Source organism: Hippocampus guttulatus, chromosome 17 (genome assembly GCF_054856545.1).
Source record: "Hippocampus guttulatus isolate MCC_2025c chromosome 17, RoL_Hgut_1.0, whole genome shotgun sequence".
NCBI classification, from domain to species: Eukaryota; Metazoa; Chordata; class Actinopteri; order Syngnathiformes; family Syngnathidae; genus Hippocampus; species Hippocampus guttulatus.
The window spans coordinates 3827171-3968425 of NC_141277.1; the positions used below are offsets into that span (position 1 = coordinate 3827171).

At 44.6% G+C, this 141255-nt stretch overlaps 7 protein-coding genes and 2 long non-coding RNA genes across 28 annotated transcripts in view; 6 read left to right on the forward strand and 3 right to left on the reverse strand.

Moving 5' to 3' along the window:
• Window positions 1-5586: 5586 nt before the first annotated feature.
• Window positions 5587-35684, reverse strand: LOC147191544 (putative E3 ubiquitin-protein ligase HERC1). Of its 3 annotated transcripts, none has more exons than XM_086134662.1 (79): window positions 35538-35684; window positions 32657-33659; window positions 32229-32324; window positions 31981-32163; window positions 31652-31864; window positions 31164-31262; window positions 30993-31089; window positions 30772-30915; window positions 30569-30696; window positions 30272-30416; window positions 30024-30195; window positions 29673-29807; window positions 29155-29320; window positions 28949-29074; window positions 28629-28859; window positions 28391-28543; window positions 28067-28199; window positions 27608-27811; window positions 27309-27503; window positions 27018-27191; window positions 26678-26792; window positions 26248-26365; window positions 25991-26177; window positions 25564-25852; window positions 25460-25493; window positions 25344-25389; window positions 25014-25252; window positions 24706-24891; window positions 24498-24618; window positions 23889-24129; window positions 23656-23825; window positions 23353-23505; window positions 23162-23259; window positions 22887-22982; window positions 22527-22694; window positions 22099-22338; window positions 21931-22014; window positions 21571-21796; window positions 21224-21506; window positions 20213-20895; window positions 19629-19842; window positions 19275-19444; window positions 18861-18944; window positions 18451-18637; window positions 18253-18380; window positions 17792-17988; window positions 17465-17724; window positions 17041-17093; window positions 16771-16965; window positions 16424-16589; window positions 16128-16362; window positions 15673-15898; window positions 14576-14841; window positions 14348-14475; window positions 14015-14145; window positions 13616-13843; window positions 13345-13472; window positions 13047-13246; window positions 12791-12905; window positions 12561-12689; window positions 12310-12408; window positions 11695-12153; window positions 11537-11602; window positions 11155-11280; window positions 10941-11079; window positions 10427-10608; window positions 10197-10352; window positions 10005-10127; window positions 9740-9842; window positions 9417-9586; window positions 9082-9220; window positions 8846-9015; window positions 8013-8182; window positions 7727-7892; window positions 7519-7595; window positions 7181-7433; window positions 6778-6930; window positions 6382-6687; window positions 5587-6011 (listed from the first exon to the last, which is right to left on the reverse strand). In XM_086134662.1, exons 2-79 carry the CDS (start codon window positions 33626-33628, stop codon window positions 5826-5828), a joined length of 14226 nt encoding a protein of 4741 aa, XP_085990788.1. In that variant the 5' UTR covers window positions 33629-33659; window positions 35538-35684; the 3' UTR covers window positions 5587-5825. The 3 variants fall into 3 exon arrangements, with proteins under 3 accessions (XP_085990788.1, XP_085990787.1, XP_085990786.1); XM_086134661.1 differs by having other exon boundaries at window positions 17792-18006; XM_086134660.1 differs by having other exon boundaries at window positions 17792-18006; window positions 23162-23271; window positions 26678-26795.
• LOC147191545 (uncharacterized) lies at window positions 35621-36227 on the forward strand. Its single transcript, XR_015103461.1, has 2 exons — window positions 35621-35770; window positions 35974-36227. It is a non-coding gene; the product is annotated as an uncharacterized LOC147191545 (long non-coding RNA).
• A 489-nt stretch (window positions 36228-36716) lies between these two features.
• On the forward strand, window positions 36717-38264 carry esm1 (endothelial cell-specific molecule 1). Its single transcript, XM_086135139.1, has 2 exons — window positions 36717-37333; window positions 37720-38264. The coding sequence occupies exons 1-2, from the start codon at window positions 36907-36909 to the stop codon at window positions 37947-37949; spliced, it is 657 nt and encodes a 218-aa protein (XP_085991265.1). The 5' UTR covers window positions 36717-36906; the 3' UTR covers window positions 37950-38264.
• A 4478-nt stretch (window positions 38265-42742) lies between these two features.
• arhgap24 (Rho GTPase activating protein 24) lies at window positions 42743-69820 on the forward strand. 5 transcript variants are annotated; one of them, XM_086135731.1, is made up of 10 exons: window positions 42743-42958; window positions 48005-48220; window positions 51778-51865; window positions 62300-62422; window positions 65266-65473; window positions 65662-65794; window positions 65875-65948; window positions 66021-66142; window positions 66206-67343; window positions 67980-69820. In XM_086135731.1, exons 2-10 carry the CDS (start codon window positions 48020-48022, stop codon window positions 68254-68256), a joined length of 2364 nt encoding a protein of 787 aa, XP_085991857.1. In that variant the 5' UTR covers window positions 42743-42958; window positions 48005-48019; the 3' UTR covers window positions 68257-69820. The 5 variants fall into 5 exon arrangements, with proteins under 5 accessions (XP_085991857.1, XP_085991860.1, XP_085991862.1 ...); XM_086135734.1 differs by having other exon boundaries at window positions 67663-68118; XM_086135736.1 differs by lacking the exons at window positions 42743-42958; window positions 48005-48220 and adding an exon at window positions 52456-52544.
• A 115-nt stretch (window positions 69821-69935) lies between these two features.
• mapk10 (mitogen-activated protein kinase 10) lies at window positions 69936-89809 on the reverse strand. Of its 8 annotated transcripts, none has more exons than XM_086135743.1 (14): window positions 89522-89809; window positions 84273-84344; window positions 83742-83911; window positions 81398-81527; window positions 80995-81053; window positions 80448-80586; window positions 80168-80333; window positions 79206-79277; window positions 77466-77648; window positions 76139-76263; window positions 75316-75342; window positions 74652-74715; window positions 74194-74271; window positions 69936-73426 (listed from the first exon to the last, which is right to left on the reverse strand). In XM_086135743.1, exons 1-14 carry the CDS (start codon window positions 89522-89524, stop codon window positions 73410-73412), a joined length of 1305 nt encoding a protein of 434 aa, XP_085991869.1. In that variant the 5' UTR covers window positions 89525-89809; the 3' UTR covers window positions 69936-73409. The 8 variants fall into 8 exon arrangements, with proteins under 8 accessions (XP_085991869.1, XP_085991863.1, XP_085991866.1 ...); XM_086135737.1 differs by having other exon boundaries at window positions 69936-73421; window positions 89522-89808; XM_086135740.1 differs by having other exon boundaries at window positions 69936-73421; window positions 84256-84344; window positions 89522-89808.
• Window positions 89810-91419: 1610 nt separating this feature from the next.
• Window positions 91420-129237, forward strand: ptpn13 (protein tyrosine phosphatase non-receptor type 13). Of its 6 annotated transcripts, none has more exons than XM_086134321.1 (49): window positions 91420-91858; window positions 92901-93002; window positions 97211-97330; window positions 100445-100611; window positions 101761-101826; window positions 101914-102099; window positions 102709-102796; window positions 104051-104683; window positions 109729-109821; window positions 109983-110082; window positions 112311-112527; window positions 113301-113375; window positions 113451-113619; window positions 113716-113851; window positions 113932-114070; window positions 114390-114545; window positions 114812-114994; window positions 115140-115302; window positions 115389-115761; window positions 116498-116577; window positions 116657-116710; window positions 116927-117016; window positions 117202-117309; window positions 117398-117529; window positions 117696-118129; window positions 118891-119022; window positions 120295-120388; window positions 120684-120769; window positions 120884-121058; window positions 121270-121484; window positions 121558-121656; window positions 121914-122371; window positions 122650-122782; window positions 123452-123607; window positions 124252-124423; window positions 124504-124714; window positions 124789-124868; window positions 125544-125605; window positions 125675-125830; window positions 125908-126073; window positions 126463-126650; window positions 126728-126783; window positions 126890-126996; window positions 127347-127495; window positions 127571-127661; window positions 127870-128207; window positions 128274-128489; window positions 128560-128622; window positions 128708-129237. In XM_086134321.1, the coding sequence occupies exons 3-49, from the start codon at window positions 97216-97218 to the stop codon at window positions 128783-128785; spliced, it is 7638 nt and encodes a 2545-aa protein (XP_085990447.1). In that variant the 5' UTR covers window positions 91420-91858; window positions 92901-93002; window positions 97211-97215; the 3' UTR covers window positions 128786-129237. The 6 variants fall into 6 exon arrangements, with proteins under 6 accessions (XP_085990447.1, XP_085990446.1, XP_085990445.1 ...); XM_086134320.1 differs by having other exon boundaries at window positions 92932-93002; XM_086134319.1 differs by lacking the exon at window positions 92901-93002.
• A 659-nt stretch (window positions 129238-129896) lies between these two features.
• Window positions 129897-133778, reverse strand: ggt5b (gamma-glutamyltransferase 5b). 2 transcript variants are annotated; one of them, XM_086134326.1, is made up of 12 exons: window positions 133468-133778; window positions 132614-132741; window positions 132440-132535; window positions 132167-132362; window positions 131801-131961; window positions 131199-131345; window positions 130974-131104; window positions 130646-130833; window positions 130488-130579; window positions 130308-130417; window positions 130122-130232; window positions 129897-130043 (listed from the first exon to the last, which is right to left on the reverse strand). In XM_086134326.1, the coding sequence occupies exons 1-12, from the start codon at window positions 133623-133625 to the stop codon at window positions 129897-129899; spliced, it is 1665 nt and encodes a 554-aa protein (XP_085990452.1). In that variant the 5' UTR covers window positions 133626-133778. The 2 variants fall into 2 exon arrangements, with proteins under 2 accessions (XP_085990452.1, XP_085990451.1); XM_086134325.1 differs by having other exon boundaries at window positions 132440-132741.
• LOC147191551 (uncharacterized) lies at window positions 130727-135077 on the forward strand. Its single transcript, XR_015103418.1, has 5 exons — window positions 130727-130835; window positions 131082-131310; window positions 132170-132390; window positions 132480-132763; window positions 134147-135077. It is a non-coding gene; the product is annotated as an uncharacterized LOC147191551 (long non-coding RNA).
• A 2543-nt stretch (window positions 135078-137620) lies between these two features.
• The window catches only part of cabp1b (calcium binding protein 1b), a 16607-nt gene continuing 12972 nt past the window's right edge, over window positions 137621-141255 (forward strand). The window contains exon 1 of the mRNA XM_086135423.1: window positions 137621-138307. Within this exon, the coding sequence (XP_085991549.1) occupies window positions 137795-138307 (513 nt within the window). The 5' untranslated portion in view covers window positions 137621-137794. The remainder of the gene's footprint in view (window positions 138308-141255) is intronic.

Here is a 141255-nt window from a genome sequence, read left to right on the forward strand (position 1 = left end):
AGTCGTTCCAAAAAGCCCGAGTAACGTTCCGCAGAGCACAACAAGCAGCGGCTGGATGGGACACGTGACCGTGTTCCCGTCGCGCTTGAAATGAGCTCGATCGTGATTGATAAGCCCAAACGTTGTTGGAATGAAGGACAACGGCACTGCCGAGCTTGGCTCAGACCTGCTTTGATTTACCGGAGGTCCATTTTCAGGGGTGGGGGGGGTTCTCAGTCCGGTCTTGAAATTGGTGGCGTTTCAAACTTTTTCTCCCGTGGCCTGCGAATAACTCTGAAGGCCTCATTTATTGACACCTCCTGTTGTTTTGACACCTTACTGGAGGACTTTGGGCCCCCCACCCTTACACAACAGGTCAAACAACACATCCTGTGATAGATTATCTAACGGCATCCTCCCTCATAATCATAAAGTAGCCAAAGTAACACGCGGTGAACAGCTGGCCGAGCAACCGCTTTAAATATAGCTACTTCCACCCCCCCCCCCTTTTTTTTTTGCCCATGTTCTGTTCCCCGTTTTAATCTTATTATGCAATTTTTGTTTGGGCAAATGTTTCCCTGAAACCGCACTTTCAGGACAGCTGAGCTCTCACAAAGTCGACACGTAAATTAGGAAGAGTTACGCCGTTCTTCTGAAATGTGAAGGTTCGTGCCGGGATGAAAAGTAGTTCTGAAAATGACGCACGTGTCCACACCTGACATCGCGCTGGTTTAGGTGAACGCAACGAGCGAGGATGCATCATTTGCCATTCTGATCATGACAGGGGGGGGAGCACTCGAGTTTCGTGCTGCCACTCCCCCCCCCCCCCCCACCCCAATCCGCAGCCGGGATGTGTTTACAAGGCGCGCCCGGCACACCTGACACTTTACATGTCATCCTAGATGCCTCGTGCCGCGACACGAGGCGCTGCGGGGAAAGATTTGACCACAGACACAGCAGGAAAGACTTGTTCAGAGCAATTCAATGGCATTAAACTCAACTTTTGTCGACAGTATTTCACATCCACAAGAGTGGCGGGAGGGGCGAATCTGGGGGGGGGGGGGGGCGTCATTTTCAGAAGGATGCGATGCAGAGAGGGAAATATACATGACACACCAGCGGCAGGTAGAAGATGGCACACCCCATCTGATCCTGCTGGCAATCTAAAAAAGAAGTAAAAATGAAGCAAAAATACTACTAAATGCGCACCCCTTCAACATCCTGATAGAGCGGGGAAACGCCACATAATCTCCCAAATTTTAAAAACAAAGCCAATTTACAGTAAAGGCGCATCCCCTTGAACATCCCTGGATGGATGGTGCACCACAACTTTAGAAAATACATGAAAGGTGCACCCCCTTCAACATCGTGATCGAGTATTTAAAGGCAAGATGGACATGGATTTTTAGGTGCACACCCCTTGAAAATCCCGAGCCCGATTCCTCTTCCCTGCACACCACCTTCTAAAGTTAAAGCAGTTGCATTCTCTTTAACAAGCGCACATAGATTCCAAACCCTTTCTCTCACCTGCATGCAATCTTTAAAAAAAAAAAAAAGGCGCACGCCCCACAACATCCTGACATATTAGGCTCCGCCTCTTCCTCTCAAAGCAAAGCCTATTTACAGTCAAAGGCAAACTCCCTTGAGCATCCTTGCCTCGATGGCGCACCCCATCTTCACCGTACACAACCTCAATAAAAAAACTCAGCCTGTGTAAAAACGCAACCGCTTCAACACGGGTGCATGGGCGTCGAGAGTTGTTTGTCGATAAAACGGGAGGGAGGCACGGCTCGTGGCGTGATTAATGCCGCCGTTAACCATGTAGCGGTAGATAAATCACGGGGCCCCCTGCTTAAAATATAATCTTGGCGGCTTTGTCGTCAGCACGCAGCTGCATACAAGGACTTTTTATGTAGGTCAGGTTAACAAATTGCGCTTCCGTGACGTACTTCAGAAGATCACGCGAGGACAAATGTCAAGTTTTTTTTTTGTTGTCATTCTGAACCTTCATTCTGTTCGTTAATATGACAAAACCTGTCCCCATCCCCACCCCCCAGGGTTAGATAGTGGTTGTGGCTTCGGTTCAAGTCGTTCGAGTACACTTAGCAAGAGGATAAAGTGAGGTTGGAGTCGAGTTAACGATCCGAGAAGGCGTCGACGGATGTATTTGCATACACGGATGCGGTCGGCGGTTATTGCATTAGCAGTGCCCACTTGAATGAATTTGCAGCGCACGTGGAGCCCACTTGACCGCCACACCCTTGAGGCTAATGCGACGCTGCCGTAGCCGCTTTTTGGAATGACTCACCAAGGAACCGGAGACTTTTTCCATGTCGTGTCAGTAATTTTAGTACCCACTTTAACTGTTTGATGGTATTATTAGCCAAACGGATTGGATCAGCGACACACTTAGGCCAGCATTTGTACTATTGTTTGGGGTTTTTTTTTTTTTTAATCGTATGACTTATTTCATCAGAAATTCAACTAAGCGGCTTGAATAATGGATGGATGGATGTTTCGCCCTCAGCAGAATAAGATAAGTCATTCATAAAACGGCTCACTTTGACAGCGGGTCAAAGATGTTGCAAATCATTCAGCTTAACGCATGCGGCATTATGCATTGATAGGACTCTTCTGCCCCCCCGCCCCCCTCCCACACACTTAATAACAGTGAAGCCCATTAAACAACAACATCGGCAGATGGTGCGCACCAGATGTTTATGATTACCGGGAATGCAAAAATGTCAATTTCAACATCATTAGCAAATAGAAAGTGTCAAGGGAGGGGGAAGAAATTCCTGTTCTTGGCTCGCAGTCAAAGTACACAGGAATGCCCTTCATGTTTTGATCCCATGGAGGGGTGGGTGGGATTGCTGTTGATGTAATCACTGCTGCGTTATTAAAAAAAAAAAAGAAGAAGAAAAAGAAAAAAGGGGGGGGTCTGGTCGTCCGAGGTCCCTTGTCCAGATGTTGTTGCATAAGAGCTCAATGCAAGCGAAAGCTGTGTTGTTTAATATTGGCTTCCAGGCCCGGCGGATGTCCACTGCCAGCCGAGGAAGGTAAATCCTCGGCCACCGCTACCAATGCGTCGTCCGTCTGGAAGCCAGATGACGGATCTCAACAGAGCTCACATAATCTGCTGTTTTATAAGTACTGTATTTCCATTCACCGCCAAAACTGTCCTTCAAACTCCGGAGGCAAGAACGCGACTCGAGCCCCTCAAACAATGAGATCCCACAAAATTGGCGCATCCCAGTCCGAACGGTAGACCAGGTATTTATCCACCTTTACCATTCGTAGAAAATGTCATGGTGCAGGATATTGCCACACTCTGCACTCTTCCGCCATCAGTTAAATAGATGACGTTCGATGTCACCAGTTATTATTCAACGCGAACAAAGCACCTTTACATGAGACTCAATAACAGTAGCTAGCATCAACAATAGCTAGCTGTTATCGGCTGATGACCAGTCCAGGGTGTAACCTGCCTCTCACTGTTCTGCGTCAAAGTCAGCTGGGATCGGTTCTGCGACCCTTCTAAGAAGAAGCGCAATAGAAAATTGATGAGGGGCTCATTTGAATCACACACTCCTTTGGGAAGGTTTGGATGTATTTGACCAAACCCATCTATCAGAATCCTAATGGCGTTTGTGTCCTCCGTTAGCGCTTGTATGTCAAGATAACGTTAATACATTGACGTTAATTCCAAAACAATCCACTTCATGAAGCTAAAATGATGGCGGGAACATAATTCTTCTCCAGTGATTATTTTGTCTGATGGCACTCATGGGAAATTAGCCTGTGGTAGCAATAATGCATGGCATCTTATGAAAGAGAGAGAGAGAGAGAGAGAGAGAATTCCCTGCTCAATAATCACCATCATGGCCTAGGTTTAGTCTTAAAATGACTTAGCAGCTGTCATTTGAGATGGACGGATGGAAAGGTCAAGAAAACAATGGCAAGCCGTCAATAGCGTTTTGCTGCTGGTGGGATGATTTATTATTATTTTTTGCATGATCTAAAACCAATATAGTGAGTGGCTTTAGTGACAATTTAAACAAGACTTTGGTAAGACCAGGTCTCTGTGGGTACAGTTGCACACTTGTGCGCCAAACTCTGCAGACATGACCAATGGAGAAAAACTTAATCCAGCTGTTTGTTACCCTCAAGGGAAGTGGGAAATTTTGAATGAAATAGTTGCATGAAAGCGACTTGAAAAGATTGTCAAAATCAGTCACCTCTAGTTACTTTGATGATCATTAACCTGAACATTAGAACGTGAAGATATTTAAATTTGGGTCCAAATATGTCATGTTGTCCTCATGTTTAACCGCTAAGAAACGGCTAATGAGGGGAAAAAAAGAGTAACTCAATAATTCATTGTTAATTTCCTTAATTGTTGATTAAGCAAATGAATTATGAATTATTGACGTCTATGAAAGCCTGCTGGTGTTCTCGACATTGTAATAAAAAACGAAGGGGCTTCAAACTTAACAAGTTAAACAGGTGAACATGATCTTAGTGCTCTAATGAATGCTTCCAGAGATGTTCGACAGTCGCGAGAGAACTTTTCCCCCTTCAAACGCTGCTGAATTATTTATCTAAGCAGTCTCTTTCCCCCCCCCGAGCCAAAGTGCAGAAGTGTCATCATGTGATTACATTTTCAAATACACACAGAAAAGAGGCAACATTCAACGAAGCAAAATAACAACATACCTTGACTTCCCTACCCCATCACACAGCAAAAGGCAAAGTTCTGTCATTTTCTGCATGGTTTCACAAATATGAACCTAGTCAAATTGTAATATTGTACTACCATTAGCTTTTCTTGCATTTCATTCAAAAATCCCGAAATTAACAGGTCGCCAGACTCACCTGTGGCCTGGAAGCATCCCATCACAGTCGGCGCTTGTCCAATTAAGCCTCCATACGCGTTTCAAACACAATTATGAGTTGAATATATTCATGTTTTGGAGAACACAAGTCTATCAAATGCTCATGCACTTTGAAAGAACTCGACGTAGGGGGGGTGCTGTTGTTTTTGTACTTTGGGATCGTTGTTGTGCCAGCCATGACAAACGCTTCTTGACGATGACAGACTGTGGGTTGGAGGCGCTGTGAGGATTGCCTGCCACCATGTGGTCATCACTGATATTACACCCTTCAGAGGCTCTACACAACATATACAGTACAGTATAGGAAACTTATATAGGATCGGGTAGGAATTTACGCACACACACACACATTCTAGACATAGTAATGGCAATTAGGCCATGTTGACATTTCCCCAGCACGGCCCTTTCCCTGTGATTCACGAATGCTTGTTAAGATGATATATGGACGTTATATCAATCTCTTATCTCGCACTCTTTCTCTCTCTCTCAGCTGCGAGACCGCTGACTGCAGGTTTATTTCTACGCTGCCTGTGTCAAAGCAGGTGGTCCAATGATATTAATAGCGTCCGCTAAGCAGCACAGACTAATCATGGCAGCCTAGACACAAAAGCAAAAGCCTTACAAGTGATGCATATTTAAAGGTACTGTATTTAAATTTGTTCAAAATCTGTAAGAAAAGCAAAGTGTCAGTTAAAAAAAGAAAAAAATAGGCTACAAGTAAGCACTCTTTATTTTAGAGTCACACTGCCTACATTGGACAGAACCTTCAATTACATCTTCAAACAGGCACATTGATTCAGTGGCTTATATGATAAGAAATAGTAGTCTATATTATCCCAGTGTCTTCTCGGCTCAAGCACTGCAATAAATACACGATATCTCACACAAATGCAAAACAACACTCATCCAAGGGGGGAAATAAATTAAAAGTCAGTGCATATAATGACGGCATCACTCCTCTGTGTCGGAGGTCTCTAAGGGCTCCGTGTTGTGCGTCAGCATGTAGTTGTCCATGTCGATGGAGGGGCAGTTGTGTATGGAGTAGCGCAGACGCTCGGCCAGCACCGCCTGGCTCGTGTATGGCGGAAGACGCAGCAGGAAGAAGCACGTCTGGGCCGTCGGCAGGCCATTAACGGGCTGGGGGAAGAGAAGATCATCCTTGGTTGACTCACAGAGAGGAAATTCAGGAGAATATTTAGAAAGTAATCATAAAAGCAAATTAATAAAAGTTAATTGATTAACAAGAGTTACATAAAAAACAACAATACAATAAAATATATAATAGACTTTACACCAATCTGATCGAGTGGATTGAAATTGGTTGATAATTTGCATTTTATGCATAATCCGAAGTTCTGCCTCGGTGCCCTCAAACATCCAATCACAAAGTCACAGCGTAAGTGTAGGGTTTTTTTGGGGGTTTTTTGACTGGTCAAAGGTCTGAAAAGTACAAAGTATTTTTTTATCCGTTTTTGGGGGAATCAGGCATCTTTCAGCCCTGACTCACCCGGTCCACCTTGATGATCTGGAACTTCTGCGTCATGTCGGCCGGGTTGGACGGCAGCCGGGACCTGCCGGAGACGAAGCGCAGGAAGAGCACGCGCTCCTCGTTGGTAAACTCCTCCAAGCTCTGCCAGAACCAGGCCACTAGCTGGTGGCTCTCCGCGATGTCACGATAGCGCACCAGCTTCTTCAGCGTCTCCACCGACACCTCGGGCAAGCCACACACAAGCTGCTCCAGCTGCTGGGCGGTCAGCAGTGAGAGGAGCGGAACGGGGATGATGGCCGACATGCCCTCTCTGACCGATGCCACCTGCACAAATGATGTCCGCTGTTGAACGCCGATTGGGGAAGTAACCAAAGCCGCATCGCTAGATTCGCTACTACCGTCTTTGTTTCAAACCTGAGAGTCCATTTCATGAAGTCTGTACTGCAGCGCTTTCTCCACATACTCCGTGCGGTTGGAAAAGTTAAGGGAAATGTTTTGGCCTCCGGGAACCACCGGCACCAGCCTTCCGTCTGCACTGTGGGCCACGAACGAATCCAGTGGAATCATCTTCACAAAGACACACCGTAACATTCATTAAACCAAGCGAGAAAGTTATTTGAGGTTGAGATGACAAATTTGATTTTTTTTTTTTTTAAATGTTCCTTCTGCTCAGCATTTCGTTTATTTTTAGTCCGAGACTAAAACAGGTGTTTTTGTCTGTGTGTGTGTGTGCGCGTTAGGCAAGTCACACTTTTCTTTTTTGGATTGGCAGTTGAAAACGGAAGGAACAACTGATCCACAGATCGAGACATCTCACCACATGGAAATTCTCCTCCGTGATGCCGCTGTTTTCCAAGTGCAGAATGCCTTGTAAGGTGCGGAAGGTGAGGAGGTCCACCTCCTCTAGGTCGGGCTCTCCCAGTGGCATGGAGCAGAGCTGCTTCCACACCCACGGCGCAAGATGCAGGTCCAGAGGTTTCTTCGTGCGGATGGCCACCGCCATCAGGATGCCCAAGAAGCGAAACTGGACCATGTGATCTTTGGAGAGAGCAGCCGGGTTCAGCAGGAACCTGTCCGGACACAAGACCAAAACTTCAGGCCGGATGTCAAGGGATTAAGGACGCCGGGATTACGTTTGGAGGAAAGTGCACCTACCTGTCAGTGTGACTTCCCACATCTGCAAAGCTGTTGGGCGTACGGATGAGAAGGTCCACCACGGCGGACTGCAGCTCCTATTTGAAAAAAACCAAGTGTGACCGATTGAATATGTACAATGTGGTCTCATTTTCTGCAAATGAAATCTTTTGGACCTGAGTGTCGTTTTCTGTTTGTGTGTGTGTTTTTTTTCCCTTTTTGTCTTTACCTGGCACATCTCTGTAATGGTGTCGTCAAACACTCCGCCAGCGTCGTCCGCTCCCTCGCCGATGAGCTTGACCTTCCACGCCCGGGACGGTAGCCGCAGCTCCAGAGGGTTCAGGCTCACCACTTGCTTGGCAATTTGTACAAAGATGGGCTTGCTGGAACGCCCTCTGCAAGTTGGTTCGGAACAAACACACAAGCATTGCGAAATTCTCCTATTCCAGTTGACGAACATAAAAGATGAGTCTACGAACGTGACCCGGTCATTTTTAGAATTCCCCTGACAATACCTTGTGGAAATCCGTTTCACGGTGATCTGCGGCCCGTACGTTTTTCCCTGGGTCATTGTTCTGCCAATGGATCGCACCAGAGGCAGAGTGTTGACTTTCGGTGACAGAAGACCTCTGAGCTCACCACGGACAATCGCTGTCGTCCCCAAACTATACCTCGAAGTAGACACCTGAGTAGAGACCAAGAAAACAGCAAAGAACTGGATACAGCAGCGCAGGGTTGGGCCTAAATGTCAATCTTGTGATACGATCATATCGCGGCACATTATCATGTAGGAGACGGACACATACGGCGATGTTATTTTCCATATATCACAGGAGCGGGACAAAATCTCAGTATCATGACATCCCGAATCGTTATCTCTCGTGAAAGAGTGTCATTTCAGGGAAGGACAAAAAAGCATTACCATGATGTAGCACATCGCTAAATCAATTAGGGCGTGAGGCAAAGTGCACTCTCACACAAATAATAGTTCTCCAAATATCTGTGTCTGTGTACTATACTGCATTGTTAGGGCCGAGATCAGAATATTGGTTCAGTATCTTTTAGAGAAGGGAGGACAAAAAAAAATAAGGAGGCAATTGCTCATACTCTACCTTGACTATATCGTTTATTGCCCTCACCCCAATCTATCATATCCTGCATAAGCATAAATGTACGGTGATATTATCATAGCGAAAAAGAATCTGCAATTTCCGCCCCGAGCACACGATAAATTATAGATGCCGCCCCCAATATAGCGCTTTGATCCCGATGATCTGAATTGTTGGCAAACAAATCGCCAGGGTTTTTATTTCCTTCTTCATACACATCTAATACCAAACGTGATTACCATATTCTTGGCATCCAGGTTCAGCAGCCGCCACGACTTGTACACAAGATCAGAGAAGTGGTGGAGCACTCGGAGGCGCATGCTGAGCAGATGAGGGCTGCAGCCTTTCAATGTGTTGTACTGGGGAGGGACACTCTGCGGAAGACCTAGCTGGAAACTTCCAGAACCACCTACGGAGGATTTTTAGGATCGTATCAAAGCTGAACTGTCAGCGAGCCGCGGGAGTGTGCGCGCACCTGAGGTTTTAACGGACGCAGAGGGCGTCGTCCAGGCCGAGCTGTGGCAGCGGCCCGCCGAGATCTGTCGGATGTTCTTCCCCTGCAGGGATGTCACCAGCGTGGGCTCCTTCACCAGGTTGGAATGTCCCAGACCAAGCTGGAAAACACATGAAAGAGGACACCAAACTTTATGTATTGAACATGGAATTTTGAAAATGTATTTCACACTTTTGGACACAGTGGTTCCTACAGTGGACAGCCAATAATTTATTTATTTTAAAAATAAATTGAATATGACCCTCAGCGCACTTTCCAAAATGGGACTCCCCAACTTTCAATATATTGTAACTTACCTGTCCGTCACTATTGCAGCCCCAGGCATAGACGTCTCCGGTAGAGGACAGGGCGAGGACATGCTCACAGCCCAGGGCCACGTCCTCTATGAAGTGTCCGTCGAGGGCCGGAACCACCTGAGGACATGACTTGTTCTTGAGCATGGAGTCCGGCAGGCCAATCAGACGCTCTGTTGGACATCACAATCAGAATCATCTTTGTTGGCCAAGTATGTCAAACGAACACACACATAAGGAATTTGTCTGCAGTAGTATGAATAAAACCACGACGTCTAACATTGTACGCATGTTATTGCATTTATTTTAAATGTCGATGGATGTACCTTGTCCAAATGTGTACACATGTCCATCGCAAGCCAAGGCAACAGAGAATTGAGTTCCACAGCTGACCTTCTTGACTCCTTTATTACACAGCTGCTCCACTTTCTGAACAGATGGACATCAAACACATGTAATCGTTGTCTATTTGATTTTCCTCAACTTTTGTATCAAGGCCCAAAATAGGGCACAGGACGATTTTTATCGAGTCAGCTAGCCACGACGTGCTAAAATACGTTTGAGGAGGATTTGCTAACCTTGTCAACATACCTGAGGGTAATATTTTGCTGTTGAGGAACCGGTCCCCAATTTTCCGTAATCTCCATCTCCAAATGCCCACACAATCATTCCGTCCGCGGACAAGACCAGAGTGTGGTTGAGTCCACATGACACCTGAGAAAATATGACCATTCATGCCATTTCATTATTCTGCAATGTTCAGAGCCAAGCAAGTCTTTTTACCTGTCCTACGTGGTAACCCTCCAGTGCAGCCACTCTCTCCGGCAGCATCTTGTTGGATGTTGACCGTTGACCCAGACGTCCGGATTCACCGCTTCCAAAGGTAAACAGTTTCCCGTCAGATGTCACCACAGCCGAATGCCGGAAACCGCACGCGAGCTGGAACGAGGAAGCAAAGATTATTTAAGAAAGCGGCGACTTTAGATTTCCTTTGGGAATGAAATGCTTTTCACCTGAACGATGTCTTCCCCCTGCAATGCCTCAATTTGTTTGGGTCTCCTCTGCCTCTCGGTGTTGCCGTGTCCTAGTTTCCCGAAATCTCCATCCCCCCAACTGAACACCTCCCCCGTCTCGGTCAGCGCCATGGAGTGTCCGTCTGAGCCGCAGGACGTCACGAGCTGGGTCACCACATAACCTGCACACACACACACACACACACAGAAATGCGAAACTCAGATCCAGCACAGGACCAATCTTTTGGAGCGAGGAGGAAACTGACTACTTTATTCCGGTGGTGAGTGAGATGACTGCATGTAAAAATGGTCAGTGAGTTCCTTCAAGAACCCAGGCGAAAACCTAACTCCTCCCTAACAAATAACATCTCAGTCTCGATGTATCACTTCAACATCGCTCTTTGACTTCAATTTACTTTCATTTTCTTTTGAAATCAGGCTTGGTCGGCATGTTCGGATCCTGCTAACATTTTGAAATTCTGGATATTATTCAGAGTCAAGGGTTTTTTTTTACCTTGAAAAGCACAGATAATAGTCGGGACGTATAGATCATCGGAATTTCCTTGTCCCAGCCTTCCGTACTGTCCTTCCCCAACAGCCAGCACAGTTCCATTGGACTGAACCAGGAAAGTACAATTCTGACCGCACACCACCTAAAAGGCAGCCAAAATATGAATATTAGAAACTGCAGTCATCAAAGGGCGGCTGTCTTGCAAATGGTACGCAACCTGTTGTGTTTGAAGCAGTGAGGGCGCTAATGTAGGCGTCATGGGGTTGGTCCCCATACCCGCCAGCTGTCCATAGCGTCCGCTCCCCCACAGGTACACCTCACTCTTGCCCCCTCTTTGCCAGTCCTGTGAAAAGTGGTGCATGAGATTTCCAGCTAAGTTCAAAGTAGATTCATCACAGAAGCAGAGGAGCGGTACCCTCCGCTTGGATGTGAACTCGGCTCTATTGGCTTTAAAAACATGACAGCCTTGTCAACTATCCATTCCACATCTGACACCATTTCCCATGGAGGGAGAGGAGTAGAAACATGAACCCAGATGAACCTGTACCTAAGATGAACCAATTCTATTCGACCGCAAAGGTAAGAAGTTATGCAATTACCTCTGGTAGGGTGGTTGCCCAGGACATCAGCTGTTCATCCATCCTGAAACTCCATTTACTGTTGTCCTATGAGACACAAGAATGACATCAATAGCAATTTGAAATGACCCACTCATTGAGATTGTCATCTGCATGTCATAAGATGAACTGTGGCCTACCAGGGCCTTTGAAATTTCATCCTCATCCCCCTCTTCAAAGTCTCGAACCGCAAAGGACTCTGGGAAGACAATGCCGCTGGCGATAGCCTCGGCGCTGCGCACGGTCGTGGCGTAGGTGGCCAGCCAGCTCCACTCGGCCGGGCAAGATTGGTCATTGGGGTTGGCGTGATGAGGCGGGCACGGGTAATGGCACAAGTGCTCCTCGAAGGATAAACCGACAGCGAGGCAGGCCAGGCTCTGCAGGAAGGCACTGTGGACTAACTGGTCACCGGCGACCACGTGGGCCCGCTCGTAGGCATACTGCTCTTGCAGCAAAAGTGGCAGCCTCTCCAGCAGTACTGCGAAACAAGGTGCCCGATGAAGACCCAGGATGCCCTGGCTTCGAAGGACCATGCGGCAGGAAGCCAGCACGTGATTCTGATTGATCCAGTCAGGGGTGCAGCAGATCAACAAGACATCCTGGGCGGGGAACAAATGCAACTGACAAGTTAAGCAATAATTATCTCCAATGTAACTTGTAATAGTTAAACTCGCAACTGTGAGACAAACATGCTAACCACTAGCTCACTGTGATGCTTACATTAAATTTTATGAGTCACAAATTAGCCAAATTACCTTTGACCTCCCGAAACAGGCAACAACGCCCATTTTGGGGATCCACGTTGTACTGACGACTGATCCCAAGCCTGTAACGGTCTGTAACACTGAACCATCCTGCAAAAGCATGCATAGCAATGTTACGAGAACGACAGTGAAATTCCACTTGGAGAGAAAAAAGTTGAAGAAAACAAGCAACACGCAAAAAAAAAACTTGGCTTTATTGTATATGCCGTGTTTAACTGCAGCAGCGACTCAAACTCTCCGACCTGTAAGGACCAGATGTTGAGTAGCCCCCCTATGCCTCCAGAAACCAGAGCCAGACCGCTGGAGCAAAACGAGAGCGACTTCACCGCTGTGATGTGACCGAGGAGGACAAACACACACTTTGCACTCTCCTGAAACACAACAACCTTGCTGTCAAAGTCACGATATTAAATATTATTTAGACACTGCCAAAAAAAAAAAAATAAAATTTAAAAAAAGAGGCTAAATATACCATGACATTGGCGCTTCTATGCTCAATCGAAGATCTGTTCAGCGTGGCTGGCAGAGGCACAGCAGCACTCCCTTGTGGCAACGTCCACACATGCACAGAGCCATTCTGACAACCTCTGGAAAGAGAAGCGTTACGGTTACAAAACTGAGATCATCTTAAATATTTTACATGTGGTAAGACTCCAAAATTAAACCCACTGGAGCGAATATTTACGCTTTGGTCAGCACATTTTAAGACTCAAGGACATGAAACTCACGCCGCGATCATGAGCATGGGGTCCGGGGCTCGGCCGGCGAGCGGGCACCACTCAGCCACGTTGACCATGCTGGAATGCGCGAGGGAGTGGAAGGTCACCCAGGCGCCCCCCGAGCGTCCCAGGATCTTCAGCACCTCGGATCTTCCTAGACAGAGCAGCAGATGCCCCGTCGGATCCCACTTGAGGGAAGTCACACCGTCCTACATGGACAGTACAATTTATGGGGCAGTTCAGTTATTATGGATCCAGTTTCTAAGTTTCCCACCTATGCAGGTAAATTATATTACTGTAACCACACCTGGTAGATGGACAACAACACCAATGGCTCATTCTCGTAGGTCTCGGTAGTCGCCAAAAGAACTTTTCCACTTTGGTATCCTACTGCAAATGGCTTTTCCTCACTGTGCCAGGCCACACACTGCGGAGCTAGAAAAGACCAGAGGACAGGAACGCCCCATTAAATATATTGTAGGAAATTGACATGTCAAGATATACACAGAATTTTGGTGGAATAAATATGAGAAGGGGGGAACACTGTACATAAAAATTTCATGGTCGTGTCGCCTCACCCTCCATCCTGTAGCAGTGGGTGAGCTCTGTGGTCTTCACAAGCAAGTCGAGCTCCTGCATGGTGACACGCAGCCAGCAGACAGAGCCGTCCAGCCGACCCACCAGCAAGCTCTCGGTGGGTCGGACTTTGTAAGCTTCGGGCTGATCGAGAAGCCATAAGCTAAATGCTGCGGCCCAACACAGCGTCGTGACCCGAGATGCCTGAGCCTCCGTGTGACAGTGAGAGCCTGCAGACAGTCAGAAGGACATACAAGGCAACAGCTGACCGAAGTATCCCAAACGGATTGTTATGTTGAGAATGCACTTTGGTTGTCTATGATCCTGCATCTTAATCAATCTTTGTTTATAATTTGTTACTATTGAGAGGACAAACGAGGCTCCGGCATTGATATGTTTACCTCTGATGTTCATGATGGTGATGTGTTTGTTCTCTGGGGCTGCCAGGAAGTCTCCGCCTGTGCTCCAGTACACGGGCGATGACACGTGATGACATCTGCCTGCCCGCTCTGAACTCGTTCTGTCTGTTTTACTGCAGAAAAGAAGGCCAAGGAGAATAAAGTCTTTTTGTGTGTGTGTGTGATACCACCACCGAACACTACCAATGATGGAAAAAAATACACCACTGTAAAATATAAATTTCGAACAGAAACACAAACGTGCAAAGTAGCGAGAGTCGTTAGCAATATAAAGTGTTTAAAAATGCAGTTCATTTCAAGTGCAACTTCTATGACCTGGTGATGCAGGAGAAGGTGGTATGCAACTGGGCGTTGTTCTCACTGATGCTCCACAGCTGCACCACTTTATCCTGGGAGCAAGTAGCCAGCAGACTCTGCTCATTGTTCCACAAACAAGTGGCCACCTAAACAACACCAAAAAAGTAACAGCCATTATTCACTCATTTCCAGGCTCCCGGATACACATACAAACACACACACACACACACACACACACACACGCACCTTATTATAGTGTCCTTCCAGCCTCCTAACGGGACATTTGCGTAGATCGCCAACGAGATCGCTGTAGGTCTGGGCTCTTGCGGGTCCGTCTCGCCCGGTTGCAGCCAAAGCCTGCACCAGCCGCAGCGCCGCCCACTGGCGGTGTTGGCTACTCAGCATGGCAGACAGGACGCACGCTGCCAGAGCGTTGGCCAGCTCGAGAGGACCCACTCTTGTTCCGCGGTGGGCGGAGGGGCAGGTGGCAGACAGCCCCTGATGTCCTGCATCTTGGTTGGAAAAATTCAAGTATTTAATTTCATTGTGTTTGTCCTAATTCATCCATATATCTCCATCCATCCATCCATTTTCCGAACCGCTTGATCCTCACTAGGGTCGCGGGGGGTGCTGGAGCCTATCCCAGCCATCTCCGGGCAGTAGGCGGGGGACACCCTGAATCAGTTGCCAGCCAATCGCAGGGCACACAGAGACGAACAACCATCCACGCCCACACTCACACCTAGGGACAATTTAGAGCGTCCAACCAGCCTGACATGCATGTTTTTGGAATGTGGGAGGAAACCGGAGCACCCGGAGAAAACCCACGCAGGCCCGGGGAGAACATGCAAACTCCACACAGGGAGGCCGGAGCTGGAATCGAACCCGGTACCTCTGCACTGTGAAGCCGACGTGCTAACCACTGGGCTACCGGGCCGCCCCATCCATATATCTATTTTCTAAAATGCTTGTCCTCAATAACGTTGTGTGTCTCGATGATCTGATGCTATGCTGGGCCCAGATTTAGAGGACGTGTGATATAGCGTCACCCATTTGTCGAAGATACCAGTTTAAAATTTGGAAAGTCCCCTTGTGTGAGCCGTCCAAATTCAGGGAGTGGCGGGGGGTGGTCATGCTTGGGATCTATAAAATACATAAACATTTTTCGAAGAATACAAAATATGCTCTCTCTGTTTGTGTAGCTTATAACTACTGCTATAAAACACACAAACAAAAAAAAAAAAAACAAAAAAAAAAAGCCCTCACGGCGGCTAGTGAATCAAAAACCTAGAGAGTCGAGCGCTCGCAAGCCACACTACCATTCATCTGTTGAAATGACTTACCATGAGTCTCGTGTTCGGCCTTGTCGGCGCCGTAGCGGTGAGCGCCCTTCTGTGTGAGCAAAGCCACAAGGCTCTGCGTGACCAGAAAGGATGCCAGGTGCTCGCTGCAGTCCCTCACCTGCTTCTGCTGCTGGGTTACAGTCGACACCAAACTGACTGTGAGGCACGGTTGCTGCTGCACATCACTCCTGGAAATATGCACTCCTGTAGCCGCTGCCATCAGATCCTACAAGAGCAATGGAGGGTATTTGGAAACATAAACAATTAATAATCAATGAACGGTTCACAATATAAACAATAGACTATGGACTGGCAACATGTCAAATAAATATACTGTACATTATTTAATATGTTGTAATGGGAAGAACAATATTAAATAAAAAAATAATTGTATACGGATAATGTCACACAATCACCTCAATCTGACTATAACAACCCAGTGTGGCAACACCAACCTGAGTGCATATCTCCACCAGCTGTCTATAAGCGGCGGGGCTGTGGGACACGACAGTGCCTATAGCTGCAGTCAGGAAGCTAAGGCAGCCGGAGTTGCCGCGTTCGGAGGTTGGCCCGATGCCGCCAGACTGCCTGTCCGCGCACGTGTTCGCCCTGCCCGCCGCGGCAAGCGTCATCAGACGCACAAGGATGCGGATGTCTGCCAGACCCAAGGAGTCCAGTCCACTGGACGGACTAGTAAGGGAGAAATGAGGAATAGCTACATATTTAACCAGAAGAACATTGCTGGACTTACCTGCAAGCGGTCTGAGAAAGGGCTCGCATCACCATGCTGTACGCAAGCAAGATCTGAGCTGTGGAAGTCACTCTCCTAAGCGCTTTCAGTCGGTCGTGAGAGTCCCTTAGTGATATGGCCTGCTGCCCGAGACTCAAGGAGCTTTTCTTTCCCATCATAGCGTCTCCTAGTGGCGAGAAAAAAATATTGGTCAAGGAGTTCTTTTTGGAAAAGTACTGTGCAGTGAACCCCGACCTACGCAGAGTTTGTCATTCTCAAATGTTTTGAAATCTATCCTCCGTTACTCATGAAAAAAGTTACAGTTTAGTAGTCGGTAAAAAGGACTATTACAATGGTAACTAGACTACCTTTGGGATCATCCCTCAGGGGGTCCGCTGAGCTATAAACCGTAGCCCCCAGTGGATCGGGCTCAGTGAAAGCGATGGGGTCCGGCACCAGCTTCTTTTCAGTCAGGCCGAGCGGTCTCAGCAGAAGCCCAAAGTCCTCCAGTCCCGTCAGTCTGTCTTCGTCACTCTCATCATGATGGTTCATTTCCCAGTCGTCTGAGCAAAGAGGAGCGCTGCTCACGTAAAAACGAAATGATAGATTCGATTGGAGTCAAAAGTACCCCTACTCACCATCAGAGGTGCTGTCCAAGCGGCCAATCAGATCACTCGTCAGGCCTTTTTTCCTAAATTAAATAAATGAGGCGACAATAATGAGTAATTCAAATGAGGGGTGGCGCCGCATGAAGGAAGAATCAAATTTCTAGCGGAAAGTCAGAGGAAGTTAGCATACAACTAAATAGTGTCTGACAACTCAAATCAAGACAAAACCGCAAATCCTCCAAAATCCTGGACTTTCTTCTACATCATCTGGTATTATTGTTTAAATATAAATTAAAATATATATGTATATATACCGGTAAATGATTTGCATATCTTTACTGACACTGAACAAAAAAAAAAAAGGATCCTCTCAAATAAACAACTCATCACGAATAGGAGCCTGGTACTTTCTGAGGGAGATGATGGCATGCAATTTCCTGCGGGTTTGTTGTACCTTTCACTCCTGCAACTCGGATCGCTGGCACTGGCGGCGAGGTACTTTTCCCTGCAGGAAGTGCAAAGGAGGTAGAAGGGGAAGTTGGAGCCGCACTCCCCTTTGAACCAGACGTCCACATAGGCGCCGGTGCTGTCATAGCCCTTGCGCGCGGCGCTCTGGCCGCAGCCGGGATGACGGCGCTTGATATGGTTGTTGAACTGCAAGGTGAGAGTGTTGCACAGCTCGCACTTCACCATCGGATTGTGTTCTTCGCCGCTCTAACAGAGAAAATAGGAGTTGTTTGATTTGACAGCTTCGAGAAAACAAGGTGCATTAATGTGTAACCTCCACTATGTGCAGAGTATCTCTCTCCAGGCTGAAGAAAGGGGTGAGCAGGTCTTCGTAGGTCTCCTCGTGATACACGTCATCCATGTAGCCCAGCTCGGACTCCTCAGTAGAAAAGGGGTGAAACTCCACGTATTCGGGCCAATCGCTTGCATTCTGTTGGTACAGCTGTGGGATGGGGTTCGGTGACGGCAAATCTGAAGAGACCGGAATTCCTTTCAATTCAAACAGAGGGTAAAAAAATATTTGGAATCAACAAAAAGCTTTTGGCATCCAAGTATGAGCGCCTGAATTCATCTTCTGTTGCCTCACTTAAGTAGTTCAAAATGGTTTCGCAATGAGCATTTCTCCCCTACTTGCATTCTGTTTCGATTTCAATGTTGGGCCTTAAATGTTCCTGATCGATTTAAATTTTTATAACAGCCTGCTGAGGCAGTACACCAGAAAGGTCTAACTCTGACCTGCCCTCTGAAAAGACGTCCTCTGAGTTGGGCCTGAACGCCGCCGCCTTGCTGGAGGAGGTCTGTTCCTTGTCAGGTGGACATCTAAAAAGTTCTCTCGCTCTATCCAGTCCAAACCGGGCAGCAAGCTGTCAAAATTGAAGTCAGTTGGCAGTGCGGTTTTATTGATAATGAATTCATGTTTCGTGAATCACAGACCTCTCAGTGGGTTGACTCGCGGGGCGTTCGGGGCACTGCACTGTTTCAGGCCCGTCAGAGGATGGCGTGTCAGGCTCACCCTCATGTCTGAGTAACTCGGTGGTCTGCTGCTCATCCGTTTGTGGGTGCTCCAGCATCCAGCTGGCCAGCACCTCAATGGTCCGAGAATCCAGCTCACCCGTTACATCTACGGAAGCAGAGTGGAGTTTAAAAAAAATATGTGTATATATATATATATATATATATGGAGTTTGGGAATGTATGGACAATATGCTTCGCCGCATTTTGTGACTTTCTGGTGTTAAAAACAGAAAACAAACGTTCCGTTTTAGAAATAGATGGCAATCTTTCAATGATGAGCATGTGAAACAGACATCGTAGTGACACCTTACACAAAGCAGTGGCAGTACCTGCTGCCTCCATGGCGCAGTAGATATGTCTCATAGTGAATCCCATTTCGAGCAAGCGGCTGGTGACAAACATTTGTGTCCGCTCTGGTGGTGAGGGAGAAAAGTAAAAGTGCAAATACTCCCACACAAAAAAAAAACTGAAAAACACCACCAAAGTTGAATATAGGGAAGCGTTTATGAAATAATACATAATACGGACAAAAGTGATCACGAAAATGGTGACATACAAAAGCACAAACTGTGTCGACTTGCATTCATGGGATTTGTGTGAAGTCAGAAACGTGGGTGACAAATAAAAAAGCTATTTCTGAGGAACAAACATTAGAAATAAGTGTACATGAATGACAGATCTGACTTGTAAAAGTGTCGCTCAAACAGAACAAATGGTAGAAAGGACCAGTGGCTTGTTCTTACCCAGGCTGCTTCGCGCCTGGGTGTTGCACGGACCGGGTTCCATAAAGCTGGTCTGCTGCTCTGTGAAGGCATCGCACGAGGCCGAACTGGCCAGGCTGAAGCAGGGATGCACCACAGACGGGGTGCTAACCAGTCCGGTCAGCGTGGGGAAGCGAGTTAGCACCATGTGTCTGAAATTAGCCACAATAAAATATGCATCCTTAGTGTACGCCAAAATAAATTGTAATTGCTGTATTGACACGCTCACAGTATGCAACGCAATGTGAGTTGCTCAGCAACTTCTTTTCCAATGTATTATTTTTTGCATCCAATGACAACATCATCACTCTTTGAATCCCCAACCCTAACACTCACTGAAGGAGGCTTATGGGTAGAAAAGGGTTAAATTGATCAAGACCATCCGCCTGCATGTTGGTCGGGAGGGACGAGGCCAGCTCTGTGTTAGATGACGATGCGGAGGCTCGGTTGGACTGGCCGAAAATGGCTGTGCCTTCCGATCCGACGCTGTACAAAGAGACGGAGCTGGAGGACTTGGAAATGGGCTGAGAAGTGAAATTGTGGCCTGATTCTGGAGGGGAAAAAAACAAAATAAAACAAGTTTTTTTTTTTTTTTTTTACGTTTACTTAAAATACACTGAAACTGTTGGATCATTTCTTAAGGACGAAGCCAATCAAGTAAACAATTCCTACAATGGAACAGCAAGACTCTATAAAGCAGACGTATTGTGTTTATTTATGTTTGCAATTGATTAAAACAGTTCCCAGCGGTACCACAATAACATGCCTGTGACATGCTTCCATCAAAATACGCCAAGGATCAATACTCATATCTCACGTTCGCTTTTGCTGGAAAATGGCGGATTTTCACCCAGGAAAGCTGCCAAGTTATGGTGGGAGAAACTCAAGTTGCAGAAGGTCAACCTAGCGGATGGAAGTACCTTTGCGTTCTCTATCCTGTAGTCCACTCAGTGCGCCTTTGTAGATCATGACTTGAGCCCTTTCCAGGTCTGCCAGAGAGACTCTCTGCTTTATGGGACACGGTCGGACCGCCCACTTGACCATGCTCTGCACCACGTACTGCAGCACGGACCTCAGCTCGGCACTCTCGTCCCATTGCCTGCCTCCACGCCCCTCGTCTTTATCCTGGTCAGAGCTTGGACTCGACAAGGTGGAATTCGGCTTGGGCCCGGAGAGCAAATGTGACAACTTCTCGCAGCTGAAAATGACAGCGAGGGATTTTAAGGCGCCGGTGAGAAGGTAGGAGACTCGAACGGCTCTGAGCTCCAAGGCTAAGGTGTTTATTTTGGTTTGAGACATTTGCAGCGCCTTCCCATCGTCTTCAACCTTCTTCCAGTCCTCTTCTGTAAAGCATGTGAGATTGTCTGCCTCATCCGGGCAGTACTGCAGCTCGCCCTCTGCCAGGCTCTCCAGTGACAATTTCCCAGCGGCTGCCGCACGAGTGCCGAGCCAGCCGCGCTCCTCCAGCAACCCCATCAGGTAGATCAAATCCAGCAGCACCGTCGGTTTGAGACCTCCCAGTCGTGCCACATCACAGCAGGTCGTGTCGCAGGCCTCAAGGGAGGTGATGGGCGTGTCGCTGGGTGACCAAGAATTTGCGGAGCTTAGTTATTCAGGGAAAGGGTTGCGAGAAGCCACAGAGACAGCGAGAGACACCGGGATGGATTAGTAGATTTACGAATGAAGAAGGAGAAGAAAATTAGTAAGATCAAGGGGAGGAAAAAAAAACACAAAAGAATTAAATAGAATAGTCACAAGACAAGTGTTATAAAAATTGATGACACATTTAAGCAAGGATATTCAAATACTAGAGATGGGCTTAAGAAATGGAGACAGAATTTTGGAATTCTGGAATTTGTTACAGTATTTTTGATGGCAAATGCCACATTTCTTTTGAGCCCATCCCTATTTTTAACTTTTATTTGGGATACCTGATCGAGAGGTCGGCCTCCTCCCATTGCAGTTTGGCCAGAGAGCTCCTCTCTTTTGGGACCCCCAGCAGGACGGCTCTGCGCCCGCTGGGCTTATGGAGACACAAGCCTCCAGCTCGGAGACCGCCATCCACGCCTCCGATCAACGCCAGTACGGGCCATACTTCGTTGCACAAGGCAACCAGCTTGGACTCAGATAAGAGGCTTTGATGAGGGTTTTCGGATGGATCTTTTTCACTGTCATTTTGCTCGAACGTTGGATCGAGGCCAGCAGATGTAAGTGCTATGAGAAAAAACTTACAATGAAAGTTCTTAAAGAGGTTCAATGAGTTAGGCTTGTAACCGACCTGGGGCGAAGTGTCCCAAGTGGTCCTCCTTCAGCATGGGTCCAATGAGCTCCAAGTTGGCATGGATGTACTGGTTGATGTGCGGCGTCCACTGATCGCACTGGTGGAGCCGGCGCAGGAGCTGCACCGTGCACTCAACGAGGGCAGTGCTCTGCGGGCTGCACAGCGGCTCGCCAGGTAGCAAGTTACTGGGCATGCCTCGCATCTGAAGGTCCCCCAGCGTCACCTGTTAGGAATGTGTTAGTCTGCTTTAGGTATCGATAATCTGATGCTGATCGGCAGAGCCCTGGATAAAATCGCTACTTGGGGACTAGGGATCTTGGTTTAAGTCATCGGGCGGCGGGTAAAAATTATAGGTACCTTCTCTCCTGGATTGCTGCTGTAGAATAACACACAAGGGTACAGCTCGGAGGCAACCACGCCTTCAAACGCTAACTTTGGCTCCTGGCATAGTTAGACAGACATGACGAAATTAAGAAACATTTTCCAATAAACCGGGGTGATGCTACCAATACTCCACGAGCAGACCTTGTCGTTTTTAGCGAACGACACAGTGTGAGCCTCCATGTCCAGGATGCAGGTGATGGTGTCGTCCTGGGTGAATGACGGCAGCGTCCGGACCAGCTCGCCGCCGTGGTACAGATTGCCACTGTAGGCGCGATACAACCACATGTCAGTGGTGGTGTGGTGGTTGAAATCGTGGACAGGCCAGCGTGACACGCCCACGCATGTGCCCTCGTTGCCTCGATGTTCTTTGGCGATGTGGAACTGGGGGAGGCGGGGAAAGTCAGTTAGCAACCACAACATGTTTTGTTTTTTTTCCAATGTACAGCCCAATGGAAAAGTATTTGACTCCTTCTCCGTGTCTCATTTATTTTGCATATTGATTACACTAAATAAATAAATCATTCAGAACAGGTGCAAAGATTTTTTCATGGCACGGTCGGTGCGTTTACCTTCCAAATGAAACATCCGGAGGTGATGGCGGTTGTCGCCAGGCCATAACCTTTTCCACCAGTGCCATGCGAGAGGATGTTCCCGCTCTCCAGGGAGCAGCATGTTATCTTATGCGGGTCAAACGAAAAATCTCCGATGGGAATACATTCGTCAATGCTGACGGAATTCTACCATAAGAAAAAAAACAAAAGCACAGATTTGTACATTTGTACATTTAACAGTGGAACCTGAAATCAATTATAAATGAAATAAAAACATTTTACCAACCACTAGATAACTTTATTAAGGGGTCACAATTTGTTTCTAAAAGGTTGAAAAATGACATAACACTTTTGACGACAGAATTTTGACGGATTCACCTCGGAATCCTTTCGAGTTGTATCCTTATGTGTCACGTCGGCAAGGGGCTCCTCCCACATGTAAACAGACATCAGCTGAAAGAGGAGTTTGACAATCTACAAAAAAAGAGCAAATAAAACCTATTACAATAGTCAAATTGAAGAAACATCTAATGAATGCTATCTAAGTTCATAAATATGCTTTACTTGCCAGTTTGAAATATGAAACCACTATGGCACTTATCCCTATATTCCAGTGATAAACCGAGGATAATGCAGTATTTCCCAGCGCCTACCTTCTTAACATGTTCAGGCTCAGAACAAGCAGGCAACAGTCGTTCCAAAACATGAAAGGCCAAGAGCTTAGTGCGAAGATTCTGGAAGCATGGGGATCCTGGCGAGCAAACTGTGTAAATTAATATAAAACTATCTGCAGTCGATAAATGTAATAGAAAAGAATTGTAATTTGTCTTCCACTTGTAATTACCTAAAGAGCACTTGGAAGAAATAATGGCCATGAGCGGGTCCACCCACTTAATGAACGAGGAGAGTGTTTTCATTACTCGTGAAGACAACACCCGCCTGAGGAATACCAAGAAGTCGGCAAGCTGACATTCAAGCACTCGGCTGCTTTGTGATGCTGGAAGAGTGAATATTTTTTAAAAAAAAAGTTACTTGATGGTTAGCTAGCTAACTAGACAATCAATTAACCAACTGATTAATTTGTTAACCACTCAACTGGCACGATAAAGATAGGTACTGTACATTGGTAATAAACCATTTTCCACACCTTTTAAGTTCAATCCGTCCTCCTCCGCCTCCTCCGTTATTGTTGTCTCTGCTTTTGCAATCTCTGCCGCTTGCTGCTGATGGAATGCATGCAGTACGTTTTGGAGATGCTGACACATTACCTCCATGAGAGACTGGGAAATCTCGAGAGGAAGCAGATCCTCACAGGAGCTGAAAGCACATGGCTGTTTTGGTCCCCCCGGCTCCTTCCTCAAGGGAAATTTTAAGACTTACCTGGAAGTGACTGTAAGGATCTGCAGCAGACGCGTACACGCCAGCTTGACAGCGCCACTCAGCAGTGGACATCCTGACGTGGAGATGGCGAGCCAGCCTTGGTTCATGAGGGCGCAACTGTTGTCGGTCAGCATACAGAGCAGGTCCAGGATGCCGCGCTTGACCACTAGCACCAGGTCCACCGGCTGGTAGCTAAAGTTTAGTGCAAACATGGTGGCCAGCAGGAGGTGTTGGCACGAACCTGAGAACGGATGAAGACAAAATTACTGCTGAGGAAAAATAATAAACACAAACATTACACATAAAAAAAGCACACCCGCAGTTTCAGGCCTCCACCAAGGGTCAAACTGCTACATAAACGTCTGTAATCTAGTGCAATACTAGTTTTTTTTAAATATTGATTTCAATTGATGGTTTACAGATTATTTGATATTTTCTTAATGCTCTGGAGGTTTTGTGGGATAATTATCAGTATCATGAATAGGATAAACAGTTGTTTTTTTTAAAATCAATGGGGCATTAATTTGAGGTTACCTTACTCAAGTTGAATATATTCTAGTTAAGAACATTTGGGGGTTGACTTCCCTTTTACTGGTGGAGGTCACAAACCTGGATGTTTTCTTTCATGCAGGACCCTTTGTCTGAGGACATGCACCACTTGCTGGTAGAAAGCATGTGCTGCAGATTGCAACTCCCTTTGCTTGTCAATAGCAGCTGAATGGGTGCCAGCCTGGATGGAGAAAATGCATTAAATATTAATGCAGTCATGACTTGGAAACAATGGTGACTTTATTGTGACCGTCACAAACGTACATACCGTGTAATGGCGCATTTCGTAATGAACCCCCGCGTGGGAGCCCATGATTTGCGTTCCCAAGGCAAAGCAGCCGGACAGGAACTGGAGCTGCACCGACTGCAACAAGGTGGGAGAGTGCGGAGAACAGTTCTTCTCCTCCATCTTGGACAGGAAAGATGACATCTGACGGAAGGCCTCCAGGCGCATCTGACCAAAGCAGACACACAGAGATTGAGCTACGTCAAGAGCTTCTCTTAGTTAGCCTTTTTTACTTGCTCTCATTTTGTGGCATCAATAGGCAAACCTATTCATCAATCTGCTCTACATACCTCAGCCCTCTGTTGTTGCTGGAGGATCGCAAGGGCTATAGCTTTGGGATCAGCTTCAAGGAAAGCCTGGTTGGGCACTGTGAACTGGAGCATGTTGCCGCACACAAACCGGAGCGCCTGGTCCAGGATCAGCTGGGTGTTGTCGCCCAAATTGGCAGTGGCCGGGGAAGTTGGGCTGATGCACTGACGCAGTCGATCCCAAGCATCTTTCATGATGTCCAAAGAGCAGAGAGGCAAATCTTGGGAGGAAAAAAAAACACTTTTCAGATGATATTTTTGGTGTACAGCGCTAGCTATCAAATTAACGAGTATGGATTAAAACATGCTTACCCATTTTATTCTTGTATGATCCCAAGGAGGTCTTTGATTGGTCAGACTGAATGAAAAATATGAGGTGTGATAAGAGAAGTCAAATGAGAATTTAATTTAAAAATAAAGACATTTACCTGCTGTCTGAGACCAAAGGATTGTGGAGCTGTCCTGGAATGTTGATTCATGGGAACATACTGTTAGAAAACAGCATTTTTTTAAAATGAACACAGATTTTTACCTTGTGCTAGCGTTGGATGCCTGACTGTCTTCCTTCTCACTGGGTTCTGCCCAGGCAGGGTGGACTCCCAGTAGCAGGAAGAGGCAACGGCAGACGAGTAGACGGCAGGCGGCGGGGAAAGGCAAGCTGTCCTCCTCCGACTCTCTCCGGTTCTTCCACTGCTGTCTGGGATCAAGGTCTCTGTGGGGGCTGACCGGGCTCTCCACGGAGGTCCCAAAGGACTCGTACACAGTCATGTTCTGCTGCACCTGCATGGCCTCGCGTGTTGCCATGAAGGACTCCAGGACTTCTGTACAGACAGGAATGTTGTTGCGATTAAATCTAAAACCCTTCAAATAATATCAGTCAAACGTTGTACAAGTAATGGGAATGCAAGCGGATAAGGTTGAATGTCAGGGGGGGGGGGTCTAAGATCCGTTTCTCTAACCTGTAAGATCGATGCGATTACTGCTCAACGATTCCTCCACCGCGTTGTCATGGTCCTGGTTGTGGTTGGCTTCGGGGGGTGGCGGCACCTGCACTTCCCGGCTGCATTGACCTACAGACAACCGCTCGCGTTCTTTCACAACAGGAGCTCCTGGCTCCTCTGACGCAGGACTCTGACACTGAGAGGTCTGCCAACACCCAGAACAACAACATTACATGTATTCATTCAATATAGGGTCTTCATCCAAGTGGTGGTACCTGTTTGGCAGCAGCGAGCACCTGCGAGGTCCTTGGAGAGTTTTTGTGAGCCAACAGCGATATTCTGATTTTAGAGACGCTTTCAAAGACATTTAACAGCTTCGTGCAGGGCTCATATCTGGAAAAACAACAGATCATTACATATGTTTTGCAATAAACACACACACACACACACACACACACACACACACACACACACACACACACACACACACACACACACACAAGGAAAGCAATTTTAAACTAAAAAGAAAAACCTTTCTGTGGTCAGAAGCATAAAGTTTTGAATCAGAAACACATTTGCTGCCGTGACTTAAGTACTACAAATGAGACAGTAACAAAAACCATAAAAAAAGATCTAGACAATTTCAAATAAAATACAATAAAACATCTATATAACCAAATATACAGAAGACATTGTGTTCCCGACCTGGCCTGCCAGCAAGCTTTATCCGGTATCCCTGTGTGCTTCAGAAGTGCTGCCAAGCTGCAACGACAAACGGCCTCCAGCAAACTGTCGCATGAAGATCCTCCAGTCTCCCACTCTGCTGTCACAGCAACAAAGACCAGTTTGCTTTTTTTTTTTTTTTTAAACAGATACCAGGGTACCCCTTAGATGGCATGAAAGTGATTGACTACAACTGTTTTGAATTAAAACGAGGGTGTTGAAATTAGTTATACCTCGAATTACGTGTGACGTTGTGGAAGTGTCCCCCCAATGCATCATCGCCACAAGGTCAGGTAAAAATGACAATCAAACAACAACGTACCTCTGCCAAGAGTGTAGTCCTCCATCTTCTGCAGTAGGCACCCAGCGGGTCCTCTGGTGGATCCCAGCGCCACCTCGAGTAACATCAGAGATTCCTGGTTCAGGCTCAGCTCGGACAGCCTTGAATCGCTTCCGCCCAACAGCACTGCCTCAGTCAGCCATGCCATGCACGAGTCTGGAGGACAATATTGCATTCATGGAATAAAAATTACCGTAAGAAGATCCATCCTTTTTGAGCTACTAAGACAACTATGTAAGTAGGAAAAGGGGATGCATTGAATATTCATCTTACCAAGCTCCTCATAGTCCATCTCAAGGCCGTTGCGGAGGAGCACATTGGATAGCCAGAACTCGGAGGTTCTTTCCTGGGGGGAGGGTGGCAGGCCTTGCATCATCCCGCCAAGGCAGCGTCCAACAGCTAGTGCAACAGAGCGCTCCAGATCCAACAGCCAAAGCCAATTGCACTCCTCCGCTTCCTCCTGAAGTTCTTTTTTTTTTTTTTATCCAGGTGATTATGTCACTAGTCAGCATAGGTGATAATTCTTTTTTTTTTTTTTAATTGGACAGTGCATAAGCGCAAACACCACAGACCTGAGGGGAGTGTCGAGTCCTCTGCCTGCAGCTCCTGTTGCTCAAGCAGGCTCGTCTCCGGCAGCAACTGGTTGAAAATGTCCAGGTCCTCCAGCAAGTCCAGCAAATGGCCAAGCAGAGGCTGGACCGTGCTGAGGGGTAGCAGCAGAAGCGAGTACATGACCTGACACAGCAGGCTGCCTGCCATGGAGTTGTACAACACCACTGGACAACAGAGAAGCGGGAAAGGTGGAATAAGAATGGACCAAAAGAGAGATCCACCAAGAGGCCACTTTATAGAATATAATCAAAAATATCAGAAAGCTTTATGAAGACAAAAAAAAGCACACAATGCACCCTTTAAATTAAATTGGATATTCCATTTGGTTCAGATGCCCGACACACCCAAATGAGGATATGTGGTTTAGATGATGGATGGATGGATGGATCTCCTCCAAATGACTTCAGGCGTGTCCTTACCGTGCAGCTTCTTCATGATCTGCGTGTCGATGAAGCTGTCCTTCAACAGCTTCGTTGATCTCCTCAGCGTCTCCGCGGCGCATGAGAACATCAAGTGAAGATGCTCACCAAGTAATTTGACACTGCTGTCGTCCTGAAAGGAAGTGAGAATAGCGGATGTCAATGTTGCTGATTCATCAAGCCAACTGTTGGGTTGAACAATGTGATTTTACAGTGAATATGTAAAAAGAGTAAGAATTTCCTCTGTGGAACAACTGTGAAATCATGGGATGATGATTCTTGTTCATCTATTAGAGGGGAGAAGAGACAAAACATCCACAGTACCTCGGGGCTGTAGTGAATGTAGCAATGGGCAAGCATGTGTTTGTGAAGTCCGGAGAGAAGCTGGTGAAAGTGCGAGGGAGGCTCAGACTCTCGTTGACTATCACTCGATAGCAGCTTATCACTGTTTTTCTCTAATTCCCCAAATGCTCGCTCCTATATGAACACGCACAACACTGCAGTGAGGCGCAGAAATCCACAAGCCACATTGCTTTCAAAGGGGAACAGTGTTTGTTCATACCGTGTAAAAGCCAATACTGAGCAGAAGGGTTCTGAGAAGCACCTCTGCTAAGTGGGAAGGGTCATATGCTTCAGATGAGGCGGAGGAGGAGGAGGAGGGCGGTCGGGCAGATGGGGTGGGCGTCAGAGGTGGCACGAGGTTCGCCACGTCCCCGAAATTGCTGTAACCTAGCAAGGACGCCATGTGACTCTGGTCTTGGAGGCTGCTGAGGACCATGTCCAACTGCAGGCGCTAGGAAATCCACACAAACAATCTTAACGTGCGTGTACTACTTGTGCCAATATTTTTTTTTTTTCCATATAGTGCACAATTGCACTTACTTGTCCTTTGGAGAGAACATTTAGACTCTGCGGACCCTGAGGTAGGAGGGAGAGGAGCAGCTCTGTCCGTTCCCTCAGCGGAGGCAGAAGCAGCGAGGCGCCGATGGAGAGCGTGTTCATGACCGCCTGCACTCACAGACACAAAGACAAATGCAGAGACTGTCCGCCCTGCGGTCATTTGATGACATCATGACAAGCAAGGGTACCTGCTGTATGGAGTCAGGCATCTTGGTGTCTATGAGTCTGAAGAGTAGGTTCCGCAGGGGCCTGCCCTGAGCCCCCAACACCATAGCACCGGTCCCCCCGGCATGAGCCAACGACAGATGGATGGAGAGCAGCTTCATGCACAGCAAAAGGAACTGATGATGCTCCCTGGGGTAACATATACAGTACAGAGTGTGCTGCTTATGTGACAACTTTTTACTTTTGCAAAACTAATCGCAAAAATGTCCTTTGTTTTTGACTATGCCAATTAGTAATAATACAAGAGCCTTTGCCGTAGATTTTAAATGTATTTATTTCGGTATTAGGCAGAAGGACATTCAAACGGTTGTCTGGAAGTTGTTGTCGTGAAAATTCAAAAACAACTAAAACCTAACCCTCATGAAAATTCCAGAACTACTATAACCCTCGTCGGTCCACTGTATGTTGACAGCGCATCCGCACTCCTTCAATTCCAAACCATAGACACTATTTTTACCAATCAATTCCTACATTACCATACCGCTTGGATAAGAATGGCGCCGGAGGGGCGTCGTCCCCGATGCCATCGCAGTAGCTTTCGAGGAAACCGCGCAGGTAAGTAAAGGTACTCTCCTCCAGGTCCACACAGAAAGGCCTGTGCCATGCCACTAGTTGCCTGGCAAAAGAAACACAACCACCCACGTTACACATACCTGTATTATTTCCCCCAAAACCTATTAAAACATTTTTTTTAAATAATCCTGAGCGCCTATTTTCACTCTTTCGCTCTCAGAAGTGGAACACAATTGTATAATATCACTTTGAGAGAATGAAAAGAAGACTGTCTTGCTCGCAGGTCTCCATGTGTATACCCCAATTAAGAAAGTCTTACCTGTCAGTTGGTACCGCAGTCCAAGCCAAGCTGTGGGAAGTTCCCGCCGTGATCTGCTGAATGGACACCCCCTCCAGGCCAAGCACTTTCTTGGGTTTGGTAATGGGCGTGGAGGTGTGGCCTTGCCCACACTGGCCCATGGTGTTGTTGCCCCAGGCATAAACTTCGTTCTCTGCATACAAAGCAATACCACACACTCATTAGATGAGAAATGCAATAAAAAAAACTCGGGTCAGTCTTTATCGTACCGTGCGACAGTGCCAGGCAGTGGCTGTCCCCGCATGAGATGTCGATGATCTTGGTGATGCTCAGCTCCTCTATGAATCGGGGTCTGAGGGAGGTAGTCTCGGATGACCCGCACCCTAGACACGAGCCGCAGCCCCACGCGAACACCTTGGATGAATCACATAGAGGTGATCATTCTAGCATCTGGCTGTAGTCGTAATACCAGTAAAAGCTTCGATTTCAACCTGCCATTTTAGTTTTTGTCAAGAGATCAGAACATTCCTCTCGCCGATTCAACCATGTCAAAACCAGATTCTCACCTGTCCCGCAGAGGTGAGTGCCAGAGATGACTGACTGCCAGCGCACACTTTCCTGATGATGCACCCGTGCAGGCCTTCTATGATCTTTGGCCGATATACTCGGTTCGTGTCGCCGTGGCCGAGTTTACCTAAAGGGCGGCAGCTACGTTAGGGCACAAACGCCACAGCAACGACTCCAGATGCGGTAATGGTGACGAGCATACCGTTGTCGCCTCCTCCGAAGGACCACACAGTGCGTCCGTCCTGAGCCACGGCGATGGTGTGCGAGCTGCCGCACGCCACCTGCCCCGCGCCGCTGATGTCCTTCACCAGTGTGGGCGTGTTACGGCTCTGACTGTCACTATGGCCTGCGTGATATAAGCGGAAAAGAGAGCGGATGATTGCTAACACGCTACGAGAGTTGCAAAAAAATAAAGTCTCGCACCAAGTCTCCCAAAGTCCCCTTCGCCCCATGTGTAAAGCTCGCCGTCATTGGTTACGGCAGCACTGTGCCTGTAGCCAGCAGACACACACACGACAACCTGGAAGAGAGACGGCAAAATCGCATGTCAAAATGTCTCCTTGACCCATTGATCCAAAAAGCACACTTTCTCACTTTGCCTGACAGCGGTCCTTGGATGATTTTGGGGTATTTCTGCGTAGCACTGTTGCTGTGACCCAGTTTCCCATATTCTCCATCACCCCAGCTGAACACCTAAAAGACGTATTTTGAAAATCAGATGATTGATAGAGGGAAACTGAAGCTGGGATGAAGCGAATTCTACTGAGAGAACATTACAAATTCACATGCAGTGGTACCTTGACTTGCAATTATAAATCATCCCATGACGAAGTTTGTAACTCAATTTTTGAATGCCAAATCAATCTTCTCCAATGAGATGAATTGAAATGCCATTAATCCGTTCCACCCCTCCCTCCAAAAGGCCATTTTTTAATGAAGAAAAATAGCAATGTATTGCAAAAAAAATTATTTGTTACATACCGGTATATAATGTGCTTTTGTAATTGTAAGTGTAATTACAGATATAAAATGGCCAAGCTCTTTCATCTCAATATGAGAGATTATTCCATCCATTCTCTTACCTCTCCCTCCATGGTGATGGCCAAAGTGTGACCGTCTGATCCCTTGGAGGAGGATACCTTCTTCATGTTCCTATGAGGCTCCAGCACCAGTTTTTTGGGCATGGACTGGTTGTTGGAGTCACCCAGGCCCAGGCGGCCATAGCTGCCTTTACCGCACGCCTTTACGGCGCCATCAGCCGACACGGAAAAGGTACAGTACTGGCCCGCCTCGATCTGAAAGAAGTGCATGCGGCCAGCCCACCACATAGAGCTTTAGACTGCTTTGTTCTACGTATTCTCGCCATCTGATGATTTAGACATGTTTTGTTATTGTGCTCCAAGACACACACCATTTGAGCGTCGCTGAAGCCCTGTGTGGGTTTGGGGAGCAAGATTTTCTCCAGCGTTCCTTCTGCCAGCTGATGACTGCTGTTGCTGCCCCACACATACACCACGACGGCTTCGCTGCTGGAGCCGGGAGCGTCTGAGTCGGCGCTGCAGGAGCACAGGCAGAAGGATGCCAGGTTACAGATCTGCAAAAGACAGGGAGAGAGTGAGCTCCTGAAAAACTTTCGCTTAAAAAGACTGAATCTTATACCTCTTCGAAAAGACAGAGGGCGGCCTGAGACAGACAGCAAAGTCCGTCCGTGTCCTTTTGGAGCACTGGAATGTTGATGGCGTCTCCACGGAAACCCTGGAGGATAAAATGATGATGTTAATGGCTCCTTGTTCATTACAGTCATGAAAATATTTAATAGTATTGTTCAAAATGCTTTCGACTCAAATGTCAGAAACCTATTCTAATTCTTATAAATATTTTTATTAATATTTATACACTAAAAAAACGAAACACACACAAATAAATTTTTTTTTAGATTGTTAAAGACAAATTTCACAATTTAATTTTAGCATTATTACTTCTAATATTGCTCTAAAACCTGTTTGAATATTTTAGAACATACAAAAAATATTCTTGTAAATTTATTTTAAAATGCAGACGACATGATACGTGAAACTGTACCCTACCGAAAATTGTCTCATCTGAAGGAGAGTTTGATGGATGAAGTCGAATCCCACACCACCTGCTTGCGGTGTGCTCAGTGTGGAGGAGGAAGACGGCGCAGAGGTGCGCGAGGACACGGAGGCCGCCAAAGCCACCTCCACCCACTCCAGCAGAAACTTGAGCGAGCCTCTCTGCATGGCCAGGCCGAGCAGCAGCTCCAACGCCAGCCTCCGACCTGTCACATCGGCGCCGCCGCTTCCACTACTTGCCGACGTCTTCTTTAGGAAGTCGACCACTTGTGCCAGGCAGTCCAACCCGACTGAGGGGATCTTGCTCTCATTGGCCAGAGAAAGCGGTGGCAGTGACGCCAGCACGGAGGAGGCGGTGGCCAGCACGTCGTTGCACAGCATTGACTCGGGATGGACGGAGGCTGCGTACCTCCAGTTCTGCTGCAGCAGTGAGAAGAGCAGGCTCAAACCCGTCCTTACGCCCATCTCAATCAGAACATCTGTGCCCGACTTGATCTTGGGCAACCCCCCTGGCAGGCACGGCTCGGAGGCCAGCTCAAGATGCCCGCAATCCGCACCGCTCTCTGTGGCCTGAGAGGAAAGATGGGCACGGAAGTTGTCATGGTACTTGGTGTGAATAGCGTAGAAGATCCTCTGCAGGGCCACCAGCCTGTGGTGGGGACCCTGCGTGTAGCGGGTCTGTGTCAGCATGCGGCGAGCCAGCCATCGTTGACTTTGGAGCAGCGACAAAAGATACTCCTCCTTCTCCGCGGCGGCGCACGACTCGCACTCAAAGTCGGGCAGCCGAGGGCCAACGAGTTCCTGGACGGGCTGGGCCAGACTCAACACCTCCTTGTTGCGGAGAAGCCTGTTGTAGAGGGTGGCTGCCCCGTGCCTGGTGGCCGTCTGCAGGCTGTCCTCCGCCGCCCAGGAACTGTTGAGGTGTTCCTGCCACTTGAGCAACACATGGGTCTGACAGGGCATCATGTCTGAGCATTATCTTCACCCTGACGAGCACCTGAATGACGGGGAAAAACACGTGAACTTGAACAGCGAATGGATGTGCAGCCTGCAGCTGTAAACTCAAGATTAAAAGGTCAAAGATCTGTCGTGGAATTTTGCATCTCAAAAGTATCTGAAAAGTGTGGTACAAACCTACAAAGCTATCTACCTAGTTCACCCTTTCCTGAGCATGTCTACTAAAGTATTTGGATTCAAAGCAGTGGGGGGGATCAGGGTAGCAAAAACATAATTGGTGCTATATAGGTTCGAAAAAAAAAGACAACTGTGATTCGGTATGTGTGAACCAACCAGGGAAATAATCTGTTGATGAGCCAGGATCAAAAAAGAAGTCTCGGGTCGTGGGCTTCACGGACCCAAAACCCCACCTGGTACTCAAACGTGACACGAGCAGAGAAGGCTGAGGGAACTCCAAGCATGTTTGCATGCCTTTCTAGGGCTATATGGTTTCCAGTCTGGACAAAAATAACTAACAGTGATACGCTCCAGTGAGCTGGCAGCCACTACAAGCAAAACAAAACCAGCTACTAACCCTCGGGACTTGAAATGAAGCAAATATATTGAAGTGACTACTTTAAGGAGACACATCTTTGACTTGACTTCACCTAAATGTTATCAAATTAAACATGACATAAATCGTGCACAGCAAACCAAGATGAAATATCAAACAAATTCTACAACAAAATAATACTACTCAAGTGCATCATTTAGGCCAATATAATTCAGATATCATTTTAGTATAGCTCTCATCCTCATAAGAACTGTGGGTAAACTGCAGCCTCTCTCAGATGACTGTGGGTGAAAGGTGTGGTAGTTCCTGAACTTGTCCTCAGCCAATCACATGCTGCATAGAGCCAAACAACCGGAAATCAGATTATGCAGACAAAACCCATGCACGCACTGGGAGAACAGGAAATTTTGATTTGAACCCCAAGCCTCAAATCTGTGGAGCAAACATGGTAACCCAGGGGGGCCTGAACTTTATTTTCCATATTTGCCGCATACAGAAAAATCAAAGGATGCAAGGGCCACTTTGACATTGTTCATCTCTAATTCATCTAACTCGTTGAAACTAATCCATCAGTATAAGTAATGTGCAGTAGTTATATATTGTTTCATAATTATTAGATATAAAGTATTTATCGAAAAAAAAGATGACAAAGCAACATTCTGGAACTTGGGGTGGCTTGGCTTTGTATATGACTAGAGTAGATCCTCCTCTGTACTAAGCAGAAGCAGATTTTCACATTCAGAACCAAAACAAGAGTAATCTGCAACATGACCATGAAAGAGGGTTGAGAGCGAAGCAAATAATAACGACGCAGGCTATTTGTTACTGTAACTGAATTATCACTCCTCAGGGTGTTACCAATACAAATTTTAGAGATGTGTGGAAAATGAGATTTTTTTTTCTTCTTCTTCGCTTCTCGTGCCTTGCTACAGAGTCACTGTACATAACACAATACAGGCAAACGATACAGGTTAACCAGTCGTGTTTTATGTTGACGCTGACAATGACATTTGGATGCCATTTTATCACGAGTTGGAAGTTGTAAATGCTTATGTGTGTTTGATGGAATGAAGCATAAGGATGGATGCCCTTACTTGGGACGTGAGCCATGAGGAGGGTTGAGACTAGGAGGGTGAGAGGAGTGGGGTGGATGGTGGCTGTGTTGCCAGGACAACGCCAATAAAAAAAATGGAGCAGCATGTGCCATTGACTGATTTTATGCAGCATCATGCAAAGATGCGTGTGAATGAGCATCCATGCTGATGACATTAGCTGACTCGATGGTCCAGTATATTAGCAAGACATGACCCAGCACCTTCCGGAGGATACAAGAACACACACACCGGTGACATTGCGGCGACTCACCTCGGCAACACAATGGATAACAGTGTAGGACTCAATCCAAGCTCCACCGGTTCAACCGAGTGAGCTAGCGCGAGGCAGGGCTGACTACACTGCGGCTGTCAGGGCGAGCTAAACAAGACCCTCCCCGCACCACTCGGCTCGGTGGCTGGATGACAGCTGGCCGCACAACAAGCCCCGCTGCTCGGTGACGTCCAGGCGGGTGTGTGACGATGGCGAACAACAAGCGCTGACATGTATGTTAGCTTCCATATATTTCGGGCGCTTTTGGTAGCTTGACCCCGCTGACAGGTTCGCTAGCTCAGGAGAACCGCCGGGGATTCGTCGGCGGTACCTGTCCCGTAATTTCACAAATATATTATGCCCACTCTTCTCCCCCCCTCCTCCTTTTCCTCCTCCTCCTCCTGCTCCTCCTCTTCTTCTTCTGAGGTTGTATCAGCTGAAGACGGCCGGCGTCGGATGACTACCTTACCGCCATCTTGTGTCGAACTCCGCCTCATCTTCATCGATAATCATCGTCTTCATCATCGTCACCATCGTGATGATTATTTTACATTCGGCAAACTCTCCAGGCACCACCAAATAAAAATGACACACAAAGTATACATACTGAACGTGACAAAAAAAAATGTCATCTCTATTTATCATCAAAACCGATGTCACTGAAAAGTTTAAATAAAGGATGAAATTGTTTGTTTTGTCGATACTTGTTTAAAAAACTTTATTGACTCAATCAACAAACAATATGACAAAATCACATGTTAATATTCAAATGCAACAATATATCTGATCATATAACATTGATAAATTGGAATAAATTATAAAGAAGAGAGACCACAAGAAAGTGCACTTTCTATTCAGCATCATTTTCCCCAAAATAACGATAGATTAGAAACAAGATAGAATTGTTTGATTGATTGATTTCAGTTTGTCGAATAAATTAATGTTAAAAAAAATGTTCAAAGCACCCATTACATCCTTCCATTTTCTGTATGCCGGCATCAAATGAAAACGTTTGAGCAACCTTTAGGGTCTAGTTTGTAAATACTTGAGCATGTTTCGCTGTCTTTTTTTTTTTTTTACACTTTTCGAAATGTTGCACATCCTCAAATTTTGCCCTTTTGGATCTGGGAAACAGCACCCTCTGGTTCCAAAGCAACCTGTAGCACGAAGGGCCGATGACAGCGCGGTTCCTTGGGCTCCTCCAAAAACATTTGTGGCATGAGGTCACGTGGATTTCAGTTCCTGCATGGCGCTAATCCCATGCATGCACTTCCACGCCGGATCTCTAAAAAAAGGAGCGGAATGAGGAAATTGACGAGAGCGAAGTGCAAAACAAACTTCTTGGATGCCGTGAAAAGCTCTCCGTCCGATGCTCGCCTCCTCACTCGCTCGAGTCCCTCGCAGAGGATCTCCTTCACCACCGCAGCCTCTCATCATCAGCATCCCCACCGCCACCTCTTCCTCCTCCTCTTCGCTAGCCATGTCTCTGCTGCTGCTCACGGTGCTGTCCTCGTTGCTCGCCCACAGCGCCCACGCGGCCCAGGCGTGGGGCTCCGGCGTCAAGTACGCCGTCAACTGCCCGGACAGGTGCGACGCGGGACGCTGCGGCCCCACGCTCGGCTGCGCGCGCACCGTGCTGGACGACTGCGGTTGCTGCCGGGTGTGCGCTGCCGGCCGAGGGGAGCACTGTTACCGCACCGTGTCCGGCATGCACGGCGTCAAGTGCGGGCCGGGCCTCTTCTGCGAGTTCTACAAGGACGAGGACGACTACGGGGATGAATACGGCGTGTGCAAAGGTACCGTTTCACTTGACATTTTTATCTTAGTATATTTAATTAAATCAATATAGGTCTAATTTTATGTACAATATTATAGGATTTATTGGATACATTTTCTAATATTTCAATGGACTATTCTTTTTAATCATCCCGTCCATCCATTATTTGTACCATTTATCCAAATATTTTACTGTTATTTTATGAAAATTCCACTCACGCGCAAGACTGTACGTAGCTTGCAGTGGTGTACAATTCATCGAGGCAGAGTTTTTGACCCAACTCAGTGCAGGTGAACCTTATAAAGTGGTCCATCTGCTTCTACATGGATTATTTGTGGTTTAAAAAAAAATCAATGAACACATAAATGAATAAACTTGCATGTTATTTGTTTGGTCTCCTCCCAGACTGCCACTTTGGCACCTATGGCATGGAGTGCCGTAAAACGTGCAGCTGCAAAGGTGGCCTGTGTGACAGGGAGACCGGCGCTTGTCTCACCCTCCGGTTCTTCGCCAAATTGGCCGGCAAGCTCAAGACGGAGCCTCAAGGTGAAGAGGAGGGTTCGGGAGAGGTTCAAGACTCCGATCAACCGGCGGTCAATAGAGCCGACGCTTCCAAGCGGCTCAGCCCTCGCTGACCAGTGCATTCCATCATCCATACATTCATTCAGTCGCTCACTGAGTCAGTGGAAATGTAGCATTAACTTATAAAGGAACGCACAGGCCTTATTTTATTGTCATCTTCTTGACTGTATGTGGATATTATTTATATGGTTGATTATATCACCTTTTTACTCTTGACGCTCCAAATGTGTGCCTTCAAGTGAGAGAATAGAATAAATCATTTTTCATGGTGTCACTGTACCACATATATCAATCATCCATGTTGTATTTGTACTGTGTAAAAGATGTATACATGTTAAGAATGGTCTTACAATTAAATACAAAGTGATCAAAGAGCATTTGTTTGTTAACCTGTTTCGGGAAGCATCTTCTGTTGCAGCAAAAAACTTTTTTTTTTAATGAAATATTTCATTCAAGAAGAAAACACATTTGTATTATGTGAGCGTTTGATTTCTGCCTTCCTGTAATTGTTGCTGAATGATCTCAGGTCTCAATAAGGATTCAGGAAAGGTTTCAAATTCTTCTTTGATCTAAGTGCGGCATTTGATACCGTTGGAAACTTGGAAAAGACTCAGTGGAACAGTCCTTGAATGGTTTATGTTTTATACTTGGAGGAAATGTATTTGTGACCATTGGAATTTTGAAATCGGATGGAATGGTAATGACACGGGGGTCCCGCAAGGGTCATTTGTTTTTAAAGCCTCACGTCAGACTCTTTAAACACGTCCACAAAAATGTTTGCGCCGCATTCGGTGTGTTTATTTCCTGCGCTTCCTGACACCTGTGAAAATGGCCCTTCTTCCTGTTGTTGTTGTGTCTGCCAGGCAGGAATTCAAGAGCAAGTGACACTCCGAAAAAGCGAGGAATTTTTGTCACACACTCACGCACACCCACACACACAGACGCACCCACACACACACTAAAAAAAGGTCTTGTCCTCTGCCCGTGGGAGTCACGAAAGGACATATTTCAATGAGTTCTCCCATCAACCAAGCAAATGAGGTATTTGGGCTACAATAACAATTCACAAGTTTTTAGCTTAGTGAGCATCAAATGTATTAACTCCAAAAGTGGGTTTTGGATGATGATAACCATAGAAGAGGAACTGTCCGTTACTGGGTGCAGTACAAATATGAGCAGTACATTCGATGACATATCAAATAGGTCAACAAAAGTTCCAGGTGTGTTGGAATGCGAATACTGGCAAGAGTTCTCAAAAATCCACGAGGTGACATTCAGCAAAACTTTCTTGTTTCCTTTCCATTACATGTCTGACAGACATCCAATATGGGAATCGAACCTCACTTTACACCTCTAAATTTGTACTAAACTAGTTGGATATCAAGCAAGCAATTGGGCTTTTCGTTCAACTTCTTTACATTTCTTGAAAATGCAAATCTCTGTGCCGTCGCGCGAGTATGCAAAACGTTGATTTTGAAACACCATACCTATAAATTACAACACAATAAACTGTGTATTGAAAGGTAAAACCCCAAAACAAACAAACAAAAAAAGAAAATATCTCAAAAACCTAATGTGCTTGAGAAAAAAATATTTCCAGGGATACCTAAAGCCATCTCTGAATAAAATTTGCCGTTGACCAGCGTTAATTGTAAGACCTTAAAGAGTTCCATAAAAATGGTGTCAAATACGCTTGCAGGTACACGGAAGCAGTGGCTCAGCGTTCGGAACGTTCCCCTCCATTCCCCTGAGAGGCGGCGGTCCGAGGCCTCGCATCCAAACAAACAAAAGGAGCCTAACAAGGAAGGAAAATAACAGGAAAGCGTTGGTGAGAAATACCCTTTATGTGACTCCCCGAGCACGTCACACCGCCGCCCACGCTGAAACAAAAGGTGTAAATAACACTGATTTACTGCAAATACATGTCCTGCTATTTACAGTTCGGCCCCGCCTCCACGGGCTGTTTATACCACAGCAGCAAACACGACCATGAGAACATGCGTTTGTTCTCATTAGTGGACCCTTTGGCCTCGTCCCTTTGATTTGTCCGGGAAAGAAAATAAATATGAAACTATGTGTATGGCAACATAAGTTACATTGTAAGAAATATAATAAAAATAACATAAAGATGTGACAAGATAGGTTAACATGCGGTGAGACAAGGTAGTAAAAGATGAAATTAAAGGAAAGAGAATGAGTGAGAAGAATTAAAATGAGATCAAATGAAGACGACGAGATAAGCTAGTAAGAGTGTATGAAATTACGCAAAATTAGATCAAATAAAAAAAACTCATATGTTCAAATTAGACAAGACTAAATAAAATAGGATGAAATAAAATGAAATCCAATAAAATGAGGGAAGACAAAATTGGATAAAATTTCACAAAGTAGGCTATTAATACAAAAAGAAAATCAGAGGAGACAAGAACAGTATTGGTTGAAACTGTAATTTAAAAAAAAGAAAGTACATCAAAATACAAAAATGAAATGGACGAGACAAGATCGTGTACGGTTGAATCATGGAAGTAAAATGAAAGAAAATAAAATGATACATTCACCTAAAGCTAGATATTAGATACAATTACAATTTCATTTCAAGGGAAGTCACATCAGGTGGCACAGTGGACGATTGGTTAGCACGCCTGCCTCACAGTGGAGAGGTGCGGGGTTCGATTCCGGCTCCAACCTTCCTGTGTGGAGGTTGCATGCTCTCACCGTGGGTGCGTGGGTTTTCTCCAGGTATTCCGGTTTCCTCCCACATTCCAAAAACGTGCGTGACAGCTCTAACAACACTGCCCTCTGCTGGACATAGTGGATCATTGCACCTCTGGTAACTGTTTTTCTCATTTATTTCGGGGGTTAATCAAAAACACGAACAATTCATTTGAATTAGTCCGAGTTTCTACCTGCAAATGCAATTAATCATAATCAAATTTGCCGATAGTTAGGCAGCAGGATATCTGCGAATCCTCTTGAGAACATTCTCTGAAACGCTGAAAAACCTAAAGGTGTCATGTTAGATGACGCCACAGGGAGACAATGTTGCACTGAGAGAAATCGGTACTTGTGGACTCCTTTTCACTGCAATCCCAAGAAGAAACATACCCCTAAAAAACTTGTTTAATTTGACTATTCTACTGACATTTATGAGATTTATTTATTATTATTTCATAGAAGTGGATGTAAAGTCAAAACCGGAAGAAGAACTATGATAAATTCAATTTCAAGGTAAGACTATTCACCTGATTCTCCCTAAATTTAAAGAGGACTTCACATTCCAAATAAATGAAACCTCGTAAACCACTTGAGAGATTAAGAAGACTCTTTATTGGCAAATATGTAAACAGGAAGGACAGCCGCGGTCATGACACTGCTCCAGTAGTCACTAGTTGGCCTAAAAATGGAACAGTGTTTTCATTCATAGTGACAGAGCAGGACATTTGGGAAATGTAGCATCTTTATCAAGCATCCTTAAAGGTCATGATTTTAGGTTGAAACTCCCCAAACGGCAAAGAGTACAGATGATGGAAAATTTTATTTTAATGACTCGTAAACAAACAGTTGGGTCTCTAGAGTTCCTGACCAACAAGCTAGGCGCGGGGCGAGAAGGCCGAACCACCACAACAACGACTCTGTCTGAAAAACGAGCATACGGAGCCGCTATAATGCAAAGAAATTGACATGCCCCATGGCTACAAATACAATGTCCCTGAAATCATGTCAAAGTCAAAAGGTAAGCAGAGCTGCATTGAGTTTTGAGGATGCACGAGTTAGCGTTAGCATCTGATAAGCGGCACATACTTGATTGCCCGATGAATTAGTCAGTGCACTGGCACTGGGTGCGGGTGGGGGGTGGTATTTGTGGGGAAGGGGGGGGGTGTTAACCGATGACACCACGATTGAAAATCCGCTATCCTAACCCCTGTTCATCATGGAATTGAAATTTCAGTGTTGTGATTGCGATTTAATGTGCGATTATTTTTTCAGGCTAGAATTGGCCAAATTTGGGGTCCAAATCCTCATGTTTGTGCGCTTGGAGGAGGTGGCAAATACTGTCTGCTGCATTCCAATCCCATCCACAGAGGAAGAACCCTCGACAGAAGTCACCCGGGGGTCCAAACCTTGCACTTGAAGGGCCATGAGAACAGAAGAACCACAGAGACTGTTTCAATTCCCATATCCGCCATCTGTGAAGATTCATCTAGTCTAATGTCATTCGCTATCTCCGTGACGACCGGAAGGTATATGTTTTTGGTCATTTTCATCAGGCATAATTCACAGAGAACCCTCATCTGTGATCCCAGGTCCAATAGTTATTTTAAATTTTTTTTATATATATTTATTTATTTTTGAATGCAAGCAAATGCATTGTATTTTTTTCCAAAAATAATTAAAATGATCTATCTATCTATACATATAAATGGTGCTGTCAAGTAAGTGTCAGTCTTATTGATTGTCAATATGGATGGTTTGCATTGCATTCGGTTCTATGGCGACAGCCCGCGAGTCAACAAGACGTGCTCTCCTCCCTTGGCTGTGTATTCAGCTGAGCTCGCACCCAAGTGTCCACGGAGTTACCTCATAAACGTTTGCGGAGCTGCACGCCGATGCTCGATTGACGACCGTAATTACCACAAAAGATGCGCAGATTTCAAAACAAGACTACATTAAATCATCCAAAAGCTGCACCTGCGCATGATATGACACCTTGAAAAATCGACTTTTCCCTATGGATGCTGACGTCAGGATGATTGACGTGCAAGTGTCAGGCTGCGACGTAATCGCGTGTACGCCGATCTTTAAGTGCACGTGTGCGTGTGGGCTCCTCCTCTTGGAGAGAGCGAGATATTCTTTCAGAGCGCACACGTTGTGAGAGTTGAACTTGTGGCCACATTTCTCCACTAAGGGAGCCGGGGAAGCGAGACGGTGAATTTGAACGTCATCTCCCTTTTCTTCCTCCTCCTCGTCGTCGTCGTCGTCGCCGCCGTCTTGTTGTTGACGCGGGCCGTCATTCCACACTGGATTTATTTGGGAGAGCAACACCTGGTTGATTATCTGAAGGGTGAGTGATATGCTGTGTTTTTGGTGGAAACGGTTTCAAGCGTGAATGGTGTTCGGCGGTTTATGTGGTTCCCCTTTTTGCGTGGGTAAATAAAAAGGTTGACATTATATTAGGCTGCTTTGGGTTTTTATTGAGGGAGAGGTAACTGTATGTATGGTTTTGTGGTTGCAGTGGTGACAGACTGCACTGCATCACATCATGATGTTACCCATCTCATGTGTTAACTGGCATGGGGACCAAACCCTCTCGTGTAGATGAACAGTTTTTTTTTTAATATATATATTTTTTTCAAATTGAAATGCCTCATAGTCATCTGTTGCATTTGTGTCCCTGCCTGCCCCCCAAAATATATTTGTATTCCTCATTGCGTGTGTTTAAATGATTTAATGTATTTGTTTTTATATTATTGTCATTGTAGTTATAACAAAAAAAATCACTAGGTATGTTTTGTCATTTTTATCATGAGTAATTCGCAGAGCACCCTCATCTGTTCTCTCAGGTCCAATAGTTATTTTTAAATACTTATTTCAAACGTATCTTTGTTTTTGAATGACAGCAAATGCATTTTATGTTTTTCCAAAATAAATGTAATTTGAAAATTATATATATATATATATATAGTCCTATGATTGGCTGGCGACCTGTCTCGGGTGTAACCGACTCCTCGCCCAAAGACATCTGGGGTTGGCTTCAGCTCACTCAGGAGTTGTGACCCGAATGAGGACAAGCACTCTAGAAAAGAAATGGATAGTCTTCATAAGCATCATATAAAAGCTGCCCATGTCGCTAAATGCACGTTTGTAGATGACCGCACTATGTACCAGTGGGAAATACTTTTTGCATTCAAATGCACCAGTGTATGAAAATGCTTTTTTTGTTTGTTGTACCACCACGTTTTGATTCCGCCTTCGTATCGGATCTCGTGAAGTCATGCTTGACTTTTTTTAATCAGCTCACCCGGGCGGTCCCGCTCTGAGTCAGTAAAACAAGCTCGGCGCAACTTTCCCAACAATTAGTAAATTCCCACCACTTTTCCGGGTAGCTTTTATTTACACGGTTCGATGCAAGGGTTGTAAAGGCCGAACAGTCCCTCTTTCCACCTGGCATGTTCAAGCAAAAGGAAAGCACATGCTAAATGATGAAACCCCCCAGTGCCCGGAATATATATGCAGTGCTCACAAGCCGTACTGCAGGAAAGCTGCGGGATCAGGTTGCCCGTGTCAGCTGCCGTACCCGGCTGTTCCCAGGTCTGTGATAGCTGTTTAGTGGCCAAGGCACAGAAACTGCCTCAAAGTGGGAAGCAGGTTGGAACATTTTGAACAAGTAACAATTTTTGCTCTATAGCTGTCATACTTTTTAGATTGTCTTACCTGATTTTTTTTTCAGCGTCACATTGATTACTGCAGTCATAGGCTTCACATTTTGGTGCATTCTTGGCGCGGGCCACGTTTTAGTTACTGTTTCCCTTGGAGTGCCGTTATGACTGAAACCATATAAACAAGTCAAGAATAACTGTTGATTCAACTATTGTTTAAATTGCTATCATGAGGGGCTTGGCAACAAGAAAATGCATAGAATATATCTCTTATTTATTACAAATGAGAATGTAACATTTTGGTAGACATTTTAGAAAGGATCATGGAAGTTGTTTGAGCTGCTTTCATGGGCCACATAAAATGATGTGGTGGGCCAGATCTGGCCCCCGGACCTTGAATTTGACACCTGTGATGTAAGGTGTTACCAATGGCATCACTGTGCCATTTTGATTCTGAGATTGGATATGTTGGATTCGTTGTGTAGAATTTTTTTGTGTCCGCTGAACAAAGTTTGCTTTTTTTTTCTTTTCTCACCATAAGCCTTTTTTTAAAGACATTTTAAGGGTGTTCTGCTTATTAATGTGCCCTGATTGCTTTCCAGAAATGTCCAGAGTGACACATGGCATAAAATAAAAGGAAGAGATAGTCATGCTTGCGTCACAGCCAAAAAGGCGGCATTGTAGACTATCTGAAGGGGGACCACATGTGATTCATCACACGAGCTAACAGAACTTGAACCTTCTGAGTCCTCACATCCCATCGCGCGCTGCTTGCAATCATGAAGTGACTCACGGCGTGGGTCCTGACTGAACTCGGACCAAGGTGATAAATCCAGAATAGGTTCCCCCATCGGATGTTTAATCACGCAAGACTTTAATTGTGCTGGCCAAGATGAAGAATCTGTTCTGGGGTTATTTCAGCAACGCTTCCACATGAAGTCAGTTCCTGTTTCACATCCAGTAAGAAGCTTGGCCCCCTGTCCACACTCGCAGGAGCAAACTGTTCTCCGAGCGTTGCAGCTTTGGTAACTGGGTTTATATTTGTCTTTAACACATGTGGGTCACGGGGCCCCCCACAAGACTCATAAGGGGGGAGGAGGGATCTTTGAAGGGGGTTTACAGCGCTGGCAAGCAATGTCACGCCAAAGTCTCTTGTACAAGTTTTGCTGACCTGGAGCCAAACTATTCTACTCTGAATTAACACCAAATTATATGCCAACAAGTCCTGTGTATACAGTACTGTGAAAAAAAAGGTAATGATACGAGGCCACAGCGAGCGTTGTTGTTTTGATGAACTTTTTCATACCAGCAATTTTGACACCAATACAATTTTTGCAAGGCTTTTTTCCAACAATGAAATTTTTGAAAGTCAAGTCCTAATATGAGGAAAAAGTTGGAATTTTATGTGGAAAATGGCAGAATTTGAAAAAAGGTTTTTTTTAATGGTGCGATGAAGTTCAGTTAAAAACGTGATATAATCAACCGTATCTTTCGAGATTTGATTTTTTTTTGAGAATTAAGTCACATGAAAAAATAAGAACAATATGAGAATTAAGTTGTGATTTTTTTTAATGATGATGCAATTTCATGCGGATGAAGTTTCAAATCGTGGATAATCTCATGCTATGGGGAGAATTGTTTATTCCATGAGGAAAAAGTTTGATTTGGCAAGAAGAGAATCCAAATACAGTACATAATTTATCTGGCTAAATATGCAGTTTTCTGCAAAATGTACACAAATACACAAGCAGCACCGCCCGCACCAACCAATGTTATCTTGTTTTGGACAGTGTAGGTTAGCTTATGTGCGCCTCTTCTTCCTCACACGATTGCCATTTGGATCCTCAATGCATTTTACTCACCACAACTGAGTATAGATCAGACTCAGGCCTCACTGCCACACACAAACTGACTCTGAGCCGTCTTCTCTCACGGGATGAGACGCGACGGAAGGGCTCCCTGGACGAGGCTAAAACGAGTCCAAATTAGCCCCTTTCAAATTGCACCTTCAACGCCACAGCCTGGAAAAGGCCTTTTTTTTTTTTTTTTTTTTTTTTTTTGTAGACAACTTTCCCTCCCGACGGCTGCTTCCTGTGGTCGCGCAAGATTCCTCGCTTTAATTGTTGTAGCCTTTTCACAAAACCTTGAGCGGTTTCAACAACAATCTGCCAGAAGGGAGTCCGTGGATCTTCCCCTCGCATAACTATTCCCAAAATGAAAAGACTATTGAATCAGCTCCAAACACTTCTGGAAACAGTTTTCTGTATGTTGTTAGACCGAATATCTACAACGTGTACAAGAGAGGGACTGCAAGCCCGGTGTCTCTTATTTCTTTTACGCTTCATTCTTTGTAGCGCATGCAATCATCATACCATACAACATGTTATATCATGATCAGCATCTGGCTACGACATAACCGTATTGCCATTATTACCTAGGGAAAAGCTGGTACCCACTCAGCTGCTCAAGAAAACATCCAGTGACTGTGTTAAATAATTCAACAGGCCAGAAGTCTTGCATCATATTTGGACAGATGAATCCAAGACCAGAAAGAAACCGACATGATGGTTTGGAAAGATTTGCGACCCTCATTTGCCATTTTACGACAGTCCTTGGAATTTAATTTCATACCTTGGACCAGATACAAATCCTGTGTATGTATGCACACTGCCAAAAAATGACGGTAGAAAACAAAGTCAAAGGCCTGACATTTAATATTTGGCGACAATGAGTGTGCATTTTCATCCATCCATCCATTTTCCGAACCGCTTGATCCTCACTAGGGTCGCGGGGGTGCTGGAGCCTATCCCAGCCATCTCCGGGCAGTAGGCGGGGGACACCCTGAATCAGTTGCCAGCCAATCGCAGGGCACACAGAGACGAATAACCATCCACGCCCACACTCACACCTAGGGACAATTTAGAGCGTCCAATCAGCCTGACATGCATGTTTTTGGAATGTGGGAGGAAACCGGAGCACCCGGAGAAAACCCACGCAGGCCCGGGGAGAACATGCAAACTCCACACAGGGAGGCCGGAGCTGGAATCGAACCCGGTACCTCTGCACTGTGAAGCCGACGTGCTAACCACTGGACTACCGGGCCGCCCTGTGCATTTTCAAAAATGTCCTTTTTTTTAATTACCTGAAACCAAGGGAAAAACACTTTATTTAATAATGTGATACATAAAGACATCATTTTGGTACATTTCAGCTAAAAACGAACAATTTAGGTGATACAGGCTTAATAACAATGTGAAAAGTTTATTGGCGGGGCATTTCATTGACTTCATATGTGGGATGCTACCTGCATTCATGAGGTGGGGAAAAAAGAGGTCTGACTTGGATTTCGGCATTCATCCCAACACACTTTTATTATTATTTTATTCCTTTTTATTCTCTTCACTTGGTGAACTGCGATTTGGAATCACTGTTGGGCTGCCGCATCTGGTCATCATCTGGACCTGCGGCTTGTTTGGACGCTCACCAAGCCCAGCTCAGCCAGAGTCACGGAAGCTTTAATGCCGATGTCAGCAGACTTGAAGCAGGAGTCACGCAGCAAACGCCGTGCTTGAAACCGGGCAGCAATGTGTTGATGGGCAATGAGCGTGGCAGATTCTGAACTTTGACTTTTATTAAATTTGAAGCTCATCTGGATACGCGTGGGATGTTTCAGGAATCCCCAGCCGATGCGCATGTGGTTATGTCATATATTTGTTTTGGATTCTTGGCAGGTTTGAGTCGCCGTGATGGACGAGCAGTCCCACGGCGGACCCCAGCAGGGCGGATCGCAAACTGGCGTGGAGGCCTTCCAGGAGAGGCAGGGTGCCATCAGGTGCGGTTGGCTCCGAAAGCAAGGTGGTTTCGTCAAGACGTGGCACAGCCGCTGGTTTGTTCTGCGAGGGGACCAACTCTTCTATTACAAGGACGAGGACGAGAGCAAATCCCTGGTAAGGATGGCAACGCAATCATCACGGCAGCTGACATTTTGGAATGACGTCGTCAGTTTATCACGATCTCACATTAGCCTCAGTGTGTAAGATGCTAACCAATACAATGGTGCCGCTACTTATGAAATTAATTGGTTCTGGAAGAAATTTCTTTGCTCGAACATTTTGAAAGTAGAGGCGCGTTTTCCATGTAAACGCCCTAATTTGTTCCAAGTTCCCCCCCCCCTGCCCCCCCCCAAAAAAAATTCTGTGAATCGTGTAGACCTAGCATATTCTTGAAATAAAGTTTAGCTGCCTTCAAAATAAATGACAAATAATCAAACACATTGTGCTAGTCGTCTTTCTGACTCCCATTCAGGCGATTGTTTGACAGTCGGCGCTTATGTGAGCCTCGAGCTCAGTGAGTCATACCGACAACAACGAGGCAATCTCTTTAGTGACTGTAACCAGGCAGCCTCTTGCAGCGAGTATGCAAAGACTGAACAAAGACACAGACAGACAGACACACTTTTGGTTCTCATGACAAAGCAAAATGTGGACAGAAATGGATTTTTAATTCTTTCCACATGTTTGGTTGAACAGGACTCTTGTTCTTTTTCAACATGCTTCCTTGACTGTACGGCCCAGTCCTGTCAATGCATGATTTACTGATTTGCAAGTTATGCTCTGCGAGCGAGAAATAGCTAGCTAACGTTACTCTGTCCAAAGGTTAAATCTGTCATGTTATCACAAAAAGGAATACAAAGTTACTTGCTGATCATTACTGTTACGGAAGATTCAAATTATCCGGCAAGCTGTGGTTTACAATCGTGATGTCATGCTGGTGATAGATTCAGCTTGCAGATAAGAATTTCACTATGAAAGGGAACTAGTAATGATTTGTAAATATTGAACAAGTTTCACATTTATGATTTATTTTGGGCTCGGTTTTTACAATCCCAAAAAAAACTTGCATTTGAACAGGGGGCGTGTAGACTTTTTCAATCAACCGTACCTACGAGTACAATGCTCCCTTTTGATTGACAAAAGCAGAACTGTTGCCGCGGCTTTTACATCATGTTGTTTTTGGGTATTGAGCCGTGGCCCTTCAGTTAAACAGTGACGAACATATTATGCACCGACGCGTCTTCGGCAGTCACCAGTGGCATTTGAGTATTCGACATTAAGAAATGGCGAGAAGCCATCGTCGCTTCAAGGGGTCGTGTTGTGTCCCGCACACTTGGGCAGCCAAACCTCTCCGAGCAATGCGTGGAATCCCAAGAATGGCAGCCTGATGGAGGCGCGAGGTCACAAGCATGCGTAGAGTAACGGCACGTGTGGGCTTAGCGTCAACATGCCACCAAGCCCGGCCTCACTCGTCCGCCGAGTTGCGCATCACCCACACTCGAATTTCATCGTACGCGGCCCTTTACACAATGGCGGCATTCATTAGCCGCTGTGACTTTAGCATACAAACATGGCCGTCGCGTGTCGGTGCCAGTGAATTATCAGTATTGTTCAGAAATGCGCTTGAAGTTATTACAGTATGTGCTTTGAAAAGACAACCCGATGAGTTTTTATGCGGCAAAGGCCTTTTGTCCGACCTTGACATTCTCTCTGTTTTCACTTGTCAGGCTCAATGAAATTCTAACGCCGCTGTTTGACCCTCGGCGCGATCGTCACCGTTGAACACATAAAGTCTCATTAGTACAACCTCAGTGTGTAATACATGGCCGGTTGCCACCCGATGCATCATCGCGTCGCAGTTGGCAGGAGTGCGCAGACTGAAAGCCCTCCATCTTTATTCCGAAATATTCTTTGCACGTAGCCCAAATGCAGACTGTGTAACGGTCGCCCTGTCCCACAACCCGATGAATGGAAAAGTCCATCAGCTTCCTTCGCGTTGTGTTTTCCAAATCACATTTCCATGACCTCAGGTAGGAACAGCCCAGCGGTGGGAATTCGAAGGAATGCGCACAAGTGACTTTGACCGAGCTCTCAGAGTGCACTTTGAGCAGTTGCTTTCTGCTCAATCGTGGCTGACCGAAACATCAGCATCACTATGCCTCGGCGAGCGCCACGTCTTCTCCAATGACACCTGTGTCTTAACCCTTTCAGCGACAGCGGTTACTACAGTGGACAGATTAGCATGTTATTCGGTTACGGGGTGCATGAAAGGGTTAATTTGCGTTGTCCTCCGTTGACCTTACAAGGAAGCAAGTCCATAAACTAACTCTTCAAGTGCACTTTGGGCTTAATGATTTTTTTTTTCGTCTCCTATACTTTTAACAAGGTTAAACAAAGACACTGAGAGACACGCTGTGCTCAGTGAGTTCTCGTTAAGTACATCAAAGTACCTTTTTGGCCGAGGCCAATTCAAGGATTTTCACATTCCACAGCGGACAAAAATATTGGGTCACAACTCATCGTTGGGTGACTCCTTATTGTGTTTTAGGTACTCGCAGTCAGTGACAACCGGTGGAGAAGCCTTCTCACTTAATAAAAAAAAAATTAACCAGAATGTTTTTGACTTCTACATTGCCAAAGACTCTCGAAGAGAATGACCGAAAGGAAAAAAAGGAACTCACTGACATCGCGAGTGCTCCCACTGGGTTTGACTTCCTGACTCTGTAAGACCACTGAGGCTGGACACCAGTAATTAGCAGATAAAAAAGGGGCTTAGTGGTCATCAACTGGCCAATGGCTAATGACCGATGACTTGCAGTTCAACAACTCTCAATGTTTGCCACTTGGAATTGGAAAAAAAAAAAAAAGAACCCGTTCCTGCACCCTGTAACCCGATCGCATGATAAGCTGTCCACTGTAGTAACCGCTGTCCCCGAAAGGGTTAAACTATACCCTCGCTGAATTTTGTCTCCCGTGGCTATATTTTGGGGACATTGTCATTACAGCATTCCCCCTTTAATTGTTTCCAACATAGCAACAATATACAAATGTTTAAAAAAAAAAAAAAGGTCTGTGGTCAAAGTTGAGCACAGCAAACAAAAGGCCACCACAGGACATGTCAGTGGGTGTTGTGGTTTAAAAGTATGGAGCGAGGAGTGCCAGCCCAGCTACCAAAAGCCACACCCACAAATGCATTGAAGCCATCTCTTGTTTCCTGCCTGGTCAAAGTGCCACCACAATGAAAGTTAAATGCAAAAAAAAAAAACATCGGTGCTGTTGATCTGTGCATTTTTGTAGATGAAGGCCACATCAAACGCCTCGGTTCCGTCCCGCTTTTTACGACCCTTTTGCTCTGAAATCTTTTCGTCTGGGGCCTCAGGTAGGGTTTCCACTGCTTCCCGGTTGTCACAGTTACGGCCCATTAAAGTGCCCGCGAACTAGGACTCCCCTCTGATCTTGTTCACGCTGTCACTGACCCACAGCTTGTCTTCATTAGCATGACCCTTGCTAATGACCTCTATCGATTTGGCACCACTGGCTCATTCGTTTCAAACTTCGCACTTCTGTCCAAATGCCCATAAAGTAGGTCAGAATTTAATCCTGACTGTTCGGGCTCAAAACACTCACAGCATGGGATTGAAATGTTCTGTTTTTTTGTTCTTCTTCTGCAGGGAGCCATTTTTCTGCCCGGCAACAAAGTTTTAGAGCATCCAAGCAGCGGCGATGAAGCAGGAAAATATCTCTTTGAGGTCATTCCAGGTAGGGCAAAACCATTTATATTATTTTTTTTTTTTATGTACAAAACGGTGACACAAAAAAGAGGCAGAAAAATGCTGGCTTTTTCAGCAGTATAAGAACCTCACACCCCAGTTCTGATTATGCTAAATTACCTTACACACACCAGACTCTGTTGTACCTCTGAAGGTGGAAAAACTTAGAACCAACAAAATTGGGGTTGTTTTTAGGATGTTTATGCTTCATTGGTCAGAGAAGTGAAACTGCATGAAGCCACACCCAACGTCAGTCAGGAAATAGGCTGAGTGTGGCCCAATACTGCAGTCAGAAAGATGAGTAGATTCAAATGAGTAGATGCTGTAGTTAAAAAAGAAAAAAAAAGTTCGGTCTTCAATCTCACTTCCTTCTTTTCGGGTGTCACAATGCGGCATGTTTTTTTAAAAAAAAATTTAAATCCTGGTTTGGATCGAATATTGCTGGCGTCAGGCCGAAGCCTCCTGTGACCAAATTTGGTCCATTTAAATTTTTTGCCCACCAATATTTACTACTGGTCAGTTCCCTACCAGTTATCTTGTCTTTGTATGTCTTAAGTATGACACTTTTTGACTCCACAGTTCCACCTTGGCTCAGTTGTACTTTCTTTGGCTTGGAGCAGTCGGTTTTCACTTTGTGGTCAACTGTGGAAACAAGATGGCATTCAATGGTAGGAATGACACAAACAATAGAGGCCCTACTATTTAAAAAAAAAACACACACACACACCAAAAAAAAAAAGAACAGCATAGACCAGCATGGTTTTGCTGGACTCTGGTGCATTGCCACCAGCAAGATGATTGTTGCTGCTGGTATAACCAGCAAGACCAGCACGAAAACACAACAAAACAATGCTGGTCTACGATTGTTTTTTTTTTTTTAAAGTGAGGGAAGAATAAAGTTTATCCAAGAACAGACTGTGGGCAGCTGCAGCAAAGTGCAGACTGCAGGCCATAATACTGGAAGAAGCATGTGAGGATTCTTTTTGTCATTTCAGTCAGAAGCAGTGCTTTACGCATAGAAATAGTATCGGCTAGTATCTGGTTTTGACAAAAGTGTCATCTTTTTGAGGGGGGGGGGGGTGTGCGGGGGTGGTGATTGAAGACTTGTTTTCCATTGCCTCCCTATATTCAGGCTGTCCTTCTCTCAGCAAAACTAGCAGGACTGTTTACACCGAATGGGCTTGTTATGAGGAGGTGAATAAAGACGTCTCAGAGCAGCGGGAATGAAAGGGAAAAAAAGCACAACACATTTATTCCACTGCTCTGCTGCCATGCAGAAAACAGAACGGGAAGTGATGAGGGCGGTGGGGTGGGTGGGAGGAATATGTTGATGACTTTCCGAGGAAAAGAGAGAAAGTCGTCCAGGGATGTCTGTTGCCTCGTAGCTTGATGTCGCCGGAGGCTGGAACCACTCCGCTTTGTATTTTGGGCTCTTTTGAGCAAAGTTTTGCAAAAGTTCCCCAAATTCACCTGCGATCATTGTCAACCCATGTGCATGTTCCTCTCATCTGTCCTCATCTTCCCACATCTGGATATGTGTATAATGTGTGCACCGTTCTCGGCAGGAGAACGTGGTTGCCGGGAAGCAAATATTTAGACTACGATCCCGTTTGACTCTTTATCCAGTCGCTGACTGTCTGCGGGGCACCGATGCAACCGTGACATTCTCATCATGTTGGAACAAGCTGGCCAGATGTTGAGCTAAAGAGTGAAGACATAAGATGTGCACCGTCGTACTGCACTATTCCATTCCATAGAACTGCTTTCCCATGCATCGCCCTCACCCCTCCACCCCCAACTTAAAAACAACACGGCAAATTGGAGTAAACAACTTGCTTTATTGTGCTAAAATTGTTGCCACAAATGTCAATTAATTCTATTATAAAGTTGTTCCAATTTAAAAGACAGTTTTAAACTCCAAAATGACAAGCTGCGTGTGGGGGTGGGGGGGGGGGGGTCGGATTGCGGGATGCTTGATCAATATGCTTCCTTTGCAGAGTTCTGCGTAAAAGGCAGCGGTAGCTTAATACCAGCCATTTAAAGTACTGCACTGTACTTCTGTTTGAAAGACATGTGACTTTAATCTGACTTTCCACATATCTGACTCCATCATCAGAACATCCCGCTAGTGTGGATCGGGACTTGTATTTTTATCTTGTTCATCCGCCCAGGAATGTCAGGTATCTGTGAGCTCGGGAAAACAATGAGCAGGAGCGCTCTTCTTCTTGCTCTTAAAGCAGACATATTATTCATGGGACACAGGAAGCATTCAATGCTGTGTTGTCCCAACGGCTTGATGATAAAAATCCAAAAGTTTGGGCTGTGTCTGGTCTGAGTTCACCGCTCATTCCTTTCCCCATTCCTCGACCCATGAGAGGCCATTTTGGGTCACGTTGCCGTGCGAAGGCGAGCAATAAAATCTGTTTACAGGGAGAGGTTGGAAAGTTACAAGTCTCTCCTGCGTGTTCCTTCCAATTTATAAGTCAGTTGAAGTAAGTAAGCCTCAATTTCTCAGAGCTTTGCCTTGTGCTGCAGTGATATGAGGATACAAAAAGAGGGGGAAAGTAAGCCGAGGGCGCCCTCTTGTGGACATATCAATTACTTCAACGTTTAAGGAAGGAAAGCAAAGCGAATACTGTATTTATTAAAAGCATAAATCATAGAGCATCGTATCGTGCTGGGAGGCAAGAGTAAAATATTGTATTTCTAAACAGGCTATAAACATCTCAACACCAGTACACACGACTCAATCTCGTCGCCATTACCGAACCCTTCTCCTTCGGCCCTCCTCCCAGCCTATTTCCATTGCAACACTGCCATCTAGTGTACAGTCAGAGAACATAACACATCGAATGCATTCTATGAGACAGTGAATGGTTGAGAACATCAATCAGTTACGACTGTACTGCTTTATATCAGTCGTGGGTGTTTACGTTTTGGTTGCGTAAGCATTATTATTATTATTGTGTTTTGTCACAAAACGTTTTCCATATGTTTTTTTTTGGGCCAGGATTCCAAGTGTCCTAAATGTCAACGCAGTTGTTTTTACGTACATGCATGCCTGCCTGCATTACACGAAGCAGTGTGCGAGGGCGCAGCTCCATGTGTTCGCACTAAAACGTGATGATGGAGTGATTTAATTAGTGTTCCCGCAGTGTGCCGTAAATCTGCGAGGCTGAATCTGAGAGCTGTGGTGGCAAGTCGTGAAATTGATTTTGTGGAGAAGATGTCTTCCTGCATGCCAAGTGTGCGGTGCACGCGTGAAATTTACAAGTACAAGCCCGGCATGCTCAGGAAGGATTCAGACGTATCTGGCGGCAACGGTGCTGTCGGGGCCAACCGCTATTAATTAACAAGGCAGTCGTGGCTTGAAGCTCGTCTAGCATCACCTGTAATTACGCGCTACTCTACTGCTGACTTACTCATCGACTCCCTGTCACCAGCCATTTATTACACTATTCCAAAGGCATCCTGTAATCTGCCCTCATATCAACCATTTGCATTTCTAGTCACTTTTTGTGTGTGTGTGTGTGTGTGTGTGTGTGTGTGTGTGTGTGTGTGTGTGTGTGTGTGTGTGTGTGTGTGCGCGCGTGTGTGTGTGTGCAGAACACAGGTCACATTTTCTGTGTTTGGGAAAATACTTTCATTCCATTCCAAGCCGTCTTCTTCCTGTCATGTTTGCGTCGTGCGAGAATGTGGCTTCCTCAGGAAGAAATACGCGACGGGAAGTCCAAATACCTTACATAACAGTCAAATTGAGGGGTTTGCCATTTGATCATCTCCATGAGGACAATACCCTCCACACACACATCAGGTCGGCCAGGTCACATTTTTGGGGTCTGTTTGTCCAACACTTCAATGTTTACACCGACGGTATGTAAACTGGTCCCGCTGCATAAATATTTGGACGTCTCCCTGTTTCCTTTTTACGTCTGAGCGCCAAGAAGTTGCTACTGCCGCTGTGGAGGTCCTGTTTTGATTAACGTTTTATTCAGAAGCACGTTTACGCTCAGGATTTTTGGTGGGGATCCGGGATTTTTTTGCAACATCCATTTTTTTTTGGAGACAATTTATTTCACACTGAAAGACTTGCGGTTTTGATCGCATTTGTTTGTGAGCAGTATTATTGGGAAAACAATAGGATTGTCTTTTTTGGTGCGAATCCAGATTAAAGTGCAATTCAGGAATTTTTGCGAGATCAGTCACGTTTTTCAGTTTTGCTTAAATTTTCTAGGAAGATGTGTTCTTGTGGATGCTTCTTCACGAGCAGGGTTAAATCTGGTTTTGGGTGCGAGTCGTGGCCTATTTGTGTGGTGCGACAGTTTTTTGCAGTTGCAGTCTTTTTTTTTTTTTTGTTCCCAAATCTGATTATATTTTTGACATTTGCCCTGATTCCTCAGGAAAAAATCTCTTTCCCATTTTTTTTGTCAAATATCTTGCTTAAACCATGCATCCTGGATTTTTGCGCCCTTTCATCTCTCAGTGAAAAAATGCATGCGTAAGCGTGACAAACAAAAAGCATATGTTGGAGATTGGCATCTTTCAATGTCAACAATTTGGTGCTGATCCAAATGATGATTCCCTCATTCTTGGCAAAGTTCTGCTTTTCACTGGATTGCTTTTAAATGAAATCGCTCTCAAATGCAGATTCTAAATGACGGGAGGGATCCATTGGGGAGAGTGAAAAGGGGATGAGTGGGTCATCAAGAACGAGAGCAAGAAAGCCCAGTTTCTTACCCCGTCTTTGCCGACCAGTAGCAGCAGCAACCTCGGAAACCCTGCGTGTCTGTATTTATAGAGCACTGTGGATGAGTCACTTGGCCAAGCGCCTTCTCCTGGGCTGCCAATTTTACAGGTCTCCACTTTGGGGAGGGCCACTTGATTTACGACGTGACTCCCTCTCTGCAGCCCTCGTTCCCGCCCTCCCCTGGCCTGCACCGGCTTCCAGCCTTCCCCACCCCTCTAACTTTCCTCCGAGACGAGCAACGTACGCCACCTTCGCTCATTCTCTCTGCTCTCTGGGAAAAGGGACGCCCCCCCCCCCCCCCCAAGTTTCTGGGAAGCAACGACTTCCTTAGGGGAAGCCAGACTACCCTCGATCTGACCTCGTGTCAGTCGAGCACCGCAATGAAGTTTCTTGCGAGGGTTGCATGCAAAGCAGGAGCTGTATGAAGACGTCCGGTTGCAAAGAAAGGAAGGGCGAGAAGAGTCGTTGTCGGGCAACGAAGCCTGAGTGTTGCGGCAGAGACAGAAGACGGCGTTGTCTATTTGTGGCGTGGGACAGGAACCGATGAAGAAGCGGGACTGGCGGGCCGGGGGGTCAACGACACCAGCGACAGGGCTCGTCTACGTCTGCAGCCCATGGACCTTAACTCCAATGCAGGTTTGTCTCTTTGAGTGATTCCTGCAGGCAGGTTTACATTCGGTTGGGACCGTTTTCTTGCTCATATAATTAGACCTTTGGACTATTTATGTTTAGAATTGGACTGATGAGCGGAAGGAAGCCAGTCTATTTTCACTGTAAACAAATGATTGTATACTTTCGAGGCTATCGGCGTGTCATGCCTGGAAATGGTTGAATTCCATCACCAGTATTCATTGCAATGCTACAGCTTGCGATGAATCCACGTTGGAAGTCTCCCACCAGTTTTGGTGGCCAGATCCCTGCAGCGGCCATCTGCAAAAAGTCCACGATGGAAATATTTCAATTGTCAATGGAATTTCCTTTTTGGTGCCGTCCTGACAGTTCCGATGCATTGAATTTATATGATTTGCAACGGCATAGTGTGTCAGCTTTTTTGATGTTCCATGTCCCAGCCAAATTATTGGAAACCTTTTGTGCCTTTTGTGCCTTGCTCAAGTTCACTCTAATCGGTGTTTCCGAGCACAATTTCCAAATCTAGGTTCACAGAGGGTCTTGGGTTTCATTGGTTCTTAGCAAGTATCGAGGCAGTGATGTCAGACCACACTGGCCCAACTACATTTTCCAGGCCTTGCCTAAGGGCACCGCATCAGTCTTTCAGAGGGTCTTCAACCTCTTTGTTCTTACTTGTTGTCACTAGTGTGACTTTTCATTTCAAAACCAAGATTTTGTAGTATTTTGTTTCAAATGAGTATTCAGTGGCTCAACAGCACGACATTTGTTTGCTGTCTCTCTACAAGTCCTGATTTTCATATCTTAGTTCATATAGGCGTTGAAGACTGTTTTGGTCCGCAGAGAGGATTTCTACAGTAACCTTCTGGTTCCCAACTACGACATTGGAGACCTTTTCGTCCCAATTCAGTTTGCAGTACCTGGCTGAAGGGCACATTATCAGGCCTAACTCTAACCTGTCCCAATTCTCATGAGCCAAGTCTCTTCCCTCTGGTCCCAAGATATTGAGCGAATGCTCCCAGTAACATCTGTGAGAACATTTCGGGACCTCGGTATCGCTCCAAAATTCCAAAGACCCCCTCTTTCCTTGTGACAGGTTTTCTCTCTGCCAAGGAACTGCACTCCGCATGAACATCAAGGGGCTAAGCAAACTGCCCTGGGGCGCTCCTCTGTTGAGTGGAGGAGGTGTGAGTTGTCTGCAGTCTTGTTTGTGAAGTCTTTCATTCGGGTCTGTGTGTTCTGTGTCTGAAAATAACATAAAGAGGAGTTGCTCATCACAGCAGTTTGCAACTATAAGATCCTAAACCGCACATGTGGTTTGAATGCCACTCGAGTGTGTTTGTAGTCCAACTATGCAGCTTGAAGAAGTCTCGTCCAAGGAATAAAAAATCCAACTTTAGTGCGGGGAAAAAAAGCGTCCAGCTGGCCCATGTGTCACTTTGCTTGAGGCAGACTGCAGTGTATGTTAAAATCAATGAGAAGCTTTTACACATAAACGTTTTAAAAAATTTAAAGTGAGGATGTTCATGAGATTGAAATGTCAGTTTTTTTGTCATTTCCAGATCCAGACACATATCTCAAGAAATTGGTTGAGCTACATTTTTTGAGGGGGTTTTGGGCACTGAAAGAAGACCTGTAGGCAGGGACCATGATAGTTTCCCCAAGTAAGATTTTGACCCGGAGTGTTCTACCAGTCACGTCACAATACCATTAATGGACATAAAATCCAAAAGAATGTAGCGACAACTGTTACTCGAGTCCAACCACTCCCCCTCTGACTGCCTGACAGAAGAACTAGCGTCGAGCGCCGCCAAGAGCTGCTGGCATGACCGTCTGCATTCTGATTATCACCCGACGGTGACCCATTTGTTTTCTGCTCCGATCCAGCCAGCCCCGCTTTGGTTGGCTTTGTCATAGAAAAACAACAAGGATGTGGAGTGGCGGCGGCACAGACAAATGTTGTATTAGCCAATGCTTGACTCTCACGTGTCAAAAATGACGGTGAAAGACGCAGACACGGACCTCACTGTCTGCTCCACCTGCAGCGCTCCCCTCAAATCGACGACGTCCGTCACTAAGCGGCAATATGAAGTGATGGGGGCTGACTGAGTGATGAACTTCAGATTTATCTCTCTTTCTATCACAATAATGGCCCTTTCTTGACAGATCCATTCAGTACCTGAAATCAATCCAGCAGATGAAAATGTTCATTCACAGCCCCCCCCCCCCCCGCTTCATTGCCAGACCAAAGTCATTACTCAGCAAAACGGTGTGAAATTAATCACACACCCTTCCTTCTCCCTTGAATGCTCATCTTTTAGTTTCTCACGGAGGGGCGAGGGAGAACTCGACTAGTGTGCTGATGTGCAACAATTTGTCAACAATAAATCAGGAGGTTGTGGGACTTTTTCTTTTAAAAAAAATGGTTCAAAGGGTTTCTAAACATGGGCTCAGACTACCAATTTTGGCTTTGGGGAGTGCAGGTGTGCACCTAGCCCGGGGCCGATAGGTGATATTAACAGGTATTAGTGAGCAACTTGTCTGCTCCACCACTTGTTTCTTCTCTCTTTCGGGAAGTAGGTTCATCGCAAATGCTGGGTGTGCTGCGATTTTTGTTGAATTAAAACTCAAATGGATTTTTTCATCCATTTTGAATTGGCATTTTCTGTACCTTTTAAATTTATATATTTTTAAAAGACAGTTATTATAAAACATTATTTGACGGGGTTGTTAACACTCTCGTGATTCAAATTCACAAGACATTCGATATTTTTTTGTGATTTTTTTATTTATTTTTTGCTAAGATACAATGCACATTTTTTTCATGGAGGGGACTTACTCAAGATACAAATGGGTTCACGCCAAATCCCGATCCATTTTTGTGTCATACGGCTGAAACAAACAAAGCCAACTGGCAAAGGGAAGAAACGATGCTTTTAAAAAGACAAAATAATAACACCCACGTATTTGAGTGTCTGTATCTGGTCATCTGATTCCCTCACAAGCGTCTGACCAGACAGTTCCTATTGCTGAAGTTACACTGAATTGTGCTTACATAATAGTGTATTTACAGCAGCCTTGGCAGAACACACATCACACACACACACACGCACACGCACACACACAGAGCGTGTTATTTGCTTGGCATGAAAACAGAACGGAGGCTGCCTGGATGCCTGGACAGCTCGGTGACCTCTCTTGAACGTGATGACCCCTCAGCCCTCCCACCCCATTGGACTGTCCCGACAGCTGCAAAAGAAGAAAAACCACAGTGGTAGATTTCAAGCTCGGATATCACGTTTCCCACAAAAAACAATTATTCAACATTTTTGGGGGGGGGCGCCATGATCAAATCTTTAAACGTTTTGGATGGAGTCAGTCGAGCAGACCCCCCGCCCCCTTCCCCCGCTTGTTGTTACTCTTTGGGCATCAGATGGTAATGGATAGCCGCTGTAGCTCTATGGGGGTCAGTGTTCCCTGGCAGGCAGCGTCTTTGGGGACTCAGGTAATGTTGCCTTGATAGCGACATTGTCGGCCATTGATACCACACACCTGGGAGGGGTCACGTGAAAGGGGAGTCTGGTATGAGATAGGGGGGAAAAAACTGTCCCACGTTGATAGAAGTGGGACACCCAGAAGCACGGAAAAGGATGAGGTGCAGAGATTCCTGAAAGGTTGTGCATGATCCGTTCCATTATGCTTGTCGCCATATGCATGCAGTATAGTGTATCAACTTGCTAAATAAAATACTTTTATTGTCCTAACAATTATTGTCCTGACATCCAGAAAAAGTAATCAACTGGGAGGGGTATCGTGGGGACTAAAATATATGAAGGGTAAGGATATTCTTAAAAGGAATAAAGATTGACGGCTAATTGAATAAAACATTGGGAAAGCGAAAAGATGACGTCATGTTTCAGCGTCACGGTGCGAATGGGCCTCGTGTGTTTGCCTATGGGGTCGCGGCCGAGATCTCCCCATTGTTCCCGTCACTGTGCTAAAGAGAGGCGTGTGCGTGTGTGCTCACCAACCCCCCTCTGCAAACCTTTCTCTTTCACACCCTCTCAGCTGTGTTCAGTCCTCAGTGTAGAGCGCCGCCGTCCTCAAGTTAAGGATTCCCTTGAAAGACTTTTGACTTTTTACCAACCCTCACCCGATTATCCGGGACTGGAGTTGAAGGCATGGCAGTGGTGAATCCGACCGTGCATAGTTTGCCTTTGTATGGATTGTCTCAGTTACTGTCTTCGTCATCAGGTAAAGTTGGTTGCTTCAGATCATGTCAGTGGTGCATTGCATTGGCTTGATGTCCATTTGAATCAATGGTAGTTCCTATTTGACTTTATGTTGAACTTGCGAGAGAGCTCCACGTCTCCATGTTGGGATGTTTTGTGGTGACGTAAAATGAATGTACAGGTGCATCTCAGGCAATCGCAATGTGGTTGAAAAGTCATTTATTTCCGATGATCACTTTAAAAACTAAAGCTCATAATTACCCACATTTATTCAAAACCTAGGAAAATACTTGCCAGGCCTAATTTCTGTAATACTAAAAGCGCAACTAGATGTCAAGTTGGATTGATAAATTGTGGTTGTCAAAGTCATCCGCTACTTTTATTTTCTTTTTTTAAACTAAACTAAAAAACAAGTCCAGTTAGGTGCAATTTTCAAACAGCTGAACATTCCACATTTTTTGCTCGGCTAGTCAGCTCCGAGTAACAGATGAACACACGGCATCCAACTGGAACAGCTACAATCACATCATTGTTAGCATTAAAGCTAGCTAGCCATGTCCTGTCACCGGCTGGTATGGATAAGTGTATGTACGTATAACGGCCTCAAAGGTATTTGTGAGCCATTCCGTGCATAGCGGAACCCTTTGTTGTGTCCCACCATTTCATTTTAAAAAAATTATATTTGGGGGCACAAATGACTGCGCCCCATCAATTCTGCTACGAGTAAGGCAGATGTTCAGAATGGACATTGATCTTGACAAGGGAGTTGCTGCCTGTGCCAGCTTCAGCATATGTGTTCCATTGTTTTTGACAACAGGGGGAGACAGAGAGCGGATGACAACCAACCATGAGACCTACCTCCTTATGGCCAGCACCCAGAATGACATGGAGGATTGGGTGAAGACCATCCGCAGGGTCATATGGGCGCCTTTTGGTGGAGGTTAGTTTACAGATACCCTCTTATGCTGTCATTAAATGGCCTAAAGGCCAGAGGTTGGAAGCCCTTGCTCGAAACAACCAAGCACTGACGGGAAGAAAAATTGTGCCTTGATCCAAATCCACATCAAATGTCATCTGTGATTAATTATTATAAATTATACATATAGACTATAATTTTAATGCATGCATTATAATAACTTAATAATTACAATTTTTTTTTAATGCAGTTAGTAAGTTTGGCAGTTTTTATTTGTCCTTAGTTTTCAAGAAATGCTTAGTTTTTGCTCAATTTTTATTAGTTTTAGTATTATATTTAGTTTTTTGTAATATATGGAGCATTTGTCGTCTTCAAGATAAAAACTGTATTCTGTAAAAAAAAAAAAAAAGTCAATTAAAATGCAATTCAAAACAACTGACCTTAGCTATGGATGTACATTCATTAATTTTTTTTTACAATTGAGTAGTAAAGTTTTTAGGCAACCTTAATGGTATTATATCATGTAGGCCTGGCATTTGAACAGGGGTGTGTAGACTTTTGATGTCCACTGTACTGTAGGTTTCCCTGCATTGGATAGATGAGTGCAGGGCGTAACTAATGACGGGGTTTTTACTAATGGCCTGTTCATGGGGTGCTTGTTGTGGGGCACACGTGCCACATGCGTAGGCGGACCACCGTGAACACCGGAGGCCGCATTGGGCCCTCAGTTTGGACTTTGATGTCCATCGCAGTTGACTGCTCGTGAAAGGGATGAGCCATTTGTCAAAGATGCCACTCGAAACGTGGCCTTCCTCTGCCCCCCCCCCCCCCCCCCACACACACATTTACACGCACGTTCTTTGACATTGTGCTGCAGCAGCAGATTGAGGCCCGATTGGCTGCTCAGGGGCCTCGGAGTGCGATTCGGAGCGACTGATAAACGGCGATTGGCCGTCATGTCGTGTTGGGTCGTGGACCAGCTCGTGGTCTGAATTTAGACTTTCTGGGATGTGCTGCCGTGGCCTCTCCTTGTGGATCCTTCCAGATTTACTGCACGGTAATTAGCGGTCGGCTTGTCCTTTGGGAACGTTTGCATGTTAACTTTGAACGTTGGGCCGAGTGGTGTTTTGGGGATTTGGCCTTCAAATTAAAACACAGCAATGCTTCATACTGTAACTTTTAAGCTAGCCTGTGCTGTAATAGTGGCCCAGGGAGGTGTTTATTTACTCAACTACTGATGGGGAAGGCCTTGATTTTTATTCAAAGGACAGTAATGTAAAAGTGGAGAAAAAAAAAGCAAGAGCCAGACTGGGCAGAACAAACAAGACATTGTGAGAGTAGCCCCATTTCAAAGTTTACTCGGTTCACAGAACGTCAGATCATCTTGAATGCTGCACAGGGAAGCTGTTTATAGCATGTGGTAAAACTCTGCCCTTTATCTGACAGACTGTTTATTTTCCTTGGTAGGGCCTACTGTTTTGGTTCACAACTGCGTTGAAATGGGCTTGGCAGCTGGTGAACCTGGTCTTTTGTCATTTTACATGCCGGGCAATTTTGTCGTGGCAGACTGGAGAGAACTAACATCGTGTATCGTAAAAGTAGGCAACCTTTTTTTTTTAAAGTATATGGGAAGGACTTTGGAAAAATAATCGCTTATTAAATTCTTTGCATCTTTCCATGGGAAATGTAACCAAGTATGTGCTTCTGCTTTGACACCATGTTGAAAAAGTTCAATCCCAAAATCCACTTCCTGCATGTTATGTCATCCGTTTTGCTTAGCGACCCACTTCAAACAGGCTTAGCAGTAGGTGATCTTGAAATGAAATTTCAGACGTTTGTGTCAGAAATAAGTATGAATCATACATTTGTACGGGGTTCTCACATTCACCCGGGCACACATGTGACTTGGGGGAAATCTTTCGAGCCTCATGACTAGGCTGACCTCCTTTTTCTTTTCTGCTCAAAACATTCCTCATCATTCAGTCGGCTGAACCCAGACTCCTTGTCAAATCTGAAAGGATCGATAACTTCAAGTGTTGGGATTTTATTTTTTGCGGGGGGTGAAACTGTTTGCCTTTCATGGATTTAGTTTCGAAACAATTTTTGGCGGTAAAATGGTGGAATGCAGGCACTTGAATTCAAGAGGCTCCGGTGTGTTGTCTTTCTGTAAATTCCTCAACAAGCGCGTCCTACTTGAGTTGATGAAGTGTGTCAGCTTCAAAAGGGGTGAGTACAACAAAAAGACATTGTGTGAGATATCAGCTGCGTTACCAACATTCAGTGCTGCTTTTGTCTCAAATGAGCCAAGTTAGACAATTTGATCAGATATACGACAGTACCCTGTACTGTCTGTGTCTAAATGTGGAAACATACTTTTTTACACTTTTAAACTATTTTTATAACAAATTTGTGAATGTAATAGTGAATTTGAATCAGGCGTTTTGGAGCATCCATGACTGAGCGGCGGTTTTACAATCCTCTAGCCATGCTATCTATTAGCATGTCAATGGGATTTTTCATTATATGTCATTGCTAGCAGTAGCTGTTCTGGAGGCAACGTAATTTGGTAGTTTTAACGTGTCAGGCTAAATTCTTTTTGTTTTAACTTTGTACAATTTTAGTTAACACGTGAGCTTAGTAGTAATTTTTTTGGTATTCATTTTTATTGATTCATTTTCTGCATTTCCGCAATTGGCTGGCAAGCAGTTCGGGGTGCACTCCTCCTACTGCTCAAAGTCAGCTGGCATAGGCATGCCCGCGACCCTCATGAGGATAAGCGCTTCGGATAATGGTGGATGGATGGATCTAATGCATCTGTGTATTATTCTTTTTCCTTTTTTTTTTTTCTTTCTCGCATTACGTTGCAGGGATCTTTGGCCAGAAGCTGGAGGAAACAGTGCGGTACGAGCGTCGCTACGGGAACAAGATGGCGCCCATGCTGGTGGAGCAGTGCGCGGACTTCATCAGGCAGCGGGGGCTTCGTGAGGAGGGTCTCTTCAGACTTCCCGGGCAAGCCAACCTAGTCAAAGAGCTGCAGGAGGCCTTTGACTGCGGAGAGAAGCCCCTATTCGATTGGTGGGTTTCTTTTGTCATTTGACCAACAGTCAACTCCTCCCCCTTATCTCAACAACCTCTCTTTATGATTCTAGCCGACATAAATAGAACAAATCCCTTTGACGTTCTTTATATAACATATTTTGTAAAAACAACACTGCATTGACAAGACCAAGTGACCCCCCACCCAATCCTTCTTGTCTTTGCAGCAACACAGACGTGCACACAGTCGCATCGCTGCTCAAGCTTTATCTCCGAGAACTCCCCGAGCCAGTCGTCCCCTTCCACAAGTACGATGACTTCCTGGCTTGCACCAAGCTACTCGGCGTGGAGGACGACACGGTGAGACAGACGCCCTTGAAGGGGTGATTTGGGGGTCACGCCTGGCGACATGAGGAAGTTGTGCTTTCTGTGATTGGCAGGGTATGAAAGAGCTGAAAAAGCTTGTGGATGGTTTACCTCCGGTCAACTACAATCTTCTCAAGTACATCTGCAGGTACCCACTATGATTGGAGTAGTTTATGAATGATTTTTTTGGTGCGTCTCTAAGTTTGCATTTCCTTGGCAGATTTCTTGATGAAGTCCAGTCATATTCCGGAGTCAATAAAATGAGTGTTCAGAACTTGGCCACGGTTTTTGGGCCAAACATCCTCTGGCCAAAAGTCAAGGATCCGGTTGCCATCATGGAAGGTTTGTACTGAAAGTTCTCCAGAAGTGTCTTCGACAAACAGTTGATTGTTTTTATGTCGACAGGAACCGTCCTGGTCCAGCAGCTGATGGCTGTTTTGATCGGCCGGCACAAAGCACTCTTCCCTAAGGACGAGGATAGTCCCGCCGGTCCGTCGGAGCTCGTCAACAACAACAGCGCAGAGTTGCCGAGGCGACCCGCGGCGCAGACGACGGTACCTCAGAACGTTGAGAACAATAACGTGCAGGCGCCACACCAGTGCGTCTGGGAGGCGGTCGACTCTCCTTGCCGGCACGAGGACGACCGTGGCTCCCCACGCTCCGCCAGCCCCCGGAACATTCCGGGATGCTTCGACAACACTCGGAGCCCGCCGCTCACCGTTAAAAAGAACCCCGCATTTAGTAAAGGAAGCGGGATCGTCACCAATGGATCCTTCAGCTCCTCGCCGCCCTCCTCTGATCCAAACATGGACAAGTGTCAGATACTGATGAGCGGCGGTAGCTTACCGGGGCGCCGCAACGGGACGCTAAAGTGCTCGGGCACAAAAATGGGCACCGGCGGCGTTACGGGATGGGGCAATACCAATGGGGTTCTTCGCATGGGAGTCTCCGGCCCTGATGCGATGTCGGCGGTCCTGAACGGCCAGGGCGGTCTTTGGTTACCGAACGGATGCGTCACGCTACGGGAGGCAAACAAAGTTTCGCGTGACTATCCCAATGGGGATCAAACGTGCAACCAAAACCGTCTGTCCACGTATGACAATGTGCACCTAAACCATCAGAACCTGCAGCAGCACAACCACGTGGTGCACGTGGCGTGTCTCAGCGGCGGCTGCGAGGACAAGCAGAGCGTGGACAGCGCCACCTGGTCCACGTCCTCCTGCGAGATCTCCCTGCCGGATAACTCCACGTCGTGCCGCTCCTCCACCACCACCTGCCCCGAGCAAGACTTCTACGTCGGCCATTATCAGGACATGGACGGCCTCAACCAGGACAACGGCGGTGGAGAGTCGGGCGGCGACGAGGGCAGACACACCAGCAGGGAGGCGGCAGGAGGGGACGCCGCGGCGAGGAATGGCAGCGAGCACTGTAGCAAGTACGGTGGAGGTGGAGGAGGAGGACACAGCGCGCTGCACAGTCTGGTGGCCAGTCTCAAGCAGGAAATGCTCAAGCAGAAGAGTGACTATGAGGCCAGGGTAAAGAGGTAAGAAAACAAAAACATATTTCTAAAATATTTTCTTTTAACCCTTTCAGGGACTGCCCTCTTTCCTCTATTCCAAATTTAGATTTTCTTTTTTTTTGTTGCCTTTTCTCCATTTTAATAAAACAATGTGCTGTAAACCTCAGACAACAACAACCTAACTTCACATAAAATTGAAACCTGAAGACAAGTCCCTTAATCTTCTTTGGCACACACACACACACGAGGATTCCGAGGGACCAAAAGTACTGGTCGTCACCCGTTTATAGAACAGCGGTTACAACCATAATTTGGGTTTGATCTCTGTCCTCCTGACCGCCAGAGGCGGTGCTTCAAGTATTGGATGAGGCAGAACGACAAAGTCCCAAGGAATTCACGGACCGCCGCAGAGACCCGCCGCAGGATTAACAGTGATGGCATAAAACCCAGTCAAGTGGATGGGAAACCGCCAGAGTCACCCCGTAAAACCGACCCAACTTAGCGGGCACTGTCCAAAAGGCAACTGCACAAGTATTAGCCAGCCCAGGAGGTGAAGAGGCTCCTGGTAGTGTAGAAGACAGTGGCCTGCCTTGGGAGAGCGACCGTATGTCAACGACACGACCTCCGTCCCACGCTCACCTCCCTCTGCCCTTTTTGCAGCCTGGAGCAGCGCAACCTGGACCTGGAGTCAGAGATGGTGAGCCTGCACGAAGAGCTGGACCAGGAGCGTAAGAAGTACACCATGGCCGAGATCAAACTGCGAAACGCCGAGCGCGCCAAGGAGGACGCCGAGCGCCGCAATCACATGCTGCAAAAGGAGATGGAGCAGTTCTTCTCCACTTTTAGCGACCTCACCGCCACCGGCGGCAGCTCCGCCTCCGTCGCCACTGTTGACCCACGCCGGCCTGATCGCAGCAACCCAATTTGGATAAAGTGAAGGTGGGCGGGTTGAACACCCGGAAAGACTACAGAGTTTCTTGTGACGGTTCCTAGCGAGATTTGGCTGTCGGTTGTGGCGGGAAACTTCAAGGGGTCTTCACTTCTGTTAGCATATCACAAAAAAAAATGGAATCTGAGCAAAAAAAGAGTTGAATAAGATGTCAACTGAGATTTTAGAAGAAGCTAATGGGCCAGGACAGGTGCTAGCTGTGATTGCAATCATAAACCCTCCATGCTGTCTTCACTTCCGCTGGTATGTGTGGCTTCAAAAAACAAAAATGGAAATAAATCCAAACGAGCTTGAGATTTTGGATAGAAGATGCTTCCAGAGGGAGAAAAGGTGTTGACCATGTTTTCGAACGCTCTTCTTAGCAACATGGTGAATCATATGCTACCCTGACCTAGCAGCTACAACTAGCATTGGCACAAAATAAGGGCAGAGCGAAGCTTTTTTTTTTCTTTCAGTCTTAGAATTGTTTTTAGCATTAGCGTTGCAAGTTCGTTTGTCGGCAACTGACCTCTACGGACTTAAAGGGGAACTAAACGCAAGATGTCAAAACTGTCTTATAATGTGATATATTCTTCATCTGGTGCTGTTGACTTAAATCTACAAAGTATTGACAGCTGGCAGACGACTTTTCAAAGGCAGTTTAATAGGCGGGAATGAATCTGCACACTTGTCTGTTTCTGTTTGCAACTTCTGCCTTCATTAGCCTCAGATAGCATCCTATCTGCCTCTATTAGCAACTCTTCTGCACAAGCTCGGACGTGGCGGTGAAAAGTTTTAATAACTAGGACATAATGTAAATGATGGCGTTGTCTGGGGTGACGTCTGGGTGAGACTTTGTGTAAATAGAACACTATTTAAATCCTCTCAAAGTCTATGTATCTCGTTGGGTACAAAACCATTGGTCCTCGCTCTTTGTTGTCCGTTCTGTACATAAAGCAAAAAGCAGGAGTGAACGCGCGTCTTTTGTATAAAAAGAAATCAATGCCTAAATGTGCTATTTAAATATTCATACCTTTTCACACTGTAAACGCGCTTGCACTTCCTCGTTCTTGTTGGGTTCATGACCAAAAAAACCCGAAACAAAACAAAAACAACAAAAAAACAGTGAGTGTGTAGCAAGATGTGCGTGAGGGAATGTGTATGATGGACTTGTTCTCATCATGTGTTGAACAAAATAAACTGTACGGTACGAGACAGTCGTTTTAAACCTGCTGCTGGTCATTGCAGGTGCGCTAGATGTGTCCCGATGCTAGGTGGCTACATGTTAGCATTGCTATATATATTGTACATACCATCATTTCCCTCCCACCTGAGAGGATAACCGCCTCACTCAAATAGCCCTGTTTGAACCGTGTTGGTAACCAAAAGAGCAAATGAGGCATGTAAAACTTTGTCTTTGTGCATCTCCCTCACCAGAAGATTTTTTTTCGTCATGGTGAGAGGTGAAGGACTGGGACTTCTGTGGAATAATCCACACACAGCATACTTGATTCTTAAAGAAGTGGTTATACAAATGATAACTATGAATAAAAACGCATTCAAAAAATAGAAATTATTTTCAACTCCTTTTTTCAATGTGACCTTGTTGCACGTATATTCAACTTAAAAAAAAAAAACTTTTCGGTTTACAGCAATGTTAAGCAAAAGTCCACAGAGAAGACCACACATTTCTCAAAGGTTTTGTTTATTTTCAGTCACATACATTACGTACTATTGTTTTGTTTTTACATACACAGTTCCTTTAAAATGTGTTTGGAGTAACAGCTCTCATTTTTTCCTCTCATTTTTTTCATCTTTTGCAATAGTTTCACACTTTTATTTGCCTGAAGCTTTTGAGATCATCAGCAGGAAACACTTGTGTTTAATTCACTGTCAACCCAACAAAATGCTGAATGAAAACATTCCAAAATGAAAGGCGGAAAAATGGGAGAGTAGGAGCTGATTCAGATGACCTTTACATTGTATGTCGTCAACTTTGGAGTATGACGCTAGCATCGGTGTCCTTGGGTCTGCTTTTATTGCGTTCTTCGATTGTTGTTATTTACAATATGACAACAAAAGCGTGTGACCAGAAAATGTTTTCACGTGACAAATAAATTAATGGAAACATCCCTCGTGATGAAAATGAGGATTTGCTGTCATTCCCCAAAGAAAATCAACACAGGATTTTTAGACAGTTATGATTTCAGTTCTGATTGTGTTGACTTGCTGGTTTGTCAATCAAACGCGCACGCGCGCACACACACACACACACACACACACACACACACACTACAACCATACAGCGATGACAAATGATTTTCTTCTACTTTTACATTCAGTGCCGACAAGCCAGCAAGGACCCAAAATATCTTATTGTGTATGGAGTTTTTTTCCCCCAAAATGATTTAAATATAAAGTAAATGATATAAATGATTCAAAAATATCAATGATTTTTAAAAAAATTAATAAACGTGAATTTATTTTTTTTAAACGAGTTACATTGTAAATGTGACTAATTGGGCATAATAATTGTAATTATTTCTTTACAAATGTTTAATAGATTTGAAAAGTCGACATACTACTTATTCGTAATTATTATTTTTAATGAATGCTTTTATTTTAAAAACTTATTTCACCACAAAAAGCACCGTGACGTTAAATGTCAAAACAACGATCGAAAAAAACATTTGGTAGAAAAGGGGATGGGGCGGTTGGCCCACCCTCTGTCGTTACGTTTAAATCAATCGGTGCCACCATAATGGCTTTCTACGATTTATGCGGCATTTATTATTTCACTTAATTTATATTTATTTCCTTTTGGCAAACTTAAAAAAAAAACACTCCAACATTGTGTAGTAGTCATACAACAAGGTGAGAAATGTACTTTCAGGAAAAATAAATGATCCACAAAATGTAAAGATACAGAATTAAGTGCGTAATGGTTTAAAATATCCTGTAATGTGCCCCACCCCCAAAGAAAAAGAGCCTTGGAGAGGGGGGGAGAAAAATCCTCGTAAAAGTGGAAAGTTGCACCCTGTTAAAGACAGAAATGCCCCGACCGACCGGACCCTGAATGCAACACCAAGCTGTACGATAGCTTATTCTGGAGACGGCACCCTCTTGCAGGCCTTTTAAGGTACTGCAGGTGTACATCAAGATGGACTTTTTTGTTTCAAAGAGGGAACTCGTAAGTGAATATCGTTTCTTAATTTTACATTGATTTAAGCAGCGTATATCAAACATATGAAAGTGAACATAAATAAAATAAAGTACAGAAGTTGCTGAGCCATGCATTGAGATGAGCGATGAACAGAAAATTGTTTGTTATAGCTATTAACCCAAACTTAACGTTTATACCAATTATTTTCTAGTTTTAAGGCAAAATACGTTTTGTCATGTGTCGCTGTGCAATTTAAAACATTATAGTGTAACAATTTGCCACCACCAAAAGGCACTCGCCATTGCCAGCTTCCATAAGAAATGTGTTGTCAAGGTAGCTGTGCAATAGTCTTGGGCCACGATTTCTCTGTTATTTTAGTCATACTACAACGACCATTTCTTACTAGAATGTTAATAAGTACCGAGCAGAGCTGCGCCAAGGCCAACAAAAAAGGTACCATAATTGTGATTTTACTTTGTTAGCTAGCTAACAGGCTACTTCCTGTTTCTTGGAATACAAGTTGGGTTCAATTCTGATTCAGTGAAGGTGGAAGTTTCACCAAAATGTTTTTTTTAAACCATTTTTCATAACATGAGTGCTTTGAAAAAGTTATTAAATACAGGAGAGCCATCGGCATCCCACGAATTTGTACAAGGCATACGACATGAAATGTAGCACTGTTGTGGCACTTATCACTGCCCGCGTTTTGCTCTCAATAAATGACATGCAATGTGGCGCCTGGCTGTTTTGATGGGAATGGATTTGCATCATCTTGCAGGCCCAAATGAAAGGAACATTACAGCAAAATATACTTTTGAACAGCAACGTAAGCTCTAATTGTCTGGACCAGACCTCCAATAACATCTGTTTTTATGCTAGTGGACGTAAGACAGATACAGTCGGCTAAAGCATACAGTGACTCTTTTGCAAATATGAATTGAAATCATGCACAAGTGCAGCAACTGGCAGGAGCAATTCAGATCGCAAGGTGCATCAAAAGTCTAAGATGATGCCTAAAAACATTTGCATACACTCCAAAAAGTGTCATTTTATTTGAAGTAAATTCAGTTAAATTTTTTAAAGTTTTATTTCACTTCATTTTATCACTCTGAATTATTTTTTGTGCCAACCTGTATTTTTAATTCATTTGATTTCTTTTTGAAATCGTGCTTAATTTTCAATTTTTTTTTTAGATTAAAAAGATAAATTGCTAATCAGACAAAAGGCAACTGTGTGGCACAGGCTGACATAAAAAATATTTATTTTTAGTGTAATAAAATAAAGCAAGAAAAAAAAAATAAAAACATTCTATCAAAATGAAAATAAGAAGCTTCCAGCATACTGGCCGTTAGTCCCACTCCGTGTGCCCATCGGCTGTACACAATTACATTATTTACATGACATGGTGTGTTTATAAACCCACGCACACACACTTCTTAAGGGTTGTTTTGGATGAAGTACAGCAGAGAGGTCGCATGATGAGTCCAAAGACAGGAGCGTGTAAATGTTTTTTTGGGGGGGGCCCATTTGAAGGGGCAGCAGGGGAGCAGCAGCCAGCCAGCGTGTGATGCTTTTACATTTAAAGGAGATGCAAGTCACTGCTTTCTGTATGCAATATACGTGGGCTAATAGAAGCAAAGCAACTAGAGGATCATCCACATTAGTGTATAACTTTAAATACCGCTGTTGTTGTTTTTTTTTTTGTTTAGCATGACAACGCGCAGGCTTGATCGTCTCCGATTGATTGTTTCACATTTTTCCTATTTTCCATTTGTTTCCGATTGCGCTCCTCTACCCCTCTTTGCCTTTCTTCCTCTTCATCTTCCTCAGCGGCGGAAGAAGGCGGGGTTGCGCAGGCAGGCGGCTAGTCACCTGCAGCACCCCAATGGTCCCGCCGAGGTCTCCAGGCTGCTGTCAGTGTCTGAAGCCAGGGTCTGGTCGGTGGACATGGACGAGATGTCGTTGATGGACGAGGACGGAGGGAGGCTCTCGCTGCTGTTCACGGCTGCACCTGCGCTGAGGGAAGCAACGGCGGCGCCGCGGTTATAACGTACCAGAGCGCCCTCGCCGGCGCTGGAACGAATCGTGCAACACAGATAAGGGGAAAAAACACGGGAACCCAATACAAGGTGATTGGACGACAACACATCACAGCGGGGCTATTGGGACTTGGGTCCGGTGGGTTACACAGAAAAAATAAAGATCCAATAGCCCAAAAATGCGAGAGATTGACTACACTCTAAAAATATTTCTAAAGTGGTAAATTTTTGTAACAAAATAACGGCGTTGAAAAGGGTCTCTCACCCAGCTTGTCTATGAAATTCTAGTTTTTAGTCACTGTAATTTTTAACAGATCCGCAGCGCAGGGTATGTCATTGTTTTGATACTTAACATCAAAAATGTTCCCCACGAGTCTAAATTGATGAATATTTCATTTGTGGAATATTAATTAAGCAGCCAAATTCACCCGTTTTCATCCATCTCAAGGGTGGCCATTTTGTCTTGTACTGTCATTTGCTGCTGACTGAAAATGACATCACAGGCCTGCACTAAATGTTTCCCAAGAACCCAAGTCACCATACATATGACAGCACTGCGTTGATAGATATGATATGGAAAGATCTTTTAGTCATACATTATCGTTTAGCATTTCATTGTGTTTTGAAGAAGAGCAAAGAGGAGACAGACGGACACGACAATGGGGTGTGTGAATATCAGGGGGTCCAGTAAGGTTGTATATAAAAGTGACTTACAGAGCGATTAGGCTTATGCACTGAGAGTACCTGAAGGTGAAGGCTGTCCCTTCACTACGCCATTCTTCGTTCTCTCCTCAAAATTCATCACTTCTTTGTAGATCAACTCTGTGGAACACAAGAAGTACCGGTAATTAAAAAAAAAAAAACAATGTAAAAGTTTTAAATATTGACAGCAGAGTTAAGTGTGCCTGCGTGGGTTTTCTCCGGGTGCTGCGGTTTCCTCGCACATTTCAAAAACCTTCTGTGGCAGGTTGATGGAACACTTTAAATTGTCCCTAGGTGTAAGTGTGAGTGCGGATGGTTGTTTGTCTATGTGTGCCCTGTGATTGGCTGGCAACCAGTTCAGGGTGTCCCCCCGCCTACTGCCCGAAGACAGATGGGATAGGCTCCAGCACGACCCTTGTGAGGATAAGCGGATCAGAAAATGGACGGATGGATGGATTAAAGATGAATCGGAATTGAATGCGTGGTGGAATGTGTCTCACCTTTCCATTCATCAATGGAGTGTTCTCTCTCATCGAGCTGCTTGTCATAGATTTGAGGCGGAGGCTGCAAGAAAAAGAAAAGAAAATACGGCATCTTTAGTCATTCTGTGTTGTTAGCATATCGTTAATAATGCTTTGAAAATGCCACGTATTTTCTACTCCAAAGCTAGAGCTCAGTTTCTATGTAAGATTTGAGATTGTTTGCAAAATCACACAAGAAATGTTTTGGGAAGAAAGACAAACAATTTGTATTACATTTTAGGAACAAAATTATTATTTTATTTCTGTTTTCCCGTTGGTGTGTTTTTGCAAACGAGTCCTTGAAATGGTGCTTCAGCACTTGCTTACATTCTAAACAAATGGAGACAAAACAATCAATGAAACTTTTCGAACGTGTAAAAGATGCACACAAAAACATGCTGGCATAGGAAGTAAATATACATACAAAACTTGATTCACACAACAGAGGAGACAAATCTACTGTATCAATGCTTAATTTTGGAAGAAGATTGAGTTCTCGTGGCTCCTTTCATCTAACTAATAGGATTTCACGCTCTTTTTCCCCCCCACTAAATAGTCATGTCCGAGGGTTGCTTTCGACATCCAATCAGCATAGTTTGTCAAGAGAAGGGAGGGATTTGCAGAAGCAGTGGTTGTCATTTACCATGGATATTTGGATGAGATCTCTGGCCTTCATCAGGATGAGGTGACATTAGAGAAGGGGGAAAACAGCAGAACATGTGTTGAACAAGGCCACTCATATTGATAGATAGATAGATAAATACATAGATAGATAGATAGATGAAGTCAGTTAACATCAGAGGCAACCGTCATATATTTGAAAAGGGAAAAAAACCAAAATCCCAATTTATTTTTTTCCGGCTTTTTCCCGATCTCGCTGTCACCTCACATGAATGAGGCACTGATGATGAAGAGCATCACAAACAGTACAACATGTCTTCCTAATCAGGAAATTCTTTCCAAGTGCTAGCAAATCAACAAACACTGTTTACAAGTGAGCCTATGCGTCAGAATGTTGAAAGTGGTTGAGATCAAAGCAATTTCCAGTGCACGACAAGTCATACATTTGGACAGATTTTTCTCAAACGAGTCTGTGTTTGACGCAAGGATCCATTTGATTTGGGAATCGTATCCAATCACAGATGCTTGATGTCGCTGTGCTGGTTTAAAGTCAAATTTGTGTTGTGCATGTGTATCGGCCCATTTGTTTTGTTTTTCTTTAACATTCTGGGATTGTTGTTTTATGCCAGAGGAAGAATAGTCAGCCAATGTTTTTGTTTAAGTTCTATGAAAAGCAATCATTCAGTTGTATTCAAATTGTTGTTGGTCAAGGTCAGGGAAAGGGTCCTATTGACAGTTATTGGATTCAGTAGGCTCGAAATGGCTGTGGTGAAATCCCTTTAAAAATGACCGGTACTTATATCACATTTAAAAAAAATGAAAGTCTCAACTCAAAGCCTACTCACCGCCTCCACTTCAGCAGGATCGTACCACACATTGATATAGGGATGCTGCAAGGCTTCATCCACTGATATCCGTTTGGCAGGATCGATGATCAGCATCTTTGACAGCAGGTCTCTGGCTTGGCTTGCTGTAATTCGTAGGAAAAGACAATGAAAATTAGAGCGCAGCGCGTTGTTGAACGGACACTTGGACAGAGCAGTGACCTTTGAACAAGGCCCCAATCATGTGGCTAGTTATCAAACTTGGCTGCCATGCCCCGCTTACACCCAATCGGGAAGGTTGATGATTTGGGCAAATTCTGATCACCCAGCCGTCTGATGTACTGTACATTGTTCAAATTTAGTCGCAAATGGCCAAAATGGCCCTGAAATGGCCACTTGAAATCTCAAAATATCTGACTCCCTGTGTCTTTGTAGCACACCGGGCAACTACCCTAAAATGGTTGCCTTAATAATAACAATAACTTGCATTTTTCAAGCAACCTAAGGTCACAGAACTAGAAATATTGTATTTTATTTTTTTGCAGTTACGGCTTTCTTCACACCCTCTGATCGTCAAATAACTACACCATCAAGAGGACAAACTGCAAGCGTAGGAGCTTTCTTCCCACTGCTGCCTCTGCACGGAACTGACGGTAAATCTGTAAAATGATGCCTCTTGTTGCTCTCTATTTCATTCTCCATCCATCCACCAATCCATGCATCCTGTTTCAGTCGACAGGAAACTCCCCCCACTCTCTCTCTCTCGCTCTTTGGCGTCGCGCATGCTTCCTGTCTGACACTGTTCTCCCTCTTCTAGATTGATGAATATTTTAGAAGGCAGCAGCTTCAATGTCACAGCAGACAACTAGCAGTGTGACACCCCCGTGATGGAACAGGTGTAAGTTCAAGGCACCATGAACTGTGACGTCCGCAAAGCTTGTGACACTTCAAGCTGTTTATTGCCACTCCGATTTGAAATTTACTGTCAAATGATGCATAAAACTGTACATAAGGCAAAGGAGGATGACGTGATGTGTATTTAATCATGCCACTTGACCTTGCCTTACCAAAGTCTGCTATCTTGATGCTAACATACAATGCAAAAAGCCATACACAGGCTAATGAAACTAGCATCAATGTTGCAGTGCGCAAACATCAGAAACACATGTAGACAGATTATACTAAAATCATCACAAGTATGTAATTATATATTTCTTTGTGTTGATTATAGAATATTTATTTTTTTTGCCAGTTTTCTAAATATCCATGCTTTTATAAATATTTTAGCAATTTCGAAATATATCAGGCATTTTTGCAGGTGAAAAATCTACCTCTGCTCTCTTCTCACCTTTCAGTTTGTTGTGCTCGGAGTCGGCAGGGAAGAGGCAGTCTGGGAAAAGTTTGGGGAAGGTGAGGCCAGCGTACTTGGGCCGGTTCTCCACATAGTTTCTCACAGTGGGCTGCAGCTTCTTCATGAACTCCGGCGATGGTGTACCAAGCTGCTCGATCACCTTGTTCCACTGGTCGATGTCTGGTGCGGGATTAAGGCAAACAAGCATACAGCCGACCAGGAGTATTCAAAAACATCACGAGAATGTTCAAAATAATTATATTGGGAAATCATCCTTCATTTAAAATGTATTTTCTAAACGACTGACATTGTCAAAACCTCATTTGCATATTTGTTGCAACACACACGAAAATACCAAAGTCCAAAATTATATTATATTACTATGGGTACTTCTAATTAACCCGCACACACAAGCACCACTTGTCAAGTTCTCACAATACCAGAACTTTCCTTCTGAGATGCCGTAATTACGTCGTCGTGCTGAAAACGTCAACGCCGTCCACACTAAGTGGGTCACCACGTTGAGGTGGCCAGATAAGGGTGGGCGAGTGTTGCTGGACGTCGGAAGGATACGGTCCGTCCCAGGAAAGAGCACTGTGCCTGTAATCACCTCTCCAAAGATGCAGCCCACTGACCACATGTCCACTGGGTTCACGCAAAACCACACACACATACACAAACTCGGATTACTGCCTAGTAACCTCTGGAAGAGGTAGCGCGAGGTTTGAGGTGTCAATCACTGCTGGGACTTTCCCATGTGAAGTTCGGGTGGAAATGCAACTGGTGCAGTGACAGCAAAATTAACTTTACTTTATTTTTATTTTTAAAATATATATATATATTTTTTTAATTCCGTCCAAATGTCAACCACTAACCTATGCCGATAAGATAATAAGGTCATAATTGCGGTAAATATTCAATGAAAGGCAATTACCATTCATTGCACTCGCAATGTATTTGCAAATATGTTTCAACATACTTTTTGGCTAAATGCTGCAAATGTAGCATTTTTTTTTTCGATAATGCCACAGGATTTGGCCTACATCATACCAAAATTAAGTACTAGTACAAACACATTCGACCATATTTGCAAGTACATTTGAACACACTTGGAGTACGTTTGAAGATATTCTTCATTTAAAAACGAGTATTCATTCAAATGTATTTGCCAGTCAAAAAATTGTTGGAATTTATGAATGCTCGGTTTTCTGGAATGCCTCATAAACTACCACGTGTGATTATTTTTTTTTTCAATTGTTGTGACTTACGTGCTTCACGTGGACACTCACACACTCAATCTCAAACAGGCTTTTGCCATCTTGAGGACACAATTAAAGCTTCCCCGCAGGAGAGGCATCACTCCAGGTAACAACCTCACGACGTCACGCACGTGTTGAAATATTAATACTGAATACAAAATACTCTGTGACTCACTGATTTTTATTTTTTTTGTGTCTATTCTGCAGCTCATCAGAAAGGAAACAAAGCATCACTTGGGTTAGTTTTCCGCCTCAGAAACATATAGAGAACATAAGGTAAGTGTTTCAAAATGTGTGTGCATGCTATGAAAACATTTGAATGAAATTGGATTACATACAAAAATATAAATGAGTACAGAAAAAAGTCAAATTTATACTATATAATATAGTCTAGATACTTTTTAAATTCAAATTTGTTCCTGTCCTTACACAAGTATCACTATGATGAAAAGAAAAAGCACACTTTGAACAAGGATACAGTCCCGGCCGGGGAAAAGGATTTTGTGGCGCACCATTTCTCCCATAATGCACCCCACCGACCATATGTCCACTGCACGCAACGAGGCGAGGGGAATAGAAAGGGGGGGGGGGGAGCAAAAGGTTAGTGTTAAACCATGAAGACATCTCGGAGAGAAAGCAGTCATTAGAAAGCAGCGGCTAATCAGAGTGCTCTGGTAGGCCTCAAACTGTAGTGCTAGTGCATTTGGGAAAAACAAAAGGAAAAAAAACGAGCAGAAATAGTAAAGCGGAGCATTAGTGGGATTAGAACGTCAGGAAATGTGCACTGAGGCAACCTGCAAGGCTCCATCAGCATGACAATGAGTCCAAATGTTGTTTACCCAGCAAGTTAGCGTTCAGTAAGATTTCATCTTGACTACAAGGACAGTTATAAATGTCGTGCTACAGTCGCAAGGGCTTTGTTTTGTCCCCTGCTGTTTTAATGAATATATTAAAGATGTCTCGCAACCATACCGCCGTGTTAAATTAAGCCTTTCACTGATGAAATCATCTCTGTAATGTGATTTGGAACAAGATTTATTACCTCTCAACAGAAACGTGCTTGGTGCAGCATTTAGTCTTGCCACCTGATGCATTGCTTTGACATCTCGCAATATTGACTTGTAAGGTATGTGAATGTAATTAGTGATTGGATAGGTTATAGTAAATGTATTTATCGCAGTTCACAGATGCTAATTGTTAACGCATGGGCACTCAGCCCTGTATATCTGCCATCGACAGATATACAGTATGTCAAATATCAATTTTAACTGGCAGTGAATGATTTACCGGTAATTACTTTAATTTGTGTTTGTTACACTTTGCTGGGTTTTCTAATCATTACTTCGTTCACTGCCATTGGCGTCGATATACGCCCAAAATCCATTTCAACTGCCAATTGTAATCTACCACTAGAATTGGGTAAAAAAATATGATCCTTACCATTCTCTTTGTAACCCATACCCAAGATAACCTCGGGTGCTCTGTAGTATCTCGTCACTACATAAGGGGTCATCATGAAGCTAGTGCCGGCAGTTCGAGCCAGTCCAAAATCCAGGATCTTGAGAGTACAGTCTGACTTTACCACTATATTGCTTGGTTTCAGGTCCTACGTGACAGAATTTAAAAAGCGAAACAAAACAATCATCCTTTTCCAGCTAGAATGAATCCAAAAAAGCCAAACCATGTTGAATTTGGTCAGGTTATTAAAACGTTCTCCTACCCTGTGAATAATTCCCGCCGAGTGAAGATGCTTGATGCCGCACAGCATCTGGTAGAGAAGGTAGGACATTCTCTCATGGTCCAGCTCCATCTGGATCACCTGGCACAGGTTGGCGTCCATCAGCTCCATGACTAGGTACCTGGGCAATGTTCAGATTTAGCAATGGAACTGATCAAGTGGTTGACCTTAAGGGCTCTATTTTCATAGACAGCGCAGCAGCACCGTGGCACAAATGGATATTGACGGCCAAAAAGCAAATCCTGCTATCTGACAGAGGTGTGAAATCCAGATCCAGAAAGTAAACCCTGCGACGGTTTGTCTTTAGCCAAAGGTATTTTGACTTAACCGGCTGCCGAAGATGAAATTAAATTACACCTATTTTCACTGATGACGCTGTGGGGGTTGTCTTCTCACCATGCCAAGTGCAAAGCAATAATGAAAACATGGTACATAACGCCATCAGTCCTGACATGGAACAAAAGCGCCGCAATCTTTCTCGAAAATTTGACAATGACTTTTCATGTACGAAGGTGCACGCTGTACTTACACATCTTGGAATTCCTCTAATGATTTTTGCGGCGTGAAGACGTTTAATAAACTGATAATCTGGAAGAGAAAAGAGCTGTGTCAAAGGTGTGTCCAAAAAAATAATAAATGACAATTTGCGACATACAAGACACCCATGACTAAATAGTGGGGGGAAAAATACAAAATGTGTCCATTCATACCTTCCATTAGTGTATTAACAATGGTACAAAATAACAAATGTCTCAGATTTTTGCCATTTATAGTTATACTGTATGTTGGATACAAATTTACATTTTTGTTTTGTTCTACAAACGGATATTGTGTGTATGGGGCAAGACCACAATGCAGCCAGCGTTATGCGACACAATTTTACTTTTAAAGCACAACCTCCAAAAAAAAAATGCAGAAATCATTTTGCTTACATTTTTGTGATTGACACATTTCATAAGCACCAACTCGCGGTACGCCCTTTTGGCGTGCGTCTGGTTCTGGAACGGTCTGCTCAGCTTCTTGATGGCCACGTTTCTGTCGAGGACAGCGTCATAACCCGCACTGTTGACAAAGTAAGAACCAGCAAAACAATAGCATTTAGTCTGACATTCAATGTCAACGGAATGTTTTTTTTTAAAATTGGAATGCTTCTCTGCTCAAACCGGAGTGGTCATTAATTGCTGAGGGATTGGCTTTGTGGATATTTTTATTTCTTTCTGTCTCTGTGGAGACTTACAGATCCAGCGGGACGATTTGTGACCATGGTAACAGTGCAGCCTCCATGTAAAACACACACACACACACACACACATTGATCCAGAAGGGATTTGAGTGAGGCAGCCATCACTTGGTGAGTCTTTGAGGAAGCTGATGTCATGAGTGGCTCGAGTGCTTCAAGGCTTCATCCTTCTTCATCCTCACAGAGGCATAAGATGTGTGCGCATTGCTCACTTAGGTGTTGTGTCAGCCTGGCCAACCCCCCTGAAAATATTATGGTTACTCCTCTGCTCAATATTAATAGGATGAGGTGTATCACAATTAAGAAAAAAAAAGATACATGGAAAAACAAGTACAATGCAGCTACGACGGAGTTTTATTGTGACACACATATTAAATTCAAATGGGGAGTTTTTGGGGGGTGAAATTTCAGAGTAAAGTTGCAAAACATTGTTGAGAAAAATGTAAAATGTAATAAAATTAAGGTTCTAATGTAACACAAAAGTAAGTTATTATACTAAGGTTATATTAGAAACCCATTGTAATATTACAAAACGAAAGTAGTAATTATTCAACAAATCCTCGAGGACACAAAAAAAGTAACATTTGTTGCATGGCAAGAAAATTCCCGAACATTACAAGAATAATAATAAAATATGACAATAAAATCAAATGTATTCATATTATGAGAATAAAGATGATTTGATTCCCATAACAACCCAGGCCAAACCTACAATGTGGTACTACTTTCCTATTTGGACAGGGTTTTGATGGGCATTTCTGAAAGAGCACCAAAAAAAACAAAAAAACACCCCACAACTAGGTATGTTTTACAGCAAATAGCTGGGGATTGGTTGTACCGGAATAAAAAGCGCAAACAGATGAATTTGTGAAGAGTGAACTGCTAATACACAGGGCGGGATTACTGCACTAGCATGATCAAGCGCAATCACGTTAATGAGACTAAATAAGATTACTTCCATCATATATCCCATTTGCTTGCATTCGGCAGCCAGATATTAAAGCGGTTTCCAGGGAGGTCGGGCGATTTAATTCGCTCGGATGTGATAATACCGTCACCATATGACTTGATGAAAGACAGCTGCAGACCTGACATGTGTCACTCACAACCTCCTCAAAATGGCCACAAGCCCAGCCCGAGATTATAATGTAGCGAGCGGCCCGCGACGGTGTGTGGCCGCTTGACGATGCGGGGGTTCATGCGTCCCTTAAAAGCCGAGGCTCGGCAGTTGTGCGTTGAATTATAACGACCGAGCTCATGGACCACTGCCTTGCTGTTCGATCCCTCTCGGCTCGCGTATTATTCTAAACACGGCGGCGGGGTTTTAGTGCCATGAATTTAAATGCTCCCATGCCTCAACCATTTTATTCAAACTTAAGCACTGTGCTACGAGCCGCTGGAGTTTTTGTTTTAACGACACTTTGCACAGCAGTTCATTTGATGTCGTACAACAGCGGATATCAGGGTAGCGACCATCGCCAATATATGTATGCGGTGGATGTAATGTTACGAGACTAATGTCATAATATGACACAAAAAGAAAAACTATTTCTGGTCCAAGTTTAGCCTTGGCATGGGTTGGAATTATTCGCCTTCTCGCAATTATCATTCTGAATTAGACAAGCAGTTTCAGCGTTACAACTGAGGTTGCTGAGAGATGATGCTCGGCGCTCGTGTCCATACCCAAACCAAAATGAATTAAAAAAAAAATAAAAAATAATAATCCTTGCATGCAATTTAGGAGCAGGTGTACCCACGTGGCAGTAATCATTTAGACCCTAAAACTGTAATTTTGTACACAGTTGAAGTTTAATTAAGTGGAATTTTTTTAATTTTTACTACGCACGATTTTGAACTGGTTGTGAACCCATTTTGTTCTTGCCTTCGATGACTATGATATTCATTTGTGTCATAAGATACGGCACTATTCCAAAAAGGGAGCAATTAACGGCGAAACGACATCTCCCAAAACAAAATCCCACCGTCATAAAAATGTAAATGAAGATCGTAAAAAAATCGAAGCCAAAACCACCTACCAAACGATTCCCTGAGCTCCGGAGCCGATGGGCTTTAAATTCTGGTAGCGTTTTAAAACGGTGAAGGTGGAGTCTCCCACTTCCACGCTGTAGAACTGGTTGTCCACTTTGCTTTTGCTCATGTTGTAATGCTTGGCGATATATGACACATCCACTTGTTTTCCAAAACCCTGCACGAGGTAAGCGACACAGACCACAAAAAAAAGCATTTGGTGTTAGTTTGATGGTCTCGAATACATTGTTGATAAGAATAATTACGAATGATGTAAACAGTAGATTTTTATTTTCATTTTTTAGAGTCAAGTATTGATATTCATCACACTTCCAATGAGAAATTTGCATCTCCAATTTTTTTAAATCCAAGAATAAGAAAAATTCCCTTTTTTTAAATATATATTCTATTGCATAATTTTGTGGGGAAAAAACACACACAAAAAAAGATTGCATTTGCTGTGATAACATTATTTGAAGGGTTAATGGAACAGAATGAGTACTGTACCTTTTCTTTTTTTACCTGTAAGGGACACACACCTGACAAAAGGCAATCTTCACATCCAGGATCGGTTGGCTGCAGTTGTATAAGAAATGTCTACTCATAAATACCTGCAAGACAAAACAATGGGAGCAGGATATTTAATTCACTCCTGCATCGACTGTCCAAAACAACAGCTCAACCTAATCGATAAAACTGAATTTCAGTTTCTGAAACTTGAACTCTGCAACTTTACACTGTTCTTTTTGGGCCAATGAAGTACAGGTGCTGTATTTCTGTGAAAATAAAATGCCATTTAGTTTCTGTGACTGCTGTAAGTATGCCACAGTTAAAGCTTTGCCAAGTCCAAAGGGACAAGGGCAGTCTTAAAAACGACATATGGCACATAGAGATTTTATATTCGTACATTGGCCTGTTTTGACTGACCTTGTTCCCTTCTTATAGCCTTATAGCCGAGACACTACCTTTCTTTCCCGCGCAAACTACAAAATTGCCGCATGGGAGCCATAACAGGATATGTCAGACCATCCAGCATTGATTTGCCTTTGCCAGTTGCTTTCAACACAACAGGGAGAGCGCAATGAGTGGCGTATTTAAACTGACAGCTCGATCTCGGTTTTTACGCTTCTGATACTACAGATCAAGATGTCAAGTTTCCAGGTCAACGTCATACCCCCCATTCCGTGGGGGGCTTGACAAAACAGCGAATGGCAAAAAGCTGGACCAACGCCGACCAGCTATTACGTCATCGGCTAATCCGTATCTGTGCTACGTTAATCTTGAGCCATCTGTGTGTATATTTGAGTTATTAAAGCTCTCCCAGGGCGCAGAGTGTTTGCCTTCGAGCAAAGTGATGAGGAACGTGTACTCGCTAGCTCAACTCTCTGGCCACTGGCCAGACTGGGTCTCAAGTGCTGCTTCGGTTTGATCAAAGACGACACTTGGCGTTGTATCATCAAGTGGAAATACATCACCCTGAGTGCAGTATGACTCGCTGCCAGTGGCTTGAGAGCTTTCATAAGCGAGGGTGGGGTCGGGGGCGGGGGTAGCTCAGCTTTCCGTTTTTCTACTTTTGTCCAGGTGGGGTGCAGACAAGGACCAGATACTGACTTGAAAATCAAAGCGGGGGCTGTGTTTTGTTTTTTTTCTCCAGTCAGATGAAATCATCAAAAATAAGCCGCAACTATGGCTCAGTGTACTGCGAGAAACTATTGAGGGGTGCATCCATTTCATGCTGTGTGTCATATTGAAGCTTGTTGCTTCGTTTTGCATCATCTTTGTCCGGGCGATGTGCTGGCCGATTAATTTAAAAGACTATTTTCAGGCTAACCAGCCCAATAATTTGATTTTTGCCGACACCGCCAACGTGCTGAGTGTCATCCAAATAGGCCGGTGTCAATAATGATTGCGCCATGCGTCTCCTAAAAAGGACGTCAATAAGAATCCGCTAATGGAGACGTGCTCTGCTTTGGACACACACACACAAACACACACACACACACTTCTGACTCAGCACAGTACCATCAAGCTGCATATACGACAGCCACTCGTTTATGGTTGGCGTTCATTTGGGGATGATTAACCCACAATGGTGTTAAAATGTAGCTGTTATTGTTCTCCCTGGCACATCCTTTGTACTCTTGAGTCTCGTCACAAATGTCGCCACTCATCCTCAACCATCTCTTTTGTCCCTCCCCTCGCTCCCAGGCTCCCGGCCAGGATGCAAACGCCCACATTACCCTTCCCCCCTCCTCCTCCTCAACTCCCTCAACCCACCCTTCAAAGCTCCATTGTGAGTGCTGGCTTCGCCAGCTTATCCCGCAGTAACGCAGAAAGAGCAGTTAGGGGAGGGGGAGGCACCCTCCGAATATAAGTCTGGGAAACAAAACAGCACTGATTCATCCACGGGAGTCTCAAACGCTCCCCGACAGTTTATTGATTTCATCAGAGATGAAATATATATTCTTTTCTCCTCTGGCCAATGTGTATTTGCGTTTGTTCAAAGTGTGCTGACATTGCAGTAAGGGAATTTAATCCGTATGGCACCAGCGTGTAAAAGAGGTTTGTGCTGTCTGATGCGGTGTCCTTTTTTTGGGGGGTGCTTTTTGTAAAAGCATGTTCAAGAACAGAATTTGACGAATCTTGTCAACTCACCTATTTTGTACCGAAAGTCACACCTCACAATGGCCCTAAAGGGACGGTGACAGTAAATTAGCATTGGCAGCTAAAAAACATCGATTCCCCCCAAAGTTACCACTGGTAAGTAGTGATAATTAATTACCAATACTGGTAATAAATAACAGCGGTAATTACCGCCTGACAAATACTGTCCAGATACTTTAACTACTGGTATTGATCATTTACAATACTGACAATTAGAGGACGGCCCATTTAGCTATCTACATTCGTCATTTTACCTCAGTCCTAGTATTTAGGCCCCATGTTTTGTCTGCCCAGCATAAAAAATAAAAATAAAATAAAAACTAATCACCTCAACACAAGCACGATTACAAAACAAATTAATGTGCCGTCTTTAGACTCTGGGCCCTAAAGCATACAGATGTGTCGCAGGTTTAAATCTCGCACTTAAAGCTGCTATGCCCAAGCGAAATAAAGCCACATGTTAGCAAAATTCAATCCACTTATGTAACCGCGCACTCGTGCAGCCATGCTTATCTGATTGTTTGGAGTAATCCACAGTAAGATTGAAACGTCGCTGTGTTGTAGATAGACGGGGGCCCAGCTCAAGAGTAGTAAACTTTAATGGAGATGATAATGAAGCCGCCCCCCCCCCCCCCCCCCATACAGACATACAATCAAATCGAATAATGAAAAACTCATTTTGGATTTGTATGCAAAGTCAGAGGTGTTGGGTCTTATCTCCAAATAGGAATAAAGTCTCCTCCATCCTGGAAGTCTACGAGAGAGTGGTACAAATGAGGTGTTTAGCAATGCCGGCGGACCATGGGTGCGCGGCTAAATGGAGGCATTTAAACTGGAGTTAATTGAGTATTGCTCATATCGTGCGTTAAGGCATTCTGAGATAACGTATTGAGTCAAAGTGAATCCATGCTGCATCTTGATGTCTGATCTAAGGGATACAAACAGCCACCGTAGTGAAATTCAAGTGGATACTATCAGTACTCCCCTGAAATACAGAATTTTAAAAGTAATTTGTCATAGAAGACAATGAAAACCAAAATGTTACTTGAGTCAAACTGTAGCTGTCATAGAACGTGTAATTGCACAGGCAATGCTTTCAAGTGACTGTTTCATGTCTCGCATACATGCATTGGGAGTAAATCTTTTGGTATCTGCCTGGTTCTGAAAATGACAGCTCAAGTGACGTGACCACCCCACAGACCATTTCTCAGCCAATAACTTGCAAGCTAGGCTGACCGAAATACCGGAGCAATAGAATCTCTTTGAAGCAACTCTCATGTTAAAAACCAAAAGGTAAGCAGAGCTGCAGTGTTGGCACAGATCAGTGTTAGCTAACAGTCTAACCAGCAGTATTTTCTGATAACAATGCTATCGTAATGTTCAGGTGATTTGTTAACATGGGCGGGCAGTATAATGAATGACTGCATCGACATAACTAACTGCATCACTCTTTCCAGTGCCAAGTCTCCATGAGCAAGCATGCAAAGCAATCAATACGGTTACGTGTAAAAAAAATTCAAATACAATGTTTTTTTCTTCATTCAGTAAACCCGCCGACCAATTTACCCCTCGTACATCATTTGTCGTATAAACGCTTACATAGAATGGTCATAAGCTTGGTTTACTGGGGAAGAGCGTGTTCCCTGCAGCACTTTCACATGAAGCATGAAAGCACGCTCCTGAATTATTCAACAACACAAGGTCAAAGCCATGGAATTCTCTCTAGCGCTCTCTGTGGCTCTTTATCTGTGTTTTTAAACACGGATAATTTGTTGTGACACCCCAAAAACATCAGCCTGACTCGCAGAAACACAACGATAATCGCCCCCGTGCCAGCATGCCCGCAATGATACTGCACATGGAGGCACCCCTAATGTATTGTATTGTATTGTTGCGTGCAGGAGTGGCGCAAATGGCGAAATGTTATATTTTGGAGATCAGATAGTGATGATGTCGATGTGTGCTTCTGCATTGCTATTGTACCATAAGAGAAAACTATTCAATACATGGCATCTATCAAGATTTGTTTGTGTAGAAAGTCATCTCAAACGGAATATGTAAACATAAATACAGTACAATGGTGCCTTCAGAGTTGAGTTTAAATTGTTCAATATTAGTTGCTCAATGCAGAGGATAAAATATATGATGGTAATACTGTCATATTGTCTGTCTATATGTGTTGCGGCACTCTTTGTGTTCAGTCCATTGCTTACAATGTTTGAAGCACAGCAACGCAGGTGCTAGTTAGCATTAAGTCTACCAGGCTGAAAGGCTAAACTATGCGGTTGTTTTAAATACGCAGAGAACATTGAAGTACGCCGTGATATTACCATTTGTCTGGCCTATTGAGATTCACATCACAAAAATCAGTATCAAAAGGATATTTTGTCTTGCCCCTGGTTGACAATAAAAAAAACCTCATAAAATATTGAGATTGACATCACATTTGAAGGTGAAACGGGCCAATCACTGATATTTACTGCCTGCATATCGATGCTGTTAGAATGTGAAAGTGGGTTGGATATGACTTTTCTATACCCGGTGACCTAAAACAACACACATATACAATACACACCACCGTATGCATGCAATGTTGCCCACTTTACGTGTACCCACTTCTAGTGGGATCTGGGACATCCCTCCGGCCCTGCTGAGGTCCACTGATATTCTGCATAATGCACAAGGTATGCAGCTGACTTGTGTGTGAGAGAGAGACAGCGAGGGGGCGGGTGGAGTGGGGGACGAACTCTGCATGCGGGCCTACGCAGAATGGTGCTCCTGTTTTGTTGAGATTCATCCATCCATCCATCTAACCATCCATCCATCCACCCATCCATTTATCTAGCGGCCATTTGCATGGCTGCACCAAAAATGCAAGACAATTAGCCCGAGAGGAGAAAATATGGCGTTTCATATTGATTTCTTTGGTGACGTGATGGGATCAAATAGCTTCATGCCAGGCAGTAACCCATTCCAACAACCTTGTTTTGCCTATGCAGGGCGGACGGGCAACATTGAGAAGAACTCAATGCTCTTTTATTAAAAGAAAGAAAGAAAGAAAAAACAAATCTTTGACTGATATGAATAGAGATTGATAGAATTTGCATGCAACGGTCCTACTTACCATTCCGTGCCAGCTGATGACAAACCCGGTCCAGTTCAAAACATCCTAATGGGAAGCATTGCGGTCATCATGGCTGCAGGGATCCCGAAAATGGGAGACGGAAGTTGCTTTAAAAAATAAATATACTGTATGTCCCAAATTAATACAATGATTAAAAAAAAAAAGCAGAAATCAAGACGCAAAGATTAGCTGATGCTGATTCACTCTTCCCCAGCTCACCGACACCTTGCAACCATTGTGCTGCAAGATGCTGGCTGTACCATTGTGCACCGGGAGGGTAGGGAAGGAGCGAGAGAAGGAGGGATGAAGGGATGGAGGGAGGGAGAGGGGAACGGTTGCCATGGCAACCAGAGAGGAGCTCACGTGACGTCAAAGCCAAGCGGGGGAGGGAGGATGGGAGGGAGGCGCACAGCTAGCCTGCTACCATTCAGTTACAATGAAGAGTCTATCTATCTATCTATAATATATCATCATAACAAAAAAATACCATTCCTGTGAACTTCAGCCTTACAGAGGCCACGTCAGCTAAAATCCATCCTATACATCAGCTTCACAGGTACCGGGTGTTGTGACATGCCACCTTATAAATCAGCTTTACAGATGCCATAATCTGCATGCTTTGATGCAATTTTTTTTTTTTTTTTTTTTTTAAAGCATGACATCATTAGCTTTCTACACTGCTTGCCCGCTTCTCAAATGCAACTCACAAAGCTGACCTGGACAAACTGTTTGATTGGCTGATGAGTATCACTTGGAAAGAATTACAATAAATGCCCGTGTAATTCCTGTTGGTTTACAATTCCCAACTGCACTGACCAGAAAATGCGAGAAAGTTTAAATATGGCTCAAGACCCGAGTCCACATATTGAGGACCCTTGACCAAGACGATCGACAGCAAGAATCCAGTCAGATTATATCTTCATCAGAATGTGCTGTATTAGCAACTGCGCTGTCTGGCTCCAGACCTCTCTGCAGTGAGATAAGCTGCTTACAAAAAGTAGTTAAAAGCAGTGCTTGCCTCACGCTGGTGGTCGCTATGCATAAATGATGTGTGGATGTGCCGTCCAGGTTTTAGCAAAACTTTAAATGGGGGAGTAAAGTCAAAATGGCCGCCCCTGGATTAAGACAGGTGGCTTTACATTAACTAAATCATGCATCGGTTTGATTTGTATTTTTCAAAGAAATGTATAAAATTTGCTTCACGCTAAAACATGCTTGAATTTGCACCTTGGTTAAGATGTTAACTAAGCACTCTTGGGCTTCGTACAGCTCCACAAACTGCTCCACCATTTCTGTGGTTCACCTTTGATCACAGGATCATATTTTAGAATAAGCCTATGAAACAAAGTAATCTATGTTTTTTGCTCTGGGTCGCGAAGGGGCAAACTCGGGACAAAAACCAGTCGATGAAGTGTGTACCAAGCCTTATAAGTGATACAGTATACCATTTTTGTTTTATTCGTGACAGGTGGAATGAGGTCTCCTGACCGCTAGATGACGACAAAACACAAACAAAACATAACATGCAGTGGCAATGTCGGCACAAGCGAGGAAGGAAGTATTCAGCTTTCAATCGTTTCCTTATTGCTTCGCTCAGTTCCTTTGAAATGGGAGGCATTAAAAGCGGAAGTTGTTGAGTGTAAAAAAATACAGTAAAATGCCAATTGTAAAAATGTGACGTGTGATTTGCTCACGTTTAATGTTACTATTTGTTCCTCACCGCCACAGTGTGCGTGCGTGTGCGTGTGTGCGTGTGCGCGTGTGCGTGTGGGTGTGTGCGTGTGGGTGTGTGCGTGTGGGTGTGGGCGTGTGGGTGTGGGCGTGTGGGTGTGTGCGTGTGGGTGTGTGCGTGTGGGTGTGTGCGTGTGGGTGTGTGTGTGTGTGTGTGTCGCCATGGTAACACTTAAACCAACCGGGAGGGCCAATGGAGGATTGCGGCAGCGGTGTCTGGTTACTCCCGGTCAGCCCACGCGAGCTGGGAGGAGTTAGTTTGGTCCGCTCGCTTCCCACAGCAGTTATGATAACTTGGCCGGCTGCGAGCGAGTGACGCGCCGTGGTTTCGCACCCAAAACACACGGCTCGGTGATAGTTTGTTTCCCAGCAGGTGAAATTGAGGGACCAGGAGACCAACTTTGAGCGGGATATACTTATCTATCTAACCGAGGAGAGCAACCTGTCGCCCGCCCGCTTTGCCTGACTGCCTCCCCTTCTCCCTCTCTAAGATGTTGCTTTGTGGATGGGATGGCGTCTCGTCCCGTTTGTCTGCGCATTTATAGCCCAACCGGAGAAGCAAATCTAGCCACCCCTGTGTCTCCATTGTAGCGATTCTGTTCTCCGGTAAGTTTAATTTTCAACTACTTTTCCCGGAACGCGACCTCCGAACTTTTTTTGGGGCGGAGAGGGGGGGGGGGGGGGGTGAAGCGTCTTGCTAGCTGCTTTCGTGCTAATGGGAATACGAGTGATTCAACTACGAGGGGCTACTTTAGACTTGAATATTCATATTTTTAAGTAAAATTGAAGCGTGGCAGCAAGGTGCTTTGGTCAAATAATCAGATAATTGTTGTTTAAAAGAAGTGGGAAACGAAACATTATCAATGAACACGTTTTAAGATCGCTCTGCAACTTGGCTCTTTGTGGGGGGGAAAAGTAAGGATTCAAAGAAAAGAATCCAACAATTACACGTCTGCGGCTTTTTACGGAAAATGGAGGCTTTCAAATATCCCCTTACCCTTCATTAGTATTCAACAATTCATTGTCGTTCAATTGGTACAATTGCCCAGGTCAGAGTTCACGAGTGTTTGGAATAGTTGTCATCCAGCTTAAGGGATGCAATTGATTGATGTTCCTGCCTTGAGTGCTCAGAAAGTTAAAGTTGGATCCGTGTGTGTGTGTGTGGGGGGGGGGGGGGGTTCTCATCATGGCAAACCTATGATTAGCGAAAATGAAGTGCTTGCGGTCAGGTCTGAAAATGCAGCGGAAGTTCTGGATGTGTAGGAAAAAATAAATCCCGGCATCCGTATCTTAGATGCTCTGATCTTGAATAAGACCAGAATATGAGTGGATTTATAGCAATACAACGTCACTGACATTGTTTTATAATCATATCCAAAAGTGTCCATCCATCACTTGTTCTGATAAGGTTTGCGGCCTATCCCTGCTGTCCTTGGCATTGGGTGTCAGCCGATCGTAGGACACATGCCCTCGATGTCTCCATCTTCTAACTCTAATGAGATTTTAAAGAAACCAACGCGCCCGAGGAAAAGCAACCCGTCAGAGACACATTGCCATGCACTCATAGGCAAAGCCTTGCACAAACTTGAAACTGAGACTTAAATGATTAGGAATATCAAAAGAAGGAATTGTCCTAATCCCGGAACAGAACAAGGTTGTTCCTAGAAGCTGCCTTTCAGAGGTGGAGGGGCCACAGGCAGCTGAGAGGATTCAGAACCGATGTGGAATTAGCACCACTTCTGCTCGTCAGGTAAGTTTATCAAGATCGCCTTGACGAGGTATATCTGATCTGTGCCATTACTCAGCATTGGCAGATATCTGCTACTTATCAGATATGTATTTACGTGAAAGGGTTCAGACCTAAAGATAATCTTACTCCAATTGTTCCCCCCTGTCTTTACATTGCCATGACACATATCCCAGTTGTGCTACTTGACTGGGAAGAAGTCCTAATTGTGTCACTTGAACCATGCTGTGCAAATCCAACCTAATGAAACATGTACAAGCAGGTAGGCTGTAGTGAATGCAAACCAGCTTGTGGGCTTTCCTTTATTTTTTCTCTGAGTCACCATTTCTTTCTTTTTTTTTTTCCCCCCTCAAATTCCCGCTACTGTTTTCTCCACAAGATCCCTGACCTCACAAGACACAGCGACGAATACTCTTAGCAACAGAAATTGAAGTGTAGAATGAGCTGTTTATCCGCAAACCGACCGTTCTTGAATTCCCCTCACATGTTTACGAAAACAGTCCTTGCATCATCTTTTGGAAGTCTCCGTCGTCATCGCTTCTTCCGCATCCGAGGTCCCTGCCGCACTTTCTTCCCAAGTCTCTCTCGAAAAAGCGGTTCACTCAAAGTTTGCTCTTGTTTTCCTGGCGCCAGCCACCTTCAGGAAGAGTTTCACCTCAGCAAATGTCTTTGCCAGCAGAGACCACACTTCTGACATTTGGAGGATACGCACACATTTCCGTTCCAGTCTGATGTGTTTAGAATTATGTTTTGGGACATTGGTGCGGATTCTGGTGTTGCTTTCTGGCAAAGTTAGAGGAATCAATGCCAGAAAAATGAACTTCTTTTGGTATAAGTTACAAAAAGCGAAATGGATTGTTTTCAGATCCATCTGTTTCAGAGTCAGGAAGGTGGGCGGAAAGGAAATGCTTCGTGCTCAGCATTAGGGTAAAAAGCACTATCACGTTTCCAAGATTAGTTTCTTTTAACTCCCCGTGACCGTGGCCAAGCATCTGAAAGTCGTAGACGAAGGGGTTGTTTACTTTGAGACTATTTAAACAACAATCTGATCATAAAACCCGATTGTGGATTCATTTGTCTTGAAACAGTTGAGGCCAAATCATTCGAGCAACGGTGCCGTTTCAGAAACGTGTGTCAAACTTGCATTAATCAGTACCTAAGGAGCCACTCTCGCTTTTAAAAAAGGTTGGTGACCCTCGGTCTATCACTTACCTTTGCTACCGCACAGTAAATATTCTTTGAATGAAAACCACTACATCGTAACCGCACATTCTTTCAACGTGGCGCAAACTAGTTCATCGTGCACGGTTGGTAACCTTGAGCTCCATCCGTGCCAGGCCACCACTCCTGTGGGTTGGATTATTCTGCTCAATATGACAAAAAAAAGATTCTCTCATCTGCTTCAGATTTTGAAAACACAAATAAGTTCTCTGATCGGTCTCCATCACGCAAATGCAGTTAAACAGTTATCCCCAAATACAAGCATGGCTTTTGTTGATAAAAATACAACATACACTGCAAACGTTGGCCACAAAAAAGTTGTTTAGTGCATCATGGGAAGATTTTGAGCATAGCAGGAATCCCTGAAGTGGGTCAGCAGTCTGATTAGAGGTGGGGATATCTGTGAAACGGCCTCTTTTCTCCGAATCCCGCTTTGGAGAAAAGAGTTAATGAGTACGCCCGTAACAGGCCTGCCATGTTTATGCAGGAATGCAGGTTATCCATTCTCTTGCGCAAACCCGAAGAGGGAGAGCCAAGCGGGTTCCTCGCCATCTCACTCATTAGCCGTGAGAATGGCAAGCGCTGCTGTGAAGACTGATTGTTTCGCCGCCCTTGTTGTTTCAACACAGTGGAATGTTTTTATCCGCACTCGGGCCGCAGTGCAGGCCGGCTCCATTCTCAATGGAGCACGGCCCCGCTCATGATTGAAGGGGGGCTTTGGAAACAGCCGCCCTAAATAGCGTTGGCCCAGCATTACCGCCGTGTTAATGCTACGTTTTCTTTACCCTCACAAAAGTTGGAACCAAACCGGTCTTATACTTGGCAAGCGAGTAAGCTTTGTAAAAAAGGTTCACATACAGTGTGTCCGCGGTTTACCCTGGGATCCACATACGACATTTCGAGGCTGCCAACTCGTTTTCGCGGCACTGTCAGGATACGTTGTCACAAGGCACGAGACGTGCTCAATTATCGCTGTATTTACTGTTCATTATTGCGATTGGCTGAGAACCAATTCAGGGTGTACCCCGCCTACTGCCCGATGACAGCTTGAATGGGCTCCAGCATGCCCGCGACAAGGGGATGAAATCATGGGTGGAATCATTGAAGTGTTTTATATTCATGACCTCGGGCAGTTGGCGGGGGACACCCTGAACCGGTTGCCAGCCAGTCGCAGGGCACACAGAGACAAACGGCTATTCGCGCTCACACTCACACCTAGGGACAATTTAGAGTGTTCAATCAGCCCGCCGTGCATGTTTTTTGGAATGTGAGAGGAAACCGGAATACCCGGAGAAAACCCACAGCGGCGCGGCAAGAACATGCAAACTCCACACAGGAAGGCCAGAGCTGGGATCGAACCCATGATCTCTGCACTGTGAGGTCGACGCGCTCACCACTCGTCCACCGGGTACTTTAATCATGATTTTAATTTTGCATGAGCTGCTCTAAAATGACCAAATGTTCCCCCCCCCCCAAAAAACTTGTGACCGTTGCCCAGTTACGGGAAGCCGTTCAGAAAACCGTCGTTGTTTAAAATGTAGCGTCAAGGAAGCTTAAAATGGGGTTTGCGCCAGACACGGTCGTTATTTCCCTGCCTCCGTTCTGCCCATCTGTGCGAGTGTGGGCGTGTCGCTCTTAAAACGTTCTCGCGGTCCGGTACGTTTCTATTTTCAGGCGGCGAAAAGAGGGTTAGCGATTTCATTTAGACAGTAAATTGAAATGTGCAGCGCTTTAGTGAGACATTTCGATGCGCTTGGATGCCGTTAGAAAAGGGACGCACAAAATCATCTTCTCAGTGAAATATTTGGAAAGGCAGCATAATATACTCAACACTCAATCGTAGACGTTGCATACTTGCACCAGTATTGCAAAACGATGATGTCAATCATTCTGCCCATAATAATTGTAAAATTTGATGAAAAGCCATCATCACCTCCCCCGCCTCATCCCTGAGGACACACTCCAAGATCTTAAGAGCGAAGTCAAAGCTTGTTGTGGCATGTGCACATGGACGCCTTGTTGTAAGGGTGGTGTGGTCCTAAGCTTCCCGTGTCTCCACCACCAAAGCACTGCAGCAGAAATCAGTGAAAGGTTTCTACAAAAGCTTGAATAGAAACTTTTATAACGCATACAAGGAATCTTTTCAGTAACTTTCATACCATTCTCAAGTACAATATAAGTGTAAAAATAAGATAGCCATAGCACCACTAAAAACAGAATATCCATTTGGCCTTCACTTTGATGACGGCGGCAGACTTGGTGAGCAACGTTCGTAGCGACGGCGGCCTGTTTCTCGAGAAGTGAGTCATTTGACAAGACATTTGACTTTACGATTCTACAATTATCAGCTGCTGGACATGTTTGACCACTTTTCCCGCATCCCAGTCAGTTCCATTTCCTGTTCTGTTGTTGTCATTGCATTTAGGGTTTTTTGTTTGTTAGTTTTTTTTGTTTTCTATCAGCAAGTGTTTCAAATTTTGCCTAGAATCCGCTACGATTTGTTGAGGGTTTGCAAGGTTTGCTCTAAGTTTCCTGAGCTTTTCAAGAAATTTGCAGCAGTGTCAGAACATCAGTAGAACCTTTTTTGAAGTTTTATGAGATTTCTAGAGATTTCTGAAGTCTTACAAGATTTGCTGAAGGCACCAGAGATTTTTTTTTGTTGATGTCTGGTGAGTTTGTCTGAAGGACACTGTGATTTGTTGGAAGTTTTGCAACATTGAAAGCGTCTGGTGTGACGTTATCTGCGGTTGTGGTTCAAACCGGGACCGTGGAGGGCTCTATTTTTATTATTTTGTGAAAATATCATCTTCGTTTAATGATCCAACATCTGCTTGCGGTTGTTCTATTTCCAGCGCGTTTAATAAGACTCTGCCTGGTACAATCGCCATTCCTTCCTTCCTCCCATGTTATACCGCAAAGCTAAAGAAATTAAAAAAATATGCCGCTCTTTGGCCGTCAAATCAACATGCTGTCCATCTTTACTCGTACAGGGAAGATGCACGTGTCGCTGGCAGAAGCCTTGGAGGTCCGAGGCGGTCCGCTCCAGGAGGAGGAGGTCTGGGCGGTGCTGAGCCAGAGTGCCGAGAGCCTCCAGGAACTCTTTCACAAAGGTATGAACATTGAAAATTCAAGCCAGGGGAGATGTTTTGATTGCATATCTCAATCTTTGTACACACACTTGCATCGAGTCGGTGCCAGAGTCATAACCTCACTATTTGTCGAGTTCCCTGTGGTCCATAAAACTGTCGGCCGCACAGTTTTTGGCCTGGTTCTCTAATCTCGCCTGAGTCATATTTTCCTGCTTTTGCAGTCCTCTACCTGCTTCATTTGCACACGCGTCACAAAACCGCCGCGGGCGCGTCGAGATCATTTCCGCTCGCCAAGAATACGATCATTTTCTCCAGAAATATCGTCATGTTTTAAAATCTCGCTAAAATCCGCATCTGCCACGTCTCATGCAAGTAAGACAGCACTCATCCCGTGTCCTATATTTGGAGTTTGCCTTTTCGTTACGAGAACAGTTGGGGGCGGAGCCTGACTTTTGCGCCGACGGAGGCTTCGTGGGCTGCTCCCTCATTTCACATTTCACGCGTGGGCCAACTATTCAAGCAAGGAAAAAAAAGTCTTTTTTCTAAGTTGTGTTTTGAACGTAGAGTATCTTGAGATGTTTTTTTTTTCTCCCTGCAATGATATTAAATCATTTCTAATGACTGGAGTGTACTGAGCAACCAATTCTATAGTTTTCTCTTTCTTCAATTTACTCTTGGGGTGGAGTAAACTGTCTGACTGGAGAAATTTTGCGTGACTCCTAACAAAATATCTAAGTCTATTAAATACATCGTCATGGTAATATTAAGTATATTTCAGTAGTTCCGATCAAAAAGCGAAATGCAAATGCCGTTCTACCTTGACTGAATAATAACAAACCTTCATGATCACTTTGTGGATTGTACTGGTGAAGTAAATGAACTTTTGTATTCCCGGTATAATCTTATGTATTTGAAATTCACCAGTATAAGAACAAACATTTATCAAATTGTTTACCTCATATATATATATTGTCACAAATTTACTATGAGACAAATCAATAAAAATAGCCCCTGGTAGAACCAACGGTTGTGCTCGACGGGCCTGTAGGGAAACACTGACTGAAGAGAAATTTTGAGTCTGTAGACGGCGCAGGATGTGAGTCAGCGAACACCACATGGCTGTCCTCTCTCTTCTTGATGTTGTTGAAAAGAAAAATACTTGAGGGTGGTTCTGTCCCGCTTCACATGAAACTCCGCTGCACCTGATTATGTTGGCACACTAGCCCTGGCTTTGATGACTTTGCAAAGTTTCAGTTTCGTCTCCGTCTGCCCTAACCAGCCTGACTTTCCCTCCGCGTGCTCAGTACGGGACGGCACTCAGCTGGCTGCTTTTCGCTGAGCATCGCGGAGTTTTTGCCCGCCTTATCAGCGAGACCTTTTTTTAAATGCTGAGGTGGTGTTTTTATGTCAGGAGCACCACGCTCACATTTTAGACTTCCGTGATAAGGATGTGGTAGTTTCAAGAATCACACTGCCCTTTCAGGATACAATTTGAAATCCCATTTTTATCAGTGTCATTGATGTAAACCGGTCCTGACAGATTTATAAAAATGCTTAGCTGTCATTCAAGTGTAAATAGAAGTTAATCACTGTCATGTTTAATTGTTTAAAAAAAAAAAAAAACAGATGTCGGTAGATTTCATGTTTCAAACGTTCCCTGAGAATTAACATTCAATTAACGCAATGAAATTTTGGTGCAGGGCTCATATAAGGGGCGTAACACAATTTCCCCATAAAGGGCAGATGCACCACATACAGTATATTGACGTCACGAGATTGTGTACCTAATATTCTGGCTGCTGCGTGTGGTTCAACACAATGCGCTGATTGCTCAATTTTACTACCATTCGACCGAAACTGAGGCTCACCCAAGTGTATAAGTACATGTACGCTGACTTGGATGCTTTAATAATAGCTCTTCAGTATTAACCACTCACGGTTATGAACAAGCGCATGTCATACGGAGACATAACTCAAACCTTATCGCCCCTTGAACAAAACAAAATAACATACCGTATTTAAATGCCTAATGACGTTGTATTGTGGAGGTAAATAATTGCAGGTTGGTTTCCGCTTCTGCATGACTCACCTGTGCCTTCTCTGACGTGACAGTTGCTTCATGCGTCTTTCAGATACTATGAATAGTCTGATCGAACAATGTGTGCAAAAGTGCAAATCACCGCATTGTAGTTGGTGACAGTGTTTATACAAGACTGGTTTTCTCATTAAGAGTTGACCATCATCTGTTCTTTGAAGTTAGTCGACCTCCAATTTGGTCCGCTTTCGACACAAGAATTCCTTCTAAGTTGTGTGAATGGGTGTGTAAATGCGTCCTTGTGTGTATGTGCCTTGCGAGTGACCGGTGACCAGGCTTGGGTGTACTCTACCTCTCTTCGTCCTTTGTTTAAAAAAAAGAAAAAAGATCCAGTTTTCGGTAACATTTCTCCAAGGAAAATAAGAATGTAGTCAAGAGTAAAGAATGTAATAAAGACGAGCGCTAAATCAATTAACGGATCATCAGGTAGCCTCTTATCACACTGAGCTGAGCAGGAATCTTTTATCCTCCTAAGAACGGTCGGAGTAGTTTTAAACCGGAAACTTCTATTTACATAACAAATTCCAGCTTTTGGAAAGAAAACGTTACAAGTTCGATCGTGTGCTTTATTTTTTATTCTTTTATTTATTCATTATTATTCTTTTATTTTTATTTTTTTTTACTGCGCCTCTCCCGGGTTTTCGTATCACTTTGAAGAAAAGAATTTTGCAGCGCCGCTCAAACATTCCTTTGTATATTTTTAAAGCACACTCTAACCGTGGCGCTGCCTGCGGCTCGGTCGGAAAAAGTACATTTTTCCCAAAGGCCATTCCTCTGCGGCTCTGTGCTCGCAACAGTTATTTTCTCGCAGCTTGTTTGTTTACTTCCACCATCTTGAATTTCCTCAACAGTCTCATTCAGGCTACAAATGTTTAGATGAAATGTGACAATCTCTGAGCTTTGTTGCGGTGATTCACCTTATCATGCCGTGTTTGTTACAATAGATTGGACTTTACCTAATTGGATGCATTTGGCTTCCTGATCTTATCTTTTGTGGTCAATTGTCTGTTCCCCTTCTCTCCCCCCCCCCCCCCCCTCAGACCCCTCAGCGATGGGCTTCATCATCTCCCCGTGGTCTCTCCTGCTCATGCCCTCAGGCAACATCTCCTTCACAGACGAGTACGTCACTCAGCAGGACCTGAGAGCCTTTACAGCGCCTGAAGTGCTGGAGGGGAGCTCCCTTACGTCTGTCGCCGATATAGAAAAGGTACAAAAGCATTTGCCCTGCAAGCCATTGGTGTTTAGTATTTCAGCGGTCATGTCAGAAGCCCAAGCAAACTGACTGTTTGGCATGTGTCACCACCGACATATCATATTTCAAAAGTTTGACCACTTACCTGCAAGGTTTTTTTTTGTTTTGCTTCCTTGGGTGAGATTCCTTCAAAGCATTTTCACGTTTAATGGCGCATAACACAAGGGGATACATTGCCTCCCTTAAAAGGCCCCACTTGAAGTCTGGGAAATTCGACAACCCCTGGTGTAAATTATGGAATCATCACTCTCAGAGGATGGTCGCTCAGTTGTTCAAATTTGTTCAAATATTTCAGTGATTTTCGCGATTCTCCAGTTCGCATCTTGATTGTTTTGGGGAAACAGTAAAGTCTTACTGCCTTGTGAGGTATGTGTTTCCATGGGCGATATTACAACACACATCTTTAAAAATTCAAGGGTGAGATCTTAGTGCATTTTCAACAGTTGACTACAATGTTTTTGTTTAGTTTTTTCCCAAGCCACACCCCCTCTATGAGAACGTTTGCTTCCGGTAGAGGAGCCGAAAGCTTGTATAACTGCATTCCCCGCTCCGGCACGGTCCCGCAGACCTCACCACACTTTTTTGCTGAGTCAGTTTTCCACCACTAGTCCTGTTTCTGCTCGACCCCGGAGGCTTTATTTCAGGGCTTGAAAATCTAATCCCCACCACCACCCTCATTTTCACTCCGTGTAGGCTGGTGATCCAAGTTTTCCTCTCAATGCACCTTTCACTTTGCTGTTTTTATTAAATGTCAACATTTTCAGAAAGTGCGCGTGTGTGCGTCTTTAAATGTGTGCCCCGGCCTTGAAATGTTCTGCTGCATTTCTTGGCCATTGCAAAGTTATTCTTTCTTCCACCAAGACTAACATTGAGGGGAAGTAAATTTTCTTCCAGCGCTGAGTAACAGGAGAAAGAAAGTAGGGAGAGGGGGGGGGGGGTGTCCTCCATTTCCGTTTTGAGGATCCTGCCCTTCCAAAATAGCAAGAATTTAACATTTTCACGACTTTATTTAGACCTCGTGACTTAATCTACCAGTTTCTAGACCTGGACCTCATGTTTGTTGTCCAATGTTCTTGTTATAATCATACCTGTTCTCTTGTCCAGATGCACATGTACTCTTTGGGGATGACCCTCTACTGGGGAGCGGACTACGAGATACCCCAAAGCCAGGTGGGTTTAATCACAGCTGCTTGACAGCACGTGCTGCTTCCTCCCCTGCATGTAATTTTCCTGACTTGACTTTGTGTCTCCATGAAGCCTATGAAGTTGGGGGAACACCTAAACAGCCTGCTCCTCAACATGTGCGACGATGTCACACTGAGCCGAATGTCGCTGCGCACGGTGCTGGACATCTGCAGCAAACACATTCGAAACTCCACTTGTGACCCTCCGTTTTCGTATGTTAGAAAGCTGGTCCGCTTGGTCCTTGGGAGCCTTTCCCAGGTACGTTCTTTGCCAAATCACCTGGTCCATTTTATTCGCTACAAAGAGGTTGTATAACATCCTGTACACACTGTTTCTCAATATTTTGCTACGGTGACATCCTGCATAATGCTGGGGAGACTTTACTTTCACTACTTGACAGCTATTTTTAGCATGTGGCTAACCTGTCCGATTTATTTTCCTTGTTTTGTGGTTGTTGTGGTTGTTGTTGTTTTTAATACAGCTGAAAATGAGCACGTGTAACACACATAGTAGTGCAAAACCTGCTCCAGATTTATTGATCTGGACAATCTAGACTCTCTAGTTAACACAACATGCTTGTTTTGAGTATTTGTCACAAGGGAGAACGTGCAAACCAGTAACTACTTTTCCAGACTTATGCCTGAGTTGATTATTTTAACCTTTGAAAAAAAATGTATGGTTCATTTCAAGTATCCATCCACAATTAGAGGATAAATTGTGGTTGTTTCCATTCGCACGTCTCGTTCTCCTCTTCAAAACACCAGATGGTGTGGAATATGTACGTTGTGGAGAAGCATCACTGTGTCTTTTTTTTCGAGGTGAATGTTTAAAGATAAATGACACATTTGCGTTTTCTTTCTGCCTCAGCTGGACGGTCTGCTAACCGATAGAGAGTCTCTTCCCGAGCGGAGTAAGGAAATCCGGGAGAGGTTGAGGGGGAAAGGCTTACCTTCAGGTAACGTGAATAAAGATGAACAAAAGAGCTGTGTTTGTGCAGAAGCTCTATTATGCTGACGCTGATTCATCTTTCTTGTGATCACCCATTCTCATTTTTAGCCCAAATATATGGACAGATCACTTTAACTCATGTTGGTACGCTGTAATAAGATTAGTTTAGTTGTATCCTGTGTCTATTATGTAATTCTAAACGGAGGCTGGAGCGGAATGAATAAAAATGTTAAATGACGCTTTTGCCAGTTGCGTGCTCATTTTCCACGTGAACCGAGTGCAATTTGTCGAGGTCCGTCCAGGATCAGGCTTCGATTTCGGAAAGTATGACCAAATCCTACCGGTGGTTTTCTGAGAACATGTTTCCAGACCCGTGGAAAAGGGAGAGGGAGCGTGCAAAACATGGCCGCCATCCCGATTATGTAAGCGTGGCATGGCATTGATTAGAGATGCATATTTCGAGGAGCCCCGAAGCTGCTGCTGCTGCTCTGCTGTTTGTGTCCACGTTTAGTTTCTGTGAATGAACAGTGGGCAGCCGCAGGGGAAAGAGTCTTCACTTAGTTCTTAAGTGTCTTCTCGGGCAACAGCATCCCATTCTTTATCTGAATCGCTGTTCACATGTTGTTGATTGACCTTCACAATGAATTACATTCTGCCTTGGGGCCTTTGTAAGCTTCCTTGTTCTTAGAAAGACCGCACTTTCGAACACTACTTCTAGAAATCGCCCTCTGTTATCCTGATCAACAATACACATGCGCATCCATGTGAAGACATTCATGAGAATAAATTAAAATGTAGTTAGACTGTTTACCTTTTGAAGATAGTTGACAGATATGTAACTGAGAGGGAGAAGTATAATTACCCGAGTTTATTGACACTGTTGTCCTTCACACATGCACATTAAACAGTCATGAACGGTCTTGAAAGAGTTCTCTGTGAGATTTTGAAGACGTTCACTCACATGCTTCCTTTTTGCCATCATCACAAGAAAAAACACACACACAGAAAAAAAACGAAAATGCATGTTGAGGAGTTAATCTTTTGGATGCTTACTGGGTTAAAATCTCTCATTGGTGACCGTTCAACCCTTTTTTGCAGCTTGATTTTTTTTTTCTCCAAAAATAAAGCATGCTTTCACTGTTTTTGGCTGTTGAGGTTCCATCCTAGCCATTTTTTAGCTGCCGTGTTATCTGTGAAATTGTCAGTGTTTTAAGTAGTTGCTTGATTCAGAATTTGAAGTTTTCCTCTGATGTCCTTCTAGGAAGGAGTGCAGCCCCCAGGGTGTTGGAGCGCTACCGGGCCAGGACTCAGGAGCAGAGCTCTCTCAACCGGGGCCTCAGTCGCTCCATGGGATCCCTGCCGGTGCACGACATCGTGAGGGGGGATGAAGGAGCCGCCCTCCACTACCCTCACTGTGACTATCACCCCGACTCGGAATGTCCTGGCGAAATGTGCCCCACCTTTGTCTCACTCCAGCACCAGCACTCCTACCCCTACCTGCACCCACTTCACCCCCAGCAAAAAGGCCGACCCGTGGAACTGGACCGCAGGTCTTTACCCTTCCACAGCACAGACCCGAGGGCAGCCCAGGCCAGGAAGACCTGGGCGTCCTCCGTGGACTTGGCCTGCATCGACCCGGAGGCCCTTCGTTTCGGAGCTTTGGAGGACGCACGCCGAGGCAGCAACGCATTAACCACGCAAACTATTGGCAGGATGAAATCGCCGTTTGGCGCATCCATAGAGAGGGACTCTCGCTATTATGAATTTGGTGGGCTCAAGAGCCGGAATGCCCATCACCTCTCGACACCATCAGTCGGCTCGGGCCTGCCCGGTGCCTACGACCGCATCAAGGAGCGGCAGAGGAAGCTGCAGATGCTGCGACAAGCCATGGATGGTGAGTCTATCTTCGGTCCGTCACTACTGAGAATCACGAGGAATTTAGGAATTCAGCAGAGAGATGCTCCAACGCACTCGCAATGGCTGAGTTTATTGCACATTTTTCCAGGTAGTGGAACGGCCGATAGCTAAAGCTCAACAGATGAATAAACAAATGACACGTTACTATAGATTCAGAATTCCTTTGCCCACACCTACAGTTTGCCTAGACCCTTTCCAAAATGTAACGGCACTCCTCTGTTTAGTGTTTCCAATGTCAAAGCAATGGCTATAAAACAAAAAAGAAGAAGAGCCTTCAATAAAACAAAACCGTCCAGACTCTATATATCGATTTCACCGGCCCATAAAGGAAGGCACTGCATGGCAGCACCAATGCGGAGGTGAAAATTACAGCGTAGAGACATCCATCTTTAAGTCCCATGTGTGTGTGTTATTTTTTTCTTTCTTGCTAATTTAAGTTGGACTGTTGGACGCAATGTTGAGTTTGTGTGAGTCACTCTCACAGAGCTGTCCAAGTTGCTCCTTCTAATTACAGGCGTGCTTAATTCTAGGCTAACTGCGCTCCGTCATACGTGTAGCGCGTCTTCGCTGCTCTCTCCATCTGTGCCTTTTATCAACGTTGCATAATGTCATGAATTGCACAGACTGGGGACAATCGTTGCAAGCACAAACCGTTCAGTTGTTGAACCAGGACTGTTGAGGTGATTTTTATTTTTTTCCTGCCAACATTTACCAAGAAATTCTTTGTGAAGTTTGTGCCGACCAGCTGAGCTGAGTCACATGTGGACAAAGAGGTCTGCTGCCCATTTGGAGATTTTGTTCTTCTCTCTTTTCATAACAACATGAACGCCCTTCTTTGCTCCTCTTCCTTCTGCTCCTCCCTGTGCTTGAGCAGCTATTTTCGGTGCACTCGAGCCACAGAGCAGCGCCGTCCTTTTCCTCCTCTGCTGTGGCTTTTTCCTCCTCTACCGTGCGTCGCTTGTCCCTTTCTTTCTTCTCCCTCCCCTTACTCCTTTACATAGATTTAATTTGATATTTTGAACTGTAACAATGGCTTTTCGGTAAGTAAACCTCTAGTAATTAAAGTCAACTTCAAATTAAAAGGTTTTTTTGGGGGGACTTAAAACAAACTCAGCTCTATCAGAACAAGCCAGTTGTCTCAAAATTGTAGCATAAAAAAAGTGCAACCGAGCAAGCTAGTTCTCTAATTTATCTTATTTAGAAAGTTGTTTTTATTTATGCATTAAATTGTCAACGTAAACAAAAAAGCAGTACTATTTCAGTTCTTCGCTCAATTAAAATCGATTGATCATGGAAATCAAGTCCCATTCCTACTCAGAATAATCTTCCAGAGCTATTGGACCTTTACTGACCTTGACTGCAAAGGAAGGGAACATTCTCAAAGTTGGCCATGTTGTCGGCGCAGATGTACTGTATATCACTTAATTAAGATAGACACACACGCTGTCCATTCATGGGTCCACAGAGATGACCCCTTTTCCATTGGCTCAGCACAGCTTGTTGTGGCTATTGGTGCTTTCCTATTGGCCACCAGGTACTAGGCGGTACGCTTCTGGTCAGCTGGAGTTCCAAGTGAGAAGAGCCAGAATGAATCGGGACTAGCGCCAGCAGTAATTAATGTGAAGAACACCTTGAAATCTGGCCTTCTTTTTTTCAAGGATGCATCGCTGGCCTGTAAGATTCTTTGCATGCCACCATTCAGTCCTGAAACATATTTCAACAAGGTATCACGTTTGAACATCCCATGCCAGATATGTTATCACCGTGGCAATGCCAAGCTAGCATTGCACCTCGACTGCTCAAGGCTTCACCGTTCCAATTTACAAGATTGGACTTGGCCGTCAGGTGCCCTTCAAAGGCGTTGATTTTTATTTTTTTTCTGTAGAATTCATTGGCATGCTCCTCCAGCCCTTTTTACACAACTTCTTCAAGAAAGGATTTATCTGCCTTTTTGTCACATTTACTGCTCGGTATAAACTGCACTGAAACCGATTCGCCTTGCCAATATTCAACCTAGGCCGAGGTAGTATCAGAGCTGGGACGAGACCTACTAAATGTTGAACTCCGGAAAGGTGAGAGAGGGGTGTAAAGTTTTACATTCCTCAGTCACTTCTCCTGCCCTTTTGTGTTGAGAGCAGTGTTAATGTTCGGCGAGTATTTTGGAGCTGACATCATCGTCTGATTCCGTGGTCACAGTTCGCTGTGTGAAATGCCACACAGATGTTGCAGTATTCCACCTTTGCAGGATCCCGATATTGAGGAGGCTACTGGTCGTCTTCAGTTTATGACGCAGCATTGTTCCTTCGACAGAGGCGTAACTCAAATTTGTACACGGAACTTTTGCCATGTGACACTCTCGCTGTCCTCCACCAACCAGATCAGAGTTCAACTTACCAAACAGTTTAGCGATAAGCTGAAATAAACTGGATCGCTTTGGCTTTTTCGGCCCACCAAACCAAACTAATATGAAAAGTGTGTGTATTGGGCCAGCGAAAATATGTCTTCTTCCATCTTGAGTGTGGTGCGAACGGGGCTTCTGCAGGGGATGTGTTCCTTGGCTGCTTCTTCGTTCTCCTCCTCTCACTCCTTTCTCTTGTTTCCTGCAGGAAAGTGATGGCGCAGCAGTGGTCGGTGCTCTCAGGTTTCACCCACATGCACAGTGCATGAAATCGGTCTGTGAACATACGTGTGGCTCACGGCGGACTAAACCTTGTTTGTGTGCACGTGCGTGTGCATGGGCATGTTGATACCTGGTCCCTTTCATCTCACACTATACCGCTGCACCCACGCGACTCAACCCAAAGTGCTTTTCAATCAGTCGATCCTGTTCCAAGCAAATCTGGAGCCTATAATTGGAGTCATGTGTAACGGATGAAGGAATTCCAAACGTTATTGGACTTTTCCGGCACTTGGCCGCAGGTCATGTGGCTCAGAGCAGTGATTGGTCCATTTAGGAGCACAATACAGAACAGGGAGCCTTGAGTAAAGGTACAATCCCTCAAATTGCACAAATTGTCTGGCACTTTGGCATGCTGACTTCAAGGGAAGATTAGAGCGTTATTTTGCCCTTGTGTGTCTGAAACGGATGCTTCAAAGACTCGTAAGCTGTGCAAAAAAAAAAAACAAAAAAACGAAACCAAACAAACATTTGCTATATTTAACCTTGCACTCGGGGTTGAACTGATTAGTTCACAAGTTGATTATTTTCGGCATCTTGTTTTCCTATTTGCTTATAAACTACTTATTCATTTTATTATTATTTTTGCTATATTGGGTGCTTTTTGGCCATGAAATAAAGTGCTTCCATTTGATATGCCTTTAATGAGGGGCCCCTCCCCCTATATTAGTCCATTAAATCAAGGTTCCACTTTGTCTAAATAATCAATTTAGTATGGCCATCTGGGGGATGAAAACTGAGATAGGAAAAAAGTTATAAGAATATGACTTTTGTGTCCTCCCATACTGTTAGCATTCTGTACTAAATAACAATTTAACGCACTGTAGCATACTCATTCCTTGCCCTTTCTGCGCCCCGTGGGAGGGCACGCTAGCCGAAAAGCACTTCGGCAAACTACATGATTGGTTTTAATGGAAAATCTTGATTTTCCAACCACAAACAAACCTTGAGGTCTGAGCTGCTCTACTATTTGAGTGGTCAACTGTTAGCGACTGCAATAAGAACAGAAAATTGCCGCTCTACCGTTGTTGACAGTTGAGCACTGAACCCAAAGTCTATCTACGTAACACTCATGAATCAATCATCGTTTCATTGGCGTGACACGAGGGGCTGAGACTAATTTCATTTTACAAATTGGAGCGGCTGATTTTCCGTAGCACTGAAGTACAGAAAATGCTTTTGCTTCGCGTTTACAATAAAATCCAATAGCGCTTTCACAACAGCTGTAGCAGTAACAAAGCGCTTTACAGAACATTTAATATCAGCTTAACCGTAATACAGCCCAGAGTTATTCGGATATTGCCAAAAGAAAACAAAATATGTTTTATGCGAAGCAGCATCGCAACACAGCCGGAAACTGCGGAAATGAAAACAGCCAGCGGGGGAACATTCTGGTAGTTGTCGCGGGAAGCTAATGTGAAGCTAGCAGTCTGGAAATACTTTCATTTGGAAAGCGGAGTCAGTGGAACAGCGACTTGCACGGTGTGCAAATTGAGCTTTTCACGTGGTGGAAAGGAGAGAGCCGTGTTTAACACTAATTTAATACCACACCTGAGAGTGGTGGTAGTATTACTAGGAGTTGTAATTCTTGGTAATAGTGTGACTATTGTTGGTTGGGGTAATACTGATTGTAGTATTTGATGTGTAGTAGTGGTAACAGAGGTAGTAGTAGTGGTCGTGGTTGGAAGTAGTAACAACGTTGGTCATCATAGCGCTAGTAGTGGTACTGGTAACAGTAATAGCAATGGTAGGAATCTTCGTAGTGATGGTGGTGGGGGTTTTTTTCTTTTTGGTAGAAGTGTTATCAGGGATGACAGTGGCGAGCTTGTTCAATGGAACAGCAATAAAACAGTAAAGATTGGTTGAATTGTTAGTTTTTCACCCTTGCCCGTGGAATTCAAGCATCACTCTTGAGAATATGTGAAGTTAAAAAAAAGAAGAAAAACCCCCCTGAGGAATGGCATGGGAACGCCATGCAATTTAAGCTATGTGAGCCCAGAGTGATACTGAAGAGCAGGACTTTCAAGTTTTCACGAACTCCTCAGAGTTGAGTTTGTTTCACTTGGATATGTACTGTATTTGCACTACACGTTCAGCCGGTGGGGCAAGACATCGCATGACAGGCATGCATGCTGAAGCCCTTCCTCCATTTTGGATGTTTACCAACATGATCATGAGAAATCTCAACTACTATGAGCAGGACATATTTTTTTAACACACCATCCACTCTTGTCGACCCCCCCCCCCCCCCCCCAGTGTGGTGGGGGTGGGGGGCAGCCAAAGAATAAGCAACCTAGAGTCCCCTCCATAATTCTGGTTAATGCCAGTCGTTCTTTCTCCCTCAGAACCCAATCTCACCCACCACCGGCACCACAGTGATTACAGTTCCTCCAGTGAAAGCCCCTCGGTTGCCTCCTCTGATCCAGACTACAGGCAAGGTAAACAATCTGGACGGTTGGCATCTAAAGGCCCGTGTTGTTTTCAACAGCCGCTACACAAACTGTTGTTTGATCGAATATTGATATATTTTAGCTGCATGGCGTGTCGAGGTTCACCTGCAGCTTTTTCACGCACATCCTGCCCCACTTGTCACTCGCAGGGAAGAAAACGCCCGACCCGAGGCGATTCGGCTCTCAGCTGGCGCTCTCCTCAGAACACGACTCCTTGTCCATAACGAGTCACAACACGCAGAGGCACAGGTAAGATAAACCAGTGGATGACGTGGCATCAGGCAAGCTCTCACTTATGGCTCAGAAATGTTTGGGAGAATAATGATGGCCCAAAATGTCAAACAGTCAGCAATTCTAGCTCCGTGAGCATTCCAGGAATAACTCCATGTTTGTTTTCTTTTTCTGTTGCTTTCTTTTTGGGGGCAGGGGGGTGTCCATAGACTTTGCATGTTGTGTACTGAAAAAAAATACTTTGGTTGCACGAGATTGAAATGTTTTTTTTTTTTTTTTTTTTTTTTTACTAATTTCCTCAAAAATATTCAAATAATATGTTATTTTAGCACATTTTACATTGTAGCATGTGCAGCTGATAAAGCAAATCCAGTGGAACCAAAGCTTCTTCCAGTGTGGGAAGAGTATATGTAAACTGATGAGGTTAGCATGCGTAATGTGATTTTTCAAACCTGAGGCGAAGTACGCTGGTTGATTTTGCGTCTTTAAATAGCACGTCTGGAAGGCAGGTGCCAACCAGCATGCAAAGTGGTGCCAGTGTAGCGCTATCAAAATAAAAGGCAGCGGTGACTACCTTTCCACTTGTGTAACCGTTTTTGATTTGCCAACAAAAATCGTTGCAACGGATCATCTATGGAGCAATGCAGTTTTGGAGTGTCTGGATGATTTAAGAATGAAGGGGAAAAAAGGAGGAGTCATGTCACCTCTGACAAAACTCCTTTCAACCCGGCTTCAGCATATGGGTCATATCAGCACATTTGTGACAATTAGCGTCTGCCTGTCCCGGAGCAGTTTTTGCAGAGCCACGTTATAATCACAAATAGTCTTGAGACATGCAGTGTTTCAAGAAAATGAATGATGGACAGTCAACGGCTCATTGTCCCTGGAGTACCAAACAGAAAAGATTAACAATAACGGTACAACTTTTTTTCCTCCCTCTCTCTTTTTAATGGAATCCCATCACTTTTACAGTATTTACCAAAGGCAAGAGCAATTTGTCAGTCGGTGCGCATGCAATTTAGCGCCTGCTAATTGGAATCCTAGTAAATCAGGCGACGACTGTCATAGAACTGCAAAAGTAAGTTTACTGTGACTCAAGAGTTAAACCTACCACTACTACGAATAATAATAATAACTTTAACAATGCCGTGTGCAATTTCTCAGTTTGCTTTCAGAAGCATATTTTCCCTGAAAATGGTCTAAATTGTAGGACATCGCCATACCTTAAATCAACACGTCCACTGTCATGTGTTAAGGATTTTCCCACCTTTACTACTTACAATCCCTCTGTGGGGGTAGGTCAGTGGCAGATAAGAGTCCACACAAACACGCACGCACACACAGACGTCGCGGGTTTTGCACAGCAGGGTCAGCCCCCATGCTTGGCCAGTGAGGTCATCGGATGCACTGTAGCGTCCACATTGAACAGCTCTCTGTCTCTCTAATCTACTGGTATTACAGAGCCAAACCGCCTGCTGCTAGCAGGAAAACAATGTTTTGTTACATAGCAGAACACCCTCCTCACAAGTGCTGTAAAAGTACACATACCAAATATTAAGTTGAGCATAAGCATTAATATAGAATGAGGAACTCCTCTGTTTGAGGGCATTGCATTTATCTAATGGTAAACAATGCAAAGGACATTTACATGGTGATTTATTGCCGTGTGCAAGCTCAAATGATAAGTCTCCACACAGTTACTGTACGTAGTTGGTGGGTATGTGCGTGATTTCTCTCATCTGCACACTACACTATGAATTTATGACCCCGTGAAATGCAACCAGTGGGGAACAAGCGTGCTTGTCACCACATTCATTTGCACTCTTTGTACCTGGAGTCCACAGACAGAAAAGATAAGCAACACATAATTTCAACTTCTATTTGAAGTTACTTTGTTTGGACGTGTCTCAATTGCTAGCTTGCGTGTAGCGTGTGGCGGCTTTACAGCACGCACGGCACTTATTTTTTGGCTTACCCCAGAGTGTTTAAACATCAGTTGTGTCTCCTTGTTGCTCCAAACCCCGTTTTGCTGCAGCTCAGAGGCAGAACTGCGGCAAACATTTTGTGATACCAATCTTTACATAATCTATTTGAACCCATGTTCGTTAGTAAGTAGACGATGAGAAGAACATCTGCAGCATACCATACAAATTGGACAGCATACATTTTTGGGCCGTTCGTGTCTAAGATTTGTTGTTGGTATAGTTTCAGTTACGTGAATATTTTCAATCTTCCCCTCCTTGCAGGCAGTATGAAGGAGCAGCTGATGAAGGTTTGGCTGGAGCTGAGCTGCTCCTCCAGAAGCAGGAGGAGGAGGTGCAGCGTCTGCATGCACACCTGGCCAATAGGTTGTCCCAGGGCAACATCTACACCTTGGATGACCCGCTGGCTCCTTCGCGCACTTCCATGTTGGACCTCCAGGACCCGCCTTACACTTCCTCGATGCCGCTGCGAAAAGCCAAGGTCCTGGTTTTTATATTTAAGCGTCATTTTGACAACATACAAAGTGCTGAAAGTGGCCTAAATCACAGTAGCCTCTGCTGATAATTGCATCGATGTGTCATGTTTTGGGTGAAGTCTAGCTTAGACCACAAACTCACTCGACTGTCATTTAAGGACAAAATGTGCACATTGTTGGCTGTAAACTGTTACCATGACTTCATGCTTTTCCAAAGGATTATGATCCGACAGCAATGTTTTATGGCAACCGCCCATAAACGATAGCAAAAGTCACCTTTTTCGTTATTTCTTCTCACCGATGTCTCTTGGAGACATGGAAAAAATCGTGAGGAATTAGTCTGTGTGAGGAAAGCCCGTGTGAGTGGGTGACACCAATATGCTCGTGTACGTGCACTGCTCCATTCATGTGCGCTATGGAAAATTGACAACTCTACATCTGCACAGCCGTAACTTGGAAAGACAAGCTTTGGAGCTGAAACATGGCGCTGTTTGATTTCACGTGAATGCGTGCTCAGTAGTAGAGTCTGCAATCGGTCCGTACCCCAAAAAGTTCTGTCTTCGGTACACATCCCTCTAGTAGTATCCATGAATGCACTGGTGGGTGTGGAAGGGGACCTTAGACTAAATTCTGAGGGACACCGGGAACCAGTGAAGAGATTTCAGGATAGGGGTAAAATTTGCACAACCTCAACAGGACCCTGCTAGCATTGTTCCTCTGACATTTGTTGTATTATTGGCTTACTTTTGTTTCCTATTTTTACTTTTCACCTCAACAGCTGTTCCACGGACCAGAGTTTGTGAAGATGGCGAGTGAGCCCAGCGTTGCACTTAACGTTCCCGCTTCCATCATGGTGAGAATAGATCTTTGTGTTGCTGAAACAGACACTTTTATGGCCCAGTGAATAATTCATTCCTTTTTGTCGCAGAAGCGTAAGGGTGAGGAAGTGCAGAGGAAGCTGAGCGTGGTGCTGCTGAGCGGCCAGAAGCTGGAGTTGAGCTGTGACGTCAAGGCCTCGGGTAAAGACGCGCTGGATATGGTGATCGCCCACGTTGGCCTGGTCGAACGCCATCTCTTTGGCCTCGCTTACCTCACAGGTAGTATACTCATTGATGCGTACACTGCGTACATCGCCGGGGGAAAAAATGCATCCATTTTCCTACCTTTGCTGAAATCTCACTCACTCCGCGCAGAAAATGAGTTTTTCTTCATTAATCCTGATGTCAAGCTGTCCAAAGTGGCGCCTGAGACTTGGAAGAAGAAATCTGACGTGCCTTTTAACCTTTTCTTACGCATCAAGTTTTTCATTGATGACGTCAACCTAATTCAGTGAGTCTTGATGAAACTCGGCTTCTTTCTTTGGCACAACTGTGTAATCATGGGATTTGTTTCCTTTCCTCGGATAACAGACATGCTATGACCAAACATCAGTACTATTTACAGCTGAGGAAGGACATCCTGGACGAGAGGATGCGCTGCGACATGGAAAATGCCATCTTTTTGGCCTCCATAGGACTTCAAGCAGAGTATGGTGACTACCAACCTGAGGTACTCAATAACATGCATCACAATTTTTTAGGTTTGTACTAGGACCAAAACAAGTTAAGGTAGGACTAAGAGTAAATTTTGGGTTAGCGCTTAAGACAAAAGCCCATAGAGGACCAAATGGTTGGGGCAGGACCACAAGAAATTCGGACTAAAATTTAGCTTAGGGTTAGGATCCAAATTATTGGGTATGGTTTGGACCAAAGGTTTCAGGGCATCCATGATGCTTGCTAAAAGCTGAGCCAAAATGTCAAATTGTCACATCCAATAGCTAGTGATGTTGATTTTAGACTCAAAATTGTAAATGTGTCTGTTTGGGCAGCAACTCCACGGGAAGACGTACTTCAGAGCCGAGCACTACCTGCCTGTGTCAGTCTTGGATAAGATAGACCAGGCGACCATCAAGGAGGAGCTTCCAAAACTTCACAGGAACTACTACGGAGCGTCTGAGTCGGAGGCCGAGTTTGAGTTTCTCAAGGTCGGTCAAAAATGCAAAACTCGATGTAGTGGAAGCCTAAAGGCTGACCGCCGGTTGACCTCTGAATTGTTTCCCGTATGAAATAATGGATCTTTATAAGTCGTTCTAACACGCATTTTACATTCGTGCAAATAAGCTATCCACTGCAATAGTCATGCATTAAAATGCTCTTAAATCCTTGCCCATTATTTTGTACCGTATTTAGTGGGAATTAAGCGATAGGTATGTTAATACAGCACTACAGTGATTTTTTTATGTTTCCAAAGGTAAGCCAGAGGCTGACCGAGTACGGGGTCCATTTCCACCGTGTGCTCCCTGAGAAGAGGTCCCAGACTGGCATCATGCTGGGCGTCTACTCCAAAGGGGTTCTCATCTTTGAGGTCCTTAATGGAAATCGAACCCCGGTGCTAAAGTTCCCCTGGAGGGAGACAAAGAAGATTTCATTCACAGTGAGGACATTTTGTTTATCAATGTAACCCAAATCAGTCTGCTCGTACTCCTTTTGGTTCTAACCCTCTGCTAACTTTTTGAGTCCAGACCGTAACTTGACCCGGCTGGTACTAATCTAACGCTAACCCTTCGCTCATTCTACAGAAAAAGAAGATTTGCCTTCAAAACACATCGGATGGAATCAAGCATGTTTTCCAGACAGACAACAGCAGTACATGTCAGTATCTGCTACAGCTCTGCTCTGACCATCACAAGTTTCACCAGCAAATGAGGGCTCTCCAAAGCAACCAGGAGCTCCAGGAACTCGGTAGAAAGATCACTGTCTTTTGTCTTGACCTGCTGTTTAAATCAACCAACATTATATCTTCATTCAGTAATTTCTATTATTTCTAGTGAACAGCCCCCTGACTAGTTTGCAGTATAACTCGGATCGTCAGGGCGCGGTAAGCCGAACGTTGAGCTCAGACAGCCTGGCCCCCGCCCTTTCCACACGCTCCAACCCAGAGCACCTGAAGAGGATCTCCTACTCGGAAGCAGCACTCAACAAGGGTCTAGCTGGTTCCGTTCTGGCCCAGGACCAGATGAACTTTCCAGGGTTCCATCCAGTAAAGGTGCAACCTAATCCCCGGGCCATGAGCCGCTCTCTTCACAACCTTGGGCAGACACTGGAGGCCTTCCAGCACAGCGCAGCAGAACCATATAGCAGTGGTTTGGCACAGACACAACCCAGTTCGGACACGGACTCGCTCTCGCATCAAAACAACACGTGAGTTTGAGTGAAGCTGATTTGTTTCATGGTGACACTGCAGCAGGACTAACAAGCACCTGACAACATCAAGATCAGTGAACAAAAATACTCACGCTATGTACTTGAGTGGAGGTACAGGTACTTTGTAGAACAAAGACTCTGAAATGTCCTTCAGAAGAAAGTCAAAATAATTTTTACCAGGAATATATATATATATATATATATAATATATATTTTTTACACCAGAAGGTGATAGATTTAGACTTGTATGTGACACAATACATTTGCCATGAATTCTCTTAAATAAGGCCCGTTATCACCTTCTTTAAAGTTTCTTGGTTCATGTTCCTCCGTGTCATGCTGCTTTTCCCCTTTTTTTCGTCCTCATGAGGCACTTGGATCTCAAACAAGTTTAACTGTGCTAGACTTAATCACTCCCTTATTACATAATTTATATGATGTCATCTTGCGCTGAGGTTGAAAAAAGGAACCAAACTATTTTAACAATTTTCCCCCCCCAAGATTGACGCCTATGCCGATGCTCGATATCCTGCTAATCAGTCCTTTAATGTGGAGGGGAAAAGTGTGTATTGATTTTTTAAGGTGCCATTGTGTAATGTCTACAAATATTGTGAAAATGCATAATATTCAACATCATTATAGTTGGTCCCAGTCTGATTATTTCTTCTCGATTCACTATTGTGACCCCAAGTGGAAGATAAGACGTATTCCAATTTTACATCTCTCCAAACAGTCCCGCCTGGAGCCACTTTGAGTCCAAAAGAGAATCAGACTCCTCTTCCATAGAGGATGCAGGCCAGGCTTATGTAATGGGTAAGTGACCGTGCAGGCTTTGCAAAGTGGCTTTTCAAGGGCAGTCTCAAAGGTTCATCACTTTTCTGCCTTCTTTTAGGGGTCAGCCTGCACAGCTCCTCTGGACTATCCTCCACTCCAACCTCTGCTAATGGTATGTCTCCATACAAAGGCTGCTTTTCACTTATTGCCGTGTATTAGAACTGTGTTGCTTACCAAAACGGCAGCATCGAAACAGTCCTTCCACATGACTTCTGTAGACTTCTGGTCGCCACTTAAATGTTGTCTGCTTCAGTGTTTATTTTCTGGGGCATATAGCATGCTTTGTATTCTCGTAAACACAAACACATATTTTGTTTTACTTTGATAGATTCCTTCAAGAAAAAAGTGAACGCTTTGCCATCTCCAGAGAGACAAATCACATCTGTAAGCCTGAAGAAAGATATGAAATATGGCCTGGGTAAAGCCTTTTTTTGTTTGTTTGTTTTTTTCCACCCATATGCATTTTAGGAGGTCATTGATGTGGTGTAGTGTTACATTTGTGGCCAGCAACTGGCTGACGACCAGTCCAGGGTGTAGTCAGCCTTTCGCCTGAAGTATAGAAAATAGATGGATGGATTATATGTGTGTGTGTTTTATGTGCAGGGTTCCAGGTGGTAGGTGAGGACAACTCAGGTCGTACTGAAATGGGCACTCTCATCAGCTCTGTCACACCCGGGGGTCCCGCTGATGTTAATGGTTATCTCAAACCCGGTAGACCCACCTCTCTTTCTCTCCCTCCTAAAATTTCTACAGTTGCGGTGAAAGTTTCATCACACTTGTTGCATACGTATTGTCGCAGGAGATCGCCTGATTGCTGTCAACGACCTGAACTTGGAAGGTCTCTCCCACGCCGACACCATTCAAGCGCTCCAAATTGCTCCGGATGATGTCACGCTGGTGGTTTTGCAGCCTGCAGAGAGACTGTACAAAGGTAACATTTCAGTTGTGATGCAGCCAAAGCTCATTATGAATAATAAATTATTAGACAACGAACGGCTGGTATTCAAAAGGCTTCCATTCCATTTTGTTTGTAACCAGGGGTGGGCAATTTATTTTTTGTCCTGTAATGTAACTGTTCTTTTTTCTTATTTATTCAGAGTCTTCACCTGGCTTGTCCCCAACCAAGACCAAATCTACTCTGGTAGCACTCAAGTCTGCTCAGCCCGAACTGCAATCTCCTTCAACTGATCACCCAGCAATAGTGCGATCCAGCCCTCCGGCCCCCCATCACCCGCCTTCACCCACCTTCCAAGCCCGGTTCAGTTCTCCACCCTCTCAAGACATGATGAGCACCATTCCAACCATCATCCTGCCCACTTCAGGACAAGTCCAGCAGTGCTTGGAAAGGGCAAACACCACGCTTGAATCCCCAAATTCGTCCTTGGATCCTCTGCCGCCGGCATTGCCTCCCAAAACCCGGAAGACAAAACTCTTAGAAGCTCCGAAGCTTTCGGACTACTCCGACGGTGGGGATTCTGACGTGGATGATGAAAGTCACTCCAAAAGTCCAGAGAAACTAATGGTCCATCAGGTACTTTCCATTTTGTTGACTAGCGCCATATACGGATGGGCATGATAATCGATTGATTGATAATTCACACCTGATTAATCACGTTTTAGAAGAGGGGCTGGTGATTGACTCTACAAATTCACATATTCAAAGAAGTACAACATGACCAAAGGTTTAATACAGTATATTTGTAATTTCATACGCAACTGCAGCTAACAAGCGAAGCATGGGGAGACGATGAGACGATAGACCGAAATACACGAAAAAATAAACAATAATCAACTAAACATGGGTAACTGGGGCGTGCTATTCACCTCGTTGCAACACAATTATTCGTATGATGTAATAATGTGGGGGTTTTTCTGCGCTCTTTTGCAAAACTTCCCCAAAGAGCAGCCCAAACCTGACGACCGTTCACGACACTCTGGTCTCTTATTCACAAAAAGAGCATTCGGAGATTTTCCCATATCTTCAAATAAAAGGATCGACAACGCATCTTCCAAAATCTTGCTCTGGCTGCCCTCACCAATTAGATTTTGTTTATAACCAGTGCCTCTCATTGCATTTCAAATGACAATGCGAAGCTGTTTTGTTACAAAGTGCATGTAATCCTCCTCCTCCACCATGACTGCCGCCTGTCTCTCTCTCTCTCTCTCTCTCTCTCTCTCTCTCTCTCTCTCTCTCTCTCTCTCTCTCTTTCTCTTTCTCTTTCTCTTCCTCTGCATGTCCCAGCTTGCGCTCATTCACCGTCATGCCTTCTCTTCTTCTTCTTGTGTTTGCAGGACTACCGCCGAGAACATTTAAATGGTAATGCCTCAGGTGTCAGTAGCCTCCGGCCTGGAGAGTTATTTGACATTGAGCTGTCGAAAAAAGACAGCAGCCTGGGCATAAGTGTCACGGTACTGTTCGGCAAGGTTTTCACAATCTCTTTCTTAAGCCCCTGTTTTCCCTCCCCCTGCATCCCTCACCACTGGTAATTGATGTTGTTCTTTGCCGGGTTCATCTTGCTTCCCTTTAAGTGTATCTTGTCCATTCTGGAAGCGGCTTTTGGGAAACTGGACTGTCACTCACCCTGCATGCTTCATTTATTTATTTTGAACTAACACATTTTTTAGTGCACCAATTTTAACCATTTTTTTCCCCACTGGAAAATTGGGACTTTTAACCTTGGTTTTGGAAATGTTTAGTATTTAAATTATTGGCCAAGACTCACTTATGTGTGTAACACATTGATTGACTTACAGTTCTGTGTTTTTGTATCTGCAATGCTGTATGTCAATGAAATACACTTCAAACTACTAAACCACACAACACAAAATGGTCGCGGAATAGAAATGATGAACTTTATCAGTGGTGATTTTGATTCATTTTGTAGCACCACAGACCAGATTTTACGGTACACTATAACCAATGATTGACGATTGTGAACAAACAATGAATCCCCAAATTTGATTGACTTTATAAATGTACCAAATATGTACACCGCATATCCTCAAAATAGTGACCTCCGCTCGACTGTGCGTCATGTCTTAACTGATCACCGGGTTGAGTAAACAATCTCCTCCTCTCAAATGAATGTTTCCTTTTGTCACTCAGTTAAATATAACTTGTGGTACGTCAAGCTAGCTGTAATTATATTTACTACAAGCTAACAAGCAGTGCAGTGCAGTACGCCACACATTGATTTGGTTCAAAATTTTCTCTGCGTTGGATGTCACTATCATAGCACCAGGACTGTGCACCAGTGAACTCTACTGGAGATCAAGTAAAGTGCAACACACAAAGTTGTGTGGAAGCGCAACTTGCTGGCTGTTTTTTTGTTTGTTTGTTTGTTTTGCTTGCCCAAGATGCACAAAGGCTAAAAGTCTTTGTGGGAAAAAAATGTGCTTTCATTGTTTAGAAAAATTTACCTCAGAAGAACTGTGTTGAAAAGAAATAAATCCGTTAAAATGTCGAAAAACAATATGACAAATGGCATGGTCTTGCAGCCGTGCAGCAAGTTTTTTTTCATTGTTTTATTGACAAATTAATCCACTTTTGATTAATTCATCTTGCATGCCCAATCCGTAATATAATCTGGTGATATCATTATAATACTAAAATTCCACACACCCATCAATCCCCCCACAAAAATATCATGTCTCAATTGGACTTAGTCGTAACTATGCTGTCGTTTCATTCTATAGGGGGGAGTGAACACGACTATTCAGCATGGTGGCATCTATGTGAAGGCCATACTTCCGAAAGGAGCTGCAGAGATTGATGGAAGGATACATAAAGGTATATGCGGATGTTGAAAGATGTCGAGAGGTTCAGCGGTTGAATTTCAACCAACCTACAGTATGTGACGTTGCACGTACTCCCTGGCCGTGCATGAGTTTTCTCCTCCCAAATTCCCCAAACTTGCATGCTTTGCCTATCGAAGACTTTTAATATCCTTAGTCGTGAATAATTGTTCGTTTATATATGCCTTGGAATTGGCTGGCGACCAGTCTGGGGTGTACCCTGCCTCTTGCATGCATAGAAGGTGCTCTGGCAGATTTGTAAACGCCCTCATTTTTGGTGGCGTTCTCAGGGGACCGTGTGGTGGCCGTCAATGGAAAGTCACTCGACGGCGCCTCTCACCAGCAGGCCGTCGACGCTCTCAAAGACACGGGTCAGGTGAGTGACCCAACCGGTTGACATTCAGCTGGCTGGTAACTAACTACAAGCGCTCTCCTCCGTTTTAATTTACACCTTGGAATGAAGGGTCTATATTTCTATGCATCTTATCAGACGGTTAATTTGTTGCTCGAGAGAGGTCACCCACCCACGGAAAAGATCCACGCACCCGTCACTCCTCAGTGCACACCGCAGCACTCCGGCAACAGCAGCCTCCGCGAGCCGGGCAAGAGTAAGGCAACGGCACGGCAGCGCAAAGATGAGCCAGAGTACAGCTTTTTAACGCTAGGTAAGGCAGCGACATTGCCCGCAATTAGAATAGAATATGATCCAAAAGAATACAATGGTGCCTTAAAGTTAAATATGGACTAACTCTTTGTTTGGATTTGAACAATTCTTAATTCTATTGATCCGTATTAAAAAAGATTCCCATATAAACAGGGCAATGAATCCAATGGCTCTAAAAGAGTAACTTTTTTTTTTTAATATTGCTATACCAGACAATGTATTTGAAGTGCGCCTGGTGAAGAACGCCTCAGGACTGGGCTTCAGCTTCAGTCGGGAGGAGTACATCCCGGACGAGGCTCCGGGCTCGAGTATGGTGCGCGTGAAAAAACTGTTCCCCGGTCAGCCGGCTGCCGAGAGCGGCCGTATCAACGTTGGTGATGTCATCATGCGCGTCAATAAAACACCCCTCAAAGGACTCTCACAGCATGTATGAAGACGTTTCCTACTTGATAATATCCCGAACAGAAAAAAAAAACATTGTGTGTATGCATTGTGTTTAGGAGGTAATTTCTGCCTTGCGAGGAACGGGACAAGAAGTGACATTGCGCCTTTGTAGACCGGAACGAGGCGTTCTTCCAGAGATGGACGCTTTGGCTTTGGTGAGAATAACCAACAAATGTTACTGTTTGGAATAGGGATATAACATGATCCAAAGTCATGATACGATATTTTTACGAGATGAACCTCACGATATTATGATCATCACAATAATATGAGGAGGTTGGCAAAATGAAAAAGGTCATGATATTGTATAAAATAAAATTGTCTAATAGCCTCACTACTCCGATCTGATTTTGATCATCCTGCCAAATAACTAACAAACTGTAATTCAAAGACCATTTGTGTTTCTTCCTAGACACCCAACCCATCACCCCGTAAAGAGCCACTCACTCCAACCAAGTCTGATCTCCCAAGGAGCGAATATGCCGCTCCGCCGAATGACAAGAGGCATCAAAGCAGCGTGGAAAAAGCCCTGGAGAGACTGCGAATCAAATCCAGTGATAGCGCCGAGGACTTCCAGCAGACTCTGCGGCTGAAGAACTCCGACAGTGTGGAGGACATCCTGGACAGGCTGCAAGTCAAGAGCCCCGGCCGACGCAACAGCTACAGCGACAGCACGGACGGCGACGAGGAGGTCGAGGAAACGTTCAGCCCGAGTGCCCTGGAGCACAGCGGGCGGTCGTGGGACCTCAGTGTCTACCAGAACCTGAGTGACAACAGCCTGGGACTCGAATCCTTCAGCAGCAGCCGCCAGCTGGACGACAGCATCTACTCGCCGCAAATGGCCATGACCAGACTGGAACAAAGCAAGAGGTAACCGCTCGAACGAGTAATACAGGGGGTCCTCATTTGACAATGGCCCCATCAGACGACTTTGGGGGGGGGGGGGGGGGGTTGAAATGATAAACCGACACATTTGTTTGCATTATTTACTTACATGACATAGTGAATTGACACTTGTTTGGTAGAATTTTGCTGCAGTCAACACTTAAAAGATGTATTTAGTAAGTAAACAAATTATGTTTTTTGTGGCATTCAACATTGGCAATAGCATCTGTAAGACTTGATCTAAACGTTTTGTGTTTGGACAGGAATCAAGAGTCCTCCTTGCAAGTGGCGTCCTCCCGTTCAGCTCCGAGTCCAGATCCCCTTCCTCCCCCTCTGCGCATGCCTTTAAACCACGTTGTGCCCACAAATGGGACAGAGATGGATGGACTCGTCCCGGTAAGGCCCATGAAAAAACAAACAAACAAAAAAAACCCCAATTAGACTGTTCTAGGAATGCTTGCACACGAGTGACCTTTGTTAACAATTGTGAAATAAAACTAAAACAAAGTAAAAATACTCAGTCTTTCAAGATGCTTGAAAGGCGAAATATGCACTCTTTTTTTTTCCTTCTAATCCTTTCATTTAAAGCCACCTTCCAATTGTCTTAATTGCATGCCTGTGACCCGCTTTTGTCAAAATACCCATCGGAAAAAGTAAAACTCAATGTAGCTTTGGCTCTGATGGAGTGTTTGACCCCACCACTCTCAGATTGCAAATGAATGGGTAATTTAACCATACGTAGGCCAGACACGGCCATCACTTTAAAGTGATTGTGAAACTTTTCCCAGCCTAGTTGATCTTGTCTTGGAATGACAGAAGCTTGATGTGGGAGTGCGGGTGGGGGGGGGGCTCTGTTATGTCACAGTGGGGCGAAAGTGCTGAGCGGCTTGCTCAAAAATAAGCACATAACTGTGATAAGATTCACCTGGTTGTTTCAGTTTACCTTAATAATTAAATACATAAAAATAAAAAGGAGCATGTAGGCACTGTCACCTCATGTCATTTTGTAGATTTTTCCGTTGTGCTTTAAGGTTTCGTCTGTTGGCCGTTTGTCTGTGTTGATAGGTAGTGGAGCTGAAGGTCTCACTAATGAAGTCTGAAAAGGGCAGCCTTGGCTTTACACTGACCAAAGGCCGCGATCACGGTTGTTACATCCATGACATTGTTCAGGATCCCGCCAAAAGCGACGGACGGCTCAGGCCCGGGGACAGAATGCTCAAGGTTTACCATCAGTCATCAGTCAATTTTGCTTCATTTTATTTATTTGTTTATTTTTTGCTTCATGTTGCGAGCCAAATTTTGACAAAGAACAGAGCTTTTTTTTTCTGAAAAGAAGCGAATGATACCCGTTCTGCCCTCCCTGAACATGCCATGTGCGGTTTAACAAAAAACCTTGAGTTCTCCACAAAAAAAAAAAACAAGCGTGCTTGCTTCAAGCTGTTTAGTGTTTAATATGAAACAAAACATAAAGTCAATAGATGTTCATGTCTTGAACCAAACTTCTTACATGAGCTCTTTACCTACACTACTTTGTCTTACTTACTCTCAATAGACGCGCTAACAAAAAATAGCATTCATATCCCAGGGGTTGTAAAGCTTTAATTAGCTGATATAGGAACATAATAGTCACAGGCATTATTCTTTATGCTCTATGAAAAACATAATTGGAGGTTTGTTGAGACAATCTTCTGTACTGTCTCAATGTATGGTTGTGTGGTGGGCTGGAGCGGATTAATAGAATTTCTATTATTTTCAGTGGGGAAAGTTGATTTGAGATAAAACTGATATGAGTTACAAGTGTGAAGGTGTTCACATATTAAGTCGGGCGACCACTGTTTCTCATCTTGCATGGTTTTTACTCACAGGTGAACCAGAAAGATGTGAGCAGCATGGGCCACACCCAGGTGGTGGAACTTGTGCGTGCAGAGCCTCGGTTAGTGGACTTGGTTGTGGGTAGAGTGTTGGATGACTCAAAACCCTACATCGATGCCCACCTGCTGCCCGACATTTGCTTTCAAGACCTCCACAAACCACTTGGTAAGAAGATCATAAATATAAATCCAGCAGATGAAGTAAAATGGTGTCTGGAAGTGATCGTTCCTGGTCCCTCCCTGCAGGTCTGGTTTTGGACGGCGGTCGGGACAGCGCGTACGGGCTTGTGTTTGTAAAAGACATCCTAACAGGATCAGCGGCCTTTGATGAAGGCACCCTGAGGCCATTGGACCTCATCCATTACATTAATGGTGCACCCACTCAGGAACTTACCCTCAGCGAGAACACCCGACTGTTGGAACTTTCTTGTGGCGACTTAACTCTTAAAGCCACAAGGTAGCCTGATATTTCATTGAAGAATAACGTATATGTTCCTCAGTTTTAACTGATTTTGTCCCTCTCACTCAAAGGGATGGCTCGCCTGTGTATCCTGGGAAAATGTCCTCTCTGAATAGTAACATCAGCTCCACTGTATCGTCTGGCATCAATGGTATGTGCCAAGTCAGATACTGACAAATCAAAAAAAAACTTGAGCTCAGAAAAATTAATACTGATGCACATAACAATTAGCCAGTCGACAGCTAGCTCATGGATAGTGTTAGCAGCTGAGGTTTTCGACAGCGAGCTGGCTCAAACTGCATTTGCAGTGTACGTTGTTGCAGCTGGCCAGCTACCCGATAGCATTTGCAGCTAACACTACTGTAAAATTCAAAATCAACAAACCCTCCCTTATGATAACACGTGACTAGCAGATAACACTACTATAAAACGATTAGTCAATAAAACACTACATTTTCATCAAGGCGCGGTATGTACACCAATAAACCACACAGAAGTATGTAGTTTTAGCGCCTATTGTTGTCTGACGGTATCTTTCTGACTCGTCTTCGTAGCCAACCTTATCAGAAAGTTTCTTGCATTAACTTTGTCGGCTTCTTGCCAGCCTTTGCAGGTAAGGTTCACAGCCCTGTGAGCTAACAGCATTTTCAGCTGAAGGAGTCCACAGCTAACTTTAGCATTAGGAGCTAACAGTAGCGGATTGCCCCCACTGCAAGCTCACGACTTTTTTGTGTGACTATTAACCTTCGTTGAGGCTAATACTTCTGTTGGAATAAGTGTTAGGAAAAAAAATCCACCATTGAGTGACCATTGTTTATCATTCAAGGGTTCCTCACCGCAGAAGAGCCAATGGAGACCGAGTTTTTCACAGTGCTGTCTTCTTTAGAGGTAGGCTCAATCCTAACGTTGTTTGACAACCTACAACGTGCACATTTGTTAACATGTTTGCACGTCCAGGAGGAGGTGATTAAGCTGGAACTGGACAAGCCGAACTCAGGAGGTCTCGGTTTCTCCGTGATCGGCGGTGAGCGAGGTATATTCGTCAAGTCCATCACAGCGGGAGGAGTGGCCGAGGCCTCGGGCAAGTTGCAAGTGGGCGACCGGCTGTTGAAAGTGAGATATTTTAAGTATTCCTTTGGACCATTCAGGACACGAGCCTTTGTCTGAGGCCATTTCGTCTGTGTCTGCAGGTGAACGAGGAGCCAATGACCAGTGTCTCGCATACCAAAGCTGTCACCACCATCCGCAAAGCTAAAGGCCTGGTACACTTGATGGTGTCCAGGCCGCCTGGCCAGAACCCCAACACCTACATGGCCTATCTGCCAATCAACACGAATAAGTGCAACGGAAACACAGGTACCAGCGTACCTCACAAGGGGAAGCTTGACTTGCTGCTCGTTTGTACAGTGGGTTTTCTTCCCTTCGTGTTTGTCTTCGGTAACAGAAAGGCAGTTGAGATCAGACCTTGGGTTAGACTTTCAACTGAAATTGAGCTTTCGCATAAATTTCTCTTTCCGATGCTGCTTGTTTGTTGTTCTCGATGTTTTTAACCTTCAAATGTCGTCAGTTCAGATTGAAGTATGAATTTTGCCTTGAGTTAAAGCGATCATATGAAACCAGAGGTGATATGAAATCTAAAATATGACTTTTCTCTCATGGATTTGCTGGTTTCACTTTTGTCTTCTGTACTGTAACTACAAAAGTTGGAAACTATCCTGGTTTGTTATAGTCGATGTTGTTTTCAGATCTCAGTGAGGACAGCGGGGTGAAGTCCAAGTTGGGTAGTCCCCATAACGTACTCAATTCCGGCTGTCCACCATTACCGCCGGCCGACTATGACGACGGTCCGCCCAATCCCAAAAGAGAGCACAGTGCCGAACTCTCCGAAGATACAGACTACGACGGATCCTCCTTACCCGAAGACTCGCCCGAGGTCCACATCAAAGCGCTAACACTAAATAGTACATATTTACATTTCACGTTTTAAGCGGTTGTCCTTTAAATCCACAGAGTTCTCGTGAAGTGCAATGGATGGAGGAGAGTGTGGACGCCCCCAGCAATGAAAAGTAAGATTTGGTATTTGGAGAGTGGGAGCAGATGAGGATTTTAGTTTTTTTAAAATTTTGCATTTTTTTTTAAACATGCCGTCTCTTGTTGTTATTGAATGTGCAGTTATCTGCAAATGAGCGCTGGCCGGCCAGAAGACGACGACGATGACGACATCACGTGGGGAAGTGATGAGCTGCCCATTGAAAACCTCGATTCCAAATTCAGAAAAGGTTCATTCTTCATTTATTATAAAACATTTTTCTATGCATAAATTACTATGAGAATCCTGTCAGTGATCAAATTGAAATATCAGCAGTGCCCAACATTTTTAGAGTTTGTTCTTTATTTCCAGAATAATTCCTATGTTTTAAATATTATTTATATATATTTATTTATTTTTACTTGTTTAGATTGAAGTTGAAACGGTGTAAAAAAAAAAAAAAGAAAACTACAAATTGTGAATGCCAATTAAATCCTATCAATGCTTAACATTTTTATTTTTTTATTTTTTTTTTGGCCTCTGTTTTTTGTTTTTATCATGATCTTGTTGTGCTCCCGATTTTGTTGTGCTTGCACGCAGCTGGGCCAATCATCACAGAGGACGAGCTGACCTCCTTGCCGCTGGTTGAGGTGGTCCCCGATGGCCAGTACACGGGTGTCAACCTCAACGGCGTTGTGCGCATGATGAAGGGGCTCCTGGAACAGAAAGTCCCCCAGCAGGAATTTGAGGTGAGACCCTCTCGTTCATCTCACTTCAGTGCTATCTGTGGTTCTTCTCATCATGCTGGAGACATTTGCTTGTAGAATCTTCAAAATCTTCAACCTCTGGACGACTGTTTGGTTGGCCAGACGAAGGAGAACAAGAGAAAGAACCGCTACAAGAATATTGTCCCCTGTGAGTTAACACAAGTGTGGGGGGGTGTGACACAGAGACATCCATTTTAAGTCTCATGGAATTATATTACACCCAATATGAATAATTTATGAAACATGTCAATGCGTAGTAGTTCTTTTTGTTCTACATTAAAACTTGAGCACAATTATAGACGTAAAAATGATGTAAAAGTAATGTTAACATTTTTCCCATGCCTGTTTTCCTGCAGTCGACACCACACGAGTGGTGCTCGGTACAAATGGCGGTTATATCAACGCCAACCACATCAAGATGCCCGTGAAGGATGAGGACTTTGCATACATCGCCTGCCAGGGACCCCTGCCCACCACTATGGGCGACTTCTGGCAGATGGTGTGGGAGCAGAAGGCCAATGTGGTCGCCATGATGACGCAGGAGATTGAGGGCGGCAAAGTGAAGTGCCAACGGTACTGGCCAGACTCGCCGGGCACCACCGAGATGGTGGACGAGCGCCTGCAGATCAAGTTGGTCAAGGACCAATACCTGGACCACTTTGTCATCAGACTCATGGAGGTCAAAGATGTGACGGTAAGGACGTGAAAAAATGGAAGAGTAAAAAAGAAGCACCGTCATTTGATGAACGTTGTCGTCCAGACGGATGAAACGCAGCTGGTGACGCACCTCAACTACACGGGCTGGCCCGACCACGGGACGCCATCTCAGCCCGAGCAGCTGCTCACCTTCATCTCCTATATGCGGCACGTGCACCACTCGGGCCCCATCGTCACGCACTGCAGCGCTGGCATCGGACGTTCCGGGACGCTTATTTGCATCGACGTGGTCCTTGGGCTTATCAGCAAAGACGCCGACGTGAGTAGCACTTGATCGGGCAGGATTGAACGTAAGAGTGATGGTGATGTTGTTGTTTTTTCCTCCTCAGTTTGATATTTCTGATGTGGTACGGAACATGAGACTTCAACGAAAGGGAATGGTCCAGACAGAGGTGCTCTTGACTAATGCGTAACTTTGAATATGACTTCTTCCAGTACATGCCTTTTTACATGCATGTCTTTGTTATGTACTTCCAGGACCAGTATATCTTCTGCTACAGGGTGATCCACTACGTCCTGGAATGCCTTCAAGATGACAAGAACATCTCAGGATAGTCAATGGGCACCAGCAGAAAAAGGCCAAATCATCAAAAGTGATTTTAAAATACCGTAAATATTAATTCCACACCACTATTAGTGTCCATTCTTTTTAAAGAAATATATTTTTTATTATGTTTGCTTTTTTTTTAAGTTCTCTTCCTTTTGGCTGCTACCCCTCACCCCCTCGTACAACGTTGAGAACTGCTGATTGTATTTCTTATGTCCACCTATAAAGAGAACGCTAGTGTTTTATTTTCCAGATAAAACGATGACACACATGGACCAATGACATCATATTGTATGTATGTGGAACAAAATTGAAATTGCATTTTGTTTGTTTGTTGATGCTGGAACTCGCCTTGACAGAATACTGTGTCAGTATTTGCTTCGCTCGCTGCCTGAAGGTAAACGATAAACTTAAATGTGTACATATTCATTTGCTGAAAATTAAACTGGATACATTTTAATTGTTCAGAGCCTTTTTATGGTTTGAGTCTTTTTTTTAAGCACATACAGTGTAAACATACAAGACTCATTTTCCATCCCTCCTTCTGTTTTCTGTAACACTTTTCCTTACTTTTAGGTCTCGAAGGGGTGGGGGAACCTCAACAAGGACACCCTGGGGCCTGGCCAGACCACCCCCACCAAACAAAAAAAACCCTTTTGTCCAGTGAGTCAATTTTCAGCCATTTTGTTGATGATAACTCGTATAGGACACATTGCAATTTATAAGAAATTACACCTTGTTTTCACAGTTGTTTCCATAAGATGTAATTGTTCATGGGAACAAAGGACCAAGTTCATAAAACAAATTTTCTTTCCTCATGTTTTTCCTTTTATTATGAATAAATCATGTCTGTAGCTTAATTGGTTGTTCAGCATTAAATTCAATGTATCCCCCACCCAACTGCCAGTAAATAAAAAAAGATAATGAAAAAGAACAAATTAACAAAAAACAATATCAAATATTAGAACATTTTAAAAAGTCATTTTGTAAAGCAACAGTTTGTATGTATGCAAACCATCAATGAGTTTTGTTTCCATGAAGAAGCCATCAGAAAGCTCACTTTTTCATTTTTCACCAAGTTAAAAGAGAGTCTTAAATTTTTTGTGAATAATGTTCAATTCAGTATCCGTCCGCCATCCCCTTCTTCCTCATGTCTGATTCGGCCACAATGCATCCCTCCTCCTCCTCCACGGCATTCACTATGTTGAAAAAATACTGCATTTTTCCAACCTGGTGCCCGAGAGCTCTGAGGCCGTCGATGACAGCCTGAAGGCAGAGAGGAAATGTGACATCACTTATCCGAAGTGACCGTAACTGCTCACAAAGTGCGTTTCAATAGATTACCTGATCAAAACCGGGTGGAAAATTCACATTGTTCTTGGAGTCAACATACACGATGGGAGCCTCGATGGCTGCTTTCAGACTCATTCCCAGCCACAAGTGATTTATTACAGACTGTGGGCCACACCCAGATGGACCGTGTCAACAAAAAGCATGAGTCAAGGACACGTTTTTGTATTTGAGGACTACCAAGGCCACTGCGCCGGTGATCATGCTTCCCCCTGCTCCGCCAATCACAAGAAGTCCTCCAGACTTGGACTCTAGTATAGCTGGCGTCATTGAGGAGGGAGGCTGCTCACCTGAAACAACCATTACAACCAAAACTGTCGGCCCCGTTCATGTCCGCACAAAGATGAAGGTCGATCTTACCAGGCTTCAGTGTGTCTGCTCTCCCACAGAAGTCAGCCAGCTCATTATTCAGGATGATGCCCGTCCGTGGGGAGTAAATGCCTCCTCCGAACCTACACCAAGAGACGGTGATGAGACACCTGAAGATTCCGGAACATTTCCAACAAGCGTCTCCTCACAAATGGTTTATGGTGCTGGTGGCAGAGACGGCCAGTCCGTCTTCATCCAGCACGGACACTTGCGACGTTCCGGTGTGATCGGGCGGCGGCTTGACGTTGGAGTAGTACGATGGCGGGTGGGTGCCATTAGAAGAAATCATTGTCCTGATGTGACCGATGAAGGTGGGATCCATCAGATGTTCCGCACCCTGTAAGTTGACATTTTCCAACTTTGTTTCTATGTTGTGCTAGAGGTGACAATTGTCTTTTTTTCTTTTCTAATGGAACAATTTTTTCCTTGTTTATGATTTTATAAAGACTGTATCATACTTAAATATCAAATCCTAACCGTCTCGCTGTTGAACAAAGGATCGCGAATGCTCCTTCGCTGGCCATTAGCAAATTTGACCGCCTCGATATAATGATGGTAAAACAGAATTTTCCCTTCCCCTTCCAGGGAATGCGGTGTCAATGAGAAGCCTGTGAAAAGAAGACAAACACAAATACTATTTGGAGATTCAGTCTTAAGCATAATAACCATCCCCATGAAATGAGACCAAAAAAAAAGAAAAACCTTGCATGATCTTGAGGATAAAGGCAAGCAGGGCGCCCCCAGCAGGCGGTGGAGGAATGTGCATCAGCGTGTCCCCCAGAAGAACTGTCCATGCATCCACCGCTCTCACCCGGTAGGACCTCAGATCCTCCATTTCTAATGTCCCACCTATAAGCACGACGTATAGAACCATTTATCCGTCTGGTGGGGGTGCATGACAATTTTAAGGCACATATCGAAAAACAATCATTACCAGTGACAAATATGAGCAACTCATACGAGCAGCTCAGAACTGTGAGTCATATCTACTACTCACCAAAAAAAAGTTCGGGATATTTGGCTTTCAGGTGAAATTTATGGAACATATAAAAACGCGACAGTGATGTCACGTCATGAAAGTAGGACATTGAAGTGGAAGGATGCACTTCTAATTCCCTCAAGTTAACAACAATGGCGGGTGGGTACGCCACAACAAATGTCAACGTCTCAATAACTCATTATGTGCACTTGGGCATCAGTTACAGCTTGACAACACAAATCGACTTATTGTCTGCTGAGGAATGGCATCCCACTCTTTGAAATCCTTACGAATAATGTTCTAGCATTTACATTTGGCTCCCCACCTGCGGTTTTGATGTCGTGAATTAAATCCCAAGCAATCTCGCCAGTGTAGAAAGCGTCTGCTCCTTTCTTGGCAATCATCTGCAGGCTCTCGGCAAGTTGGGGAAACTTCAGGATGTCTCCTGTCCTAAGAACACTCTTGTTGTTGTTGCAAAAAATGTCACTGGGGAGGGGGAAAAAAATTCACATTATTCCGAACTCACTTTTGCCAGATTTGTTTGTTTTGTCAATTTATCCACTAACTCCGTGTTGTTCTGATCTCGTTTATTTGGGTGTAATTCCACTTTCGGCCACTAGCCAGAGGGCACACGGTTATGTTTGACGGCATCAATTGGAAAGAAGATTGAAAAGAGGAAATATTTTTGTACCAGAGGGCCGAACGTTCCACTCTGCTTTTCACGGCGGGCATGCCAAGAATCTTCCCCAGATGAGGAGGCACGGCGATGCCCTCCCTGGCCAGCCTTATGGGCTCCTCGAAGAGCTTGGACCACGACAGCTTGCCGTAGCGCTTGTGAAGCTCCTCGTAGCCCCGCAGCTCACCGGGAACGCCGATCCACTGACTACCTAGGGGAGTGTTGCCATATTGGAAACGGTAAGCCCTCACGCTCACGCATATTCACCGACATATATTCTGTCATTACCTGGCGTATGTTTGAATGATTCCGAACAATCATCCAACAGGTTGCTCTTAAACCTGCGAGGGACCGTCTCTCTGAAGTTGTAGACCGTCACCTTACCTGGGATAAAAACATAAAATGACCACAACCGTATTGGTAATTTGCTTTGCCAACGTGTTTGGAATTCAGAGCAGCGACCTGTTTTATTTCTGACTGTTACGACAGAGCCTCCGCCGAGCCCCATACTCTGAGGGTAGACCACGGCGGTGCACAGGAGGGCCGCGATGGCGCCGTCTACTGCCGAGCCGCCTTGCTGCAGCACGTCCCTGGAAGACCAACGTCATTTAGGTATGCATGAGTGTGGGTGGGTGGCGGCGGGGGGGGGGGGGCGTTTTCTTAAGTGACAGGGGGAAAAAAGTGTGACTGCCTTTCTGGCTTCCTCCTCCATTCCAAAAACATACATGTCTAGATTCAGTGAAGACTGCACATTGCTTGTTTGTATGTGCCTTGCGATTTTGATATTTACCGATCGATCAGTTATGTTATTCGACAAATGATGATATTCCAGAATGCGCTAGACTACCACGGTGGATATTTTGGTTTTAATCAATTGTCTTGTAGACAATAACGTGCTGATTTCTTGAATTCAAATCAGTTTGAGTTGTGAATCTAAAACATCTGCACACCACTGTTCAAATTCCAGTTTGGAAAGTTTTGATTTTGGTCTCGCTTGTTTATACCACAAAAACTTTGGCAGGAGTGTGAATCTTTTCATATTCACAAGATAACAACAACATCATTTAACAGTACAAAAAAATTCGATTAGTCTCAATCCGCATGTTGTGGACTGCTAATGTAATAACGAGAAGGAAGCAGCATGCCCGCGTGGATATGATCCATCTTATCCAATCTCTTAAACTGCTTATCACCTCGCTCGGTTTCACACAAACTGCTGACTCGTCAAATAGTGTGACGCAAACTTTCCTGCGAGGAAATCCTCAGAACGCCAGAAAAAGACTGGAGCCGCACTAGATAGATTGCGAGTCACTTACTTGCCAACCCGCGAGCATAGCAGCGAGTCCGCCGCCACGGCGGCGTGCCGGAAGCCGCCGGAGCACGGAGCAGTCAGCAGAGTGGCCACGCACACGCACAGCAGAACCGAGGCGCACAGCAGCGCGCACGCCACGCAGCACCACTTGTACTTGTCCATCTGATTCGAGGCCAACGTAAGGTCACCAATGGGCCCCCTGAGCCGCCATCACTCGCGACCTGGTTGCTGCTGCACGCTGATTGAAGTTACCCGCGGGGGTTGTCACGGGACGCGTGGCGCCTGCACCGCCTGGCTTTACTCCTTAGGGACCATCAAGAAATAAATCTCTTCAAATGTCGGAATATCTATCTCGCTACCCTTCGATCTATATAAAAGCAAGCAACTCGTCTTAAAACGTTGACAACATTTTTCTTCTTTAGCTTCCAACTCAGCATGAGACTTGGCTTTTTTTTTTTTGTTAGTTTTTTTTTATTATGTTTGCCGTTTTTTGTTATTTATTTGTTTGTTTTTAACTCTTTTTTTTGGTATGCCTGATTTTCACATTACGTACAGCATTTTTATATGCAGCCGTCGTTTTTTGGAGTGCTCTCTGAATGAAGTGGAATTGAGGATGTATATTTGAATGACATTCTTTTCTTTTTCATCTGCACTGTGTGCACCGTATGTCATCTGGCCAAAAGTCAGATGCAATTTAACGACGCTCCCTGAGTGACCTCCCCACCCCCGACCCCCCTGCTGATGTCCTGTTCCCTCCAGTCCAGATGCACTTGTGTAAACCTCTTCAAGTTCACTCAGTCCTTCATATGACATCCATGTGTGGGGTTCAAATTGTTATTACCATAAATGGTAACATGAATGTCATCAACAAACTCACTGGCACTGTTGCAATGTCTCTCAGAAAAGTGTCCAACATTTTGAAAGGATTGGGTTTTTTCCAGCCTGCTGATTTTTGTTTCAGTGTTGTAGGCAAAGTCAATCTGGCGCTCTTTTTATTTATCATTTCTCACCATGCTCATCCATCACAAAAAAAGTGAGCCACCTGTTTGTTTGTTCGTGTGTGCGCGTGTGTGTGTGCGCGTGCGTGCGTGCGCACACACATGTTGTTATAGTATTGCCAGAAAAAAATTGGAAGAAAATTAATGCTAGAAATGGAGAAAAAAATCATATAGTTTGCCCTGCAGAGCTATTCATTCATTTCTCATTTTTTGTGTATTACTTTGAGTATCATAACCAGAATCTTTATTCATTAGAATACTTACTTTTATTAATTTATATTATAAAATGTTTTTGTATATATTTTTAATTAGCTTATTTTTTTTAATTTAATTTTTTTGTGTATTTTCAAGTCAATGATTTATGTAGTAAAATAATTACTTGATTCAAATAGTCTACAATTTGATTGTTTCACAGCTGGCCACAAGGGGGAGATATTGAATACTGTATATGTCCAATTGTAGTCCTAAAATATATTTCCTCACTACTTGGAAGAAGGAAAGACATTTTAAATCCTGACCTTTATTACACTTAAATGTAAATGCAACACCCAGAGAAAACGTGCATGTTAATGTTTATGAATATATACATGCATAATTATAAAATATTTTTAATTCACTTGTTTTCGATTAATTTTTTTTTTTTTTGGTGTTAAATCCATTCATTTCAAAGATATTTATTGTACTAATATCTTTTCAAATGTATCGATTGAATGATGCACATTTAAGAGGGCAGCACCGGAGCTTAGGCATCACCGCTGCCTGTACCTATTAATAGTGCCCCGTTAATATTTCCTCGCCTGCGTCATGCCCACCCACCCGTGCCATTCTCTATTCACTCCATCTCTATGGACACCGCCTGCACCTTTTACTCCTCTCGGCATCTGCCACTCACTCTATTCGGGCTTGGTCACACCTCGGATGGCCTTTTCCTTGTCGGTTGGGTATGGTGCAGTCCAGCAATTATTATTCAAATAATACCTCTAATACAGCATCTCCTACATTATGTATGCTGGGATCCACAATGGGCGTCATTGTCAATCCTGACTTGATAATTGGATGTGGTTCATCTTAGCTTTCAGGTTCATTGTCAATCTACCGATGTCAGTGAGGACTTTCCAATGAACTTGCAACTTCAGCCAAAGAGTTTGCCAGTGTGATCGGAGTGGGCTGCCTTGTCTTCCAGCTGTAGCTCGCATCAATATTTTACATTCGCTTATTAATTTTGCAGTGTAGTCAACTGCGCCAGTATATGTGATATGGAACGACAATAACTATTAATTATTAATTATTATAACCCTAGTATAGGTCAAACTAAACATCAAGCAAAGATCATTACATGTAGCGTATTTAAAACAACCACATAGCTTTGTCCGTTTAGTTTTGTTTGCGCAATGCAGAGGACAGGCTAACAGCTAGCCTCGGTGCCGCAGTGTTGTAGCTCTTTACGCGCCTCATATTTGAACAAAAATGGTGGAGTAACACATATCGATAGATGAACATATAACAATACCAACAGGCATATACTATTTTTTTTATACTCTCCCAAGAGCGGCGACTATTGCTGCAGCCTACTGAGCTGAGCTGTTACCATCAGTCATATCTGTTCCATACCATATCTGTTCGTTTGTATTGCCTTTGTTCAGGTGGCCAAGGCATGCATACCAGGAGGTGCCAGCACAATGTCTACTAAAGTGAAGCAAAAACTTGTTCATTCTTGACGTTTCGTTTAATTATGTCACCCTTTTGTTTTTCTAAATTATAGAATCATAATTTTCTCAAAACATAACAAAAAAAAGGGGTGGTTTTTTGGGGGGGGCTGTAATCTATTACAGTATGAATTACAATCCTTATCAGTGAAAGTAGCGACGGCACAAGACGTGAAATATTTTCGACAATACATCCCCTTTAAGTGTGATAAGGATGTCGAGCGAGCGGATGAGTTAAGTAGGCGACTGCTCGAGTGATGCGTTGGAGATAGTCGCGCTCTCCCTGCAGCGTAGGAGACACAGATGTCAGAGCACACACGTTCCCCAGGGAGCGGAGGGCAAAATGCGCTCATTTCACACTTTTTCCCTATCAAGCTCAAGTCTTAATTAGCCACGCATACCCATACACACACACAAATGAGCATACACCCACTTATTTTATTTTTATTTTTTTTGCCCTGCTTGGACATCTGCTGTGGGACTTCCGTGACCCTGGGTGTAAACATGGCTCCCTTTGCATTCTCATGCAATTCTCCTTGGCAAATGTGCACTTATTAAGTAGTGCAAAGGCACGCTCACACTTCCAGTCATTGGGCATGAACATTATGCAAACGTGGCCCGCGACATAAGCCCAAACTTTTTCATCTCGGGGGGGGGGGGGGGGCAAAGAATGCACCTTTTTGCATAAGTGCAAAACAGCTAAAGAAGAAAAATATCCAAACAACATTGAGTAGAGAAGTGTAAAAAAAAAGCAATTTACAATGTGGGATCTGACAAGAATAAGACCCCATTGACTTGACCAGACTGTTGCTTTCTCCATTTGAAATGCTTTTCCAGGCCTTTACGTGCAGCCTCTTTCAGTTCTTGTTTGTGATGTCAGGCAAGTTACAAGCACGGATGGAGAATATTTTCTTAGAGCAGGCATGTCCAGCTCTGGGCCTGGAGGGCCGCCGTGACCGTCCTGCCTGTTTTCAATCTCCCCAGGCTGCAACACACCTGATTCAAATGATCAGCTCATCAGGCAGCTCTGAAGCAGCACGAGAACGATCCTGATTATATGAATCGGATATGTTGCTACCTGGAGAATCTGCCTTTAAAAAGTTGATGCTGTTTATATCGTTGTTGAAGTGGACGGCAACACACGGTGAGATTTTCCTAATCATTTCTCTCTGTATAAAACACGCAAATGACCGGATTCATCTCAGACAGATTGTTTTGTGCAGCAAGTGTACCTAATATTCCGGCCATTCGGTGTGTTATCATTTCACAAGAGCGGAAAGCGCTGAAATCATAAACTTATTATCCAAGGAGCAGGATTAGAAGACTGATAGCCTCCTCCCAGAGCACGAAGAGCCGCAGTGGATTCTTCTTTTCATTCTTTGTGGCAAATTACGCGCGTGATAATCCGCGGTGACGTGGGTCCCTTTGGTGAACTGGCAGCGCGTGCGCGTGCACGCATTCAAACTTGCAGCGAGTGGAGGGGAACAGTTCCCCTTGCAAATGTCGCGGCAGGTGGCAGCTGCCGCAGACCTCCGCCCGACCGCCGCCGTGGACGTGGATCCAGCTGCCGGCTGATGTACCCCGCGCACCTGCACTTTCATCCCCAAGAAGTGGGACGCGAGCGACCATGAGCTCCGCTTTGCCCAAAAGCGAATCCGCAACGTCCCTACTGAGGTCCGCCGGGCTCCAGCGCAGATCCACGCAGTCCGACCACGGCCCGCACGGGAACCGGAACCAGCGCGGCCAGAGAGCAGCCGACGCCGGCCGGTCGGAAGAGGCGAGCGCCAGGAGACCCCTGTGCCGCCCCGGCCACGCAGAGAAAGGCGCGGAGGACGTTAAACGCAAGACGCGCGTCAAATCCGACAGGTCCAAGCAGTCCGCGGGAACCGGGGCTCGCGGACGGGACGCCAAGGGATCCCAGGGTGCGCCCAAGGAGGAACGGGACGACGCCGACTTCTTCTTCGAGACCGATAAAGGGACGGTGAGCGGCTCAGCCTCCAGCCTGAGCTCGGACGCCGCCGCTGCCGGTCGTGGCCCCGTTCCGAGTCGGCCCGCCTCCGGCCGGAGGTCCAAGAGGCTCAGCACCGTTTCGGACTATGATGCGAGCCTGCACCCCATCGTCAAGTCTGTCTTTGGACAGGTAAGCTTGAGCTCAACACACACATGCAGCACTTTTAAAAAAAAAAAACCTTTTTAAATGTAGCTTTTGAATCAATCAAAAAAAAAACTGAGCATCACAGTGCACCAATGGTTGGCACATCTGCGTGACATTCGAGAGGTTCTAGGCTCAATTCCGCATAATCCATCTTTTTTCTGCCCGCCATATACATGACTGAGGGCTGTATAGGTTTGAATAAGAGCGGTTTCTTTGTAAGCGAAGGCAGCGCAGTGGTTAGTATGTCTTGTCTCGACGTTCTCTTTGATTCTCGATATCCTTCGGTTACTCCGACTCGCTCATTCAAAAAAAAAAAAAAAAGGTTTGTTACCTCCACTGAAGGCTGAAGATGCCCATAGGTGCGAATGTGAGTGTGGATTTGTCTATATGTGCCCTCGACCAGTCCAGGATACCGCACCTCTCACCACAGGCGTATCACATTTTAAGGCTCTACTTACAATATCCTGGATAATATGATTTTTAAAAAAATTTTTTTAATGAACCACAGAAGCATCGCATGATACTCAAGCATCACTCACTGCAACTGTGCAGTTCAGCGACAGAGACTCTCCATGCTTCGCTTTGTTGTTTTAAAACACAAAATTAGTCGTTTATGTTGAATGGACGCCATTGGTATGGCTTGGAGGTGCAGCGAGAACGTTTTTTTTTTTTTGTTTTGTGAACGCTTGTGCAGTTTTGATAGGATGTTCCATCTGCGACATCGCAACGCTGATTCAAGTCGTAGCAAAACTAGTGGCCGGCAGTTCATTAAAAAAAACATTTGGTAATCCCGGCACGCTGCGCGACAGTTTCGTATCGATTTGGTATGTGATGGCTCTTCGCACCAAAGTGTATACCGTCATGGATACCCACTGGCTGCACATCCGTTTAACAGTGACATCCATGCGTTATTCGCGACAAAAAAACAAAAATGTTCTTCATTCAGATCTGCACTAAGATGAAATGGCTCCATCCTTGTAAAAGTTTTTGGGGGACATCTCATTTGATGTCCACACTGTATTTCCATTTGCTGCGACGGTTCAAAATCAGCCGGCATGCGATCCGGAATGAGGACAGGCGGGATGGAAAACGGATGAATTGTGTTTCCGTTAGATTATCTGGTAAAAATGTCGCCAAAAATATAAAATAAGAAAATAACTCCTCTCTCGAGCTCAATGCCGCGTGGCCAGTTTGAAGTCCTCCAAATGGTCAGAGGGCAGCCAGGTCAAAGAATAACCAAGAGAGAAAGGGTTGGACCAAAACAGTCCCAAAGGTGCTTTGGGGAAAGTGAGCAAATTAGCAAGGGAGCAACATTTAAAGAAACATCTACCAAAACAGCTGGGTGGAGGGGGAGGGGGTGTGGGGGCACTATCAGAAGGAATCTTTCATACAGGGACTTCCCTACATACGAGCAAAATGAAATCTTTTTTTGCAGAAGCGCACGAATAACTTAAATCGGAGTGAATGCATTCTACTCATCGCAACGATGACTTTTCCAAACGTGTGACTCGGCAGCGAGCATTGTCGTCATCACACTGTACATACAGGAAATGCGTCTTAATTCGCCCTCCCTGTCTGGTTGCTCTCCAATATCTCCCCATTTTCTTTCACTCCGCCGCCTTCCACACAGATAATTAGAAGAAGGAAAAAAAAAAGCTGGAGAGGAGACGATTACCTCCGTGCACACTAATGTGTTCCCAAAATAACTCATCTCTCGCACTCAATCCGGGCCAGAGCTTCAATGAGTTTCGGAGGTTAATATCGGGGATGTTCTCGTCACACTCTCGAAATATTACATTTATAACCCAATTGTTGGGTCAAAAAGGCACCAACGACCACTTGGGTCACTTTAATACGTTAGCTCGAGAACCCTGAAATGAATGCTACCAATATGACCCACTCACTCATTTGACGCAAGAATTTGGTTCCTCCGAAAACAAACCCAGAAATTTGACCCGACGCAAACAAGCAAGGAATCGGTTTGAGGAAATTGCCCAACTTTGTCATAACGGTAAAGACATGCAATAGTTCTGGCACGTTCACAAATTCAGACATATCTCAGAAATAACCCCGTTCATTTATTTTGCTTTCTGCTATTTTAGTGAATGAGCAATGGTGGCCTTTCAGCTCACAGATCCCTCTGGTGTATTGCAGCGGCATCATGAGGCGCTCTCCCGTGGCATGAACGGAAAAAGCCAGCTTGAATCATTAAGATGGACCATTTCTAAAAGAATTCGCAAAAGGAACTTATTTCCACCAAAACAATTGTTTCGGTTTGCGTGATAACAACTCGTTGACATACCGCACTGTACATGGACTACCCTAAATTCGTAATTGCCAAGCAACAAGAGTGAAAGTGAGAAATTGCGCACGCACACAAGCACGTAGACATGCAGAACTTAGAGTGGACACGACAGGCCGATGCAGCTCAACAAACTTGGTTTTTATAAAATAATTTCTTACGTAACCGGAAGATCTGCATATATACGAGGCCAACAGAGCAGCCAGTGGAGGAGGCTAAAAATAGAACATCAAGACCTGAATTTGAAAGACTGGAGGCGGCACACAGTTTTTTTGTGTGTGTGTGTTCTCTGCACTGAAAAGGAAAAAAAAAAAGGAACCCTTCATGAGGCGCTCAATCAAATGCTTGCAAAGTCACAATTTCAACCTTGGATATGAATGCATTTCCCCCCTTAAATATTTTGTCATCATCATACATCATTATAAAGATGCCTCAAAAATACAATTTATTCTTTTAAGTATTTTGAGCAGGAAAAAAAAGCTTGTGATCAACTGCTTGAATGCAATCCCCCTTCAATTGGATGGCTAGTTTCGGATAAAGCCACTTGATTGATGATGCCTTCATGGCTAACGCATGTCATGTTTACCTCATGCATATTCATGCCTTACCTTGAGCGTCGTGTATTTTTTAT

Bases quoted from the DNA above. Each gene is read 5' to 3' on its own strand.
- LOC147191544 (XM_086134660.1), bottom strand. From the start codon at position 33,628: ATGATGCCCTGTCAGACCCATGTGTTGCTCAAGTGGCAGGAACACCTC. The intron at 26,178-26,247 runs GTACCACCACTT...GGGTGTTGGCAG, and splicing joins TGCTCGCTGCTGCCAAACAG to ACCTCTCAGTGTCAGAGTCC. The intron at 9,587-9,739 runs GTACATCCATCG...GATGTCCAACAG, and splicing joins TGTGTACACATTTGGACAAG to AGCGTCTGATTGGCCTGCCG.
- esm1 (XM_086135139.1), top strand. From the start codon at position 36,907: ATGCTCGCCTCCTCACTCGCTCGAGTCCCTCGCAGAGGATCTCCTTCA. The intron at 37,334-37,719 runs GTACCGTTTCAC...GTCTCCTCCCAG, and splicing joins TGAATACGGCGTGTGCAAAG to ACTGCCACTTTGGCACCTAT.
- arhgap24 (XM_086135731.1), top strand. From the start codon at position 48,020: ATGGACGAGCAGTCCCACGGCGGACCCCAGCAGGGCGGATCGCAAACT. The intron at 62,423-65,265 runs GTTAGTTTACAG...ATTACGTTGCAG, and splicing joins ATGGGCGCCTTTTGGTGGAG to GGATCTTTGGCCAGAAGCTG. The intron at 67,344-67,979 runs GTAAGAAAACAA...CCCTTTTTGCAG, and splicing joins TATGAGGCCAGGGTAAAGAG to CCTGGAGCAGCGCAACCTGG.
- mapk10 (XM_086135737.1), bottom strand. The intron at 83,912-84,272 runs GTGTGTGTCCCT...TACCTCGTGCAG, and splicing joins TGAAGATTGCCTTTTGTCAG to GGTTTTGGAAAACAAGTGGA. The intron at 79,278-80,167 runs GTAAGGATCATA...CGTTGCGTGCAG, and splicing joins TATGGGTTACAAAGAGAATG to TGGACATATGGTCGGTGGGG.
- ptpn13 (XM_086134321.1), top strand. From the start codon at position 97,216: ATGCACGTGTCGCTGGCAGAAGCCTTGGAGGTCCGAGGCGGTCCGCTC. The intron at 113,852-113,931 runs GTGAGTCTTGAT...CTCGGATAACAG, and splicing joins GATGACGTCAACCTAATTCA to ACATGCTATGACCAAACATC. The intron at 116,578-116,656 runs GTAAGTGACCGT...GCCTTCTTTTAG, and splicing joins AGGCCAGGCTTATGTAATGG to GGGTCAGCCTGCACAGCTCC.
- ggt5b (XM_086134325.1), bottom strand. From the start codon at position 133,625: ATGGACAAGTACAAGTGGTGCTGCGTGGCGTGCGCGCTGCTGTGCGCC. The intron at 131,346-131,800 runs GTGGGGAGCCAA...TCGTGCTTATAG, and splicing joins TCACGACATCAAAACCGCAG to GTGGGACATTAGAAATGGAG. The intron at 130,418-130,487 runs GTAAGATCGACC...TGGTTGTTTCAG, and splicing joins AGCAGACACACTGAAGCCTG to GTGAGCAGCCTCCCTCCTCA.